The sequence below is a fragment of the Artibeus jamaicensis genome, unplaced genomic scaffold (assembly GCF_021234435.1).
Source record: "Artibeus jamaicensis isolate MK-2021 breed Jamaican fruit bat unplaced genomic scaffold, CSHL_Jam_final contig_471, whole genome shotgun sequence".
NCBI lineage: Eukaryota > Metazoa > Chordata > Mammalia > Chiroptera > Phyllostomidae > Artibeus > Artibeus jamaicensis.
In genome coordinates this window covers 2,233,060-2,358,765 of record NW_026521850.1, presented here as the reverse complement: position 1 = coordinate 2,358,765, position 125,706 = coordinate 2,233,060, and the positions used below count along the sequence as shown (strand labels likewise).

Genomic DNA, 125,706 nt, shown 5'->3' with positions numbered 1-125,706 from the left:
CGGCTTCTACAGGTGGCACCTGTGAGCAGGGACCCCCCTGCTTCCAGACTGGGGGTCAGGCCACTGCAGGGGACCCGTGCAGGGTCTGGAAATGTGAAGGGGCAGGGGCAGCATGGTGGCTGGGGGAGCCTGCATGCCTGGGGAGCTTGGCCCACATATTGGTACATGGTGGTTGTCCTCACTTTTATTTTCTGAAGAGTAATGAGATTCCTTCTTCCCTAATGAAGGACGTTGGGAGAAGAGTCAAGTATTTAGAAGACAACTGGTAACCAGAAACCTGTTTCCCAGAGAACAATGGGGAGAGTGCAGATTTTGTGGGGTCGTGTGTGCGTGCACCACCCCACCCCACCCCCGCTCACCCTGATGTGCAGCTCCCAACCTGTCCTGCGTGTCCCATGCGTGTTCTCTAACTCGGTTTTCACGGGGATCTTTTTATTCCTGTTACAGTCCACCCAGCCGGGTGGATGGACCGGCTGGGGCGGGACATGCAGTGAGCTGGGGCTCGCTCAGGGCTCCTGGGCCGGCAGCGGGGAAGACTTGAGCCCAGGAAGAGTGGGGACCTCCTTCCCTTCCTTTGACCTGAGGCTGTTCAGACGTTGTGACCGTCAGCCTGCTGCTGGCTGATATGCAGGTCGTTGGCCACAGTCCCCTCCAGAGGGGGCTGATAGCACTGCAGCCCCAGCTGCTGACAAGGGTCCTGAGCTTTCGTGGCCTGGGGCTTGATTTTCCCTCTTTATTCAGAGAGCATCTGGCTGGGGAAACAGGGAAGTCACAAGGGATAAATGACATATTGATGAGCCACCAAGGCAGGGTGTCAGGGTGGGGGCTCAGTGCACTGAGAGCTCTGCTGTGGCCTGGTGGCCTATCCGTCCTTCCCTGGGTGATGGAAGCGTTGGGTACCTTGCTGGGGGCCACTGCTGCGGTCCTGCGGGTGGCCACATGCTCGGTGGGGAGCCGTCTTGTCCGAGAAAGGTTTCCATGGAGGAGGGAGCTGGAGGAAGCCCGTCCTCCGGGGCTCCTGGGTCCCCACCAGTTCACTGAGACCCTCCCCCCCAGCCACTCACCCAAACTGCTTACTCCACTTTTGCTCTCCTGTGTGCCCCCGTGGCTGTGTCGCCAGGGCTCTGTGTGTGGACCTCAGGGGCACACGGCCCCTCGCCCTTTTGCAGTCGGTCAGATATGCATGCGGCCCGAGTCCATTCCGGGAAGAGGCTCGCTTCCCCGTCTGAGGCTCATCCGGAGCAGGGCCGGGGCCTGTCAAGGCTCACTTAGCCAGCTGCTGCCTCGGCCTGTCCACCTGGGTGGTTGGTGGCCATCGCAAACTCGACGTGGCCACACAGAGCCCCTCCCTGCACCCAGGCCCTGCCCTCCCACCTCCTGTGCCCCAGATGGCAGCTGGTCCTGGAAGCTCCAAGCCTCCAGCGCCGGCCAACCACCTTGGGCTTCTCCTCGTCGCCTTTCTCACACTCCAGATCCAATCTGTCCCCAGCCTGGCAGCTCCCCCTCAACGCTGTGTCAGAAATGACCACTTTGGGCTGTGCCCAGCCCACTTCTTGGGTCACTGCAGCAGAGGTCCTGACTGCTAGATGGAGAGGAAGGTCCCTGTTAGACCCGCTGGGGGTCCAGGGAGGGGATTCCGGGGCTTGGACTGCACATGGAGGTGGGGTGCTGAGGGCCCAGGGCCACCTGTGCCGATGGGGGAGCTTGCCTCCTCCACCCCCCACCCTGCCAGGCTGCTCCTGCCCAGCAAGTGCACCTGGCTCCCAAGGGCAGGGCCTGTTTACCACCTGCAGAGCTGCCCCGCTTTTAGCCCCTCGGGGTGGGCTCCCGGGGCCTTTGACTCACCACTCTGCCCCTCGCCTCCAGAGCCCTGGGAGAGCATGTTCCCTTCTCATCACTGCACCCCACGGGCCAGGGCAGGACCGTGTCCAGGTGTACTCCTCTGCCCCTCTGCGCAGGTCTGTAACTGAGGCACAGGTGGGCGCAGAGAGCAGAGACCCCTCAACTCCCCAGAGAGGTTGATGCCAGATCGCCTGCAGCTGCGCCCAGACAGGGACTGGGCTCTTCCAGTACTGGGCCCACCTCCACTGTAGGGGAGCCTGCAGCACGGGGCTGGCTCCAGGTCGGGGAGAGCCCCGCCACCCGGGCTCACAGACCAGCTCCGCCCAACAGCTGCATGGAGGGCAGAGCCCTCACCCACCAGGTGCCCCGCGTGGGGGGGGTACCTGTCTGTACAGGTGTTTCACCTTCCCACCCCTCCCAGCTTCAGACTGGCCTTTGGGACGGTGAACTGGTGAGTACAGCCTGAGGGATCTGTTGTGCACTGGGCAAGCTGAGGGGCGGCCACAGGGGCTGGGGGACAGCTGCGTGTTCTTGTCACATGAGTTAGGACCCCGTGCACAGAAGGAAACTGGGTGAGTATTTTGGTCTGTGTGCGAGAATCAGGGCAGCGCGTTCGCCTCTTCCGTGCGAGCTGGAGCTGCCAGTCCTCTCCCCTTTCTGTCCTAAATTCCCCTCCTGCGCTTTGTGCAGCTGTGTGAGCAGCTGCCACTGCCGCTGCCTCTCACAAAGGCGGAGGGTCGGGGGCGGCTGCAGTGGTCCCGTGCCCCCCGGGCCATGCCAGGGTGGGCACCCAGCTCAGGGGCAGTTGGTGCCTCTGCTGGGCATGGGTGACAGCTGGGCACATGCTTCCCGGAGATGAGATCGGACAGGGCTCAGGAGCAGCTCCAGCAACAGCAGCTGGAGACACCCGGGTGAGACAAGTGGAGGGACTTCCCGAATGGTGGGGCCGCCTTTCCTGGGTAACTCACTGCCTTGACCCCTTCTGGAGGGAGATGTCCTGCCCGTGAGATGCAGCTCCCAGGGCCATTTGGAAAGTGAGCACAGAGGGCCGACGACAGGTCCTGGGGGCACCAGGGACATGCTACTGTCTGTGTCCCCCAAATTCATATGCTAAATCTTGGCCCCCAAGGTGAAGGGCAAAGAGGTGGGACCTTTGGGAGGTGATTAGGTCCTGTGGGTGGAGCCCCCGTGAATGGCATTAGTGCCCCTCAAATGAGGCTCCAGAGAGCCCTGGCCCCTTCCACCGCCCACTGAGAACACGGTGAGAAGATGGCCTCACCAGACACCAGATCTGCGGGCACCAGGAGTCCGGACTTGCAGCCCCCAGACTGGAAGTCTGTGTCTGTTGTTCCTCAGTCCCCCAGGCTGTGGTTCTGTCACAGCAGCCAGGACGGATGGAAACAAGGGCTTTCACTGGCCCGCCCATTCGTTCATTCTACAGCTGCACGCCTGCCCGGTGCTCCGAGACAAAGTCTGGCCCCTCCTACAGGCTGACCCTGCAGGACGTGTCCCTGAGGTCAAAACCAGGGAATGGGTTTGGGCCACTGAGTGCCTTTCTGCCCCAGGTCAGGGTGCGCAGCCTCAGCCCGGGCCACCCACCCCACCTGGGGGGTCACCGGCCTTGGGCCGAGCTCCCCAGAGCCCTGTCCACTCCGGGTTGCAAGTCCGGCTGGCCCTTCCTCTCCCTTATCTCACAGGAAGGGCTGGGCGTGGAGAGAAGCAGACACCCACGCAGCAGGGCGGCTGGAACAAGGCCCTTCTTCATGTGAGTCCACTCAGAGACTGACCCCCTGACCCAGAGGCAGGCGAGGAAAAGGGGCCGGCGCCCTTGCCTCTCTGCTCTGACCGCAGGCTGTCTACCTGGGGCAATCTGGCCCCTTCACTCTGTCTGAGAGCACCCAGAGGGGGCAGTGGGCCCTGAGGGTGGGGAGCCAGCACCCACCACCCTGCTCTGCCTGACTCTAGGTGCTCAAGGCTGGGACTGGAACCTGAGGAAAACATATGTGCACCTGGGCATGTGCACACATGCACACATGTGTGCGTGCCCCAGCACACGGTAAGAGGGGCGGTGGGTCCTGTGGAACCGCCCCCACTGGAACTGCGCCTCTGGGGCACCTGTGCAGGACACAGGTGGGCAGCCAGCTTGGGCTGAATCAGCTCCAGATGTAACATCACGGAGGAAGAGCGTTCCTTTTACGCTTGGCGGGAGCTGGGAAAACAGGCTATTGCAGGACAAGGTGAAAACATACAAGTAATTCACATCACCGCTATGTCTGCCACGGGGCTGGTGTAAAGAATGAAGTTCACTACTCGACACCTAGCTCTGCCCTGTCGGAGGGCTGCCCTCGCCCTGGGCGGTGGCAGAGTGTGGCAGACCTCGCGTGACTTTCTTTGTTCTAATTGGTCTTGGGGGGGGGAACATTGATTTGTTGCTTCACTCATTCATGCATTCAGTGGCTGATTGTTGTATGTGCCCTGACCTGGGATTGGACCCACAACCTCTATGGATCTTGGAGGATGCTCTAACCAACTGAGCTACTTGGCCGGGGCCCCCCTCAGTTCTGAAAAGCACACTGCTCAGGTGGATGGTGGGCAGCACCCCAGGCCTGGGAGGAGCCCCCAGCCCCAGGTCTTGTGGGAAGCATGGAGCACGGCTCTGCAGGGCCCCAGGGCCGGAGCGGGGTGGTCGGTGCAAGAAGCCAAGGCCGCTGTGTGCCAAGGAACAAGGGCACCCGTGGGTGCCGCTGGAAGGAGCTGGAGGTCCACACACTGTCACCTGGACCCTCCTCTGAAGCATAGGGTGGTTGGAATGGCAGAGACGTTCCTACCCCTGGCTGGTGTGGCTCAGTGGATTGAGCACGGGCTTGGGAACCAAAGGGCAGCCAGTTGGATTCCCAGTCAGGGCGCATGCCGGGGTTGGGGCCAGGTCCCCAGTGGGGGGCCTGTGGGAGGCAACCACACATTGATGTTTCTCTCCCTCTCTCCTTCCCTCCTTTCCCCTTTCTCTCTAGAAAAAAAAAAAGCTCCTACCAGTGGGGGCGTGGGAGCAAGGGGTGGGCAGCGACTCAACCCCAGGCTGTATGTGGGGGCTCCCCAGGACAGGCCATGCCACCCCACATCCCTGGCTGTGTGTGGCCGTGGGGCCCGGGCTGTCCATCTCATCTCCTGACCCCAGTGAGGGCAGAGGTCACCGCTCCCTATGGGCGTGAGCAGATGGCCCCTCTGGAGAGCCCACTTCTTCCAGGTCCCCTGCTTCGGGCTCCCAGGTATCATCACCTGCTCCACCCAGTGTGGAGTCCAGCCCCCACAGCACAGGGGACACCCCTCCTCCCAAGGCCACCTGGCCTCTCCTGACCCCATGACATCACTGCCAGGCTGGACTGGTTTCTGTATAAACATTCATTGGGCCAGGACTAGTTAATGTTCCCAGAAAGCAGAGTGGGGTGCTGCTGCCTGTGGGAAGGGGTGAGGCCAGCACGCAGCTGGTGGGACCGCAACTGTGGACGTGGTGGACTTGCCCGTGGCTTCAGGGCCGCTGTCTGAGGCAGTCTCCAGGCGACCACGGACATACTGTCGGGTGGGGTGCACATCACCCACCCTCCTGGGCTCCAGGCCTGCACTTCTCCCCCCTTCTCCAGGTGTCTGTCCCGAGCCCACATCCCATCCATACGGATGCCACTGGGGAAGGGCCCCAGCTCCCACTCAGGAAGGGCTCCGGCCCCTTCCTGCCCTGTGTCCACTGAGCTGTTTCTCCTGGTGAGCTCCCCACTGCAGTGAGGAGCAAACCCAACCCATCCTGGGCCCTAGGACTCCAGGCTCATGCTCTGCCCCCCTCTGGCCGGGGCCACACTCACATCAGCTGGCTAGTCCCTGCCCCTTTCAGCCTGTCCTTGCTGAGTAGCAGAAAACCAGGGCCGGGTGGGCCTGGGTGGAGGCACTCTGCCCGGGACCTGGGCTTCTAGGAGACTGCCTGCGGCCCCAGTGGTGGGGGGAAGGGAGGTAGGACACACTTTCTTCCCGGGGACACACATGCCCTCCTGTGGGGCCACTGCAGCCCATCCCAGCATCAGCCCGCCACCCCCATGCTCAGTGTGGGCCACACACCGAGAGCCACAGCAACCTGCCAGAGGCCCCGAGTGACACAGCTGCCAGCCTTCCCGGGCACGCTGCCCGGCGGGGGGCTGGGGGAGGGGCAGGGCCGGGAGCTGCTGAATCAGCGGCACCGTATGTCCCGGCATGTCCCTGTCCCCTCCCAGGCAAGGATGCTGGTGAGGCGGGCTCACCCTTGGGGAGCTGTTAGGAGGCTTGCAGGGGGCCTGGACAGCGGCTCCTGCCCGGGCCCGGTGCACAGCCTGGTACTGGGGCAGCAGGGAAGCTCCTTCCTGGGGGGGCTGGTGGGGGGGGCGCTTCCAAAACACCCCCCAAACGGAGAAACCGAGAAGAGGCCCCTGCGGGTGGAAGGCAGCATGCGCCCTCCCCGGAAAGTGCTGGGTCAGCACCAGCGCCTGCCATCCGCTCCCCCTTGTCCAACCCCAGGCTGGAAGCGACAGGGACCTCTCAAGGTCAGGGAACATCAATACCCGTGGGCGGCCCTGCCTTCCACAGGGACACCGGGGTCACACTGGCCCGGACCACCCTGGGGGGGCGGACCCCTCCCTCAGGCTGTTCAGCCAGCTGCCACCACAGGGGGGGGCGGGGGCAGGGAGGTAGGGGGACGCGGGGACTGCCAGGAGCCTGGACAGCGCCCAGACTTTCTCAGATAAGCCTGTGGTTTCTAGACTCCAAACCCTTGTTCCCGCCGCTGGGCCAGGTGTTTCCTGCCAGGTGCACCCCTAACACTGGTCCCCAGGAAGCCCCGACTCAGCGCCTCTGACCTTTGTTTAGGGAAAACTGCTCCCCCTCTCTGCCCTTGGCCCTGACCACTGACCTCCCCTCTTTTTTTTCTTTTTTTAAAGATTTTCCTTATCTCTTAGAGGGGAAGGGAGAAAGAAGGAGAGAAACAAAGGGGTGCAAGAGAAATGTCTACTGGCAGCATCTCATGTGCCCCCCACTGGGGACCTGGGCTGCAACCCAGGTAGGTGCCCCAACTGGGAACCAAACCTGTGACCCCTAGGTTTGCAGGCTGGCACCCAACCCACTGAGCCACAGCAGCCAGGGCCTGACCGCCCATCTTGAAGACGGCTGCCCTCCAGGCTCTCTCCTCCTTCCCAGGCCTCTGGGCCTCAGGTGCCCCTCCGAGCCCCACGCTGGCAGCTGACTCCCACGGCCGCCCTGCCCCCCCCCCCCCGGGAGCTGCCGTGGCCGGCGCCCGCCTCTGAGGTCCCTGTGCAGAGTCGGGTTCCCACCTGCCCACCCTCTGCCCTCCGGGTCCTGATCCCAAATTGACAGCAGCCCAGTGCCACCACCATCCAGGTGATGTCACCGCCAGGTGGCACTCCCCTGGCTTCCAGTGCTGGCTTCACACACCTGCGTGTCCCGCTGTGCACTGTGGCCCTCCTCACCTGACCCTCGTCACTTCGGTCGGACCTGCCAGCTCTCCTGATCACCTCTCTACTTCAGTGGCAGACTGGGGCCCCTGGGGGGTGAGGAAGGGCAGCTGCTGAGGCTGGAAGCCTCTTGGACGAACCCAGCCTCCTAGACCAGCCCGAGCCCCTAGCACTCGCTGAGTCTCACACTCTTCATTCTTGGTTTTGCCCCGGCTCGGTCCCCGGCCCCGGGAGCCTCCAGAAGCCTCTTGTCACACCGGTCATTTCCACAGTGAGAAGTAAATCTGCTGGGTGGCATTTCAGCTGATGCCATGTCCCAGGGAGCCGGGCCAGGACTCCCACTCTGGGCAGAGGCCCAGCTGCTGCTGCGGCTGCTGGGGTAGCCCCCCAAGGGCCACGCAGGGTGGATCCCTAACTGGTAACTGGAGCATCACTGGATCTAGTGATGGAGCATCTGCATTGACATGCAGAATGGTCAGTCAGGGACTTGCAGGGAACCTGGGGTAGGGGACCAGGTTCTGTGCAAGTCCCTGATTGACCATCTGCATGTCATCTTTAAAAATGGTGGCTGTCACACAGGGGACCTCAGGTTCAATCAGCGAAGAGGACAGAGTGGCTTGTCACCACAAAAGTTATAATCCAGCTACCAGATCCCAGCCAGTAAGGTGACTTTGGGCCACATGTGGCCACGTCCTCAGACCTTAGCTGCTCGGCCACAGCAGCCTGGTCCCTGAACTCAGGGGCCCTGTGGGGCTGGTGACTCCCACGCTGGCCAGCACCGACTTAGCTGACCACCCAGGAAGCCGCCCCAAGCCCCTGAAAACAAGGCAAAGCCGGGTGGGGGTACACAGTGCAGCCAGAGGACCAGCCTGGGACGGTAGTGGCCAGGCCCCCGCCACCCCAGGGTGAGCACACATGGCGAGGGCCCTCCCGTGGGTGCGGCTTGCGCCCACCGAGGTCATGGGTGAGGCAGGCCTGGGAAGCAGCATCTCTCGCAGCTCTACTCGCCGCCTCTGCTGCTTCGGACACCAAGGACTCTGTGGGGACATCACCAACTCTGCCATCAGACGCTGGGCCCCCAAACTGGTCAGGGTTTTCTTCTGAAACGTTCAGCTCCCTGTAAGTGCAGAAAGAACAGCCAGGCTGCTGGGGACAGCTGTCTCCCTCCTGAGGACGCTCTCTGGCCATGGGGCTGCTCTGACGGCTATCGCCTGTCACTGTGCTGTCCCCTACCCAGGAGCCAAGGAAACCTTCACGTGTCCCTCCTGTTTCATCGGTTCTCTGCCTCTGTTCCCACACACGTGCACTGGCCCTAGAGGAGGCCGCCTGCTCCAGGCCCAGGTGCAGCCTTCCCACTCCCTGGTCGGGAGGGCGCCGTCTGTTGGTTGAATTCAGCCCTCACGGCACCCCCCACCCACGGGGCAGGCTCCCACCATGGATCCCGTCTGCAGTCCGCCACCTCTGTCCCAGAATTTTGATAACTGCTTCAAAATGTGCCCAATTTTACTCGGTTTTGGTTGTTAATATTTTTAGGGGGAAAAAAAGGAATAAACGATGAGCTCCAAGAAATCACTCCATCAATGCGTTAAAAAAATAAGTTTAATGCAGGTGGCTCATTTCCTAAAGAATTCACAGGCACTCGAGCCCCCGAGCAGCTGCACACCGAGCGTGTCAGCTCCCGGTACTGCCAGGCGGACATTCGGGCGGCGCACAGCCGACCCCTCCCACCATCCCGATGGCGTGGACACACGCCCGCCCAGGCCAGTGGGCTCCGTGGGATCTGAGCGAGGTGAGCTACTGAACACAAACAAAGCTTTTAGGAACCAGCGTGACCTAGTGCAAAAGACTCTGCAGCGCAGAGAAGTGGGGTCCCCTCGGGCTGGCCCCTCACTGCTGTCCGGGTCTCAGACATGCAGCTCGTGCCGCCCAGGGGAGCCCCTCCACGGACAGCCGTCCGACGGCTGACTCCGGACTGTGGCGTGGTCACAGCCAAGGGTCTCTACTCTCTCTCCCCCTGATTTGGGTTTTCTTCCAGTGGCACAAACAGTCCTGAAAGTGCCCCCGGGGACCACTGCCCATGCCTGGGGGGTATGGGGTGACCTGGGGTGTAGCAGCAGTGGCCCTATATCCTGGGCCAGTGTCTGTCTGCTGTCCCAGCACAATTATTCAGAGTGCCCTCTCCCTGGCTGAGGAGGCCCACTGTGCCACCCTGTCCCCCTGAGACAGAAGGCCAGAGTGAGGGATCTGGACGAGATGCCTCTGCAGAGTGTTCCCTGCAACCAAGGCCGCCCCCAGACCACTAGCCCTTTGCTCTTTCCTGGCCGTGTTTATTTTTGCTTTTCACACCAACAGTTGCAAAGGCGAGAGCAACGGGGCAGCTGAGCCCCAGCTTAGAAACCCAGCCCTGGGCCGCAGCCTCGACTCCGGGAGGTGCTTTGAAATGCAGGGTCTGCCCAGGTTTTGCGGCGCACACTCAAGGGTGCCTCCCACCACCTCTGACCTCTGTTCCAGACACCTAGGTCTCAACTCCGGGTGTCTCCTCACAGGAAAAGAGACCAAAAGTACCCCCCAAAGCCAGGAAGGAACTGCGTTGCCTTCCCAGAAACCCTCATTTAGACCTGCCCAGGAGGAAGACAGGCCTGCCCTGGGCCGGACCCCGCTGAGGCTGTGATGCCTGGCAGACTGCGTCTGCACAAACCAAGGCGACCCTGAAGACCACCCTGGGACTGACATCACAGGGTGCCAGGCGGATGAGGGCCTGCGGGCTATGCCTGGACTGGGGTGGCAGAGGGCAGGGTGAACAGCTTGGTGGCAGTGTGGTGAATGGAACCTGATGCTCCCCCAGGGCAGGGACCGGGTGCACCGCCAGGAGGACCCCCTCCAGATCTGCCCCTGGGCTGCACATCTCTCCAGTGTCCTGGAGAATGGCCAGGGACACAGCATGGCCTGGAAAGTGCAGGCTGGAAGCACAGGGAGGTGGCCAGGATGACATTGTGCCTGAGCACACACAGGAGACGCAGGAGAGAGATCGGGCGGATGGGAGGGCGCAGCGCCCCCCTCGCAGAAGTCTCCGCCTGTTCCTGGCCCAGGCAGAGACCCATCTGCCAGATGGAGAGTGACAGACAAGGGCCCTGACCTACCTGCCTCAAGAAGAGGCGGGTCGACCCCACAGTCCTGGGAACCAAGCCCGGAGCAGGCCGCAGCGCGCTCACATGTCCACGAAGACCATGAAGCACCAGCCCAGGCCCCCGACCAGCAGCATGGTCACATGGATGCCGTAGACTAGCAGCTCGTTGAGCAGGCGGAAGTCCACGCGCCGGCGGCCCAGCAGCAGCAGCAGCACTGATAGCTTGAGCTGGAAGCGCAGCAGGACGCGCACGCCCACGTACTGCAGGCAGAAGAGGGCAGCCAGCGCGCCCCACAGCGCGGCTGTGAAGAGGCTGCAGCTGAAGTAGAGCAGGAAGCGGATGAAGCCGTACAGCCAACGTGCCCGCACGTACACGTCGAAGTTGTTGTACTTGGTGCGCGCCAGGCGAGAAGTGCGTGCGGGCCCGCAGGCCGCGTGCAGGCAGGTGGTGTGCGGGCCGTGGAAGGAGCGCACCCGCCTCGGGATGGGCATGACCGGCATTGGGGCCTGGGCGGCGGCGCTAGCTCGCAGCAGAGGCGGCTTCCGGGTGGCAGTCAGCGCACGTGTCATGGGCACCTAGGCCCAGGAGCCCACAGCTGAGCCCCGGGGGAGGCTTGGGCCTGCAGAAGAGCAACAGAGAAGCCGAGTCAGCCCAAGAGGTGGCGAGAGTGCATCCCGGGCACATTCCTGCCCAGGGCACATAGGCCTTCAGGGACAGTGAAACCAAGCCTAGGATATTAGTTCTGCCACCAACTTGAAAGGGACTCACAATCCACCCGTGGGAAGAGAAACCAAAAGAGCTAATCCACCCGTGATGGGGAGGAAGGGCCAGGACTGAGGTTGGGGGTCCCCCTGGAGGCAGCCAGTGCTGAAACCAAAGCAGACCACCAGGAGCCCTGGCTAACTTGCTCTCCCACGAGCTTTGCGTTGGTCTGGGTGCCCCAGCCCTGCCTGGCTACCTCAGGCTGCTTTCTACAGGGTGAAGAAAGCCCCTCAGCAACATCTCACCGCGGGACCAGAATGGGGAGGGCACAGGGTGCATGCGGAGCAGTGCACATCAGCAACTAGACACCCAGGTGCCAGGAACTAGGAAGCTCGGCAAAACGGGGATGCCCACAGCGCTGCTCTCAGGGGTGTGGTGGGAGGCAGGTGCCACAGACTAGGAAGCCACCATGCCTGGCAGGCTGGGGTGTCCCGTGTCCCAGAAGAGATGCTTCTCCCCTACCAACTGGGCCGCAGGGGGAGAAGCAGCAAGGGCCCTTTAGTTTTACCAGGTAACTGCCATGGGAAGCTTGCCTAGGTCTGTGGAAGGAAATGCAGAGCTGTTAGACCAGAACGTGTCTAGTCGAAGCAGCAAAGTTGGCTGCGGGTTACCGGGAAACTGCTGGGGGTCTGCCTCCCTTCAGAAGGAGGGACTCCCTCTCCCGCCACCAGTGAGAACAAATGGCTGCCCAAGCTCTGGTCCCACCTGGGGCCGGGGAGTGGGAGGCCGAGCGTCCACCCCTCCTCTGCCCCGCAGGCCCAGCCCTTCCCACAGGGTTTGGCCAGAATCTGGCCTCACCGCAGCTCCCGAGGCTCAGAGCTACTCCATCCAGGCTTCACTACGGGCTCAGCCAATGGCATTCAGGCAGTCGGTGCTGTCGAGAGGGTCGGTTGCTTGACAGCCGCCCTTCACTCCCTGCACGCTGCGGAGACGTGGCCCACCTCTGATCGCCACCTGGCCCGGAGGCAAGCACCTCCTGGTACACCAAGTATCCGTGCCACCAGCGTAGAGGTCGGAGCAGGTGGACAAGGCCGAGACTCACAGTCCCGACCCAGGGAGGCTCCATCTCGCCACCGGCCCCAGGCCCCAAGTCACCAAGGCAATCGGCCGCATAAGTGGCACCGAGTCCCGGATCAATGCATCCTGGGCACAAGGCAGCTCTGCCCGCTTGCCTCTGGGGGAACTGGCGACCACAAGGGAAGAACCCACCCGCCGGAATCCCCGGGGAACCCCCCTGTCCGCGGCCCTGGAGACGCCCGGGGCAACCCATGCCCACCAGCTCACCGGGTGCCCTCTCCGCGCCGGCGTCCCGGCCTGCGAGCCCCCCTGTCCCTCGGGGCTCCAGGAGTAGGGCAGCCGCATGGTGCCGACGGCGCGGTGGCTGCGGAGCTCGGTGCCTCACACGTCCCCACCTGCCCCGAAGGGCCAGGGGCTCCGGCGGCCGGAGGCCGGCGGCGTTTGGCCCAGCGTGGGAGCCGTAGCGCCGTCCCTCTGCGGCCACCGTAGGACTTTCCTCACGCCCCTCCGCCCACTCCGACACCGAGAACACCACCCTTCCCCCCCGTTTGGGGTCGACTCTGAACACCCGGAACTCGACGTTTCCCCCTCGGCGTGCGTGCGTGCCTGGCGCTCGCCCTATGACGTTAACTGACACACACCCCTGGCGCCTTAGCTGGTTCTGCGCCGGCGCACAGTGAGTCTGCGCGTGCGGATTCGGGACAGCTCCTCCGCGCACGCGCCGCAGCGTTCGAAGCTGTTGGCAGTACGCAGTTGCGCGCCCGGGTGGACAGATGTGGGAATGCTGTTGCTTCGCGGACACATGGAGGGGGCGGGCCGGAGAGACTGCCACTCGGAGCGCTACTGCAGAGGGCCGGAGTCCGGGGTGGTCTGGAGGGGCGTTTGGCAGACACCCACAAGCTCCGGGGTTGCCCTTTCCAGAGAGAATGATGATTTTTTAAAAGAGTTGTGGGTTTTTTAAAAAGACTTTACTTACTTATTTTTAGAGAGAAAGGGAAGGAAAGGAGGAAATATCAATATATGGTTGCCTCTCGTGAGTCTCCTGCTGGCAACTGGCCTGCAACCCAGGTATGTGCAACCCAGGCATGTGCCCTGACTGGGAGTCGAACCGTGATCTTTTGGTTCGCAGGCCCGCGCTCAATCCACTGAGCTCCACCAGGCAGGGCAGGATGATGATTTTTATGCGGAGAGCTTTAAATATTTTAATCCCACAGAGGTGCCAGGATAGAGAGACACTTCCCCTTGTATGTTGCTAGTACGTTCCATTCCCCTAAATTCTATCACGTTCGAGATTGTGCAGATTTCACCCATGTGCGAGTGGCTGTCTGTCCCCAACCGCAAGGGCCAAGGGCCTGTATGTCACCTGGTTGAGCACTGACCCCAGCCTGCTCACATCCAGTCCCTGCCCTGGGGACTGTGGGAAGGACTGTGTGGAACTGGCCCTTCAGCTCCTACCCTGCTGGTGAGGAGGGTCTGGTAGGGTCAGATGGAGAGAGAAGGGGTGGAAGCCCAAAGCTGGAGGCCTTTTTGAAAGTGTCCAGAGCAGCGGTGAAGTAGTAACGGGAGAGGATGAGGGGGAAGGGGACCTTTTAGGAACTGTTTCTTAAAAGGCATCTTCTCTGCAGGCAGGGTCTCTGCACTAGCCCCCTGCTCTGCGGCCACCTGGCAGTGGTAGCTTTCCCAGCCCTGTCCCCGTGTGACATCACAAGCAGGCTCCCCCTCAGCTCCATGAAGCCCCGTTGCACTAGCCCAGGGATTTCAACCCCTGTGCTGCAAGGATTTTTAAAACATGCAACACCTCACAATTTAGTCAGGAGCACTGACCTCTTTTCCCTTAGATTGTAAAAAAAAAAAAAAAAAAAAGCCAACACAGCAATAGCAGTGTGGTGTGAATGCATCAAAATTGTACCTATTTTTGGTCAGATCTACAAAAAATACTTTTTTTTTTTGGTGGGCTGCAGAATTTTAGCGATTGGTTTATGTGTGTCATGAGATGGGAACAGTTGAAAATCGCTGTTCCAGTCCGTGACTTGCCCCTGCATACTTTTCTGTATTGTTCCTCAGTCGCTCCTCCACCTGCCGAGCTCCTACGTAACCTTCAAAACCCGGGTCACGTATCCCCTTCTCTGGGAGGTGGCCGCCAGTCAGGTGCCAGCCCTTATCCAGCTCCTCCTGCCCCTGCTGGGAGGGTTCTAACTCCATCCTACCCTTCCTGTACCCCCGAAGCTGCAAGCATTCCTTTACAACTGTCTCTCCCACCAGCTGCTTTCTTCCCTCGAAAAGATGCATTTCTGCCTTGTCACGCAGTCCACATGTGCACATTTTAAATAGCTCTGGGGACTTACACAACAACTTCTGACCACACACTCTGCCCAAGCGCTGGATGACAGCCACCTGCAGCACCCACCGTCCATCAGGCGACCTGAAGATAGGGTTGTGTCCTCGGGCCAGCTCCGTGGCGGCCCCTGGGCCATGCTGTGTTTGGTCACAGGCTTGCCCTGATGCAGGTTGCCCTGGAGCTGGGTGATCCCATCTGCTCTCCGTCCTCTTAGGGGTCCCCTCCCCCAGGTCAGTCCCAGGTCAGCCCAGTCCTCCCATTGAGCCTCGGAGTCTCTGGTAGCGGCCTGGCGCCACCTGCTGGGACCGTGCATGCAGAGCCCGCGGTGGGGTACCCCAGGAGGATGGAGTGGGTCTTGGAGTCCAGGGGTAAACTAGGGTGCCTGGGCCAAATCCCAGCACTCCCCAGTTGTCTGTGGCTGCTTTTCAGCTGCCATGGCCGAGATGAGACACCCCCAGTCACACAATGGCCTGCAGATCCAGAAACCCTGACTCTGGCCTCTCGGGAAAGTTTGTTGACTGGCTGTAAAGAGACATTTATCCTCGCTGAGCCCAGCACCCCCCACCTTCCATCCCTCTGCTCACTGGTGCAGAGATGCCGCCTCATAAATGGCCCTGCACTGACCTCGAAGGCCTTGGGTTGCTTTAGTCACCAGATTCTGAGGCCCCAGGGATGCCCGTAATCTCCCAGGTGGGGTCACGGGCAGCTGTATGGCATCCACGGCGGCCTCCTGGACGCTCCTTTGCTGCACCCATCGCCGTAGTGAGAGGGGCGTGTGGTGGGCATGAAGGAGAGGGCACGCGAGGGTGTCACACGAAGGGCATGTGAAGGGGAACTCTGTGGGGATCAGCAGGGGGCTGGTAATGACCATGTGGGTTGTCACGTGGCAGGAAGTTAGGGAGCACATGGGGGTTGTGGGGGCACAAGCAAGAGGCCAGGTAGGGGCACTGCTGGGCACACGGGGGCCACGTGGAAGGCGCCTGGGGGCATTGGGGGTCATGTTGGAGACATGTCGGGTGTGTAGGAGGGCAGGTGGGGGAGGCCCTGGTGGACAGCACCAGGAGCTGAAGCCTGCCTGTTGGTGTTGCAGCCAGAGTCAAACCCGTGAGAGGAGGAGCCCCCGGCATTTTTGGCCTCAGCCCTTTGGGTCACTCATGGATTAGAGGCTTCCCAGATGAGCCCCAGTGCCCCACAGGACAGAGCCTTGAGGCACTGTCTGTCCTGCTGGGTCCACGCCCCAGGGACCCTGATTCTGAATTTGGGGTGGCCATCCCATGTCCAGATGGTTTGAGCAGAGCAACATGTAATTTCAAATTCTCGTAACCACGCCCCCCACACTGGTTTGGCTCTGGCCACACCCCTCTCTATCTGGGGCCCGGTCCTCTGTTTCCTGGGTGAGCTGCACCTGTGAGGTGGTTGAAGCGAGGGAGTGCCTCCCCTCCCACCTGCTTCTCCTCTCTTTCTCTTTCCAGCCACTGGCTCTCCCCAATCTTACCAAGTCCAAGACTGGCTGGAGCTTGTCGCTCTCTCGCAGCAAGGTCACTCGGGGCAGGGAGGATGCCCCACTGCCCAGCTTGCCCCACCCTTCTGGAACAGAAGCTCCTGAGGACAAACAACTCCTGGCCCCTGGTCCTGGCCCACAGCAGGGCTCAGTGCTGTTGGTTGGGTGGACCGACCAAAGGGCCTGCCCGGTGCTGGGCTTTGAAAAAGGGGGGGAGGCCATTGGAGACCAGCAGGCCTCAGCCTGGCATTGCCAGTGACGCCCGTGGTATGACTGGAGCTAGGCCCAGCCTGCGCCCCACGCAAACGGCCTGGGCACAGGGCAGGATGCGGCCGTGGGGGAAAGTGGACCTACGCCTTCGGGCTTTGTGAGTGGTGCTGGGGACTGTCTGAAGCGTCTGGGTCAGAGCTCATAGTTTGCAGATTTGCCCTCATTTCGGAATGGTGTCTCCCCCCCATCAAAGCCGCAGCAGGCCGCTCTGGGCGCCGGTGAACTGCTTCACCTCCGAAGCCTGAAGCCTTCTCTGTGAGCCAGACGGCACCTGGACCCCAGCCCTGCTCGGTGATGAGGAGGAGGCCACACGGCCCGGCTTCTGGGTGGCTCTGGCCTCTCCCGGGCAGCAGGCCCTGCCGTTTAATGGACATGGCCTCTCCTAAAGCCCAGCCCTGGGCCATGACGGGGCCACGAAAAGCTTGTGTTCAGGGTTGGCGCTCACCTGGATCGGTGGCGCTCACCTTTCACGGCCCCCGTCTGCATCCCCAGTGCAACTTCCACAGAAGGCACAGCTTGTCCCCTGGTGACTGAGCAGAGCCGTGATGACAGGAGAAAAGATCTGTGGCCGAGCCGTCATCGCGTGGTGTGGGCGATCTGTCTGCCTCCCAGGAACCCGGCCAGCCGCATGCATTTCACCGAGCGCTGGAAGACAATCACGCACAGATATGCCGCTTGCAGCAATAAAGACTTTTAATGAATTGCACACATCGTGGAAGATTTAAGGGGTAAATGCAATGGCTCACAATGTGACTTTAACATGTGTATTTGTCACTTCGACAACAGCACCAAAAACAACCCAGAAGACACTGCACTCAGAAATACATTATAAAGAGATGCAACTTAAAAGAGGTTTATTTTGGTCGTTGTGGTTGATGGGCCCCCCAGCGCAGAATTTAGGGTTAAATTATGCGAAATCAAAAACCAACCGTATAATACTTAATCAAACATGCATAAAACTGTCAGGCCCAAATAAATTCTCTCAATTAACTTGCTTCAGATCGTGATTGCATCCGCTAATTTAATCATCCCAGAATGATCTGCGGGCGGGGAGTGATGGATGGCCACGAGGGCTCCCCAGCAGGGAGCCAGGGTGCCCCGCCCCCGCCCCGCCTCCGGCCAGCATGAGGCAGAACCTTGGAGGTCTGAGGTCAGGGGCCGGCCACTCTGTCCTGTGGGCACGGTTTCCCTCCCCTCTCACAGAGGTGGCGTCTGTCAGCCAGGACCACAACTCAGACCCCCGTGGGCACACTGGCTTGGGAACACAGTGGCCTTCGGGTGTGTCGCCTGGATGAGCCAGGCCCGCAAATCACCATCTAGAACACATCCCACTCCAGTTTGCTGGGCTCCAGAGGCCCTGGTGCCCACATCAGCTCCGCCCCCTGCCCCTCCCGCTTTTCCAGAACAATGAGAACCAGAACGTGTCTGGGGTATTCCACTGGCACCGGCATTTCCCCTCTGAGCCCACCAGTTCCTATCTCAGATTCTTTTTTTTTAAATTTAAGATTTTTAAATTCACTTTTAGAGAGAGGGGAAGGGAGGGATAAAGAGATAGAGAGAAACATCAATGTGTGGTTGCCTCTCTCATACCCCACCCCCAGGGACCTAGTCCACAACCCAGGCATGTACCCCGACTGGGGATTGAACCGGCGGCCCTTTGGTTTGCGGGCTGACACTCAATCCACTGAGCCACACCAGCCAGGGCACCTGCCTTGGATTCTTGATTAAAAGAGCGTTTTGACTTAAGCTGCATTTTGTCCTTTCTTGGGGGGGGGGGCGTGTGACAGGCTGACAGGTCAGGGATGAACCCATGCCCAGCATCTGGGCCTGTGGGAGAGGAGGTCCCCGCAGTGGGGACCTGTCCGATCCAGGCCACACCCGGCTGAAGACAGCCCCTCCAAAGGGACCGCCCGGAGCTGGGAGAATCACCATGCCCCGAGACCTGCACAAGGGTCTGTGCTTTAAGGGCCCGTCTTTCCCGCATCGCCACATTCTGGCAGCCACCAGCACTCAGTCAGCCCTTCTTGCGTGCCCTACGCCCTGCCGGCTGGCCCGGGAGGACAGGCCGGCTCAGCCCTGGGACCCCGAGTGGCTGGGCAGTGGCCAGAGGAGGTCCTTTGTTTCCGTCGTCCAACAGGCACTGCGCAGCGTGCCGAGTGGGCACTGACTCCCGCAACTGGTGACTCGCGTTTCCTGGCAGCAAACGCTCTCCGAGCGTCTGCCACTGGAGGGCCACACGTGCCCGGTGTCCAGCGCTCCGCCACCTCGTCCTCCCTCTCCAACTGGACACGTGCGCTGGTGCCAGTCTTTGCTTTTTTAAAAAGATTTTTACTTAATTTTAGAGAGAGGGGGAGGGAGGGAGGAAGAGAAGGAGAGAAACATTGATGTGAAAGAGAAAATTGATTGGTTTTTTTCTCATATGCACCCCGGCTGGGGACTGAACTTGCAACCCAAGCATGTGCTGTAATAGGAAATCGAACCGGGACCCCTTCACTTTGCAGAATGACACCCAACCAAGCTGCCCCGACCAGGAGTCACACTGGTCGGGGCAGCTTTTGTCCTTACAAATTACACCGTGTGCATACGCAGGTCATGTCCCCCAGGACAGACAGGTGCACTGGGCTCACGTTTTCGGCCTCCTGAGTCTCGATGTGGCGAGTTCCCAGCTGCTCTGCGCAGATGACCAAGGGGCACAGTGGCCGGCTGGGGGCTCCCCGCCTGAGCTTCTGCCACCACAAATCTCACCCACTTTCCCTGGGATAGACACTGTCTCCTGAGAACTGGCCAACAGAATCGTGCCTCCTGTCATTTTCGAAACAAGCCGCAAAGAGCACCCAGGCCCTGAGGGAGGGGAGCCCCCCTTACCCCCCACATCACCGGTGAGAGGTGGGCTCCGCAGACACCCACCGAGGTCTGCGGTGGAGTCACGCTCATTCTGGGGGCTCAGGGCGCCTCCGGAAGGAAAAGCCTGAGACTGCAGGGGCAGACGCCAAGCTCAGAGGGTGATGGTCTGTAACAGCCCGAGGGGGGTGTCTTCCTGGGACTTCCTGTCTGGGGCAGCACGGCCCCGGCCGGCAAATGCAGCACCACCCACCCAGGGGAAGAAGAACCTAGAGTGTTAGCCCAGAGGCTCCAGGTTAACGGACACAAAATAAAAGACGTGAACTTGAAAAGCGTCGTGCTCCGAAGATGAACCGGATGGAACAGGACCAGGCCTGTAGGGTCCCACACACAGGAGGTCCCTGGCGGAGTCAGATTCCCAGAGACAGAAGCAGGGATGGTGTTTGCCAGGACGGGGGAAGGGGCGGGGTGTGGGGATGGTCCCAGTGTGGGAAGGTGGAAGGTCCTGGAGAGGATGTTGTGGGCACAACAGCGTGAATGTCCCTAACGCCACTGAGCTGTACACATAGAAACGGCCTGAGGGGACCTCTAAAAATGCCAGTTTACCTGATCCAGACCCCTCTCCCCAAACCATGCAAATCAACAGGTTCAAATCTGCTCGTTCACTTTAAAATCACTCGTGAAATGGTCCAGGCCGTTGAGGGTATACGTATCAAAAAAGCCACCAAGTATCTGAAGGATGTCACTTTACCAGGGTGGAGCCGGTAGGTGTGCCCAGGGTTGGTGGCCCAGAAAGAATGCTGGGTTTCTGCTGCATGTGCTTAAAGGTGCAGAGTCATGCTGACCCTGTGGGTGCAGATGGGCACGCTCCGGCCACTGAGGCATCCAGAACGCAGCTCTCAGGACGTGCTGGGATGGCACCCCGGCGGATGACTGGACTTCCCCTGTCCGTGGATCCTGAGAGGCCCTGCTGGGCGCTCGGGGGTCTGCAGGTCCAGGCCTCAGGTGCTGGGTGGAGCCTGCCCTGGAGGCTGCCCAGAGCATCATTCTCAGGCAGGTTCTCTCACAACCACAGCCCTCGGGCTCCGTCCAGGCTGCCCACTCCACAGACCAAAGGACACGTGGACCACAGGCCCTCATCCATTTACATGCGGTGGAGGACAAAATAACATCGTCTCACTCCCCCTGCCCGGTGGTCGGTGGAAGGCGTCGGCACCAACAGGTGTGCATTGTACGGGTGCAGATGCCTATCTAAGCGCCTGCACAGTGTGGCGGAAGCGCTCTCTGGCGCGAACCGATCAACACTGCTGTGGATGACCGCTCCACGACACAGGAGGGTCCCGCTGAGGGCCGGGGTGGCCGCCGAGACCCACGCTCCACGCGGGGACAGGCGGGGGCCCCGCGCGGCGCCTGGGCTCCGCGCCCTCTCCCGGCCTGGCTGTGCGCGCGGCTGCCGACAGGTGGCGCCCCGGGCCAGGATGCGCGCTGCAGCTGGGGTCCCCCTGACTTGGGGCCCCGCAAGGTTTCCTGAGACCGCGTGGAGGGGGGCAGCTCAGCACCCCGGGCACCCCTCTCCCTCCCGGGCCCCCGGGCAGGTCGCTTCCTCTCTCTGTGCCTCAGTTTCCTCCTGGAGCCAGCTAAGCTGAAATGGGCCCAGGCCCAGAGACGTGGGCAAGACTCGGGGGTGCGCCGCTGCGGGTCGCGACGCAGCTGCTCCAGGAGCAAATCAACAGGTTCAAATGCTTCCTCGGAGCACCTGGCTGCTCCATTATTAGGGGTGAGCAGAGCGCTGAGTCCAAAAGAGACTTGCACTCCCTTGTACATGGGAACCCTGAAGCAGAGAAGTGGGGGGTCACAGAGGTATCGGGGGGCGTGGTCAGCACCATGGTGATGGCTGCGCTTCCTCACCGGCCCACTCCCGGACACCCGCAGCAGCTCACCGTGCAGGCTCTGTCCCTGGCGACCCGTGTCCTCCTGCCCCCCGTGGGCTTGGACACCCTGGCGTGAGTACGCAGGGCGTGGGGGAAGTGTCATGGGGCGGGGGCGGGGCCTGGAGCAGCTCTGTCAGCTGGCGCCAGGGGGCGGCCGCGCCCTTTCCCCCAGGCTCTTCGGACCCCTGGAGAGTGCTCCCGGTGGTAGGGGGTGGACGCGGTGGGGCTGCGGTGGAGGAGGCGGGACCTGCTCTGCAGCTAAGACCCCACCCCGCCCTGCGCCGGCGGCCTGCAGGGGGCGCTCGCTTCCTTCCTCCTGAAACGGTATCATCAGGTGGGTGCAGAGGGGCGGCGGGTTTTCTCGTAGAAACTGGTGGGGGGAGGTGTGACCCCCCCCCACCACAGGCAGCATAAGATTCATCCTTCAATCAACAGCGGAGAGACAGAGATGGAGAATCAGAGACAGACGCAGGGAGAGGCAGGGACGGGCAGAGGGAGGGAGGCTGCAGGTGAGAGGGCGAGGGCTGTGGAGTTGAGTGAGAACCCACTTGTGGATGGGGACCTATGGTGGGTAAGGCGGGTGACCGACAGCTACTGAGGACACAGGGTGGGGTCAGGGGGCGGCAGGACACTGGTGGAGGCCCCCCTTACCAGGGTGTGCACATTGGGGAGCCAGCTAATTGACACCCTGTAAAGGGAGGTGGGCACGGCCGGCCCACAGGCTGTGGGTGCTGACGGAGAGCCAGTGGCCCTAAGGACCCGCTGTCAGCCTTGCAGGGGTGTCCCCACTGCATTCTCGAAACTTCAGGCCACCCGCCACTGCTGGCCCCAGGGCCCACCCCCATCCCACCCCCGGTAATCGGGGCAGGTGCGGGCAGGGGTCTTCACCCTGTTGAGTGGCTCACAGTGTCCTCTCCCAGGGGTTTGGGGCTCTGTCCCCACCCCAGGCAGCCCCAGTTCTGCCCACCATGTTCCCAGCCACCCCACCCAGCTCCTTGGGTTTGAGACAAACATGGCAAAGGACTCTTCCAGGCATGAGGGGCCTCACTGCAGACCAGTGACACCTGGGCAGGACTGTCGTGTTAGGGCTGGGGCAGCCCTAACCCTAGGGGGTTCAGAGAGGCCTCTAAGGAGGAGACGGGCTGAGGAGAGCGTTTGCAGAGGGAGAAGGTTTTGCCTGAGACACAGACACAGACTTCTTTAGAGCAGCGTGAGCTCCCAGGAGACTGAGAGGAACAGAGCGTCCTGTTCAGCCCCTCCCCCCAGAGCATAACCGCCCCCATTATCAGTGTCCCCCACCAGCGGGGCCCGATTATTACAGTCGATGCACCAACGTTGACATGCCCAGCTGACAATAGGGTTGCTCTCAGTGCTGTACGTTCCGTGGGTTTGGACACTTCTCTGCTGTTCCTCGTCCACCAGCGTGGCACCCTGCAGAGCAGTATCGCCACCCTGAAGTCCCCCGCATGCCACCCGTCCATCTCCCTCCCCCAGCCCGGGTGGCACCCTTTCATTGGATTCGCTCTCAGGAATGTGGCCGGATGGGGCAGCCTCACACTCTTTAGAGGAGGAGATGCAGGCGTAAGGTGGGGGTGCGGCATGGACCCATACCCTCAGGACCACAGCCAGGCGGAGCTCTGACCACCGCTTCCACACACGGCCCCCATGGCTGACTCCATGCAAGGGATACACACCTGGGAGGTGCAGCTCAGCCACATCCTGCAGCTGCCCCTGGCTGGGCCGCTCAGGCCCCTGGGCATAGTAAGGCCCCCGTGGGTTAAGTGCTAAGCTGAAGAGCCAGGGCAGCAAATACCGCAGGTCCTGGGGGATGGGGGTGCCCAGCTGGCTCTCCCTCTGGTGCTCAGGAGGAGTCCACAGGGCACCATCAGTCACTACTGAGTGCGTGTGGCAGGGTCACCTGCTCATGGGTCCCCTGGGACTCCTGCCTGGCTGCCTCACTTGCTGCTGTACCCCCATGTTCTAGGTGGCCAGCAGACACCCCGGGGGATGAAGAAACGATTGCATGAATGAAGAAATTTCTCCTTCCACGAATAGCTTCTGCCCTGGAAGGCGGGACCAGAGCCCCTTCACCCCCTACCCCGCCTACCTCTGGCTGTCAGAGCTGGAGGGAGACAGTGCGGCTCGCCTGTGTCAACCCCTCCCGCCCCCAGGGTCATATATCTGCAGACATTGTCCCCATGGGGGACTGAACTCCACAAGGGCTCCTTTTGACCGGCAGAGCACTTGCCTGCCTCTCGCTAGGTCCAGGTAACAGCTGGGGCCTGCCACCCCTAGGGGCATGCCACGGTGGCCCTGGCCTGGACACGGTGTGGGTAGTCCGCATTAGCAGTGCAGCAGGGGCCCGTGGCTGTTGAGAGGAGCACTTCAGGTTTATTTATGAATTCATCTATTTGCCGGGACAAGCCTTTCTGCATTTGGTTGTCATGGTTCCCTTAAAGCCGGTGTCTTATTAATTCTGCAGTTATGAAATAAATATAGATCAGACAATCACAGCGAAGGTTTTTTTAATCACTCAGTTTGGTTCTGGGCGCCCAGGTGGGACGCTTCCAGCACACAGTGTCACGTGGACACACATTCATTATTCTGGGGGCCTGGGCGGGGTGCCAGGTCCACTCATAAGCCTGAGAGCGATAGCAAGACCCAGTGGCAAGAGCCGGCTGAGGCCTGCGGGATGCAACGGCCTCGGCCGCTCCTGGAGGGATCCCCGCAGCTGGACGGCGGATGCTGGCAGGGAGGGAGGCAGGTCCCTCTCGGGCGTTCCAGCTGGAGCCGTAAACACAGTGAGTAGGAATTGTCCGACCTGCTGGGTGGTCTTGCCCAGCCCGGGGTGCAGGGGTGAGGGGCAGCTTGCTGCTCTGGGGCCAAGTGAGGCCACCGTTCCTGCTGTCCCAAACTGCGAGACAGACAGTTCACAGGAAAGAGCATAAGCGTCCTGCTGCCTTTGGATTCCAGCCTGGCTCGGGCACCGGGGCAGAGGGTCTGGGAGGGTCCCACCAGCGGTGTTCGCTGATTCTAGCTGCTGTTCTTTCTGCCGTTGTGGGCCCTTGCAAAGGGCCTGCTGCAACCAGGCTGGCCCGGGGCCCCACTGTGTCTACCTGGGCTTTGCAGAAGCTCCCACGTGTGAAGTCCTGTGGGCTTGCCTGCAGGTCCCTCCACTGCCCACGCCAGGCCCCGCTGGTGCCTCTCCAGGCTCCAACTCAAAGCCTCCCTCACGTGCCCCCAAGCTCTTGGCCCCCCAAAAGCCGTTGCTGGGCTGTCTACTGACACACTGCAGGCCACGCAGCCACCCCATCTTGCCTGGCCACCGGGTAACCCCTTCACACACCCCTCGCCTTCCCTGAGCACCCAGGGCCGGGCAGCAGGCAAGTGAGGACCCGTCCATCACAGACGGCATCTGAGGAAACGCAACCACTCGGACCAGGCCAGGCCAGTGCACCCGCCAACCACTAAGACTGGGGGTTCAGAGCCGGGGAGCTCGGGGAACCCAGGCAGCATGGAGGGTGAGCAGGCGGAAGGGTCCCTCCATCTCCAGCCAGGGCTCTGCGGGGAGCTCTGGGCGGAGACCTGGCTGGATGTGAAGCCAAGCTGAGTGCCCGGGGGCTGCCACTGTGGCTCAGGTGCCGATGACTCCACTGGTGGCAGGGCCTCCAGCTGCCCCAGGGGAACGAGCCGAGAGGTCCTAGCCTCGGCCTGCTGTGTCACCGACCCTGGGCCTGGGGCCTGGCTGTCAGGTAGCTGGGGTGTCTGCAGGGCCCGTCCAGCTGGGCTGGAGGTTGTTGGCCCTCCCAGGGGCCCAGGCTTCGGGGCAGGACCACGGGTGCAGTGCCTGACTGCCCAGTGACACCCCCCCACCGCCAGAGCCAGCGTGGTCCCCTCAGACGCCCCACCCCCCCAGGACCTGATCAGGGCATCGACAGAGCCACACTCACCCTTTAATTAAGCCTAGTTTAATTAAAACCTGCGGTTCTTCATTAGACTCCGTAATTGATTTAATTTTCTGTGGAATTGGAGGGCCAGACACCTCTGTTGCCTGAACTCCCAAAATCTGGGGGATGGAGATGAACGCTCAAAAATCACGAGCTTCTGGGAGTCGGGGGTGTGCTCCCCCAGCTCTGCCTACCCTCCACCCTCCCTCTTCTCCCACCCTCCTCCCCCACGCCCCTGTACACTGAGGTCTTGTCCACTGAAGGCTCCAGCTGAGCAGGGGGGCTGCCCCCCACCCAGCTCTCTTCCCAGGGAAAATGGGCCAGGCCTGGCACTGCAGACGGGTTTCTAGAAGCCCTGCAGGCTGCTGCGGGCGCTCAGGCCTCTGTGGACGCCCCAGCCAAGCACTGACAGGTGTTCTGGACAGTGGACCCCTGGATGGGGGCCAGGGAGGGGCACCAGGAGCCCGCTCTCTCCCTGCCCAGCTGTCCTGAGCTGGCCGGGGGGCGGGGACCACCTGGACAGTCCTGTAACGCTTTGAATGTCCCGTGCTGGGGCCCCCCACCCCAGAGTGCCTGGTGGGGCCACCCTGGGGGGAGGCGTTTGCCCGAGGAAACCCTTCACTCGCCGGCTGGAGAACGGCACCCCTCAGCAGGAGCGACGGCCCGGGGTCACCGTGAGACTGACCGTCCAGGACAGCAGTGGGGCAGTGGTCCCCAGGACGGAGAGTTTCATGACCTCTAGGCCTGTGCAGCTTGCAGCCTGTCAGGGTCCCCAGGGCTCCTTTGGAGGTGGTGAAACTCGCTGAAATGGTCTTGGTGACGGCTGCACCCCCTGCAAATCCGCTCAAAGTCCCGACCCGAGCCCTCCAAGGGGGTGCCCAGCGCCTGCCCGACCGCCCCGTCCCACCCCCGAGGAGCTGAGCTTAGAAACCAGAGGTTCAGGGTTGCAGCCAGTTCACGTCAGCTGAGCCACACGAGTGGTTCCTGGTGACAGGAAGCTTCTAGAAAGTTACTGTGCAGATGAGTGAGCCAGCTCTCCTCCTCGCTGGGACCCGCCCCACCCACCACAGCCCCTTGCTGTCTCTCTGGCTTCCGCATGTCCTGGGGTTTGAGAACTCTCATCCCCCGCCCAGCTTTGGCCGCCACAGCGGCAGGGGAAGGTTTCCGGACCTTTCTGGGGGCAGCGACCCCGACCCCATAGTCACTGTGCTCTCTGAAGCTTAACCCTGCCCTCGCCCGTCCCAGTCAAGCGCCCACGCAGCCGTGCTCAGTGCCTGCCTCACTGGGCTCCTGGTCATCGGCAGGGGCCCCTCGTGGGTGGGAGGGTGGGTGACCGAGCGGGTCAAAGCCCTGGCACAGCCTGGCACCCAGACGAAGGCCAAGGAGACCGACACAGAGCAGGGTCCCCGCCACGTCCACTGAGGGCTCTCCGCCCTCACACAGAGGCAGAGCAGGCTGTTGTGTTTGGCACCACCTGCGAGGCTGGCCAGGCTCTAGGCACCGAGAGTCACCCGGCTCCGTTCCCCCGAGGTCGCTGCGCCTGGTGTTGGAGTTGAAGAGGCTCGGACCACCCAGAGAGGGCTGCAGGGCGCAGGACGGCCCCAGGGTTCAGGGAGGCTGGAGGGCACCGGGCTCGGAGGCCCTCCCCTCCCGCCAGTGCCAGGCTCCCCTTGAGGTCGGCGCATCCTCCCAGACGTGCACCAGCCACCGGGTGCCCCTCCCTCCCCCCGGCCGAATTCCGGCCGCAGTTTACTCTGTCTGCTTTGTGTCGTAACCTGGACTGGCTGTGCTGCGTCCTGCAGGTATTGATTTTGCTCTATTTTACAGGTTTTAACCTAATGACTAGAAACCCCAAACAAATAAAATTTCCTTTAAAAACTCAGGGAGATCAATGACTGAGGGCCAGAATCACTATTCCAGAAGCTGAAGGGATGGTCCCCTGGGCTGCCTGGCATCATCGGTCATGGCCGGAGGCTTCCCAGGGGGTGGGAGGGCATCCCTCATAAAGCGAGACCCCGCCTCTCGCCTCTGCTGTGGTCGTTTAAAAGCCCGTCTCCAGGCCGTAAAACCCGGAAACCTCAAACATGATTCATGTCCCCACGCGTCCCGGCTGCCCTCTGCCCTCTGTGACCTCGGAGGCTGACCAGGGCACCGAGGGTGGAGATGCCCTGGGAGGAGGGGGCTCCTGCTGGCTTCGGTCACTGGGCAGGGCTGGGGACGGGGCTGTCCCACCCAGGACGAAGGACCCAGGGGAGCTGCCCTCAGGGGGTGGGTGGAGCAGGCAGTCGGCCCCTCTGCTGGACCGCAGCACCCAGCCACCTGGGCCCCACGGCTGGGTGTGGACACGGGAGGCCTCCCAGAGACACTCATGCACCGGCGCCCTCCACCCAAGTCGCCAGGAGGGTCCTGCCTTCCTCTCCAATGGGCTGGGGGGCTCTGCCCTTGCTCCCCACCCTGGTCCGAAGGACGTGCGTGTCCCTAGGGTCTCCCAGGGTCCTGGAGGCGGCAGCGCTGGCAGTCCAGGCTAGGAAGGGGAGCTGAGGCAGGGCCCTGGACAGGGAGTTCAGCTCTGCTCTCCTGTGGGACTGGGAAGGGCTCCGCCCCTCGTGCCTCCGGGCTACGAGCACTCCAGGGACACCTAAGGCGCTCGCCTTTGCAGCTCTGTGTCCTCAAACTGATGGCAGGGGACCAGCCACCGGATGGACATGGGCAGGGGCAGGAGAGGATGAAGGGGGACAGAGAGTGGCCCCACCTTTCCTCTGCCTCACACACCTGCCCCCAACCTCACGGGAGGGGGAGGGGCAGGCACAACCCCCCTCTGCACTGATGTCACCAAGCCAGGCCTGTCCCTCCCAACTCTGAGGCCCAGGAAGGGGCCCCTTCTTGTCCCTCCCCAGGGCTCAGTCCAGGGGGTGGGTGCGGGCCGGGCAGGCCTTGTCTAGGGCGGGCTCCCACTGGTCCAGGCCCAGCCTGCACTGGTCACAGAGAATTCGGAACCTCGGAGCCAGGAGAGGTCAGCACGAGAATGTCCACCCGCCCACAGCAGAGCAGCGGCAGGACCCCTCCCGGAACAGCCCTGCATGTGGCCAGCGAGGGGCCTTTCTGCTGCCTGCCCACCAGCCCCAGACCATTCTCTGGGTTGCATCAGGGCTGGTGAGTTCAGACTGGACATCTGTGTCCACCTGGGGACGGGCCATTTCTGAGCAGAGGTTCGTTCCCAGGCCTTTCTGGGGGGCTGCCTACCCCATTCCACCAGGAATTCCTGCCCCAAGGTTGTCTGAACATTTACAAAGCTCCCCCACCTCCACCCCACAGCTGCCAGGCAGTCCCCTGATGCCCCTGGTCACCCAGGGTGTTTGGGACCACCTGTCCCTGCCCAGCCTCACCCTCCAGGGACCCCTGCGTTGAGGGGGTGGGGGAGGCTGGCAGGGCCATGTGGGTGCAGATGCTCACTGCCCAGCCTGGGAGATGCCCGGAAGCTTGTCCCGCCCACCCCAACCTCTGAAACGCCCATGTGGCCACCACAAGCACTCTGGTGGGGTCCAGTGAGCAGGAGGGTGTCTCTGGGCAGACCCACGCTTGCTGTGCCCCACGCACAGGGACTGTGTCCCCCTGAGACACCACCAGGGACAAAGGGGAGACCAGAGGCACTGGCCTCAGTCCCTCCGTGGTGCGGTGGGCCCGTGCCTCTGGGCCGACTGAGGCTGGCTGTTGGGACAGTTTGTCTCTGGGGAGGCCCATCCCCCGTGCACCCTGGTCAGGCCTAGGGCGGTCAGCTGGGGGCAGAAGGGGACTGGCGGGCTTGCTCCCCCTGCTCCCTGCTGCAGACTGCAGAGTGGCCCAGAGAGAGGCCGCAGGGGGTGACGCTGCACGGCACACGCGTCTACTGCCGCCCCTGCACTCGGAGCCGCAGGAGCGCCCGCTCAGGGCTCTGTGTGTCTGGCCCACATCCCAGCCACTTACCAGTGGAGTGGGACAGGCGGGTGGCCGCAGCTGTCACACCTCGATCCTGGGGTGACAGTGAGGACTCAGCTGGGCAATGCTCTGAAGCCCCTGCCAGGCAGCACTGGCCCTGGGGACGGGGCGGCAAGTCAGGGATGACAGTGAGGAAGCCAGGAGCAGTGTGCAGGGTGGCTTCCATGGGGGCGGGTCTGGGGGAGCAGAGCTGGACCCACGGGGACACTGAGGCCGAGGAGCCGGGAGGCGGGGCTCTGTCACTCACTGGGGAGGGGAGGCAGCTCCCGGGGCCCAGCTTCCTTAGGGCTGCTTGGGGTGCATCGGGGTGCAGGCTGGCTCCCCTGCTCCGGGGCCAAGGTCAGCACAGGCGTCGACCGGCAGACTTCTGCTGACTGAGGCACAATTAAGGGACGCATCTGGAGTGTGTCTGTAACGAGGAAATCACGGCCTGGGGGGAGGTGGGGAAGTGGGGTACACGCTGCGAAAGGCACCCTCGCAGGAGCTGGGGGGCCCTCAGTGGGGTCCAGAGTGTGAGAGGCCCCTGGGGGGCAGGGGCGCCGCTCTAGGTGGAACCCCAGCGCATCCTGAGGCTGGGACCCCGAGGATCCCAGCTGGCTGCTCGTCTACCCCCCTGCCCCCCAGTCCGGGCTCCCCTGGCTGGCGGGGCAGGCCCTCTCCCTCTTCCATCCAAGAGCAGGGTGCTGCCTGGTGCTGGGGGCTCTTCCATCTCCTCTCCACAGAAGTCACTCCTAGACCTGGTGCCGAGTCCCAGAAGGTTCCAGGGCCGGGGATTCCCCTCCGCATCAGCCCGCACCTGGTGGGAAGCCAGGCAGGGCCGGCCAGAGTCCCCCAGAGGGTCCAGGTGGCAGGATGAGTGTGGACACGGCAGTGCTGCCCCGGACCCAGCTGTCCACGTGGCCCGGGCAGCTGGGGATGGTGGGGGGTAAGAGTGGGGAGGTGGGGTGTGGCCGTGGGGGGCTGGGCAGGCTCCTCTCCTCCTGGCCTCTGTCTCCCCAGCTGTAAAGAGGCGGTGAGGCGGCTGTGAGGACCAGGCAGGGAAATGGGAGGAGGGGCCCGGGTTCCAGCCCCTTCTGTCCTGAGAGCACCCTCCTGGGGGCCACGGGACCTCCTGTGTGCCACTGAAGGACGGCTGGGCGGAGTCCTCTCGGAGCCCCCAGGGGTCTGGCTGCCTCCCCTGCCCCTCACCACCACCGGAGACGCCGCCCCACCCTGCAGGCAGCCTGCGGTCACCAGGCTGGTTCATGCGGTGTCTGCCCTCTTGGCGTGGTCACCAGATCTGCCAGCCGCTGCTCCGGTAGCGGCTCAGCCCCTGACACACCTTCGGTCCCCTTTCCCACCTCCAGGGTGGGACGCAAAGGGCTGGAAGAGGTCCCTGAGGTCTGAGAGTCAGGGCGGCAGTGGCAGGGCCCCCAGAGAGGGGAGTGTGTGTGGTGTGTGCACGCACGTGTGGTGTGCATGAGTGTGGGAGCTCACCCATGGACCGGCGAGTCTGCAGCGGGACCTGGGCGTCGGCGCAGCTCGGGCCCCTCCCACTTCCGCCCCTCGCCTTCTGCGCGTGGGTTTAACCTGCTGCTGCCGCCGCCCTACAGGGCAAGAGCCCGCCACCTGCCAGATGTTCTCCGGCTCGTTGTTCATGCCTGTCATCAATTATTGAAGGGACAGATCCCCCTTTTCTTAAAAAAGCTGGAGAGAAGCGGCTCAGGTTACAGGCTCTGCAGGCGCCCACTCGACAGGAGAGGTGCCTGGAGGGCTGGGCCCAGAGACAAGGTCAATGTCCCTGGGCCTGAGTGAGCCCCTCCCTGCCCCCAGGCCCTTGTGTTTCATGATCCCCAGGTGGCCTGGACTTCCAGGACTCCCAGGCTTCCAGACACAGGCCTGGGAGGCAGCAGGGGTCCCGCTGGAGGGGCTGCGTGGCCACACGGGGTGGTGGTGGGTTCTGGGTGCTGAGACGTCAGACATGGGAGGCAGAGCTGCCTCTTCAGCTTCCCCGAGCCAGAGGGCACAGCTCGGGGGAGGGGTAAACGGGGCTTCAGGGCCAGCCCAGGCCTCCAGGCCTCCAGCCTGCAGCTCATCACCTGGCTGCTGGCCCCTGGGGACAGCCCTCACTCAGGTCCTCCTCACGACCCTCCAACCTTCCCCAGCAGGTGCTGCCCTCGTCCTTTGCACAGAAGAGGAAACTGGCCTGAGGGCCGAGGGTGCAGTGATGGAACCAAGGCCTCGTGGCAGGTGGGGGGCTGGGATCCGAGCCCACCACCACCTGCCCTGCAAGCAGCCCAAGCACAGGGCTGAGGCTTGGGCCAAGAGGACCCCTGGCTGGGGAGGAGACCACCCACACAGCTGCCTGCCCCACCAGTCACCTCAGCCCAGAAGGGGCAAAAGGACACGCATCCTACTCAGCCTGTGTCCGATGTCACGACACCCGATCGGGCCACTAGAGCTCATCAATACCGCGTGCTGGAGCCTCTCCAAGGCGCCTGAATTATGCAGGAGGCCCAGCCCTGCAGGTGGCAGATGGCTGTGCCCACGGTAACCGGAGCCCCAGGGTGGGCAGGAGGTCAAGGGGGAGGCCACACAGGGGCCCTCCTGTCCCAGGGTCCCCCGTGAGGGCCCGGGTGGCAGTGCTGGGCTCTGGGGACCGCCGGCTTCCACCCCTGGCTGTGCTCTCTGTCACTGACACTGTGCAGGGTCTGGCGGTCGCTTTGTCCTCACGGAACTCAGAGGGGACATGGGCACCCAAAAGATGTGGAGGGCAGGGTATGCTGGTCAGACCCCCGGGGGGCCTGGGAAAGGCAACTGCCTTGCTGGGCCACCAGGCTGCTGCAGGGGGCTTGGGGCCCAGATGAGGCTGGGACAGGGGACCTCACACCCAGCTGTCCCAGGAGCTGGTGCTATCTGTCCCCCCAATGCCCCTTCGCCCCCAGCTGCCGGGAGAATCCGGCAATGCCTGCTCTTCCGAGACAACAAAGTTCAAGAATGTCTTTCTCTGGCTGTCACCGGGGTAGAGGGCCGGTCCCAGGGGAACAACAGCAAGGCCACCAGGAAGAACATGCTTGATCCCCGTGACACGGGAAGGGAAGGCGGGGCCGCTGAGGGACGACGCTGTGCCTTTCGGTCCCTCCAGGGCAGCAGCAAGCATCCTGCCCCCCGGGCTGGGGCCAGAGCCCACAGTGGGGGGAATGGGCACAATGTGAGGAGACTCCTCCCTCCAGCACCAGCCCGACCCCATCCCAGCCCAGCTCTCGGGCCGGCCCCCGCCCCAGGAAGGAGGTGCTCCCGGGAGGAGCCGACCACCGCGGCCAGCCGCCCCAATGCCAGGCCCACCCCAGCGTGCCTGCTCCCCCGGGTGAAGGGGGTGAGCGCGTGTCTTTCCAAACAATGATTTATTTCCGAATTAAGTGTATTACACAGAGAACTTGCCAGTTCCGTCCCGCCGACATGCACGGGAAATCTGGCTAATTAAATACATTATGCAGTGTAGGCTTGATTGTTGGGAATGAATCTGTTTAATTACAGCGAGAATCACGCATCATAATTAACATCATAGCTCTGAACCCCGTGCTGGTGTGGAGACACAGGGGCTCCCGTGAGGCCCAGGATGCAGGGCCAGCGGGAGCAGGTCTCCAGGACGCAGCCCACTCACGGTCGGCTGCTGGTTTCCTTCTGGGGGCGGACGCCTCAACCTGTCCCCAGGGCGGCGAGCAGGTCGGGGGTCCCGTTCTGTCCCTAACACAGGGCCGTGATGAAACCAAGCTCTCAGTGCTGTTGGGAGGGTCGGGGACACACCCACACCATGGCCGGTGGCCCAGGGCGGAGCCGGGGAGCCAGCCCTGCTCCCTTTGGAGACCTTGGCCCCACAGAGCTGGCACTGGGGCTGGGGGAGGCAGACGGCAGAGTCCACAGGCAGCCAGGAACCACACAGGCCACTGCAGACCCAGTCCTCCCCCGGGCAGGGGAGCTGATTCCTGAGTGGCGAAGAGGAGCTGGCCCTGGAGGTGCAGGGGAGGGAGCCGCAGGGGAGGGAGCGGCAGCCGCGGAGCCGGGGTGCGCACGGGTGGGGGGGAGGCCTGGCCCCCAGGGCTCTGTCTGTCACCTGCCTCCCTCCCAGCGGACACCTCCTCACCCTGCTCCCCGCCGTGCCCCTTGTCACGTGGGTGGCTCTGGGAGTGACCTGCGTAGTCCCCGGGCAGCCCGAGGGAGCACGCGGTGGCGCCAAGTGTCTCTGGAAAGGTTGACCTGGTCTTCAGAGGCCCTTGGGTTCACCTCACGCCACCCTCCTCCCAGGCGCACCCCGACATCCTCATGTCCCTGCCACCCGTCCACCGAGGCAGCTGCCTCCTGGATACGGGGCCACACAGGGAGAGGCAGCGCTACGACCCCGGGGGACACATGGCCATTGGTCCCGACTTGCCTCTACCACGAGGCCTGAGGCCCAAGTGGCTTTGCTGGCAAGTGCCCCTCCCGCACCCATCAGCCTGAAACCGCACCACCTCCGAGCCCTCTCTGTGGGTCCTGAAGACCCCGCCCTCTCCCAAGGGCCCTTCTTGGGGAGTGGTCATCTGGTCGGCTTCGGGGGCCGGGGCTGTCTTCTGTGTCCTCGGGGTCCAGCACCAGGCCTGGGTCAGGGCGGCACCCTGGCCGTCTCTGGAATGAGTGAGTGGGCAGGTGGGTGGGGAACCCGAGAAAGGTGAGGGAGGGCCCCCAGCAATTCCCACCCCATTCCCATCTCCCATGGGTCCCGAGACCCGAATTCTTCTCGTGCTCTCCGGTAGCCAGATCGGGGGGCTCACAGCCTGCACCTTGGCGACCCCCTTTCCCGCCGGGACCACGGTGGACCCGACCCCCCTGGGGCTTCTGCGGCAGGCGTCCCCCACCCATGCGCCCTCCGCAAGTTCTCAAGGTCAGGACCATCTGCTGACTGGCTCAACGATCCCCCCACCGCCCCGGCTGCCCCCCCACCGCCCACCCGTGGGTCAGCGGCAGGGTCAGGAGCCAGGCGGGGCCTCGGAGCGCTGTGCCCCGAGAATCCCCAAGCAGCTGAAGGGCAAATTGAGAGGGGCAGCCCAGCAGCCGCGGCTCCATTTCCATTTCATTTCCCTGATGAAACAGGCAGAATCAATCGGCTGCCCGGTTGGCTAGGTGTCCTCGTCTGCATGCTTAAAAGATGCGAGGGCGGGTGGGAGGGGCCGCTGGGGACCGAGGACGGAGGCCGCACTTCAGGCTGATTGGAGCCAGGCGCTCTCTGGCTGAGGGGAATTTAATTTCCACGTCGCACTCAGGATAGACTGCAGGCTGCCTCTGGTGCCGAGGAGCCTCGGAAAGTGTCCTTCAGGGGACGATGAGCCTCGGTCTGTGTCACTTCCTTTCAGTGTCGCTGTCCAGCCGCTGGCTTGACAGAGTTCGTGCTGATTTTTAAATGCTAGAGGCTCCCCAGCCTTCTGGAGAAAGGGGACTTTCGTCCCTGTGAAGGTGACAGGTGGGATATCCGGAGCCTTCCCCGTTTCCCCAAGACCCTAGTGCAAAGGTCCCCAGATCACGTTCGGCCCCAGCCCCGGGGCTCGTGGCCTCGCACCGGAGCCGGGGTGGGGGGACCTGCCCCCTGGACGTAGCTAAGCCACAGGAGAACCCACTGCTCGGGGTCAGATACTTTGGATGAGGGGAGGCGGGGCTCGCGGGCCCCCCACCCGACAGCTGCCCCGAGTGGAGCCCCCGATGGGGTTGGACAGGGGCCTGTTTCTGAGACGCCTCAGCCCGGGGGCCGCGGTCACACACAGACCCCAGGGAAGGCTGCGGGAGCCGACCCCAGGCGACCCCTGGGCACATGCCCTGATCATCCTGGGTCACACCCGGCTCTGCCGACACACCTGCCATCCTCCCACCTGAGGGTGGCCCTGCTGGGCCCTCTGGTCAGGCCGGGAGCCCGCTCTGTGCAGGGCTCCACCTGGGGCCGGGGTCTGTGACGGGGGCCAGGGCCCAGTCTGGGGGGGACCAAGGCTCAGAGTGTGATAGGACTCGGGCCACTGCCGCCGCCACCCCCTCTTTGAAGGGCCCCTTGGCAGCTGGCAAAGGGACGGCCGTCAGACACCACAGGGAAGGGGGCACCCGGGCCAGTACCAGCTCTGCCACCTGCCAACTCTGAGACCGAGCAGGTCACTTAGCGGCTCACCTGCAGTTTGCTCATCTGGGAAGGGGGCGGAAGGAGAGCAGGGAAGGGCTGTGGGTAACGGTGACTCAGGCTGTGACCTGTCCCCAAGCTCCACATGCCCTGGGGCGGGAGCCTGACCTTCCATCTTTGTGGGACACAGTGGAGGCCGCTCTGGGGCCTGTTCAAGAAGCTGGACCACAGAGTTCTCAGGGAACAGCCTGGGACAGAAAGGGAGGCTGTGGTGGCGCCCCCCTGCTGCCCCTCCCCCTGGGCCTGGGTGGGGGGTGGCTGGGGGCTGGATGGTGCCTTTGGACCCCTCCAGGGTCACTCAGAACCCCAGAAGGAGGAGGGCCCCTGCGGGTCAAGGTTGGGGGGTGGTACGTCCGAGTCACATTTCAGGCCCCGAGGGCCTGCCTTGGTCTCCACTACTGGGCCCCTGAGCCGCCCATTGCCAAGGTGGGACCCTGGCCCCGAGAAGGGACTGTCAGGCAGCTGTCAGGAGTGGGCAGCGCCTCCCGGGGCCTTGGCTCACTGCCCAGCAAGGCATTCCCCGTGTCTCAGGAGCTCGGAGTGGGGGGCCCCCAGGGCTGGAATGTTAAAGGCAGGCGCCCCTCTGAGCAGGCAGAGTGTCCCGGCGTGCCAGGAACACAGCCCAGGAAAAGGGGGGGACGCACCAGCCTGGGGGCCCCCCTGTCCCCGGGGGCGCCGGGCTGGAGTCCTTGTGCTGCTTCTGGACACAGTTCTGCACTTTACGGGTGTGGGACAACAAGTGGGTCGAGGACAGTGCCACCTCCAACAACCGGGCAGTTCCCACAGGATCCCGTTCAGACCCAGTCTCCATTCCTGAGCGTCCCCGGGGAGGAGTAACATAACCCCTGTGCGCAGAGGTGTGTGTGACGCAAGTGACAGCATCGTGCACGATGGCCGAAAGGTGGGCGTGCCCAGCAGTGGAGGGCGGGAGGACTAAACGGCCCCTCCACGGCTAGCACAGGAGCGGGGACACGCACCACAGCATGGTGGGCCCGAAGCATCCTGTCTGCCGAAGGAGCCACACATGAAAGGCCACACAGCGGCCAATTCCACTGACGTGGACTGTCCGGAACAGGCCGAGCCAGAGACAGAAAGTGAATCGGCAGTGGCCAGGGATGAAAACGGCCCGATTGTCACAGCCGATGGACCCACCGGACACGTGCTGGTCGCCCAGAGTGACATCACCCTCAACATCCACATTCCTCGTGGTGCTGTACATCCCATGGATTTGGACTCATGCCTGCTGTCCCGTGTCCACTGTGCAAGCATCCTACCGAGCGCTCTCACTGCCCTGAAGTCCCTGAGCCCCACCTATGTGTCCCTTGCCCCCTGCCCGTGACCACTCACTGTCCCAAAGTCGGCCTTTTCTGGAACACCCACAGGCGGAGCCCGACAGCTCGCGGTCTCCCCCGGTTTATGGAGGTGTGACCGGCCCTTGCACCCTCTCGTCCAAGGCGCGCACAAGGATAGGAGGTGTGTGCGTGTGGGGAGCGGTCCCCCAGGAAGTGCCACGACGCCCCTCCCGTCTCCTAGTCACCTCTTTTCTTCTCACCCGAAGGCCTTTTAACACCTACTCTCTCAGCAACTTCCCAATGCGCTGTGAGCTGTGGTCACCACGAGCATGAGCCCTGTCCCGTGCCTGTCCGTCCTGGAACGGAGATCTGTGCCCTTGGACTCCCTTGGCCCATATCGTGCCCCCTCCGCGACAACCACTGACCTGTTCTCTGGTTCCTCAGGCTCCATTTCTCGGATCCCGCATGTGAGCGACCCCACGAGGACTTTGCCTTTCGCTGCCCAAGTGAGTTCACTGAAAACACAGCCCCAAGGCCCAGTCCTGGCTGCAAATGGCAGATTCCCTTCTCTCCCTCGCGGCTGCAGGGTGTCCCACTGTGGGCACTCGGGCCCGGCCCGGCTCCTGGTCCCGACGACTATGAAAGACGCCGCGAGGAGCATGGGGTGCCGGCCTCTCTTCAGGGTCCTCCCTGCATTTCCTCCAAAGCAACACCAGGAAGTGGGGTTGCGGGGCCAGAGGTAACGCTCTCCTGGGTTTTCTGAGGACCCTCCACACTGGCTCCCGACTCGGCCATGCCAGTTTCCGCCCGCCATCAGGGCACTAGGGCCTCCCTTCGCTCCAGCCCCCGCCAGCCCTGGCTACTCCTCTTTTGACAGTGGTCATTCTCAGGGCGTGGCGGGGGGGGGGGCTCCTCGACGTGGGTGTCATTTGCACGCACATGGCCTTCCCCAACAGACTTTTTTCGGTCACTAACAACACACGTAAGCTTCCTCCAGGTCTGCTCAGCGCTGAATCCGATTCCACCGTCCGGTAGGCCACGACTCGTTCCTCTGCCACCCGCTGAAGGGCGTCCCGGTGCCTCCACGGGCCGGCGAGGGGAGCGGCTGCCGCAGGCCTGTGTGCAGGTGTTGGCGTGGGCGTGGCTTCTCAGCACCTTTGCGTCGGTATCCAGGCGCCAGGCGGCTGGACCGCAGGGAAGAGCCTGTTCAGGCTCCCAGGGAACCAGGAACCCCGGTTCTCGGGGTATCGTTGGGGTGAGGACATCCTAGGCCTGATTGTGTGGTCCCGTGGGACCTAGGAGCCCATGATGGCCACATGGTGCACTCACAATGGTGAATTGGATGGTGTGTGGATTATATCTCGATAAAGTTGTTTTTTTTTCCGGAAAGCAGCAGCCCCAGCTGATGGCAAGTCAGGCGGTGGAGGATGGAGCCCTCTTGTCACTCTCGGGGAAGGGACCCCCCCCCCGGGAATGGGGCCAGGTGCTGGGGCGGCCCCCATGCCTCCGTCCCCTGGGGCCCCGGCTCGAGGTCCGGCTGTAATCAGTGCGGGTGACAGGCTGAGAGGCCAGATTAAAAGCGCTGAAGGGACCTCCTCAGGCCGAGGTCAATAAATCTTGCTGGCCGCCTGAGCCCCCTCCCGGTCCGTTCAGCAATCTGTCCGGCTGCCTTTCACGGGCCCGGTTGCTCCCCATTACCTCGGGGGAAGAGCCACAAATCACTGTGACAGACCAATCAACAGGCCGGGAAATTTTTATACACGCTGCTTCTTGAAGGATGACCCTCCCTCAGCAGCATATCAGAATAAATCTCTTCAAAACTTTCCCCGAGCCGCCTCCCCCACACCCAGTGGCGGGCGGCCCACGGGCTGGTCCCACCAGCGCCCCGCCGGCTGGCCAGGCCTACGTCCACCTCGGGTCTCTGAACGATGCCGGCCACATGGACCAGGGGCTGACCGGGAAGTGCAAGGAGGAGGGGGGCCCCTGATCGGGACATGCGGCCGCACCCCGTCCTCGAGGCCCTGTGGGCGGACGCCGCCGGCCCTCGGCCCACGGCCTAACGACGTTGTCATCAGGCCTCCCGCAGGAAGAGAGAAAGCTTTGTAAAATAATTCATACGAAACTTAAAACACTCAGACACCAAGAAATTGCAAATGGGGAAATATGATGGATTGTGGGTTGAAAGAAGGCGACTTCTACAGGCGAAATTGATCCCTTGGAAAATGCTTTTGTCTGCTATGAAAAATGGGCACTATCTTGCCAGGGCTCTAAGCTATAATCCCGAAAATAATTTGCTTTTGGTTTCCTCTCCGTCTCTGCTGCGCCACCCCCGACACCCACCGCTCTGGAGCCCTGGGGCCGGAGGGGCTGGGGAAGGCCCCCCAAATCCTGGGCCGAGGGGCGCCACCCGTGGGCCCAGTCTGCAGGGGGCTCGAGAACTCTGTGTCTGGTGGCCCACGCCAAGAGAGCCAGCGCCCAGCCTGCCACCTGCTGCGGCCCCTCCAGCCCCCTCTTCATGTTTCCCTATTAGCTTGTCCTGCGATGGGGGCTTTCAAAAACAAAGCAAAATCCAAGTAAATACCCCAACTTTATCTCCAGGAAGAGTCGGCAGAAACCGCACAGGCTTCCCCTCCTGGGGTGCACTGCCCCTGTCCACTGGTCTCGGCGGACTACAGCCGAAGGGACCGCCCGACCCCTCTGCTGCAGATGGGGAAACTGAGACCCGAGGGAGAGTCGTGGGCAACTCAGGCATGGAGCTGCACCCGGGGCAGCTTAGCATTGTGGGAGGTGGGGACCCACGGCCGGGGCTCCGGCACCGGTGGATGGGCTCGGTCTGCAGTCGGTGACGCCGGCTTCCTGCCACCCGGGCCTCTTCCCGACAGTTGGAGAGTGCTTGGCTGCTTCTCAGCCCAATGTCACCTTGCTGCCGCCCCTGGGACTCTGCCCCTCCTCCCACCTTAATACTCCTCACCTGGTGGGTGGGGCCAGGAGCCGCTCTCCAGACCAATTCTCAGCCTTGCAGAAGCCATCCATCACCGTGCCCCCGGGGTGCAGAGGGGGGGCCGTCCCTGGGGAGCTGGGCAGGGCTGGGGCACTGGGGGCTCCAGTCTGTGCCAGGTTGGCTCCGTGTCCCCCAGATCTTTCCAAGAGACCCTGGGGGGTTGCTCCTTGGGTCTCCACATGGGGGAAGAAGCTGCCACTCCCCGAACCTGCAGTGGGTTTGGGTTACTGCGTCCTTTGCTAGATTCTGCTGAGGTCTCATGTGGCCTGGACATGAGGGAGGGGAGATGGGCAGTCGATGCCTGGGGCCACCAAGAATGTCCATCAGGTCTGCTTCATAGAGACAGAAGCCCCAGCCCATGCCCCCACCCCTAGAACAGGGCCCCCAACCCGCTCCCCCCGGGGGCCTCCCAGCGTGGTTGGTCTCCAGGGTGCCAACGTGGGAAGATCTCCTGGGGAGCCAACTGCGTGCAATGGGCTGAGACCCCTGCCAGCCCCTGGGTCCTTCATTACGCCGGGACCACCTTCAGGAGCCAGGCACAGAGCAGTGGGTCTGCCCAGGGGGCTCCTGTCAGAGACACCCAGACACAGGTCAGAGGTTCTGGGTGGCGGCTGGGGGTGGGGGCAGTTACTCAGAGCCAGCAGGGGCCAGGGACTGCCTGGATGGCCCTGCTGGCGGGGGCAGGTCAGGAAACACGGCAGCCCACACAGCACGCGGCCTCAGCCCTGGGCAGGTGGAGCAGGGGGCGGGGGAGCCGGGAGGGGGGCGGGAGCGGGGACAGAACATCCACATTGAGGTCCACGGATGGACGGGCTGCCTCCTGGGTGGGGCAGGTCCGGGGGCCTGGGGCCGGCCCACACCTGGATGCAGGGGCCGGCGGCTGGGGCGGTAGGCTGGTGGCCCGCGCTGATTGTATTAGACAGACCATTATCGATCCAGCGCGGGTTTGTCCCTGGTGCCTCATTTCAATAAACAGCAGTTGGAAAGAATTAGCAGGGGACCCGCTCCCTCCCCTCCCCCCGTCCCCTCGTCTTCCTTTGGTTTGTCAGGAGTGGAAGATTTATGCGGAATCCAGGAAGACGCTTGTTGGTCCTGGGGATGCGGGTTGGTGCACAGAGGGCAGGCAGAGCCTTGTTTACACGTCCTGACACAGGGCCGCGGCAGGGGGCAGCGGGCCAGGGCGAGAAGTCACCGAACTGGGGTTGGACTCAGCTTGGGAGAAGTCGCCTCAGGCAGCCGGGGTCAGCAAGGGAGTGACCGCAGTGGCTGACTGATTCGAGCTGGGCCAGCCCTGGGCCTGCTCTGGTCCCATCTCCGAGGCCTTAACTCCTCATCGAAAAGGCAGGGGGACGGCAGGTGCGCAGTGTGTGAATACGTGTGCATCGGTGTGAGAGGGAACCATGGATCGGTTGCCTCTCGTGCACGCCCTGACTGGGGACTAAACCCACAACCCAGGCATGTGCCCTGACCAGGAATCGAACTGGCACCCTTTCGCTTTGCAGGAGGACACCCATCCCACTGAGCCACTCTGGCCAGGGCTCTTACTGGGTATTTCTTGGTGAATAAATGAATAAGCCAGTGAGTCACGTTGCTGCGTGCCTTTGTGTAGACGCTTCTGCTCGGGCTGAGCTGTGGCCTCGGCTCCGCGGGGCCCGGGTGCTGACCCGCTCACCTCTGGGTCGCGGTTCCTGGAGCACGGGGGCGGCGGGCAGCAGGGCTGCCTGGCTATGAAGTGGTCTCCAGAAGGACAACTTGGAGTCAGTGGATATCAGCCTTGGTGAGTCCCTGGACCCACGCGGCCTGATGTGTCCCAGGTCCTCACGGAATGTTCCGCCTGTGCAGCTGGAAGCCCCGTGCTGGACAGAGAGGCAAGGAGAGGAGGAGACAGGGCTCTGGGCGGGGTCAGCCTCTGCCAGCTTCCACCCTGAAGCCCGGGATGAAGGCCTGGGGGTCTCTCCATTACGTGCTCAAATGTCCAGTGGGGACAGTTCAGTGCGCAGAGGGGTCCCTCCACCAGGAGCACCAGTGGCTTGTAGGGCAAGGTGCACAGCCCCAGGTGCGGACGGCAGGCAGGGGGTCCCAGCCCTGGTCGCTCCGCCCCTGGGGTCCTGCTGGGAGGCTCCCTTGGCAGCCTGGAGACAGGCTGTTCGCAGGCGGAATGGAGAAGGTGCACGTCCTCCTAACATAAAAATGACGACCTGGCCCTGACCCGTGTGGCTCAGCGGGTTGGGCGTGGTACTGCCAAGCAAAAGGTCACCGGTTTGATTCGGTCAGGGCACATGCCCGGGGTGCTGGCCAGGTCCCCAGAGGCAACTGATCAGTGTTTCTCTCCCTCTCTTCTTCAGCAAAAAAATTAATAAAATAAAAATCTTTAAAAAATAATTTTAAAATGACAGCCTAACACTGTGTTATAAAGGAATTCCGGAAAGCCAGGCATCCCTGGGGCCTGCGGTCTTCCCGGGTGCGCGCAGGGAGCCATGGAGGAGTGGGGGTCTTCGTGTCCCGAGGGAGCTGCCCCAGCCTCCTGAGGGGGCCTCACCGGACCGTGCCCCTCCCCTGCAGTCGGGGTGGGGGGGTGGCTGGAGCTCAGCTGGGTGCACTTGAGGCGCTGGGTCCCAGCCCCACGGGGAGGGTGGGGTGGGGTTAGGGTGCCCAGTGGGGGGAGGGCAGTCAAAGAGGGAGGCTGAAGTAAGAGAGACAGCGAAGGGGTGGGGGGGCCGGCAGTGGGGCTGCTGGGGGAAGGGCGCCCCTAGGGGTGGGCAGAGGGCCCTGTGCCAGCCCCACGCCCGCCGGGCTGCTCGGCCCCATGGGTGCCATGGCCTGGGGATAATGGATCGCTGAGGCCGGCCGAATGCGGAGGCCACAGGGCTGCACTTGGCTTCAATCGCTCCCCGGGGTGCGATCGATGGCGGCCCCGGCGGCCCAGCAGCCCATGATGAATGACTCGGCATTGATTTTCACTTAATTGACAATTTGGTGAACCTGTTTGCAAAATCCCCGGGTTGGGCCCCAGACGGAGCCTGAAGTGACATGCGGTAGGGTCGGTGCCGCTCGGCCAGGGTGGCGGCCAGGGGGCAGCAGAGGGGGTGTGTATGAGGCTGTGATGGGAACACCTGTCAGGTCAGGGACCCCCTTCCCCCGCCACCCTCCCCCTCCTGCCCTGGAGAGTGGGGTCGGGCCTGCGGTGCTCAGGAAAAACCGTTGGAACCCCCAAGCCAGGATGCGATCCTGTCCGCCCGTCAGCCCCTCACCAGGGCCTGGCTCTGAGCCCCCCTGGCCCTCAGTTTCCTCTTTGGTGAGGTAGAGTCCACTCAGGCCTGCAGTCCCCCCCGAGGAGCCCATCTTGCTGCCGCCATCTCTGACCTCCGTCCAGGCTCCCAGCTCCCTCGGGGGCCCCCATGTGGGCGACTCCCCTCCTGCTCCTGAGACATAGCCAGCTCCCCCGCCTCCGGCCCTTAGTGACCACTGTCCTCTCACTGGGACACCCGCCGTCCCCCGAGCCAGGTGCAGGAGGCCCTGCTGGGTCCTGGCACATGCCAAGCCCAGCCCCGGAGGCCTTTCTGCCCACACTGAAACTGGCGGGAACTCCTTCCCCTCCTCGGCTCTGTCTACCGCATCTTCCTGGTGTGTGGCTTCCCCGCCGGCCTGTCTCCCCTGCTCCCTGCCGGACTGTCCGCCCCACAGGCACAGGGACACAGCCCTCCTGTGGCCCACCCTGCTCAGGGCACCAGGAGGCCGGCAGAGCCTGGGAGCAGCCGTGCAGGTGCGGTTGTTGCCAGGGCGACCTGAGAACAGGCCCTGCGCTCACCTCGCCACCGGCCCCTGAACTCATTAGCGGCAGAGCCTTGGGAATGGTAACAGAACCCCGGGGGTAATCCCCTCTCGGGGCCACCCAGACAAAAGCCGAATTACGTTGACAGGCCGCAGTGCCCAGGCAGAGGCTGGAATGTACCCCCCAGAGCAAACAAAGAGCGTGCCCTTCTCAGATGGAGGCCTCCAGGAGTCGAATTTCCGTCCCGTGCAATTTAATGCCACTCAGGAGCCAGCAGACGGTCCTTCCGTCCCTGGCCAACGAGGCCTCCGGGCCTCTTGGGCCGGCAGCAAAGGCCCCTGGCAGAGCCACCCACAGCTAGGACTTGGCCCTTGTACCCCGACCCAGCACCTGCACCTGCCCCTCCGGTGCTAGCTGGGCAGACCCGGGGCAGGTGCTGGGGCAGCCGGGTCCCCGAGGGGTGAGCTCTGGCTGTGATGGTGTTCCCCATTTCTGCATAAGGTGCCAGGGGGACTCTGGAATCGGGTCCCCTGGCCAAGCCCTGGAGCCTGACCCCCGCCCCAGCTCCAGCCTATTCTGGGGAGGTTGGTAGGGGCTCTGCTCTGCCGGTGGGTGTGGGAGATGAGCCTTGATGCTGGCCGGACGTGGCCCCGGGCCTGCCCGCCCCCAGCCCCCAGCTCCTGAGCTGCCTGTGGACCTGGGCAGGGAGCTTTGCTGCCTGGAGGCTCCATTGCCCCCTCTGGAAATGGGACTGATGCACAGATCCTCTGCAGTGTCCAGGGTCACGGGCTTTACCTGGTGGAGCCGGGCCGCACAGCCGGAAGCTGTGACTGGTGGTGTTGGTGACAGCATCAGGGTGGGAAGCCCATGTGCACAGTGAGGGTTCCAGGGCTGGGGGTGGGACCCCCACAGGCATGGTCGGAAGCCCTGGAGGGAAGACCCTGATACCCACTTGGACACCTACCCGTGGGGTGGCATGTGGCCCTGCTCCGCGGTGACCAGGTGGCCGAGGGCCTCGACTTCTGATCTCACAGTGTGTGAGCCCAGCACAGCCTAGGTCAGAAGTGGCCCTGCCTGGGCATGCGGCGCCCTCCCAAGGTGGTAGGTGAGTGGCGGCTTCCTCCACCCAAAGTCAGCACATAATTACCCGGTGGTGGCCAGAGCCAGGCCCCTGGGCTGCTCCCGTAGACAGGGTTGCCTGTATCCCCCGAATCGGCCCAGACAGGGGGCGAGTGCTGGCTGGGTCCATCACTGATGGGGCAAAGCTGCCTGTTCCCCACTGCCCGAGGCCTTGAGAGCGTGAAAACAGCCGGGAGTTCGCCTCGACCAGTGCCTCCCGGGCCCTGGGCGCGGGCACCCCGTGGACTTTTGCTGACATCTCACTGAGATGGGAACGCCTGTCTCAGGGAACAAGGAGATGCCGCTGTCAGCTCAGCAAGTCAGTTGGGTGAGGGCCCCGAGTCCTGGGCTCTGGGCTGTCAGCGGGCATCGTTCTGAGTCCAGCCCTGAGCCGGCTTCCCCTGAGACCACCCTCTCTTCACAGTCCTCTGAGGCTGAGAGAGGGGCCCTGGGGGGCCGGGAGGCAGGGAGGCTGGCTGAGGTGCACTGCCGGCCAGCGACCTCAGGTCTTCACAGACAGAGGTGGTGCGTTAGGGATCTCCGGATGAGCCCACCCTGGACTAGGGCGGCCCTTCATCCGGGGACTGGTGTCCTTGTAAAAGAAGGCAGAGGGAGATCTGAGACTCAGGCACTGAGGAGAAGCCATGTGAAGACAGAGTGGAGGCTGGACGGGTGTGCCCCCTGCCAAGGACGCCAGGAGCTGTGCTCCCGAGATTCCAAGGGGCCGAGCCAGGTGCAGGGGTGGGGGAGCTGGGCGGATATACGTAGGGTGGGGGAGCTGGGCGGATATACGTAGGGTGGGTGGAGAAGCGTGCGCCAGGCAGAGGTCACAGCAGGTGCAAAGGCCCTGAGGCAAGAGATTCAGAAAGGAGCCGAGTCCAAGGGGGATGGGTGTGGATAGAAAGACCTGGGGTGGGCGTGGAGCCGTAGGCCTCTGGGCCCCAGGGAGAGAGGTAACCGATGTTCCATGTTCACAGAGGCTGAGGGAAGAGCTGTCAGTCACCCAGAGTCTGGGAACCTGCCCCCGGGCAGCCGCGGTTCCACCTGCCTGCCCTTGCTGGGCTCACCCAGTCTCCCCAGTGAGGCAGCTGTGCTCTGCGGCCTGGGGTCCAGGGGCCTGAGGATGAACTCTCCCGCACTGGGGGAGCCCTGGGAGGGGGTCCCTGGGTCTAATGGGTCTCCTGACCCTTGCCCAGGCCACTTCCCGCCTCTGTTTCCTCCGTGAGCTTAGCACAGACAGGGACAAAGGCAGGTTTGTTTATACAGCAGGAGAATTTCGGGCTTTCAAATCAGCCTCAGTTAGGCCAGGCCTTGGCCTCCCCCTCACCAGCCCCAGTGAGCGGCTACCGCTCCCCACCTCCCCCCTAGCGGAAAACTAAGTAAAATAAATAGAGGGGACTTCCCTGGGCGAGGGGTGAGGGGAGCGCTCTCCAAACGCAATCAGCCAAAAAGGCCCGAGTGCTTCCTCCCCAACCACCAGATTCATCAGCATAATGGCTGGGCCTCGAGTCCAGGGAGCCCTGGGTTAGTGCTTTTGTCTTGGGTGCCAGCGCCTAAGCCCCTGCGGGGCAGGAATGTGGCCCCACCCAGCCTGGGGACACCTGACACCGACAGATGAGCTGGCTGCTCCATTGACAAAGGCCCCAGCTCTGTGGGCTTGGCCAGGCTCCCTGGCTGAGCACTCTCTCTGGAGGCTTCTCTGGGATCCACTCTGAACCGAGGCCACAGAGCGCAGGCCTCACTCTTTCCGGTCCGGTCTGTGCTGAGGTCTGCAGCTTACTGCTCGAGGGGCCTGGCGCCGGGTGGGAAGGCCTGGGTGGTCTTGTGACTCGCTTGTATGGCAACATCAACCCACTCGATGGCACCATGGCTGCCAGGCGCCAACACGGACCCCCCTGGGGTCGGAGGCTGGTCTCTGCCCTCTTGGTGGGAGAGGACATCGCCCAGGGCCGGGCGTGCTTGGGCCCACTTCCCACACTGCCCATGGCTGGCAGGGACTGGCTTCCTCACTCCCCCCACAGCCGCTGGGCAGTCAGGTCTCTGCTCTTCTGAGAAGGCTCGGGGAGTCGGAGTCCCAGGTTCGCTGCCGAGTGCTCACCACGCTCCAGGCTCTGTGTCTGCCTGACAGGTGGCCGTGTCTTCACTCTGGGGGGCGGATCCGAGGCTCAGAGCCGCTGGGGGGCCGTGGGAGGGGAGCTGCCCGCTTGGCCACACTCCTAGGGGCTCCAGCCTTGCATCCGGCTTCACCCTTTATTACTGCGGACATTTCTAGACATTTTAGACCAAGAGCCAAAGTGTCTGTTGTTGGTGGTGGGTTGGATAAGTCAGCTGTCCGTTTGAGAGCAAGTCACTCCACAATGCAGACTTCTTGCCTCTGACTCAGAGATGCAGTTTATTAAATAAGCAGGCCTGACACTGCACTTAAAGTTCTACAAGCTGCCCTGGCTGGTGTGGCTCAATGGATTGAGCGCAGGCTGAGAACCAAAGGGTCACAGGTTCGATTCCCAGTCAGGGCACATGCCTCGGTTGTGGGCCAGGTCCCCAGTGCAGGGCACTCGAGAGACAACCACACATCGATATTTCTCTCCTTCTCTTTCTCCTTCCCTTCCCCTCTCTAAAAATAAATATTTACAATAAAAAAATAAATAAAGTTCTAGAAGCTGGAGCCAGTGTCCACACGGGCCAGGCTCTGCCACCAGGCCACGTGACCCCCGGCCCCCTGGCCCAGCCACCCCAGCCTGGGCCACCCACTTGGCCCCAGCCAGGCAGAGGCAACGCAGGGCCCGGCCCAGGCCTTCTTCTCGGCTGCTCACTCGGGATGGAGTGACCTGAAGTAGAGTCAGGAGCACCAACCTTTTCATCAAGAAAGATTTAATTTATTGGCAGTGCGGAGCCACAAATCACAGGCCTGCAGATTTACCACCTCCGGGAGCGGAGCTGACTGCATTCCCACGCCCGGCCCCCTCCTTTAATAAAGTTGAAAATGTAACCCAGGCCCCTCCCGCACCCGCCGTGGGCGGTGCAGTGGGTAACCCAGCCCTCCAGCCTGGAGACCTTCCGGGGCCGACCCGACCGTCAGGATCCAGGTGGTCGCAGCTTGGGAGCCTTAGCAGGGAGGGAGGCAGTCCCGGATGGGGGCTGGACGTGGGCCAGGGCTCCCCAGGCCTCACACGTGTGGGCTGCCCTCCGGTTCACCCCTGCCCACGAGCTCCCCAGCTCAGGGAGGAGCCCCGGACCTGGTGGGTCCTCCCGGGGCCTCCCGTCTGGGGAAAATGATATCCCCTCGCAGAAAAGCTAATCCTGCCCGTCCGGCCTTAATCCCCCCTCAGGAAATGCCAGTTCCCCAAGGCCAGGCCTCCGGGGGAAGGGCCTGCACCGCCCTGGGCCAGCCTTGGCCTCTCTCGTTTGGGGTGTGGCTCCCCGCAGGGACAGTGTGAGGTCAGACCTGGATCTGAGGCATCGACAGGCCTCCAGACACAGAGGCCAGGGCCTGGAATCGAGGAGCCTCCTGAGGTCAGGCATGGACCCTCTCCGGTTACAGCTGGGGAAACTGAGGCCCAGGGGGAAGGGGTCCACTCCACCTCAGGCAGCGCCACCCCCTCCAACAGACATGCAGACCTGTGGAGGTGACCTGCCGGTGTCCCCCAGAGACCCTCTGAGGCCCTGGGCCTGGCCTCCTGGTCTGTGCCCACCCCCACTGCCTCCCCGGGGCCCGCCTAGGCCTGGGAGCCTGGGAGCCTGGCTCCTGTCTGCCATTGGTCTGGGAGGCCTGCTCACCTTGCCGTGGACTCAGACCCTGTGTGGAGCCAGTTCCTACCCAACAGCCGGTGCCCCCCTCAACTCACCCAGCGGTGTTTCCCTGCGAGATCCTGACTTTTAACAACACTCCGGGGTCCCTTTGCCCTCCCTCAGCCACCTGAGGAAGGGGGCACAGGGTGAAGACCCTTCCTCCACAGGGAAACCACCGTGAAGCAGGAGGTCCAGGAGGGGCAGCTGTGGCTCAGGCGTGTGCTCCCGTGCAAACGCGGGCACAAGTGAGTGAGTGGGCACGCTCGCACAAGCCTGGCCTGGCCTGGGGGTGCCTGCACACCTGCACCACAAGGCTCACCCTCTGGCGGTGTCCCTTCCTTCCCCCAGGGTGCAGACGACTGGGGGGCACCTGCCCTGGCTCCCAGGCTGGCTGCTGGCCCCTACGAATGCTCCTGTGCCTCCCCGGGGGCCCCGCTGCTCAGGCCCTGCAGACGGGCCCCCTGGGCTCCAGGGCCTCCTCCCCATGCTCCCCCCACACACGCCAGGGGCCTCGCTCCCTCCCACTCAGGACCACCCGCTTGTCCGGCCCCTGCCTCGCAGCCCCAAACACTCTACTCAATATCTTTCTCATAAGGAGTTTTAAATTATAAGCCTAAATGAGGTCTATAAATTTGACTTCATAAAATCCCACGCACATCATTTCCAGCTGAAAAGGCTCTCTGAGAAATATTTCCTGGGACCCCCTGCGTCCCCTCGGCAATATACCATCTATTCTGATATTAAAATGGCAGGTGTTCTATAAATCGTGCGTCATTAGCGCGCTGCATCGATCCTCCCGCAGCCTCCGGCCCGGGAGGAGCCGTCTGTGAATATCAGTCCATTCGATTGAGATTCATGCCCTATTTGAAGGTCAAAGAGCGGGACCCTGTGAGCTTGAACTTCTATCAGCCTAAAGCTGATCAATACTTGGAAATATATCGGGGGCTGGCCGCACACAGATTAAGTGGCCATAAATACGAGGTGAGGGAGGCAGAGGACTGGGGGCCACGCTGCCTGATCAGCCAGGGTCTGGAGCTCTCCCAGGGACCCCGATAGCAGGGAGGTGCTGGACCTGGTGTGAGAATAAGTGGGGTGCAGCACCAAGACGCAGGACGGGGAAGGTGCTGCACTCTGCCCCTCCCTGACCCCTTGGGAAGTGGGGGATGACCGCCCACAGAGCCAGAGGGGCCCAGCAGGCAGCCCACAGGCAGAGGTGGGGCGCAGCTGTCTCTGTAATACTGTCAAAGGGCACAGCCTCTCGCCTTGACCTGGTTGGGGGCCTGCGAGGCTGTCCTGCCCTCGGTCTGGCTGCTCCCTGCTTGGGGCTGCTCCAGAGGGGTCCACCTTCGCCAGTTCGCCCACCTGGGACCCTCCCCATCCTGACCAGGATTCCAGCTCATTCCGTCTGGACGCCGGTACCCCTGAGGCAGCCCAGGACTACCCCCTGCATCCCTGCGAGGCCCCTAGCTGGGCAGTGTGGTGCACCCAACATCTCTAAGTGCCGACTGCATCCCAGGCCATGGAAAGGTCTGCAGAAGCCAGCCCTGGCGTCTGGGGACATGCCTGTGTTTTTGCGAAGGGAATACGGGGTCAGCTCACTGCACCCGAGCAGTCACACTAACCCCTCCCTGGACCGGTGTGGGCCCCCAGCTCTGCGGACATTTCTAAGGTGAGGAGCCCGTGCTCTGCCCTTGTGGTGGGGTCACCACTGTGCAGACCCCACGCTCCCCTGTCCACCCCCTCATATGTCACCGCCCGCCCCAGCACGACGCCTCGACCACTAATGCATTCGTGTCTGTTAGGTTATTAGGGAGATAAATAATTTGAACTCTGGCCTTTTACCTTTTCCCCCCCGGTGGGCGGGCCGCCCCCACCCACTGATGGCCCCCTGGAGGGGCAGCCTCCTCAGGGGCGTCCTGGCGGCTGGCAGGGCCATGCTCAGCGCCCTGCAAATAGAATTTCTCTGTGGAGGCGAGAAGTAGGGATACGAACATTTAAGCCGGAGCGGATGTCATTTAACTTTGCATTATTTATCAGGGACACAAATCGTTCTAATACTGGTGGCTTCGGGAGAGCCAGGGACAGGGTCACTGTGGCCTTTAGGGACTGAAGGGGGTGGCTGAAGGCTTACTCCTACCTCTTAGCCCACAGAACCCGATGGCAGAATTGGGGACCAGCTGGGTAGAGCGCTCAGGGCAGCAGGGGGTCGAAGCTGCAGAAGCTACTCAGGGCGGCCTGGAGACAAGGCCAGGCCGGCCGGTGTGGGCCGACATGGGCATCACAGCCAGGGAGGGCAAGGACGCGCCAGGCCCCCGGAAGACGCACGAGTCCGCCGGCAGGTGCCTCGGGCCTGCGGGCTGACTCATTCAGGACTGACGTGTCCTGCTCACCTTGTGCTGGGCGCGAAGCAGGGACCCAAGTACCCAAGCCCAGGGCCTGGGTGGGCCTGCTGGCGGGCTGGCCCAGTGAGGAAGCCAAGACATGGCCCCCACTGGCCCCACCCGAGTGGATTAGTGGCGGGGCCCCGCCCCCACTGTCTGCTGCTTCTGGAGGCCACAGCCCGGAGTCGGGATTCTGGTAGTGCTGGTCTTAGGGGAAGCTTGTTCCAGGGCGCCGTCCCTGGTGGCCTGGGCCGCAGAAGCACTGGCCCGGCTCAGCCTTGGTCACCCCGTGGGGTCGCCCTGGTCTCTGGTCCAAACTTCTTCCCATAAGGACAGCGTCACGGGGCCAGGCCCACCCCAGCCCAATCTGGCCTCATCTTAACTGACTACACCTGCAAAGACCCTGTTTCCAAACAGGGCCCCAGTCACGGGTCCGGGGGTTAGGGCTTGAGCATCTTGTGGGGGGCACAACTCTACCCGCAGCAGGAAAGGAGGGGCGCCAGGAAGGGGTCTGTCATCTCACACTCGGGACGCTTGGAGGACACGGAGCCCAAGTGCAAGACTGGACAACAAGCCCCAGCTGGTGTGGCTCAGTGAACTAAGTGCTGGCCTGTGAGCCAAAGGGTGGCTGGTTCAATTCCCAGTCAGGACACATGCCTGGGTTGCAGGCCAGGTCCCCAGTGGGGGGCGCATGAGAGGCAACCACACAGTGATGCTTCGCTCCCTCTTTCTGCCTCCCTCCCTTCTGTCTAAAAATATAAATAAAATCTCTAAAAAAGATTGGACAATGCAAATTTAATTTGATGAATATCAATATTCTGTATCCTGAATTTTTTTTTTGCAGAGAAAAGATTATTCAGCATAATTACTTTGGTTTCTCCACTGCTCGATTAATTCAAAACCCTACTTGGTTTTTTCTTTTTAATCTTCACCTGAGGATAATTTTTTCATGGTGTTTAGAGAGAGAGGAAGGGAGAAAGAGAAAGCGACAAAAATGTGAGAGAGAGAAACTCGGATGGGGCGGGTCTGGGACACACCCCGTCGGGGGTCGACCTGCGACATTTTGAGGACACTCCCACTGAACAAGCCACACCGCCGGGCCTGTTTGCTCAGTTGTAAGTTTAGTTTACAAATGTGATTCTGTTATGCAGCTCAGAAAATTCTAAAAAGAACATTCGGGAACTTTTACCGCTTCAATACGTTTTGTTACATATTGAACCCCCACTAACCACCTTAACGTTTTGTTGCCCTGCAGAGATCACTCGGTGGTCGGGCCTGAGAAACACCGAGCCCCACTTGGGGTGCGGGGTTCGTGTCCTTCTCCGCGTTAGCAAACACGGGAGACGCCCACGGCAGACGCAGCAGCCCCTGCGCCCCAGGGCGTTCCTTCGCCGAGTGGTCTGGAGTGCCCGAGTTTCCGCTGGTCCGATTGAATGTGGCGGCTGGTTGGAATCCCACGCTGGCTCAGCACCAACTCGTCTTTTCACCAAGATGCCCCACAATGGCGAGCTCCCCGAATCCTAGAGCCGCAGCGCAAAGCCGTTCCCTCCCTTCCTTCCACGAGTCCCCAGGCAGAGTGTGCCTGGGGGGCCAAGGGCAGGGGGCTTCCCACAGCTCTGTGCTCAGTCCTCGCCCTCTGTCACTGCTGTCCCCCTGCTCTTCCCCTCCGGCCCCCCTGGCCGCGGGGCAGACCTCAGAGTGGCCACGACACCAGGCCCAGGCATGTGGGGGACTCAGAATTTTACCGTGGCTGCCCGGGTGCTGGGGACATGCTGTCCCCTTGGAAACAGAGAAGAGGAGACAGCAGGGCCCCCTCTGGCTGGCTGAGCTCCCGCACCCCCACCCCCACAGCTGTCCCCCCTGAACTGGGGCCCATTAACCCCTCTCGTGGCTGGTGACTGGGACAGTTTTGCTGACAAATTCCTCGGAGGTTTTGTTAAAAGACGGTGACAGGAGGCGGGTCTGACCAGGCCTCTGGGGATGGGGAGCTCTGCCCTCCTAGACCCTCGTGGAGTGCCTCCCACCCGCCCCCTTGGCCCACGCACAAAGGGCCAGATGGACTACCCGAAAGGCCAGATGCAGGGGTGGGGATGCACCCACCCCACCAGGCCAGAGGAGCAACCAGGACCAACAGCCGAAAAGGCTGCCACGGGCCCCCCAGGACGAGGATGATGGGAAGGTGGGGGCCAGGCTCCAGGGTCCCAGGGCCTGGAGGAGCACCACACAGCAGAGGAAAGCGGGGTTCTCCCCCCGGCTCTGCCCATCTTCACAGCCAGGAGTCTGTGCCTGGCACAGAGCCCGCACCTAGGGCCCCTGTCTTCCTCGAATCTGCATGCGACTGTGCTTGCTTATTCTAGAGAGAGAGGAAAGGAGAGAGAGCGAGAAACATCAATGTGAGAGAGAAGCACTGACCAGCTCCCCTCTGCACCAGGTCTAGGGGTGGCACACGAAACCCAGGAGTGTGCCCTGGCTGGGGCTGGAACCCACAACCTTCTGATTTACTGGGCGATGCTCCAGTTAACTGGGACACCCGGCCAGGGCAGCCACCTCCTAAGTCCCCTCAGCAGCCTTGGGAACCCCAGCGCATGGGCCTCGGACCCTCAGGTCTCGGCGGCGGGGTGGGGGTGGGGGTACGCCACAACACCGATACCATTTCTTTCCAGCTCGCCAGGTGGTCCCCTGGAAAACACCCAATTTTAAAGATGAGCGCTGAGCACCAGGCACCTCGCCAGGCGGGAGCCCCGTGGCCGAAGCTCCAGAGACCCCAGAGCTGGAGGAGAGTGCTAGGGGTGGAGTGGGAGCCACGAAGGTGACCTCAGGCCCTGCCACAGTGGGCTCAGAGCCCACAGAACAGAGGGGATGGAGACAGGGGTGAAAGTGGCCGAGGTGCAGGACAGTCTAAAGGGAGAGGGGAGGCTGCCTTGGTGTTTCCTTTGGTTGGGGAGATGGCCCTGGAAAGGGGGCAAGCAGCCCTCCCCCGAGGGCCCTGGGCCCAGTGTCCAACTCCAGGGTGTGGGGGGCGGGGCAGGGAGGCAGGCAGGCGGTGCCCGGGTGGCCCGGACAGCTCGATGGGCAGCCTCTCCCGAAGCTGGGAGCAGGTGCAAACACCATGGGAGCCCACAGAATCGATAGCTAGACCCCAGCTAGGGCACCTTGGGAGGGACGCGTGACGACCCAGGAAACGGTCGCAGTGTGGCACTGAAGTGAAGGACAGGGTCCCGGAGCAGCTGGGTGTGAGATGCACCACACCCCAGTCAGAGACCCGAGACAACCGGCACCCAGAAGGCTTCCTGTGGGGGCCTTCCCGTGTGCCGGTTGGGGTGGGGGCGGGTTCCGCATCTTCCAAATGTCCCACAAGGAGCATACATTGCTTTTGTAACCAGAAATAAGCCACGCCCATTAACTGGGGAAATGCATGGGGGGTGCCCAGGGCAGGAGGACCCGGAGCCTTAGCACAGATGGAGGCAGCGCCCACCAGCCACAGGCCCCGTGGGTGACATCATCTCCCTGCCTGGTGTGTCCTTGCCTGCATATTTCAGCCCCTGACAGCCACCCGACCACCGGCCCGCTCCTCCTTCCTCTGATGCCTGGTGTCACCTGAAGGACTGGGAGACGGCTCCGCCCCCCTAAGTTATGGCCCAACCTGCAGAGCCAAGGCCGCCATAAAACTTCCTGCGAATCCGTCCGGGCCCACCAGCCGCCCTCGGCGCCCCACCCGCCCCCCACCTCATTGTAACTAATGGGACACTTAGTTTAATGAGCAGACTTTGCATAAAAGGCCTTGCTAATTAAATTTTAAACCTTGTCATTCTAAAGATTAGCCAGAGCTCTGAACAAAGCGTTTGTCAGGGACCTGGAGCTACTGCCCCACCCCGCTGGGTCTCCAGTGCCAGCTACGGAGAGGCCTCTGGCAGCCAAAAAGGAATCTTCTGGAAGGGCTCAGAGGCCCTCAGCCCTAGATCCCCAGGTAGCCCGGGAACTGCAGGGCCACTGCCCTGAGGAGACTGAGACGATAAGGATCGCCCCATACCCCACCCCTGGGTGCCAGGGTGGGGGGCCCGTGGCTGGGTCCCTCCTCCCAAGCTGACCGCACCGGCCCCCTGTCTGGGGGAGAAAAAGCACCGATGGCGGCTAAAGGGGGTCACCTCCGGCTGCAGTTCTGCCTCACGCTGCCTGCTGCTGCCTGCCGTCCCCCGAGGGGCCGAGCCCAGCAGCTCCAAGCCCTCCCCACCCACCCCCTCAACACCCCCGCCCCCACCCGGTCCTCCAGGAAGGCCCCGCCCCCAGCTCAGCAGTGCAGTCTCGGTGTAGCTGTCCCCGACGCGGGCCGGCAGCCCTATCTGCCTCCAGACCTCTTCCCCAGCAAAGAAAGGAAGTGGGAGGGGCACGTGAGAGCGCCTTTGTCACCTTGTCAGCCGGGAACCTCTGGGGCCTCGACCTCTGACCTTTCTTGAGGTCAAACAAGGCTGGTGGTCAGGGTGGGCTGGCCTGGGGACAATGGCCAGGATCTCTTGTAAAGCTTTTGCCTGGGGGACAGGAAAGAGTGTCACTTTGTAAATGAGCGTCCTGTCCTGCGGGGGACCAGCGGTCAGGGACTGCAAATGCACCGCCCTGCTCTACGGGTGGGCGGGGCCAGGGCGGGGCCGGGGCGGGGCCTCCTCAGCCCAAACTTCCTGTCCGGACACAGGTCCTTTCTGGCTACATCCATTCCTGTCACTGGCTCACAGGGACCACACCAGGCCAGCTGTTCTCAGCTGGGGAGGGTCCCTCTGCTGCCAGCCTCCACCCCTGGCAGGTCAGGGCCACAGCCTCTGGGCCCTGACCCTCTGGCCCAGGGCCAGCTGGGCAGACCCTGTGATCCCTGTGCAGAGCGGCCCCCGGGGGACCTCTGGGGAGAGGGCAGCATTCGGACTGAGTGGGAGTAGTCCCGCGTTCAAGTGGACAAGGCGCCCGGGTCCCCCGTCTCTGGTCCTAAAGCACTTCACCTCAGACAGACGCCCTGGGCCCACCGGCAGCCCCTCCACACCCGCTTCTGCGGATCAACCGCGTCTGGACGGTTCACATGAATGAGGGAGCGTTTTCTGTGGCTTCTGCCACCCTGGCTTCTGTGGTGGCTTCTTTCTCCTGGCGGCCTGCTCTTGAGGCCCCTGAGGCCACCAGTGCGTCCACGCTGTCGGTGTGTTGGTGCATGACTCTGTCCGTGGCTGTGGCAACTGCAGTGTGGACGGACCATGTTTAATTCGTGTATTAATTCGTGGGCCTGGGGGCCGTCGGCATCAGTGTGAGTCCATCGGAGTTCCTTTGAGCTCACGTCTGGGGGTGGGACTGCCGAGGCCCAAGGGTTCCAGCTTCTCCACCCCGGGGCATGGAGACCAGGGGGAGGAAAATCCTGCCGCTGCTGGTGCCGAGTGACTGCCAGGTCCCATGGCCAGAGACCTCGGGTGGGGACAGGACAATGGCTTCCTTCCCCACCCTCAGGACAGGCGCTGGACAGTGGATGATGCCCCGTTGGGCTGGCACCCGGCTGCTGGGCCCCGCTGGGCCTCTGCCACCCACCCACCCACTGTGGGGCACCGGGCACAGCAACCATTTCTGATGCCGCTGGGTTCCCCGTCCCTGGCACCTGGGTCAGAGGTCCCTCAGAGCCACAGATGACAGCAGGCCCCCGGGACCTCAGCAGGAAAGCAGGGTTCCCTACAAGTTAGGAAGGGTATCCCAGCTCAGCCTGCCCTCCCTGCCTCAGAACAAGGCATGGCTGACCATACCCAGGGCCAGAGGCCCAGGGGCATCTAGCCTCTGTTATGATGGACAGGGGGCCCCCCAGGAGGACCCTCCCCAATGGCCACCACTCATGCGCCCTGGCCCCGGGAGAGCATGGAAGGAGTGTGCTTGCGAGTGACAGCTGGGCGTGCACCCATGACAGGGACGGTGGTGAGCATGCACAGGTGTGAGTGAGTGTGCCGGCATGCACTCTCATGCAGCCCCGAGTCTCCAGGGTGCACAAGCCCGGTGAGTCCTGTTCACTCTGGGTCAGGGGGCTCAGCCTGCAGAACCCGATGAAGGTGGTTCAGATACCACTGCAGGTCGCCGAGCCCCTGGCCTTGCCTGTTCCGCTCTCCCCACAGGAACCTGGGAAGGAGGTGGTGCCCCCTGCCCTTTGCCAGCTGCAGAGGTCGGGCAACTGGCCTCAGGTCACACAGCTGCTGGTGACACAGCGGAGCCCACGCCCAAGCCTGCGCTCCTCGGTCCTCCTGGGTGCCTGTCTCAGCGGCTTCCTGACAGCCAGGCAGGGCTCGGCAGGGAGCACTGGGCTCCCTGAGCTCCCCCGGAGTTGAGTCTGTGCCTAGCATGGGGCCCTCCTCCCGACTCACCTGTCACATCCAACACCCTGGCTGAGCCCGCTTACCTGGACCTCTCTCAGGAACTCGAGACAAGGTGGGGGGGCGGGAAGCCGTGCGTGAGAGTGTCTGGGGGCCAACTGGCCCCCAAGGACGCCCCCACCCCCACTTGCACCCGCTCCCACGCCCCGCACAGGTGTGCTGGGGACTCCGGGATGACGCTTGAGGTTTTCCTCCCAGGTTTGGCCCTGGGCGCCTGCTGCCCGACACCCCCTGACGGCTGCTCCGGAATGCAGGGAGGGCTTGGTGGTCTGGAGGGGACATTTTTATGGTAAAAAATGAACCTCGTGGCCTCGGCTCCGTCAGGATGGGGGGGCGTCACCGTAGTCGGATGAACAGACTGATGGCGGTTCTGCTTATGAAGTCACTGCGTCCCCATTAATTAGGGGGGAGGGGGCGCTCCCACCCTGCACACCTCGCCCACGGCCGAAAGCTTGTCAACATCTCCCACGAAGAATGAAAATGTAAATAACTTCCAGATTATTCAATGTCACCAAGGTGTGGAAAAGGTCGCACTGCCGGGGGCTATTTATCTCGTTGTGGATTTAAAGAGCTTTTTTTCTATTAAATTTCTTAAAATTAATGTTTTATGTTGCTCAGAGTAATTTGAACAATTATGGGCTTAAAGAATTGATCGTTACAGCCCCTGGGATGTAGCTTCTGGGCTGACTCCTCGGAAACCCAGTGATTTATGGTCTTGCTACTCAACCAGGAGAGTCCCAGGGGTTTGGACCCCACCCCCTCCTGTCCCGGCCTGGGGGGACAGTCCCCAGACGAACGCGGGGTTCTGTGTCAGATGGTAAGAGGGAGGTGAGGAGGGGGCCACGGGGGAGTGTCCCCGGGTCTCAGGGAGAGAGAGAGGCGCTGTCTCTGATTTGGGAGGGTCCTTTGTGTTCAGACCTGACATAAAAGACGAGAGACCCTTTGCTATTTAAAGGGGAAGCTGTGGAAGCTTTATTAGTGCTGTTTAGTGTTGTCGGGGTTTGGTAATGCAATGCAATCTCAGGTTGAAAAGTTAACAAGCCCCGAGGCTCCTGAAACGCCAAAAGAGGCTGGCAAGCCCTGTGGGGCAGGGGGGTCCTGCGTCCCCGTCAGGGTGCCCCCACCCGGAGCCCAGCGGCCCTGCTGCTCCCCGCTCTCCGCCCACTGGCTTCACAGCGCCCTTCCCCGCTCAGTTCCCTCACCAGTGGCGCCTGCCCGTGGAGCCTGGTGGCTCAGGGCAACCCAGGGCACCGCCGCAAGACCTGCCCCCTCTTGAGTGGATCCCACTCCACAGGGATGGCCCCTCTCCCACCAGGCCCCAACCACAGGCCTCTGTTCGTTCCATGGGACAGAGGGCGCCTGGAGCCCTGCCGTCTCAGGGGGCGCCCACATGCACCTAGGCACTCGGTTGGGATAACGACGTTCATTGTGGAAAATGGGTGGTCTCCAGCGACCCCTCCAGAGAGGGACCCGGAATGATGGACACCGGCCTTCTCCCTCCCTCCCCTGCCCCACCCGGAGGGCCTGCAGGCGGCCCCGCGGTCTGAGGCCCTCTCCACCTGAGATCTGCCCCGCCTGCCCCTGCGCCGGGGACCCCGACTCTCCCTGAGTGCTTGGCTTCTTGGGGGCCCATGTCTGCTGGGCTGGGCAGGACCCCGGGGTGGAGTCTGTGTGACCCCGCACTGCTCAGCCAGGGAAACCAGGGCTGGGAAGTCAAGCGGCAGTTGGGTGACTAGGTGTGGCCCTCCAAGCCCCATCTGCCAGCCCGCGTGCGCTCCGGGTGGGCGGGGCCGGGCCGACTCGGGGTCATGGATGCGCCGCAGCTGCTGCGAGTGGGGTGGGAACTTCGAACAGCTCCGAGGCCCCTCGGGGACACTTAGCACTTTATTAACCTGTCAGCGCTGACGAGCAGGTCCTAGGAGGCCTGGGGAGAGGCCGAGGATTTATAACCCCCCCCTGGGGGCTGCCCAACAGGCACCAACTGCCCTTGGTGGCCTGAACCTCCCTGCACCCCAGTCCCGCCAGGAGTCCCACCAGGCTCCGGTCCCCCCAGAAAGAGAACAAGGCCACCACCGCCTCAGGACCCCCCCGGCCGCCTGCTGCTGCCCAGGTCCCTGGCCGTTGAGCCCCACGCCCCAGGGCCAGCCAGGACACCTCAGCCTCCAGCCTCCCACCGTCGTTCACAGTGCCCCCAGTGCGCCCTGGAGTGGCCATCAGGGCCCTTTCTCCCACCTCCACATCTCCTTGTGGTTCCCCTCCCAGCCACCCCACTTCAAGGCTGCACCCATGCCTCTGTCCCAGGTACCAAGGGGCCTTGTGGACTTGGGGGCTGCCCGAGACAGTCCCCACCCCTGCCCTGGGTACCATGTCTCCAGGTCCCGGGGAGTGGCTGGCCTGTGGGTGCGTGGGGCTGGGGGAAACTTGACCAAAGCCCTCCTGGCCGTCTGGCAGAGGGGACACCTGGGTAGCACTTGCTCCTCCATCCCAGTGTGGGGGCCCCACCCTGTCCTGCATCCTCTGACCCAGAGCCCAGCTCCTCTCCCTTTGACCAGGGCCTGTTCTCCCACCCACCCCAGTGCCCAGCTGCCCAGCTGCCTGGTGGGGGCCTCTGGAGAGGCTCCCATCATGGACCTCTCCATGTCCCGCTTCCACGGGGCTGTCACCACTGCCTCCACAGGGCAAAAGGGGGCTCAGAGGGGGCAGGCCACCTGCCCGGGGTCACACAGGAAGAGAGCAGCCGGCTGGAACTGGCATCCAAGCTGGAAAGACCCGGTGGGACACATGCCTCCTGACCGGCTGACTCCAGCGTTCCTGCCTCGAGCTGAGCCGTCACTCGCCCCTGCCCCTCCCTAGGGCTGTCCCAGTCTGCTCTCCTACAGCTCCTGACAGTGCTGGCAAGTTTGGCCAAGATCCAGGGAGGGAGCGAGGGGCCCCACTTCACACCAGGTGCCATCCCTGGCGAGGAGCCAGTAGCTTCCCCAACGCGGCCTCCCAGCTTCGAAAGAACCGTCTCTACCCTTCCCCCCATCCCCGCGCCACCCCCGCCGGCGCCCCAGCCTTACTAAAGGGCCCGACCTTCCAATGACAGCAACTGACAAATTTATTGAAAGTCTTGGAAAAAGCTGATAGAGAATAAATAAAGACACAGGACGTTCACAGACCCAACAGGTAGCTGGGGACACAGGTTCGCAGGAATGACTTGGACACACGCGCAGCCAGCCTTTGTGTCTGGGGACGGCGGCAGGAGGAGGCCAGCTCTGAGGGGCCTCCCCCGGCTGTGGTCCAGCCCGCGGCAGTTAGAGGCAGCGGGGGCGGGGCAGGGGGCTGTTTGGCAACGGAAATGGGTGGGCTGGGCGTGGTCTGGACGGGGAGGGGCTGAAAACTCCAACTGCGCGGGGAGGGAGCTCCGCTCGGGCTGCAAGGACTGAGCTGGGGACCAGGGCTCCGGAGGGCGTCCCGTCGACTCCGCAGGGTGGTAGAGTTGAGCCAGAAGGGAGGACCAGGGCCCCATGGCCCAGGGCGCAGGGGTGAGGGGCTCCTGGGGAAGGCAGGACTGGTGGCAGGGAGGCTCCCGGAGTGCGTGGAAAGAAGGCAGATGTGCCCCCCTCCCACTGTCCCACCTCCTGCCCGGACAAGAGGAGGCCCATCTCTGGCCAAGGGGGGCTGGGGTTAAGAGCACTGCACAGCTCAGGCAGATGGAGCCGGGGAAATAAAAGTGTGACCTGCAGTCTTTTTTCAATTTTAGAAATTAAAGCTTCTTCCCACCCGGCTGGACTTTGCCGAGAACGGGGCCCAGGGAAGGCCTGGCCTGGGGGCGGTGGTGGTGGGGAGTCCGCCTACAAAACAAGGCTTGCTGGGTGGCCTCCAGGCAGCCGGCCCTGGGTCCGAGGCGGAGTGGGCGAGCGGGTCCCTGCTTCCGGGTGAGCCCGTCAGCCCGGAGCTGCCCAGAACCCCTACCCCTTTGACAGCATCCTGTCTCCCGCTGGCGGCTCCTGCTTCTCTCAGAGGTCCGAGGCTCCGGGGAGGAAGAGAGCAGCTCCAGGCCATCCAGCCGGGGGTGGCTCTGAGGGCCAGACCCTTCAAGTCCGATGCTTAGTGGGGCTGGCGCCTAGGTCAGAACTGGGCATGGTCCACCTCGTCCAGCCAGGAGGCGGGGCTGGCGGGGAAGTCGGGGTAGCCGCCGCTGCTCCCCGTGGACAGGTCGGAGCTGGGGCCGTTCCCTGTCAGCACCCTCATGGGCGGAGGTCCCCCCGGGGCCCCCGTGGGTACGAGGCCCAGGCTGGCATCAGGGTACACCAAGCTGGAAAGGAGCGGCTGGGGCCCCGGGAGGCTCTGCAGGGCCGCCGGGGATGGGGGCACGCCGTAGGGGCTGCCGGGGCGCAGCTCTCGGTAGGGCTCTGGGCCGGCCAGGCCTCCGTGCTCCAGCGGGAAGCTGCCCGGGGCCCCTGAGGGCCGGCCCAAGGCTGGGGTGGGCTCCCCCAGGCTTCCGTAGAGGCCGTTGGCAGGGCCCATCTCGGCCACGGAGGGCTCTTCTGTGGTGGAAGCAGAGGGTGCCGGTCAGTGCCCACGCCTCTGGCCGCCCTCAGGGCCCTCCTGCGGGGTGGCCTCCCCCCACCTCCAGCCCAGTGTTTGTTCAGCTCAGTCCAACCCAGTGTCTCAGGCCGGGGGGGGGGGATGCCCCCCATGGGATGGTGCCAGGGACAGTCTAGCGGACCCAGGGCTCCAGGACAAGCCCCAGGGCAGCCTTGGGGGTGTGGCACGGACACCACCCACCCCCTGTGTTGCAGACGAGTGGCTCGAGGCCTGGAGAGGCTGGATGAGGACCCTGAGGTCACAAGGCAGCCGCAGAAAGAATCTCTGGACAGACAGTAGGGGGCACGGTGGGGCCCTGGTGCAGGGGAATGAGACCTCTGTGTCCCACAGACAAGGGTGGGCCCCCAACAGCAAGCAGCCGGAATTTTTAGTCCTTCACTCCAGAGCCTGCTGCCCACATTCCTAAAAATCATTGCGAGGGCCGGGAGCCAGAGGGAGGGGCTGGGCCCTCCCCCATAGGAAAGCCCTCCCCCTGCTGCAGGACAGGGTTGCTGGGCTTCTGGTCCCTCCAGGGAAGGGGCGACCCACAGGGCTTGGGGATGGGGGACAAGGGCCTACAAATAAATTTTTTAAAGTAAGGCCCTGGCTGGTGTGGCTGAGTAGATTGAGTGCCGAAAAAGTCACCAGTTGGATTCCTAGTCAGGGCACATGGCTGGGTTGCAGACCAGGTCCCCAGTAGGGGGCACTCCACACTGATGTTTCTCTCCCTCTCTTTCTCCTTCCCTTCTCCTCTCTCTAAAAATAAATAAATAAAAATTCTAAGGACTTTTATTTATTTATTTTTAGAGAGAAGGGAAGAGAAGGAGGAAGAAAATTAGAGAAACATCAATGTGTGGTTGCCTCTCACCTGACCCCCACTGGGGACCTGGCCTACAACCCAGGCATGTGCCCTGATGGGGACCCAACGACCCTTTGGTTCCCAGCCCGTGCTCAACCCACTGAGCTACACCAGCCGGGGATAAAAAAGAAAAAAAGCTGGAAGGACTACTGACCAGGAAATTCAGATCCCCAGGCTCCCTGCCACCGCCAAACCCAGCGTCCTTCGGGACCCCGGGCGGCCGCTCTCCGCGACGCGGGAGCCGGATCTGCGCCGCGGGCAGTGGCCGCCCCCGGCCGGCCCGTACCCGTGAAGGAGACCTCGGCGTCGCTGTCCTGCCCCTCCTCCTGGACGCTGTCCTTGTCCGACTTGGAGCCGCCGCGCGCGCGCTTCATGCCGCGGAAGTACTGGCCCCAGCGCTGCCGGCCCGCGTCCTTCTTGAGCCTCTTTTCCTTGGCCCGGCGGTTCTGGAACCACACCTGGGGGAGGGGGTGCCGGTGAGCCGCGGCGGGGCCCGCGAGCCGGCGGGGCGGCCGCCGCAGCGCAGGGCGCTGACCTGCACGACGCGCATGTCCAGGCCGGTCTCGGAGGAGAGCTGCTCGCGCACGTGGCGCGCCGGCTTGGGCGACGTGTTGTAGGCGCTCTTGAGCGTCTCCAGCTGCTTGGCCGTGATGGTCGTGCGCGGCCGCTTGGCCGTGGCCTCAGCCTCTGCACCGCGGGGAAGCCGTGAGGCTGGGCCTGCCGCTCCCGCCGCCCAGCGTTCCGGCCCCCTGCGTGTGCGGGACGTCGGGGCCCCTCATGCGTACCCCCCGAGACCGACCGTCCTGGCTGCGGGGACAGTGGGGCCTCGCGGTCGCGCGGGCGCTGGGAGCGAGGGAGAAAACGGGGGTGGAGGCGTCTGGTCGGGACGCAGGGCTGCTCCGCAGCCTTGATGGGGAACCCGGGGGCCCCGATCGCATGTGCCTCCAGCCTGGACCGCCCACTGGCAAGTGCCCGCTCCCCTCTCCCCTTTGTTCTAAGCGGGTGGGCAGGGCGGGCTTTTCACAGTCGAGGATTTAGGGACGTAATTAAGAGGAGGGGTGATAATTCGCAAATTCGGATCAGTCTCGCTATGCTCCGGCTCCCGAGTGAGGCGGCCGCTGAGACCCCAGACCCCGGGTCCCCAGAGCGCGTCTGAGAGCTGTTCCCACCCCGCGCCAGCTCCGAGCGCGGGGTGGGGGCGCCCTCACCGCCCCACCCGAGGGAAGGCGCTCAAATTCGCGCCCCACAGTGAGCGCCCCGCGGCTGGCCCAGGCGGCAAGGATCCCTCCGCGTTCCATCTAGACTGGCCTTAGCGCCCTTTTGCAGACGAGGAAGGGGCGCCAAGACCTGCCCCTGATTGTCGCCCCCTCCCGCTGACCTCGCTGCTTGGCTGTCTCGTAGTCCGCCTTGCACACCAGCCGGCTGTCCTCCATGAGGTAGAACTCGTCGCCCGTGGCCAGCTGCCGCTTGCACACGACGCAGGCGAAGCAGTGCAGGTGGTACACAAAGTCCTGGGCGCGGCGCACCACCTGGGTGGGCGGGATGCCCAGCTGGCACGCGGCGCACTTGGTCCCGAAGCGCCTGCGGGACGCACAAGGTGCGGCTGAGCTCGGCGCTGGCGGCTCCTTCGCCCCGAGCGGGAGCGAGAGCCTCCAGCGCGCGCCGCGCAGGCCTGTTCCGGGAGAGAGCAAGGGAGACTCGCGTTTTGTGCCTGCGGTCACCCTCCCTGCGGCCCAGGCAGAACACAGGAGAGGCGACCCGGGTCCTGAGGGGCACAGAGCCCTCAGCGACGCTAGGAAGGCGGAATCCCTGCCGGGAAAGCGCCCTCACCCCCGCGAAGCACGAATGGCAAAGACAAGGCCAAAACTAAAGGGAAGTGAGTCCAGCAGAGTTCTGTAGACGGTAGGGCTATGTTTTAAAACGACTGTCCCACTTTTTACAAAGTTAGGTGTGTAAGGAAATAATGCGTTGATGTGCGAGCCATGTCCAGCCACTCACGGAGAGGCCCCGGGTGCCCTGCCTGGGCAACGAGTCTTCCAGGGCTCCGGGCTTGGCTGTCGCGGGCAGTCGGGGCCCCGGGCCATGGCACCGCCCTCCCCGTCCCCAGCAGCCACCCGGCTCACTTGAAGAAGTCCTCCTTGCAGTACACGCTCTCCCCGCGGCTGAAGCAGCGCTCGGCCAGCGGCGTGTGGCAGTCGCTGCACTTGAGGCACTTGCTGTGCCAGTGCCGGTCCAGCGCTTTGAGGATGAAGCGGTCCAGGATGTGTTGGTCACAGCCGGCGCACAGCGGGATCTCTGCAGGGCAAGGGGCCACCGCTGTCGGGAGCACCGCCCAGGGTGGGGAGAATCTGTCCCCTTCCCATCCCAGCTCCAGGGACGCAGGAAGACTCCTGACCCTGCGTACCCCCTTCCCCAGCGGACCGGCGGGGCCCCCGGTCTCCCCCAGTGCAGGCAGTAACGGCGCCCGATCCCACAGCCAGCCTGCCAAAGGAACTCGGAAAAACAGAAGTGCGAACGGCTTTAGAAGTGTGCCCGTGAGCAAGAAGGCGCCCGGGCCAGCCCACTGGACGATACGTTTCATTTCCCCGGGGTCCCCGTGTGGAGGAAGGGCGCACACGGAGCTCCGATGCAAACCTCACCCAGGAGCTGTCTTCGGACGGGGCGGGGAGAAGGGTTGTCACCTGCACCTGCAGCCCAGGCTCGCGTGTGTCCTGGGCCCCGGCCCCCTCGTTGCCCTCACTACTTTGCACAATTAAGCATCCCGGTGGCAAGAAAGAGACTCCTTGTGCCGTCCACCTCCACCACCCCGTTGGAGGGCTGGCCAGGTAAAAACCAATGCCCTCCCCGTCTCCGGGCTGCCACAGGGCCCGCGTGAGAGGGCTGGACAAATGGGCCCGCTGTCCTCACACTCGAGCACGGGCGCCGAGCTCAGCCACCTTACTCCGACGGTGGGTGCTCTCAAGTGCCGCTCCCCTGGGACTGCAGGCCTCTGGGGAAGTCGGCTGGTGAGATTCAGGGGTGGCCTGCAGGACCCCTGGGCGTCCATGGGGGGCTTTTCAGGGTGCTCACGGGGTGAGGACTCCCTGTTAATTCTCCCAGAGAGGGAGAATCTCCCGGAGAGGAGAGAGCCACGCACAGCAGCTGGAACCTACACAAACGTCGCACCGGTCTCCACACGCTCACCTGGCTGCTGCCCCCCCGCCCACCCCTCTGGCTCCAGGCTGGGGGGCAGCAGGTGGGGGGACAGGTGAGGGACCTCTCTCCTGCAGCAGCGGGAAACCCGCAAAGGACGCGGTCCCGCGTCGGGCAAAACTTCGGCCCCAAGAGCAGAGCCTGGGGGTCTGCTGGGCGCCCCCGGCCCTCACTGTGGGGGCGATGGCAGCGCGGCGAGGACGCCGGGCATAGCGCCCATGGCCGGACAGGCCCTCGCAGTGCGATTCAGCACCGCGGCCCGGACAGCGCCCAGCCGCGCTGTCCTCTCAGCCCCGCGTCAGGCAAAAGCCGCTCCCGCAGTACCCCTTGCTGGAGTGCCCCGCAGAACCCTGGCGACCCGGGCCTTACGCTGCATGTTGACTTCAGCCCCGGCGGAGCTCCTACCCTCGGGGTTGGCGGGGTCCAGCAGAGTCGCGGACCTCCCGGCCCGCTTCAGGCCGGCGCTCCTGAGCCGACGCCTGCGATCCAGCCTTCCCTCCCTCCCTCCCCCTCCGCCCTCCCACCTCTTCCTCACAGCCCCTGCGGCCAACCCCTCCCAAGAACCGTTGGAAAATAAAATAAATAAGTAGGGAAGGACGAGAGCCCACAGCCCGGTTGTAACTCCTTTCCCACCTGCCCCGTCCCGCCGGTCCCCTCGGCACCAGGCTGCCTCCGGCTCCATCCCGCTGGTTCCGCCAGCCCAGAAGCCCTCTGAGATGGTCCCGATTATCTGGGAGCCAAAGCGCTGGGGGCGAGACTGGTGCCACGGGGAAGTTGGGGTCTTGGCTGTGGAAGGAAGGGTCCAGAGGACCAGCCCCGGGAGGGCCCACAGCAGGTGCCTGGAGTGCAGATGCCCAGACTCCAACTAGGGGCGACCTACACACGCGGGCCAGCTCCACCCTGGCCCCCCGCGCCTGACTGTCTCCCCAGCACTGCGTGGAGGGTCTAGATGGGGGCCGTCCTCCTGGGGACCCTTCTCCCCTGTGGTCACAGGGCCCCCATGAGCTCTGTCTGCACACCTCTCCCTGATAGAGGTTTTCCACAGCCCCTCCCGGAATCGGAGGGCTCCCGGCGGGAACTGCCACCGCCGTGACCGCGCACTCGACAACGAGCTCCAGGCTCCGACTCAGCCTTGCTGCTGGGGCGTCCAGGCGGGGACGAGCGGGGCCCTCGAAAACACTCCCGCCCTGGTGCCGAAGGCCCTGCGCTCGGGCCCGGAAAGGAGCGAAAACCTCTGGGTCTCCACCGTCCCTGGTGTGGCCGCTCGGCCGGGCACCCACCTCGGCGCAAGTCCTCCCTCCGCGCCAGCAGCGCCAGCAGCAGGTCGCCGCTTGCCGAGTCCCGGCCCGGGCCCAGCTCCCCGCGCGCCTCCATGGGTCCGGCCTACCGGCGCCACCGAAATCCGGCCCCGAACTTTTTCGGGGACCAGTGAGGCTACGGCCTCAGTGGACCCCGTCGGCGTCCGAGCGACTCCCAGCGCTGCTGGGCGCTGCGCCCGCGGGCCGCCCAGGGGCCCGGAGCCTCAGCCCGCGCTGAGGGCGGAGCGGCCGGGGGCGGGGCCGTGCGCGGGGCGGGGCTGGGGGGGGGTCGCTGAGCCTCGCCGCCCCCCGCGTCCACCAGCTCTGCGCGCCTTCGCGCGGGGACCCGTGGTGCCCAGACGCCACTCCGAGTGCCGGCCGGAGGGCTGGGAAGGTCAGAGGAGGAGCCGAGTTAGGGCTGCCCGTGGGCGCTAGCCCGGGCCGCACAGCTTCGTGCCCCTGCGCCGCGGCCTTCGGCCTGGACTCCGATGAGGGTGCGCGCGCAGGCTGGGGGTCCCGGGAGGAGGCTCAGGGAGGGAGCCGGGTCCTACAGCCGCTGAGGCTCAGACTCAAGAGTTGGACCTGGAAGGCTTGGTGACGACGCCTGGTTCGCACGAAAGCCACGGAGACCCAGAGAGGGTGAGTGTGGCGCCCGAGGGCTGGAGGAGCCAGAGTCGACCTCAGACAGACCACCTGGCTCTAAACAGCGTCTGGGCCTTCCTGCTGGACCTTCCGGCCGGGTGGACACAGGGAGGCAGGGTGGTGTCCTCGGCCTGGACCCGTAGCCAAGGCACCAGGTCCTGGGCAGAGCTGGGAAAGCCCAGGACTCGCCCTCACTTTCCTCCACCCTCAGCACCCCGGTTTGCACAGAAGCTAGCTCCTGCCCCTGGTTCTCCAACATCCCGTCCCAGTCCGGACAGGTGAGCCTGCAGAAGTTCACCAGTCTGGCATGGAGAGCCAGCAGCCACCCCGGGGCAGCTTTTCTTGCTCACAGGCCGTCGCCAGGACACAGCAGTGCGGCCTCCTTGCAGTGTGGGGCACGGAGAGGGCGGGGCCCCAGAAAGGGTGAGGGGATAGGCAGGTCGAAGTCTTCCTCCAGGTGCCTCCACCTGGGGGACTTCCCCCCATTGCTCCTGGTTTCCAGGCAGCAGGTCTGGGATTTCTCAGTTTTGATCGGAGGCCCCTGCGGCCAGCACGCAGCCCTTCACTTCCCCGTCACTTCGCAGGACACCGGTCACCCAGGGGACATGACTTGGGTGATGGAGCCCTGGAGCCCAGTGTGTGCCGGCTGCTGTGTGTCAGCTGCTGCAGAGGCCTGCCCAAGAGAGGCCGTGTGTGGACCGACTGGGGAGGGCTCCGGGTGGGTGCAGGGTGGGGCGGCAGCCCCAGGCACTGGAGCTCCGCATCTGCCTGGCCCGCCAACAGTGCCTCCGTGATTCCCCAACGTCCGTGGCCAGTGAATGGCTCTTGGGGAGGGAGGTCCAGGCTGGGCTCTGTGGGAGCCCAGGGGCGTGGGTCTCTGGAGGGACTTGGTGCCTCTGGTATGCACCGCTCCTTGGTCCAGCAGTGCCTGTGAGGCCTTGCTGTTCTGGGGCCCTCGGGTCTGGGCCCACAAAACACCCACGGACCGTGGCTGGAAGTTCCAGGCCCATCACCCTGGCCTGCCTCGCCCCTGTCCCGTCCCCCCTGGCCTTCGGAGGTCTGGTTTCTCAGACCTCCCTTCTCTCTCTGCTCTCCGTGCCTGTCGTGTCCCTTAATCCCAGGTGTCCCTCAGCCTGCCTCTTCTTCTCTTATGGTTTCTGCCCTCAGGGCCTTCGTGTTCCGGGCTAGAGGCCAGGGCTCTTACCCCGAGTCCCGCCGAAGGTGCAGACGGCGGCGGCAGAGGGGGCACCGGGCCTCTCTTGGTCCTGCTCCGTGTCCAGCAGCATCTCTGCCACCTGGCTAGGCAGGGCCACACTCCGCCCTCCTCCTGCACGATCCCCCCGCGGGTGCGGGGCAGCCCGAGGCCAGCGTCCACTTCAGAGCCGCCCAGGGCCCTTCTGGCGCAGGCCAGCCCGGGAACTGCGGGGTATGGGCGCTGTCCGCGGTGCTGAAGGAGGCTCTCCCGTGGCCGTCCGCTTCGTATCTCTCCAGCTCCCCGTCTCTCCGCCAGTCCCCCACCACCCCGCCACCAGCCGTGCCCTGGCCCGCCTCCCCGCCTTTCCCCCCGCCCACCTCCCCCCCGGTCCCCTGTTTCTCCGCCCGCCTTCCCCGCCACCAGGCAGGGGATTCGCTGTAAGCGGGTGCTCCACCCCGCTGATCCTGCGCAGCCTTCTGGAAGGCGGCCTACCAGGCCGCAGGTGGGGACAGCCCCTCCAGCTCCTTCCGCCTCCAGCCCAGGCCCCCGCCAGGCTCCGGCTCCAGGTCTGGCTCAGAGGTGGCCAACTGTTGCTACTAGCCTGAGGAACTTTCTGCATTTACAACCTCCTGAACTCTCAACTTTGCTTGTATCTCAGGCCACTGCCCCACCTCCACTCCCCCAGGGCAGTGTGTTGTGGGGGAGGGCACCTGGGGTGCCCCCAGACAGAATCTACTCAAGACTCAGGGGCAGAGATCTCTATGAACCCTGGGCCTGAACGAGGGCCACTGAGGGTGCGCCTATGCCCACACCAGCATCACTCGGACCCACGCTGGTGGCCAGCATCTCCACCCATTGCCTCCGGGGGAGGGGCTTACCTCCCAGTCCCCACACAGTCAGCTGGGGACAGGAACCCACAGAATCCACAGCCACACACAGGACTACCAAGACCTACCTCCTGGGGAGTTTGGGCTCTGTGGCGGCGGTGCCGGGAAGGCCATGTCCAGTACAAGCTGACGTCCGGCCTGAGTGGTCAGCGGCTAGGACTTCGGGGCCTGAGGGGTTCCCTGGAGCAGGGTGCCCCTGTGCATTTCCCCACCCGAGGTCACTGCTGGGTGTGAGATCACTCTCCCCCAGACCCTGGGGCCATCTCCCGTAAGTCTCTACCTCAGTAGGAGCTTCAGGTGTGTGGGGCTTGCCACCCTCACTGTCTCTGCTGGTTCACGTCGCAAAAGAACTACAGCTATTTCAAACGTCAGATTTATTTCAAAATGTGCACATTTGTTTACTTAAATACAAAATGTTCGCTTCCCTTGCAAGTAAGAAATTTCAGTGACATTCCACACCAATTGGCTTTTTAATCAAAATTCTTCCATTAAAAATAAATACATTTAAGTTTCCGAACTTATATTCATTGTCTCAATATTTACAACTTTAGAAAATAAACCTAAAGGAGACTCTCCTAAGCACAGCATCCGGCGCTGAGCGGGCCACACGAGGCGTGCAAGATCGCGCACACTTGCACGTGAGACGCGCGGCCACGGCCGCCTTGGCACAGGGCCTCCCTACGAACCGTCTGCTGAAAACCAGGACCCTCCGCGTGTTGTGCGCGTGTCCCTCAGAGCGAAGACCTCCACCTGCAGCACTATGATGACCTTTAATGTCTGCAAGCTGACACTGCCTGTCCGCCCGGCTGCGACCTAGGACAGGGCACACGGCCTGGAAAAACTTTGGGAAGGGAGACATTGGACATGAACCAAGGACAGCTGAATGAATGGTTCTAAGTATTTCCCTCCAACTCACGCAAACCTGCGGGGCTTCAAGTGGAAAAGGAACACCACGGAGTCAACAACCCAGGCACACGACAAACCACAAGGACAAGCCCAGGGGCTTTAAAACAGGAGTGATGGGCAGGCTCAGGTGGCAGGCCCCGCCCCCCCCAGGGGGGACACCAAGCTAATGCATGCTGGAGATGTCAGATCCCCAGGCTGCAGCAGTGACATCGGCATGATGGCCATCTCACAAACACAGCCTCGCTGTCCCGTGTGAAGAGCACAGGAGCCGAACAGGAGCGGAGAAAGTGACGCGCATGCGCACGCACTCGCAGATACCGCTGAGCTTCCGCACAGGGTCTCCCAGGCAACGCCCCCAGCAGAATTTGTCTTGTTACCTCCGAATGTTTTGGGTTTTACAAATAATGTCCTAAAGTTAGTAAATGGTAAGCAATTAGCCACCAAGCCCGGGACAGGCCCTGCGCCGACCCTTTGGTGAAAACTGCTTCAGGCAAACACAGTTTAGCCTGGGGGCACCAGTGTGCTCCAGGTTGCCCTGATCCTCCGGCTCAGGTCTTCCGGTGAACTGCAGGGCCGGACCATCAGGGGCGGTGGCGGGAACTGCCCAGGGACGACGGCCAGGCTGGGGTGGCCTTCACTCAGTGAGTTCTCTCTCCTCACCAGAGTAACACAGAGAAGGGCAAAGGCACTGTCCCTGAGGAGGTAGCCAGGGAACCACCCCTCCTTCCAAGCACAGCTCTGCCGCCAGGCAGGGGGCTCTTCCTGCAGCCCTGCGACTGCCTCTGGTCGCCTTTTGACTCCCTGTGGGGGGAGGGTGGGGTTTTCTCCAAGTCCCAGAACAAGGCCTTGCAGGGCAGACAGATGTGGAGTCTTGCAAACTTGAGGTGAGAGGAGGCGCCACACAAGGGACACCCCACCCACGTCTAGGCCTAGAAGGGGGAAAACACAGACATCGTTTTGCCATCTTCTGTCCCAGGCGTCGGCTGAGCAGGCCAGGAGTGCAGACACCCCCACCCGGCTCCAGTGCAGGGCTGTCTTGGGCCATGAGCAGGTCCACCATGTGTCTACATCCCTGATCAGAAACGTCACCGCTGCAGGCATGGGGGCTGTGTCCACGAGTGCCCCCAGCCCTGTGCAGCTATACCGCTGGGTGGTGGTGCCGGACCTTCCAGCGTCTGACCCGCACACGGAAGAAGAAGAACATGAGCATCAGGAACAGGGAGGAGGCCACGTACAGCAGGACGCAGAGGCTCATGTCCAGGCTGGAGAAGCCCATCCCCAGGAAGGGCGCAGCCGCCTCCACTTCCCGGCGGCCTGCAGCCCCGGCCACTCCCAGGCGTGCCCGCTCCGACAGGCCAGGCGAGGGGGGCAGCACGTGGGGGGCGTGCAGGCTCTGGGCCCTGGGGTCCCCATGGCCGAGCCCCTGCCCCTCAGCCGCGCCCTCGCCACCCAGGGCTGCGGCGTGTGTGTGGACAAGGTTGCTGCTGCCGTAGTGCCGCTTCAGGAAAAGGAGCACCTGGCCCTCGTCCCAGCGGTCCAGGCCCCGCGACTCCTCGTGGCAGGCTGGGCAGAGGTCCGGAGTGGGCCATGGGACCTTCGGGAACCTGGGGTCCTCGCTCAGGTGGCCTGGGAGTGGGGGGGACGGGACAGTGGAGAGGCTCCCCGAGAGCAAGTTCCCCCACGGGGTCGCCTGCTCCCCTCAGCCCCACCTCTCCCGCACAGGCCGCAGCCTGTGTCCCCAGAGCGCCCTCTGTCGGCACTGCTCCCTCCCTCACACCCTCCAGGGGCCTGGTGGCCACAGAGCAGTGCCACTCACCTGGCCAGAGTCTGTTCCCAGCCTCCCAGCTACATGCTTCCCAAAGGTCCCTGCCCAGTCCTCACTTCTGAGCCTTTGACCTTGAGGCTGCCAGCCCTGGGTGCCTCACCTCTGCCTGCCACACACAATAACCGGGACCCTCGGTACCCTGGAGTCTCCACAGCACTGCAAGCACAGGGGCTCCTGTGGGCCCCCTCCCGGGAACCCCTTTGATAAGGGTCTGTGAAGCCTGCTCTGCGGGTCCGGTGGGAGCTTGTCCGCTCGCTCCAGAGCTTCGTGCTGCAGGCCAACTGCGGGGAGTGTGGGTGGCGGGGTGGCCAGATGCAGGGAGAGGCCTGACACCCAGAGGTGGACAAGGGGCCCCGTGGGTGTCTGTACCGGGGCCCTGAGGGAAGCGCTTTAACCTGCACTGCTGGCGATGGGCAGACCCAGCAGACGCAGGACAGGCTGTGGCCACGTGAGTGGGGCTGCAGCAGGCAGCTTGGAGCGGAGAGAAAAACCAATTTTCTTTAGTGCTTCGGTTGTAATGTGTGTTTACAACACAGCGGATTAACTGAAAACCAGCAGTTTAGTGACATTTTCTGTTCATCTCTATTAAGACTTATTTCTCAGTGGAATTATTTTTAAGCCTAATTTTAATCCGCCACTGATTTAAAACAGTTTGAATTACTTAAGTCAGAGAAAATACATGGGCCCCCATTTAGTTTTTTAAACAAAGCCACGTTCAGGGGCTCGGTCGATCATCTGAGCTCAGATTTTAATGACGCTAAAACTCCTTCCTGAAAATTAATGATAACCCAGCCCTCCCACCACCAACCTTCCCGGGGTCCCCATGTGGCCCAGAGCCCCAGGGAGTGAGCTGCCTGGAAACAGGGACACCGGAGCCCTGGGACTGACTGCAGCTTTTGACAGCTCCCACAACAAGCCATCACGGAGCTGGCACGGGGCCAGGGGGCAGGCAGCAGGGCACGAAGGCCAGGGCCGTTGATGCCCTCGTGGCACTGCCATCCCTGCCGCCACGGGCCTCACCCGGACAGGCGCCAGCCCTGCATTGAGGCGCAGGCCGGACAGCACAGATTCTGCTCACCTGCCAGGCGGCTGTTGACAAGGTTGTGCTTCTCCCACAGCCAGAGAATTGCTTGGTCCAAGGTCTTCACAGAACCCATGGACTCTTTGGCCATCTGCTCAAAATGCTCCCCGCATTCCTTGCACCCAAAGAAGGTGCGGACGTACCTCCTGATGGTCTGCAGCACGGCCTGGGGGTCGCCTTCAAAACCTGCCGAGGGAGGGAGCACTGTGGGCACTGCGGGGACGAGACAGAGCTGTCTGTGTCCACTAGAGCCACAGGGCTGGGGCCTTTGGGAGCCAGGAAGGGGCTGAGAGCCTCACGTGGACTGGGATGTGCTGCATGTGTGAACAGATGTGGGAAGGACCCTGCGCCTTCCCAATGCCTACTACCCGGGGCTGCTGGCTCGCGTGCCTCGACTCTGAGGACCCTCAGGGACCACGCTGCACCTTCTGCTGGGGCTTAGGCCCCAGGGCCCAGGGAACCAGGGCTCCTCTGCAGGTCGGAGCCCTGTGCGGTTTCTCTTGGGCCCCCAAAGGCTGGTACCGGGGCGACAGAAGCTGTCCGGTTGTTTTGTTTTGAAATCCTCGTGAAACACAAGCCCAAGCGTGAACACAGCCTTAGTTTGTGCCTCTGGGCTCGTGGGAGGAGCAGCCGGACCTGCATTCTTCCTGGAAGAGGGGACACTTCTCCGATTGGGGACCCCCAGGCCCTCTCAGCCCCCAAGTGAGCAGTGTCGGGAGTGCCACCGTGTTGACTTGGGAGGCAGCGGCCAGCATGGAGCTGACATGGGGACCCTGGGAAGACCAAGGGCAGCTCGGGCCCCTCCAGACAACTAATACGGGGGATTGAGTATACAGATACGAGACCGTGAGATTAGAACAGATTAAATGTCGGCAATAAAAGACATGCTTCGGAGGCTCAATCCGTCTTAGTTGGGGTGAGGGGCCTCTGCACAGGTCGGTGTGGCCCTGGGGCCTGCGCTGAGCTGCTGGCCGCGGGCCACACTCCTGGGCCCCGGGGCCGGGTCTGCGTCTGCCCCTGGCCTGGGCCGCCCGCTCATTTCCCTCAGAGCAGGTGTGAGCTGAGCGGACTTCTCCCAGGCAGAGTGTTTCCAGGGCAGCCAGGTGGAGCCCACAGTGAAACCGGCCCCGTGCACACACTCGGGACTGGGCCCCTACCCTGCTGCCTGCACCAGCAGCCAGCAGCCCCTGGGCCGACATCTGCTGAACGTCGCCGTGTAATCCTCCTTGCTCCCCAGCAGAGCACTGCACACTCGACCCCCCTAATCTTTAAAGTGGCCAAGAACCACAGAGCTCTACCTGTGGGGGATTAGGGGGTGTGGGGGCTTTTAGTCGATGGGGTTTAAATGTGGAGGAAGGAGAGGAAAAACCTCCCAAGACATAATCCGGCGTCTCCGTCTGACCCAGTTCTGGGGCACGGGACGCGCTCCTGGTGTTGCTGTGATTGGTGCCGGTGCCGCCACCAGGCGAGACAGCATCTGTGAACCCCGCCATCTGCCGTCCTCGTGACCCCAGCCTCAGCTTGGTGCCGTTTCTGCGGGGCCTCCTGGGAAGGAGTGGCCCTGGCTCTCACCCTGCTGCCTTCAAAGTGTGCTTCCTGCTGGGGGGTGGGGATGGGGGGTCCGGGACATGTGCCTCCTTCTAGGGCTGCACTCTTGGTCCAGGAGTGGGTCCTAGGCCTGGTGGCCTCTGATTTCACCTTTGGTCCGGGAGCTCTGAGGATTCTCCTAAAAATCCCGCTGCTCTTTTTTCTGTGTGATTCTTAACAGTCTACGGTCTGAAAGCCCATCTCTGCTCCCACGAGACTTGAAGAGAACTCCAGCGTTAGCTGGAGGAGAGCTGGGGTGGCAGAAGTTTCTGAAGACTGCTACACGTCCGCTGTGTGTGACTCCACCTCCTCCGTGGCATCTGGCTGGACGAGACCTAGCTGACCACAGAGTGTGGTGGACGTGAGGCAGGGGCCCAGACATGGCCTGAGAGCCCCGCCCGAGTGCGGGGAGTGACAGACTGCCCTGCGGGACTTGCGTCTGCTGCGCCCAGGCCGGCCCCCGCGCGTCCCAGAGCGGAGTCCCCGGACTGCCAGGCCCCGGGAGTGTGAGCGCACCGAACGGAGGCCGTTTTAACCCCCGGCACTGTGGGCCGGTTTGTTAAGCGGCACAAGACGATGCGAAGGGATTTGCAGTCTCCCCGGCAAGAACACCAGGCTGTGGGGTCCAGACCCACTTCTGACCTAACGTGAACACCAGTGGACCTCACGGCTGTCCCGTGCTGCCCACAGCCATAGGACACTGCCCACAGCGGGTGTCTCGGGTGGGACAAAGACTACAATGCTGAGTCAGCCATCCCAGTGGCAGAGAGGGTGAAACCCGACTCTCAGATTCTGGTTGTTTCCCTGCCTGCGGCAGGCAGCCTCTGAGATGGCTCGTGGTCCCCCCTCGAGAGCAGGCTGGGCCCACGGTGCCTCCAAGGAACCAGAGCACACGCGACTGGCGGGCGTCACACCTCGGAGGGCATCCTCTCTGGCTGCCACCCTGATGCAGCCAGTGTGGTGAAGGCAGTGGCCTGGGGAGAGGACCTGCGGTGAGCACAGCTGACAAGGACGTGACTGCTGCCACCAGCTGAGAGCGAGTCCGGGAGGTGGTCCCCGACTGGCTGAGCCTTCAGTGGGACTCAGGCCCCGACTCACATTCCGCCCAATTGGAAGGCCCAGCTCGGCCACGAGACGCTGGGAGGTGGTGAGAGTGTGGTGTCCCGAGCTGCTCAGGGTCAGGGTGACTCGTCCCGCAACGAGAGGCAGACACCTCCCCGTGTGTGTCCACTTGTCCCCATGTTCTCTTAAAGCAAAAGCAGAGCACTCACATGGGCGATCTGGGCCCCGCCCTCCCACGCCTGAGCCCCCACAGGCCGGCCAGACACGTGCACAGGAACACGGGCTCCACCGTCGGGGCCATGTGGGGTCCGGGCAGATGCCTGAGAAGGCGTTCCCTCCATCCGGGCAGCAGGGGACCCCAGGGCACCAAGGACACACAGCAGAACCAGCCTCTGCCGAGCCTCTGGCAGCACCTGGCAGGTCCCAGCACGGAGTCGGGGGGGCCGACAGTGCCCGGCCGAGCGGGGACACTTACCTGTGCCGTCCAGTGCTTCTGGGTGGGCCCCGGCCTGGACGGTCAGGGTGTGGAACAACTTCCAGAGGGAGCACGTGTAGCCCCTCAACTCCGGGCGGCTTCCTTGGCATCCCACCCACCTTATCTGACTGCTAAGGAATATTCCAGAAATCTGGGAAAAGAAAGGAAAGACCAAGAGGTAACCGAAAGGACGTAATTCAAAACAGCTGGTGAATGTTCTCTGACCAGTGGCAGTCATGCTTGGAGACGTTTATCCAGATTCTGAGAACTCCGACAGGCTCACTCGGGGGTGTGCTGGCCACGGCCTGGCGAGGACGGCCCTGGGCGCCTGGTCCGACTGAGGGCAGCGGGGGGGGGGGGTCCCCACACTCTCGCTCAGCACAGCACTTCTGCTCATCCTCAGGCGGAGAACTCGGAGTTCCCTCCAAACTTACACTAACAACAAAAAGCCCCGGTGCCACACGCTGGAGAAACTGCCACTGCCTGTGCGGGGCTCGCTGTCGCTGACTGTCCTCGAACTGAGGGCTCAGCAGCAGGCAGACAGCACCAGAGGCAGAGGGGGGAGCGAGTGCAGTAACCATGGAAACGGGGCAGGAAGAGCCGCCCACGTGGTGGTGTGAAGGTACCTGTCTGCACCAGGCTAGGAGAGAGGACAGAGCAGCCACAGGGGCCCTGGGAGGGAGGGGCTCACCCGCATCTTGTTGTCGACCAGGTCGAGGACAGCGTTGTAGGGGACCCTGTCCAGGGGCAGGCTGGCCAGCCACTCCTGCAGCATCTCCAACAGCCTCCGGACGGGCGGCCGGCCGGGGAACAGCTGGGCGGGAAGGGCTGCACTTAGAGACTGTTTGGGGAGGTGTGCGGCACCACGTGGGTCCCCAGGCAGGGGCCTCGGGGCAGCGCCCTGCCAGCCCCGGAAGAGCTTTCTATTTCCGATGCAGGGCGCCCGGCACCGCGGCCTACTCCCCAGTGTTTCATTTCAGGTCTGAGGCACCTGCACAAAAACGATTCAGACGTGCGCCCCGCGTGCACAAGAACCACGCAGCGACAGAGAGGCCGCGTAGCCCGTGACGGGCAGATGAGCGGGGCGCCTCCTCAAAGGGACGAGGCCGTTCCCCAGGCGCCCCAAGCTCGGGCCCCGAGCCCACAGTGGGGTCATGGTGCTGGCCTGTGCACGGCTCTCTTCCACCCACCCAAACACGCAGATGACTCGCTACTCCTTCAGATATCGGTCCTCCCGCTTCACGCAGCCCACCCAGAGAGCTGGACGTGGATCACTGCTTGGGGACCATGCACGAGGCGAACGCCTTCCACAGTGAAGCCCCCTCATCTCTTGGGTAATAATGAGCATCAGGTCCCAGCGCTGTAACCCCTCTGGGGCAGCAGCCAGGGCAGGAGGACAGGGGCTCAGGTCCGTCCCCAAGGACCTGAGTGGTAGCCTTTCGCTCCCCACTGCTCTGACCCCCCAGTTGCCCTGGGCCAGGAAAACGACTGGACCTCGATTTCAGTCCCGGAGCTAGGAGCTCTCGGCAGGAACTACGTTTGGCAAACCCTCGAGCCCCTATAGTTCTACCTTCTGAAACGGAGGGCCCGCCACACAGGTCCTGGCCCCCAGCAGACCCCCTTCATCCTCCCTGAGGAAGCTGCCCGCCCGCCCCGTTTCCCCCATGCCCCTCGTCATCAAGCTGGCGGCTCAGGCCACTCGCTGACCCGTGCCCCTCCACGGCCACCACGCTTACCCCTGACCTGGGCAGGTGCCCCTCAGACAGGCCCCTGGAGAGAGCTGCCCTCTGACCCACACCCGGCCCGGCCCGGGCCCCCACGTGTGCTGTGTCCTGGGGCCTGAGCAGGGTCAGCTGTGTAGCTGACCAGGAGACATACACACACAGCCTGGGCCCGGGGAGTGGCGCCCCCAGCCCAGAACAGACCCTGCACACCTTGGCGACGATGGTGATGAAGTCGGTGAGCGTCCTCAGCTCGGCCCCGGCCAGGGCGCTGCGGGCAGCCAGCTCCACCCGCAGGAGGCAGTGCAGCCCCGACTCCAGGTCCGCCGTGTACAGTCTCGACCTGAGAGTGGGCACGGCAGGGCCAGGTGAGCACGACCCCCGCATTGTACACCAGCCCCCTGCCCAAGGGGACACAGCTGATTCCTCGGCAGCCACCCATGGCTGCTGGGCTTCCTGGGGGACGGGGGCCACCAGCCAAGGAGCTCCACCGCCCTCCCGCCACGCTGTGGCCTCCCTCGAGTGCTCACCGCCCCCCCCCCCCCCCCGGGGCAGCTCTCGTGCAAGAGTAACGCTTGCCTGTCAAACTCCCTCCACTCCACAGCCTCAGCTTCATTCTCTGCTTCACTCAGCTTTTCAGGGAACAAAGGCGATTTTTTCCTCACGTTCGGCAATGACTTCAAATAAGAGGAAAAAAATGACCGGAGAGGCTTCGCACTGCGAGAAAGCGGGGGGTGGGCAGGGACTGAGCCAAGGCAAGACCTGGCTCCGGCTGCCCAGTCCCCCCCCCAAGTCCCTCAGTCCCCAGGCTGAGATCAGGCCCCTCCCCCAGGACACAGACAAACCCACCCAAGCCTGAGTCCCAGCCATAGTAAGTGCCGAGACCGACTTTCTCCTGTCCAGTGGAGACATTAGGTCGGTTTGTGAAGCTGGCTGAGCATCTGCCAGTGTCCGCTTAGTAACACACAGACGTTCAGCGGAACGTCCCGCCCCCGGGGGAGGGTGTCCCGCCCCCACCCCAGGCCTGGGTTGGCACCCCTGGGCCTGCTGCACATGCGACCCCTTTGGTGGGCAGGGTGGGACATGCCCTGAGGGTGTGTGAAGCCCGTTGCTGGGCACTTCTAGTAGCTCAGGGGTCCACCAAAGCGGCCGGGTAAACACAGGCCCCGGCGGCCTCTGGTGCAGGGCCCAGCGCCCCAGGGAGCAGGCCCAGGCACTCGGAGCACCCCAAAAAGCTGAACTGCAGAGCATGAGGCAGGACAGTCCAACTCCATAGTGGCCTTGAGTCCCCTGAATTCCGGAGTCTCCATTAAGAACAGAAACACAGGTACTGTGGGATGTTTGAGGCTTCTGGGTGGCAAAGGGGGGCCCTGGTGCCCCAGGTAAACTAGAAGATGAAAGAGAAGCCCTTCAAGACAGGACATGTGTTCTGCCTTCTCACTGCTATGTCCCCGGCACATGGTGACCACCAAGAGCTGCTGAGTAAGTAGAGACGGGAGGGCCGGGTCTCCAGGTCACAGGCGGTGTGTGGACCACGCAGCAGGGCCGGCCTTCCCCACCGCTGAGGGGCGGGAGCCCAGCTGAGGGGCACCTCTCTCTCATCTGTGGCCTTTACCAGCCTTTCCCCAGCTGGGTCTCTCTCAGCTGCCCCTGCCCCGGCCCCTGCACAGAGGCAAACACCAGCCTTGTGGTCTCTGGGGGCTGCGGCAAGAGGCGGGGGTGGTGAGAGGGTGGAGCCCGGGGCTGCCTGCGCCCACCGCTCATCAGGAGGAAGACCCAGACCACGTCAGGCCCAGGGTGGGCTCCCACCCTGAGGGCTCCCAGATACCACCACGTGTCACAAACAGCCTTTAAGCCAAACCGCACTCACACGTTAGTTAACCCGTGCGACCCATTTGGGTGAATCACGTAACAGGAAGGAAGAGAAGAGATGCCGAGTTTCTCCAGAAAGGCCTGCTCAGCATCCAGCACCCTCTTCACGGCGATGTTCTCGTAGGGGATCAGGTCCAGCGTCACCTGGGCCGGAGAGTGTGAGTCACCTTCCCTGCAGCTGGCGCCGTCCCCAGGATGTACCACACCTGCCGGAGATGCCTGCTTGCAGGAGGGACTTAGAAACTCCACGCCAGGAATAAACCTGTGTCTGTCTTCTCGACACCCAGACTGTCGTCACATCTGGTCCTGGGTCTCGCCAAGGGTCAGAGGAACGCCTGCCAGTGACCTTGTGCCGTGCCATCGGAGCCGGCACGCCCTCCGGGAAGCCGACCTCCGTCAATGCCACGTGCGCGTACGGGCCACTGCCCGCCCTCAGGCTTTCCCTGACACCCGCAGCCGTGTGCCCTACAGCAGGCACCTGCCTCTGGGGCCACCCGCACCTGGGAAAGCCACATGGCCCTGGCCTCCGCCCGCGTCCCCAGAGCTCCCCGATGGCGGGGCGCAGGGCCTCCTGTCACCCACACGGGTGCCAGGCCCCAGGGCCTTCCTGAGACTGCCGAGGGCAGAGGCTTCAGGCCCACGCAGGGACAAGAGAACAAACTCTCAGGACAGAAACATGTTTTATAGAACCTCGGATTTAGCAAGAAAGTTGGGCTCAAAATACAAGAGAAAACCTGTGGCCACAGCGCACGGGAGCCAAGAACCACATCCAGGCCCAGGTCCGCTTCCCTGTGGGCCCCGGGCCCCACACAAGCAACAGGCCTCGCCTGTCACCGCGCCAGTCCTGCTCTCGGAGAGGCTCCCCCAGCCACCCGCAATCTCACCCCAGGCCCCAAGCGGAGCCCAGCACACCAGGGGCCCGAACGAGGAGCAGAGTACCTCTCGTCCGACGTATGAGCCCCTGCTCTCGAATATGACAGCCACGCAGACGCCGTCCCGCTTGTCGATGAGAGACAGCACGTCACTGGGCCTTTGCAGAGGAAAAAGCGGCTTTCAGGGACGGTGAGCCGGCCGTCAGGCACCAGGGCCCACTCTGCTTAATGCACGTCTACGTTTCGCAGAATTAAACTCACGGCACAACATGCCCTTCTTACAGAACTACCCACCGAATGGGGTCCAGCGCCGGGCAGGCAGGGGGCCAGTTTGTGTCCGTGTGGTTCTGCAGGAAGTCGACCATGGCCTGTCTCACTGTCTGCAGCTCTCGGTCGGGACCTGGGGGACAGCCACCATCGCAGGGTGCCCACCGCACTGCACCACCCCCACCAGAGCGCTGCACGGACAGCGGCGGGGGTCTCTTGGCAGGCCGCACGTGCAGAGAGAGCGCGCCAAGCTGGACTCACCACGCCACCACTGCCCACGCCAGGTTCGCCGTGGGCAGGACGGCCTCTGCTGAGTGCGCTGTCCCCTGTGGGCTGACCGGTCACGCTCTGGGGCCTGACCTGGACACTGGCTGCCAGGGGGGCTCGTTCATTAAAACTCACCGGTAGACTTCCCCACTGCCTTTCCAACCACTGCGTTTACTTTTAAACAAGGCCTAACTGCCTGCCTGGAAGGCAGAGCGCAAAATGAAAACTTCCTGCTGGGACCATGCAGGGCGGGCTGGTGGCAGCCCGGCAGGTGGGACGGCCCGGCAGCGGGGCGCCCAGCCTTCTGAGGCCGTGTTCACGCTGACGGGTCTCTGAGGCCCATCTGAGCGAGCAGCATGGCTCGCGCCCTCACCTTTAAAGTTCTCTCCGGTCGTGAAGTCCCTCGTGAAGGCCTTGAAGTACTGGGAGGAGAACACAGGGCAGGTGAGCGGCAGAACAGCTCCCCGCCTCCCCACCGCAGAGCTGTGGCCGCGGCCCCGCGTCAGACTCGTGAGGGTGGTGGGCACCGGAGTCCGGTTTGCACACGACCCGACACGCCGGGGCTAGAGCCACACAGACACACAGACTTCGGGGAGGACGACAGGCACAAACGAACATCTCCAAGCAGGAGAGAGAGCTTTCCATGAAAACCGAAACCTCCTCGGGAAAATAACGGCGAAGACAGGTGCAAACGGCGAGGCGCCACCCACACGCCCAAGGGAGAGCAGCGTGGCAAACGCACAGAGGGCTCTGGAGTCCAGAAACGGACGACCCGGGAGGGGACAGGCAAACCACAGGGCAGGCGTGTCACTGACGGTGTGACACAGGGCCACACACAGTCACTGTCCCCGGGCAGCGGAGACTGTGCCAGTGCAGCCCCCACCCAGCGAGGCTCTCCTGGGCCGGTGCCCACACGACAGGGGACATGCTCATAGCACCCGAAGGGCAGTGACAGAGGGGACAGCAGTGCAGGTGACTGTCAGCAGCACCCTGTGTACTGAGAGAGGCACCGTGCGCACAGCCGACCACGCGACCCAACAGGAGTACATTCAAGGGACGAGGCTCAGGCAGGAGCTGGGGGCGGCCACTTGGCACCGGGCAGGGGACTGACAGGGGAGGGTGGCAAAGCTCCCTCGGAGACATGCTGCTGTGCAGGTGTGTGGCCACACCCACGCCACAGACACGGTTCCCCACCTTTCACATCTGTGGACCCCTGCTTCCTAGTGGGACACGGGCCTGTCTAGGGCCCACATGGTGAGCTCAGGGCGTCCGGGCCGGGAGCCGCACCGGGGGTCATGCAGGCACCCGGGCCGGCTGGTACCCGGGGTGCACACAGCAGCCACAGCACATGGCCGTGTGTGGGGGTAGAGGGAGCACTGGACGGTGAGACCCAGACCTGGCAGCAGAGCTGACCGCCCCCACCCGCAGGGCGGGCGTGTGTGGACCCCACAGAGATGGGTCCGGTCCCACCGGGTGGGACGAGATGGGGACCCTCTGCAAACAGAAGTTCCCACCAAGGGCCCAGAAGCGGCCCAGGCGGCCGGGGTGCAGGCAGGAGGCGCGCTCACCCGGAAGCTGGGGTAGTAGTGGATGTCATAGGCCTGGCACACCTCGTGGTTCCTCTCCTCCGCACAGTCCAGGGCGGCGACTCGGATGGCGGCAGCCCAGTCTGGAAAGAAGCGGTGAGGCCTTCAGTGTGGCGGGCGGGCGCTGGGCTGGCCGGCCCCGACCCCAGCCAGCCTTTTCAGGCCCAGACGGTGCTGTGCCCAGCTGGGAAGATGGACAAAGCTCGAACAGCAGCAGGGCTGCGGTCCCCTCCTTGATGGACACAGCTGGTAACAGCTGCCCCTGCCCCCACCTGTTTGGACACCACCAGGGATGGTCCAGCACCACCGAGGAGGCGGTTTCCAGTGCTTCCCCACGATGCCTCCCACCAGCCCGGGAGTACTGCCACCGTTCTTGGGAATAGAAAGGAGCGGCTTAAACCCACATGTGTTTTCCCACCTTCGGAGTTTCTATGACAGAAAACCCCCAGCATCCGAATGAACCGGAGACAACGACGCAGCAGCCGTGTGCCCCTGCGTCGGCGTCCACCCCAACGCCCGCCCACCCCCACTGCCACCCCCGCCAGCAGCTGCCGGGCCGTGCCCACCCACTGCGCCTCCCAAACCAGGGCTCGCCACCCAGCAAGCCGCCTGACACGGGCCCAGAGCTCCCAGGTGTCTCATTTTCGCTTGGATTGTGTGTTTAAATCGAGTCCCAGTGGGGCTGCCGTTGCGACTGGTGGACACGGCTGGCCTGCTACTGCCTGTGCCTAAGCCCCGCCCTGCGCTCTCCCACCAGCTGGGCGCTGCTGGCTGCACCGGCCCTGGTGCCTGGAGACCTGGGTGCCTGCACCACACCTGTGTCCGACTCTTTGGGGTGAGTGTGCTCCCACCAGGACTGGGTGAGCCCTGGCTGCCCCCCTCCCCTCACTGAACACACCTGCAAGCCTCAATTTTCAACGGCTGTAGCCAGGCCCGTGGTGATCTCAGGGTGTGCTGCTCACAGGGGAGAAAGTGCTGGCTCGTGCCCTCGGTCCCTGGTTTCAGTGGAAGGGCCCCCGACATCCTCCAAAGGCCACTGGTGCTGCGTCCCTTTAAGAGGCCTTTTCCTTTTCTGCGGGACACTAAGGTGGACCATGCCGCCACCCGGGGCCCCTTCCTAAACTCTCCCTGGTGCCCCGCCCTGCCTAGGGGAGGGGGACCCAAGAGGCAATGGAGTGGCCTCCGCAGAGACACAAAGTAGCAGTGGGGACCTTCGAGGACAATGGGCCTGGGGGTTGGGCCACTCCTGGACCAGGTGCGTCCTGCTCACCTTCTGCCACAGCTGTGACTCCTTGCAGCTGCCTGTCCTGTACTGTGGGCCGGGCTAAGCCAGGAGTGTGGGTGAAATCCAGGTACAGGGCATCCGCTCTGCGCTCTGTCGTGGTCTGAAACCTCGCAGTCACGTGGAAACACGCCCAGAAGGAGAGCCACGCCCCCGCCCCAGGGCGCACAGGGACAGGAAGACTCCCGAGCATGCCCAGTCTGGTGACTGCCGTTTTTTTTCACCCATGCACCACTTCTGCTTAAGAACGCACACCCTTTCCTCCTGACTGTGTGAAGTCGGCCAACGTGGACGTGAAAGGGTCCAGCGAAAGGACACAGCTGTGCTCCCCCTGCCCGCGGCCCCAGACTTGGGCCTCAGCACTGCCGGCACACACCCCAGGGCCACTCCAGCGGGCGGGGAGAGTGTCTCGGCCCCTCCTGAAGCACAGGCCCGGGGAGGGATGGCTAATGCTCCACGCAGGCAGTGCAGCAGGCGGCAGGAGCTTGGACAGCCAGGGGCAGCCCCTGGCGTGTCCCCGTCCCGTCCCTCTGCTCTTCCCGCACCCGTGTCACAAAGGCCCGCATCTGCTGCCTTTCCCTGCCCACCACAGGGTGGCACCCAGTACTGGGGACTTCGGTGACACGTGGTGATCCCAGCAGGCAAGCCCTCAGGATGAGGCAAGCCCTCGGGACGCAGCCGGCCTGGCTGCCTGGACCCCTGAGAATCCAAGAGTCCTCCGGCGACTGCCATTGCACACACACTGGCCCCGGAATGGAGCGGCTGCCCCGGTGAAGGGCACACCGACACTCACCAGGCCTTAGTCTGCCTTGGCGAGAAGGCCACCTCTGCGAGGCCACCGCACACAGACGGGGAGCGTCTCAGTCACGGCCAGTGTCCCGGCAGATGGGTGCATTCAGGGAACACAAAAGAGAGACTCTTTTTCCCTGAACACAGTGCGAGTGGAGCCGTTTCAAAGGTCCGCCTCGGGTAGTGGCCTCATTCAGCCCAGGCCCTCCCCTCCGCCTGTCCGTCCCACCTGTCTGCACCCCACCACACAAAGGGGACCACCACTCGGAACTGACAGATCGTCTGCCCTCATGACTCAGGCCACGCCCAGCTGCACTCGAGTGTGCCCGCCCGCCGGGGACACCACAGGCAGTGGCCGCGGCTCGTGCTCACTTCTGCTCACCAGCCTGTTAGTACCACGGGCTTAAAGCGATGCTCCTGAAGTAGGCTTCCAAATGGAGTAGACTAGAATTTATTTCAAGTTACTTGCCAAATAACCACATCACTTAATTCAACAGGATAAAGCCTTTCACTATTATTTGCCAAATTCTAATGAAAACATGTATGAAAGCCTCAGCGAAGACGGCGGCATGGCTTCACCGCCCCTGGCTCAGAGAACACATAAGCCCAGGGTCTTCCCGGCGGCGCAGGGCCCAGGTGCGGCTCCCCCAACCTCAGGCAACCTCAGGGTGAGGTCAGGGCTCCCAAACCCATGGTCCAGGTGCCGGAGGTCGGAGCAGCCTCTCCTGGTGTGAGTCCCTTCCCAGCTGCGCAAAGGCCTTTCCGAAAGAGCTCCAAGTTCAAGCCACAACGTGCGCCGGGATGTGTGCAGCCCCTGCCTGACCAAGGGCCGCCCCAGCCACCAGGACTCGGGCCAGTGCCAGTGGAACCAGGGGAACGCCTCCTTCACCACCTGGTCCCGGTGTCAGCAGTGACTCTGCGGTGCTGCAACGAACCTATGGGGGACGCTCGCAGGAGGTGACACTGAGACCACCGAGGGCAGGGCTGAGGCACTGCGCGCTGCCAGGAATCCCTCGGTCCCCATTCCCGCGGATCCCTAGATAAACCAGCAGGCCACCTGGGACCCGAGGTGGGCTTTGAGACCAGTCCCCCAGCTTCCAGGGGGCCAGCACCCAAATAAAACCCCTGTCCTTTACATCAGCACCTGCCTCTTGAGTACGGGCTTTCGAAGGGGCGGGGGCCGCACCTGCGTCTGGTCGCGGCACCAGCGCGCGGGAGCAGCGCAGGGCAGTTATCCGGAAGCCACCCTTGTGGGGAGCCCAGACATGCTCTCGTAGCCTCACCCGGGGCTGGTGGCCGGGGCTGGTCCTCTGGTCCCCAGCGAGGTGAAACTCAGGCCACATAGGGCCCTGGTGGGACTACAGTTAAAAGCTGAAGCCCCGCAACATGGTCAGACAGGAAAAGCTTTCAAGAACAAGCCCCGCGTCTTGAGAGCAGAGGCAGGGCCAGCAGCCGGTACAACCCGCTGCCTCCCTCACTGCGGCTTTGTGCAGCGTGATGGAGCTGCTCCCCTCCGAGCCCAGGGGGGCCTACACTGGGCCAGGGGGACGCCGAGTGCCCCAGCTTGTCACCAAGGCTGTGGCCTCACAGGCACCCAGTGCAGACCAGGTGACGGAGAGCCCAGAGGGAGGTGGGGCAGAGGCAGACACCACGAGGCAGCAAGTCGGGTGCCCGCCCTGTCCTCTGCAGGCGTGTCACTCAGCTGTGGGACCACCTCTGGGTGCCCGTCTCTTTGCACTTCACAGTCCCACCGTCTGCTACGGAGTGAACGGGGAGGATGGGTATGGGCAGTGGCGAGTGCACAGCAGGTCCCAGCTCCCTCCCCCGCCCCAACCCCAAGGCCAGTCTCAGACATCCTGCCCTAGCTGCTGGGGCGAGAACAGACCCCAGGGACACAGTGACCATCAAAGGGACACTCCCCACATTGACCGGTCTACACAGAGGCACTTCAGAGCTACCTTGGAAGGGTGCTGGCCACCCCCGCGCCCAGCCACAGGAGGAGTGGACCAGAGTGGTGACAGGCCTGAGGCCGGCGTGGCACGGCTGTCTACACCCAACTGCAGACCTTTTGCTTGTCGAGCCACCTTCTTACCCGAACAAGCATTTATTACATCTGTGAAGGGTTCAAGTTCAATCCGCATCCAGGAAAACACAGTCCCTAGGCTGTGACCAGAGAGGTCTGCCCAGCAGGGGAGAAGCCCCACCCCATGCACGTTCTGGGCTTTCTGCTCCTTCTCAGCACACGGAGGCGGCCAGGGAGGAGGCGATGGCAGGGGGTGCAGCAGGGGAGCTGATGCTCACCAAGCTCAGCACCCCCCAGCCACCACCCCAAGGCCCCAGGGGCTGGAGCTGACCCCCTGTGTTCCTAATAAGTCCACAGTGGGACACTCCCCAATCAGAGCTGGTGCTCAGGCAGCCTCAGAAGTGGTTTGGTGCTGGGGACCCTCAGCCGGGCCCCCAAAGACCCTTCACTTCGTACCCAGCTCTCGCCTCCCTTGCCCTCTGGGCTGCAGCTGTCTTCTACTTCCTGCTGTGCCTGCCTCTGGTCTCGGCCTCGCGCTTCCGGCCTGGACTCAGACGGCGTCCGCGCTCCCAGAACGACCTCCCTCAGTTAACAGTGAGGTCACTCATGCCACTTGGCACAAACTGGACAGTCTGCTTTCACGAGCAGCCTTCCAGGTTCCAGGGACAACACTCCAAGCTCCTTAAGTGCTGGCTCGACCACGGAATACTTTGCAATATTTTAATCATACTTTACGATTTCTGTACTTCACACACTAAGCTGAAAAGTCAAAATATGCAATAAACAGGTGACAAAGGTCTTACCAGGGCTCCCTGCATTTTAATTGCCGTATCTGTTCTGCCACCGAATAACTAATGAGAACCCAAAACTTATCCATATTGTTAAGCACCTGTTTGTTCTCAGGGCAAAGGCTTTAAGGAAAAAACCAAATCAACCAACCTAAGGAATTCTCTGTCCACTTCTCAGTCTCTGGTCTCCGCTGTGACCAGTGAACAACTCTGGGTACTTAAACATTAGCTCAGAGAACAAGCCCTTTAGAATTAAAAAGCCCCAACACTCCAAGCTAAGATGAGAATGTCCCTTAAAGATAATCATTTACAATGATGAACAAAAACACTATTTTGGCCCTGGCTGGTGTGGCTCAGTTGGTTGTGTGTTGTCCAGCAAACTGAAAGGTCATCAGTTTGATTCCCAGGCAGGGTACCTGACCTGGGTTGCAGGTTCTGTTCCTGGTTAGAGGCATGTGAGACACACCCACACATCGATGTTTCTCTCTGGCTCTTTCTCCCTCCCTTTCCCTCTCTCTGAAACTAAACAAAGAACATCTTAATCAAAACAAAACACTATTTCGACTCCTTTAAAGGTTCTGAATCAGTTCAGGTATGAGAAAATTACAGCAGGGTTGGATATAAGACTTAAAAACAAGGGTAGGAAGGAAGCACCACAATTTGCTGCCCTCCCGCCCACTGAAACACATAATTACAGGTTAGGCAACACCAGCGGGAGTCCTGCCAAACCTCACTCTTGCTGGGACCAGCTCCTACTTCAGAGCAATCTACATCCGGTTTCAAAGCTGGCGGGCTGGTGGGCAGGAGGGCAGGAGGCTGCTCCAACTCCATGGTTCAGAGAGGACCTGCGCCACCCGGCTCGGGGCACTGACACTTCGCAGGACAATCACACTGGTGGCAGGAGGATCACACTGGCGGCCAACAATGAAGTGCAGGCGCGATACCACCAGTTTGGTGGATGGCAGTCACCAAAGGCTGCGTGTATGTGACCAAGGAACCTCCCAATGAAATGCTTGGAAGGCCTTTGAATGTACGCTGGGGGCTCACTTTCAGTATCCATGTGGTTAGAAACCCGGCCCAGAAGGATTTAAAGGGAAAGCCACTCGGGGTTGGAACTCGGATCCTCGGAGGAAGGGGATTCTAGGCACTGAGGTGCAATGACTGAGAACGGTCTATCAGTCAGGAAACTGAGGATACAGGCCGGGGAAGTTAGTGAAGCTTTTCAAGGCTCATACTAGATGTAGGGAGAGCTGGGACGACTGTGGAATGAGAGCTGGGGGGAGAAGGGTTCTTGTCTTTCCAGCTTGATACAGCAGCTTCCCTTGGAAGGATCCCACGGTGCGGGTGGGGGCGGGCGGGCATCTAGGGTTCCCAGGGCGCAGGCCACCTCTGCAGAGCAGGGAAAAGGGCCTGCGAGAATGCCGCGGGCCCGGGGATGAATCTCGGGGGCCGCGAGGGCCGGACCGGCGTCGACGTACCGCGTGGGGAGCGCCTCACCTTGCACGTCCCTGGCCAGGGCCCGCCAGGTGGGCGCGTAGCCGATACAGTGGCCGCACCACGAGGAGTAGAACTGCACCAGCCACGCGGCCGTGCTGTTGGTCGTAGCCCCGCGCACGCTGCCGCTGTCCAGCACCCACACAGCGTCCTCGCCCGCACGGTACAGCCGAGCCGCGCCGCCCGCACCCGGCCCGGCCGCCGCCGCCAGCAGCACGAGCAGCGGAGGCAGCCTCGCGGGCGGACCCGAGGGCGGCCGCCGAGCTCGGACTGCCGTCCCTGCAGGGGATTCCGGGCTGCTCGTGGCCACCCCCGCCACCACAACCCCGGCAGCCGCCATGTTGGGAGTGCCGGGGCTCTCCTGACCCTTCACCCTGGCAACCGCCGTCACGTGGTACACGCGCACCAGGCCCCGCCCCAGGCGCTGGACCACGCCTCCAGACCCGCCCTGGGCCCTCAGGTCCCGCCTCCCCGTGCGCTAGGCATTGCCTCTCCCCACCCTCGACTGCGCGAACACGCCGATGGCCCCGCCCACACCCATCAGGCCCCGCCCCCGGCTTGGCCTCCACACGCTTCCCTCCAGAGCCCACCCTCACCGCCTTAGCCTCTTGCTCAGGAGCTTCCCCATCCCCCAGCCTGGGGTAGAGAGTCGTCAGATTTAGCAAGTGAGAATTCAGGAATCCCAGTTATGTGAATTTCAGATAAACAGCGCTGCATTTTTAAGTCTAAGTATATCCCATTAACTGCATATCTCATAGGGGTCGCACGTAGACAAAAACAATGCGCTCTTTATCTGAAATTCTCAGGTAACGGGGTGTCCTGTGTTTTATCTGGCAGTGCTCCCAGGGGTTTCAGAGGGTCTGCCACCTTGACCTTGACATCTTAATATGAGGGTTTAACTCAGAAAATGTAGCAAAACATTCATGCAAACTCAGATGCGTTCAGGCGCTAAGTTTTGTAGTGGACCACAGCTGGTCTCTGCAAACCCAGGAAATGAAGCTTCATATGACTTTTTGCTTAATCCAACCTGAGGGACCTGGCTTTTCAATTGCTGTTCCTAATCTCTATTCATATCTAGATTTTCTTTTCACTGACTAAAACAAAATAAGGAAGCAGAATGCAGAGCTGTTATGAGTCAGCAGCTGCCACCCATTGTTCTGGAGTTCAAGTTCGTATGATCCGGATGACCTTGATCTTATGGTGATTAATTTTAAGTAAACTATAGGGTTTGGACTTGAAGTACGTTTATACCAATGCAGTCATCTCTCTGCTCTTTACACCGTGTCCTTCTATGTCAGGTGCTGCTTGCACTCTCCCCACGGCCCATCTCTCCCCCTTGCTCTCCTGCCTTTCTCCACCCACATTTCCTGGGTTTCTGCTGCCTGCTGAGGGCTGGAGACACAGTGGAGCCACTGGGTCTGCATTCCAGGACAGAGAGAGAGAAGTGCTGTAAAAGGCAGTGGAGGGAGGGGTGTGGAGGGGACCGCTGAACACAGAGAAAGAGGAGGCCTCTCAAAGAAGGTGTTTTGGGTGGAGGAGGTGAGAAAGGAGACGAGCAGCCCGGCGGAGGAACTGCATGTGCGAAGGCCCTGAGGGAGGCACGTTGGAAGACCGTCAAGGAGGCCAGTGTAGCCAGGGCACAGTGAGTGGGGGAAGAGGGAGGACTAGGGATGCAGCTGAGGGCAAGACCGCATGGGCCTCCCTAGCCAGGCTGCAGACCAGGGCCTTGACTCTGAACGTGATGGTGCCCACAGGAGGATTTGGAGGTGGGGTGTGGTTCTGGCTGCTGGGTAGAAGGGCAGAAGGGGCAGCAAGAGACCTGGAGGGGCCATCACAGCCCTCCAAGAGATGGTGGCCCTCAGGTAAGAGGTGGGTGGTGGTGCTGATGATGTTTTGAAGGTAGGACCTGCGGTGGATCAAATCTGGAGTGTGAAACAAAGGGGTCGTGTCTGCCTGCAGGGTCCTGGCCAGCCTCTCTTGGCGGAGATGAAGGACGCAGGGGAGGAGCAGGAGAGCAATTTTCAGGGCGAGTGTGGAAATCAGGAGTTTGTTTTGGACCACTAAGGGCGCTGTCAGGCCAGGGGTTGGCTGTGTGAGCCTGGAACTCAGAGGGTAAATTGGGCTGGTTGGAGCAGAGCCCTGGGACAGTCAAGTTTTACCAATGCCACCAGGCTTTGGGGCTCAAGGGGCATTAGAGAGGGCCCTTTGCTTGGGGCAAAAGACAGGCTGTTTGGGGGACAAATGCCAAGAAGCAGTCTGGTGTTGGATGGCATAGCGTGGACAGGTAGAACAAGGCCCTCAGTGAGGGGTGTGGGACTTGCAGGCATTCTTCCGGGACCTCGGTGCCGCCCGGGAGCCAGTGTGGACCAGGACTGACTCATGGGGCCTGGTTTTGTTCGAGCCCTGGCAGATGGCCTCGGCCCCAGCCTCAGGAGAGAGCCTGGCCCATCGGGGAGGCCAGCAGCTTCGGCTGTGGAACTCCCCACCCCCACCCTGGGGACGGGAAGGCACCAACTAAACAGACCCCAGCACGTGGCACCACCCTCCAGCAGCAGCCCGTGGCCTTCACTGGTGTTTTATGACAGTGGCCGTGAGGGCTGTGCTCGGAGTAAGAAATGAAAGGATCTCGTAAAGCTTGGTCCGATAATCTGGGATTTCGAGCACTGAAGACGGGTTCGTGGGCATTTTATGCAAGAGGGACTCTTAAGCGGGGAAGCTGAAAGAGACAGATCACCAGAAAATTAAATGTGGGGTTTAACTGAGAAATAATCATTTTCTACAAAAGATAATGACTTCTCTGGAGGCAGATATCAAGATTTATTGGCCCAAGAGGTTACTGGGGATCGGAGCCAAGGCGAGCACAGGGACCGGGAGACCTGGAAGGGAGTAACCCGGATACTGAAGGCTTGCCAGGTCAATGCAGCCGAACGCCCGAGCCCTTGGCCCCTCACACCTCACGTGGGCCGGGTTACAAAAGTCACCCCCCCAGTGAATGCTGTTCTATAGCCAGTCACCTGATAGCCCACCTCCCTCAGGTGCCACTGTCCAGGGAGGGAGGCAAGGACTCTTTTTAGTCGCCCTTGGGGGCAGGGGGCCACAGGCTGGGAGATGACTCTAGCAATACCATGGCCTGCCGGTCACCCTGTGAGGTCATGTCATGTGGCCCCGGTTCCAGCTTCTAGCTCAGCCACAGTGTCATTCCAGCGCCCACCCACACGGCCGGACAGGAGACCGTGCACCTGGAGGCAGATCTGCAGGGTTTCCACGCAGGAGATTTACTGCCATGCCGAACGTGCGTGTGTGTGTGTGTGTGTGTGTGTGACACACATGATTCCTCTCACGCGGCATCATAAATCCCAAAGGGTCAGCCATCAATGGGAAAAAATTAAAAATGACGGACTAATTTGTTCAGAAGACTGGAAGGGAATCAATTAAAAACCAAAAACTGAAGCTCAAAATTTGGTTGGAAATCGTGTGCACAGAGAATGAATACATTTCCCCGCCTGCTCCAAACCTGTCCTGCGCTTGAAGGTGGGCCTGGGGCAGCCACCGAGACATCTACATGAACTGTCAGCCAGCGCCGTGTGCGGTGGCATGGGACCCAGCCGGCCTGAGCCTGAGGGGCCGCCCCAGAGGCTGGGGCCTGGGGGAGGGCCCCGCAGTGTTCTCAGGGGCCGTGCACCCGGGTGGCAGGGTGGAGGGCACAGGTGGCTCTGTCATGCCAGCTTCACAGACGTCTCCCACACTACGGGTCACGGAGGTGGGGCTCCCCAGGAAGTAGTTCAGTGAGTGAGGTCCGCTCTTACACCTGGGGCAGCTGGGGTCTGGATGGGAGGAGTCAGGTCCTGGAGGGTTCGGCACCAGGACCGGCCATTCCTAAGGCCACTGCACCGCTCAGTGGGCTATGGACTCCCCATCACTCGGGGATTTTCCAGGTCAAGAAGAGAACTGGGAAAGGATGGATGGAGGATGGATGAGAGCAGGCAGATGGGCAGAAGCAGGAGAGGTGACAGATAACAGGGCATATGATACACCAGATGCAGATGAGTTATGGGAGTCCCCAGGAGGGGCAGTCTCCAGCTTCCCAGGTGTACGAGGGAGATGAAGCTCAGGCCCCCACTGTGGCCCAGAGACAAAGTCCTGGGAACCAGCAAACAGGACGTAAGTGTCTGCCATTGTCCTTGTCGGCCCAAGTATCCTGCGGCTTCTGTCAGCACAGTGGCGATGGCAACAGCCCTGCTCTGGGGCGTGGGGGGCGCTGCAGGGACCCATTCAGAGCCCATTGGTCAGCGTCTTGGGTGGTGGCTCCTATGATTAGGCACCAGTGCTGGCTCGTGAAGGCCCGTGAAGGCCCGTGAAGGCCAGCTGCCCCGGGGCTGTCCTACGGAGCGGGCCCCAGGACCACCTTGCCCCGGGCCTGCCGAGCCCCCGTCCCGGAGGGCCTCCACCTGGCAGCCCTCAGTCCTGCTCCTGGTTCATCTTCTCCGACTCCCCCCACAGGAAATCCCCTGGGTGCGGCCGCAGCATGGAGTTCCGGCGCAGCACGGCCAACACCTCCGAAAACGGTCCCGAGCCAGGTGGGGTCACGGACGGCATGTTCAGTAACAGACGCCACGAGGAAATGGGCTCTCGCTTCTTCCAGAGGAACTCGTTTGGGGGAGGCCTCGGCTCATCCACCCCCAGGGGACAGGTCCCAGGGTGGCTGGCTGTGGCGAGGGAGTGCCCTTCCACCCTGGACCTGCCACGTCCTCTATCTGCAGGGCCGCACAGGAGACGTGCGCCCTGGTCACCCAGCCAAAGTGACTTCCCTGGACACAGGGAAGGCACATGGCGGGAGCTGGCTCCCCCTGCCAGGTGCCAGACAGCCCTGTGTCGCCAGCCGTCATCAGTGTGGCAGGCCCGCCCCAGATACGCGGGCCGCAGGCAACCCTTGGCCTCCAGAGGTCAAACTCCCACAACCGTCCCCACAGATGATTTCCTGAGCAAGGCCGAGGGGCGTGTGTCCGCAGCTTGACCGCAGCCCACCTCAGAGCCTTGCTCCTGTGTCCCTGAAGCCACGCCCTCCCTCTCCTGGCCTTTGCTGATGGCCCCGTCCTGGCACATGGTCTCCTCAGCCGGTGACAAGTCTGTGCCCAGGACCTGCTCCCCTGCCCCCAGCTCCGCAGGACTGTTCTCCCTCAAATCCGAGCCCTTCACCCCTTTCCCTGGCCAGCGGCCTCAACATGCCTTGCACAACTTGTCCGCTCCTGCCTCTTCCTCTGTTTGGGTCAGGGTCCTCCTGAAGAGCCCAGGGGAAGCCTCGGGGCCCAATGCCCAGAAACATGGGGGCGGAGCCAATCTGCAGTTGAGGTCGGGGAGTCACCGCCCAGTCTCAGGCCCTGCATCCTATGACCACCTCCCTGGCCAGCCCTTCTGAGTGGCGGCTCTGCCCTGGGGAGGCCCGGGCTCCCTGAGGCCCCCAGCACACACACATGCGCACGCACACACACATCTGCACACGCACACACATCTGCACACGTACACACAATCACAGTGATGCCGATGACACCTCTGGGTCACCGTAGGTCGTCTACTCATTTCTCAGAAGTCCCGTCTCCCCCAAGACTGCCCAGCCCCCCCGTGGGAGGCCCGGTGACACAGCTGCCACCCGCCCGCTCCCCGGTGGGGCTGCCCGGTGGGGCCACGTCTGAGAGTGCAGCCAGGGTGTCGCACAGGACCCTCCTGGTGAGCCGCGTGGAGACCAGGTCCACCACCTGCGCCCTGCCCATGCCGGGCGGCCCGGCACAGGGACCCACGTCTAAAGCAGGAGCCGGGTCCCCCTGCCAGGTGCCAGACAGCCCTGTGTCGCCAGCCGTCGGAGGTGTCAGCAGGCCCGCCCCCGCTGCACAGTCCACTCGGGACAGGGTTGGATGCTGCGCTGACAGCCTTGGGGTCCTACTCAGGGCATTGCCTGCCCCCCCAAAGGAGGGGGACCCTAGCCAGTCAAAGGGTTCAGACCACTGGCCCCCCACAGCCTGGTTCCCCCCAAAAGAACTTGATTCACCCAGTGGGTCCCCGAGGCTTCTGCTCTGTCCACTTGCCCCTGGGCAGAGGCTGGCCCCCTGGGACCCCGGGGACGGTGCCTCGGGCGGCCCCTCCTCAGACAAGGAGGACAACTCACAGGAGTTGATGGAGGCGCCCTCCTCCGGGGGGCTCAGCGAGCCACCAGAACACAGGGCGTCTTCGGGCGGGGAAGGGAAGTCCTCTGAGTGGGGGCTGAGGGTGGCCCCGACCTCTGCCTGGAGGGTGGGAGGCAGAGGAGGGAAGTGGGCGTCCCTGTGCGTGCAGGACGGGAGGTCGGCACTGCCATAGGACAGCACTTCGTCCACCGGGGACAGGATCTCCTGCAGGACTCGGCTGCCCGGCAGAGGCTGGGCTTCCTCCGGGACAGGGGCTGAGCCGCACCCCCCCGGCCCAGGTGCCCAGCTCTCGGCTCTCGGGGCCGCTGGCAGACCAGGGGCTCCAGGAGGAGGCTCTGGGGGCTTTCTGTCGGGGGGCGCCCTCAGGCCGGCAGCCCGGGGCCCTTCTGCACAGCCAGGGAAGGCCTGTGGAGGCCCAGGCCCCACTCCTTTGCTGAAACCCGCCCCTTTGGATGCTGAGGCCCCTGAAGGAAAGGACAGGGACAGGGACGGGTCACTGCAAGAACTGGGATCGGATGGGAAAGCCGTGCGAGCAGCCTCGGGAGACGCCCAACTGGCCTTTCCTGTGTCTGATCCACTGGGCAGGCTCCCACTGGTTCCAGCAGCTTCTTGTCCTCCGCCAGGGCCCAGGGACAGAAGTGGCGCTTGGGGCGCCCCTCCATCCTCCAGGTCATCGGAGCCACCGGCAGGCGAGGTGCACCCCACGGCCAGCTGGGCACCTGTGCCAGGCTCCAACAGACCCTCCTGGTCCCAGACCTCACTGTGTGCCTCTGACAGCCCCGATCCCGCCCTGGGGGAGGGGACATTGGGGGACAGCGGTGTCCAGCCCCGCTGCCAGAGGCCTGGCTCCGACTCTGGGCCTCCCGACACAGTGGAGGGGCCGTGCAGGGGGCTGGTCCCACTGCCTGATGGCTTCTCCCAGGCCGCCTGCCCTCTGTCCTCGTGCAGCCCCCCAGGGTCTCGGGGAAAAGACCCCCCAGACCAGCCCAGGTCTGCGTCTGGGCTGTCCCCGGCCTCCCAGTCTGACAGGGAGGTGGAGCTCTCAGAAAGCTGGACCAGAAAGGCGGACACTTTCTGGAACTCCTGGAGAGAGGGACAGGACAGGTCGCTCACAGGAGAGAGGCTGCGGGACCCCAGTGAGGACCCGGAGCAAGTCCCGGAGGGGGCGGTGAGCTGCAGCAGGGGGCTGCCCTGGTGCTGGGTGGGGGGCGTCACCCCCTCAGCCTCTGCAGGAGCTATGGAGAGAGGAGAGTGTGGAGATGTCACCGACAGTTTCACACTCTGCCGTCCCCAGGACGTCCCTGCAACGCCGGGAGGGCAGCAGCCCACACCCTGGGGCTGAGTGGGCGGACCGGGGCCCAGACAGAGGCCAAGGAGATGTCTGAGGCCCCAGCACACAGCCCCTGGCATTCCCAGTGGTTCCGCCACTGAAAAGGACATACGTCCACTGCAGGGACATATCTGGCCGCCATGGGGACACAGCTCAGAACTGCAGCTGCCATTCAAAGACCGAGTGGCTGTCTATGTCTTGTTGTGTTTCATTTGTGACGTGGGTGTTCCAGACAGGGAGTCCGCCTGGTCCTTCGCCTGCCCACTGCGACCCCGTGAGGTGAGGGGGAGTGGGCGGCCCCCCAGCCCAGCTATGGCAGAGGCTGGCTGTGATTTAGAAGTGGCTCGGGATGACCCTTAAGCGAGGACTCAATGGTCCTGGGGAAGGTGGGGGTCCCGGAGGGGGTAGAACATCACCTGGACAGGTGGTCCGCTGGGCGGCTTCCTGCCAGGAGGACGGGCCGTGGGGATCCTTGTGCCAGCGGGACTCTGTCCTGCAAACACGTGGTGGGCGGGTCCAGGGTGCCCCCAGGGGGGACCCCGTCCTCCCAGTTTCCTGTTGGCTCAGGGTCTCTGCAGGTCAGGGTGAGGGCCCTGTCTCTAGGGGGTCCTGGCCCCAGCCCCGCTGCATTAGAGCAAGGTGGGGGTGGCCACACGAGAGGCTCAGAGGGACGTGCCCCTGGAGGGCCCCTCCTGCTGCCCCCACCACTGGTTCTTGGGCCGATTCACCAGGTGACATTCTTGTTTGAGAGGAGGGCATGGGGCGGGCTGAGGGTGCAGAATGGGCCAGGCCAATGCCAGGGGCACCCAGAGAGTGAGGGCTCCCGGGCAAGAGTACAGGGAGCGATGGGCCAGCCATCCCCCAGCCCCAGGTCCCAGCCCCCACTGAGGGAGGGTCCCACAGGCCCAGCTAGGCCCGCACCCAGGTCCCCTACCTCTGCTCCTCTGGCCGCTGGCTTTCCATTGCGGGGGCCTCCCCCTCAGGGCTGCCAACAAAATCCAGCCCCGATTCCGCCCCCACTCTGCCTTCAGCCGCCTGCTGGGAACAAGTGGGAGAAGTGCCACCGCCAGGGTGTGGCCACCTGTGCCGGCATCAGTCCGTGTCCCTCGGCCGTGGAGAGAGCCCTGTGCTCTGGTGACCCCGGTAAAGACCACAGACCACCCTCTACAGAGGGCCTCGGCGACCCCCCTTGTCCAGGTGGGCTCCAGTGACCCACCCACGGACCGACCGCCTGGGGAAAGCCAAGGAGGCCCCGGTCTGTCCTCGCCCTCACCACATGGGTGAGGCCCGCTCACCCAAGCCACCCGGCAGGGCTGACACAGAAGGGCCGGGCCCCCACTCACGCTGGCTTCCCCGGGGCTGCAGGGCCCCTCTCTGCCGGGCGAGTGTGGGCTCCAGCCCCGGAAGCTCTGCGAATGGCCTTCCGTCAGGGCTGTGCTCTCCCGCTCTGCCGCCTGGGGCCCGGGGTTGGTCTGCGCGTCTCCTGTGAGGCAGGGGGACCGTCAGTGCTGACGAGCGCAGAGCAGCGGACGCAGGAGACACCGTGTCTGTGGCCACGTGAAAAAAGTCTCCTAATTCCAAACGGCCACGGCACGCACCTGCTTTTGGCTCGGGTGAGCCCATGAAAACACTCGGTTACCTGCTCCTTAAAGGATCATTGTGGACGAGTCACTGAGTCCCAGAGAAACCGTGGCAAAGTCACTGGGACCAGCAGAGTGGGGGCACAGCGGGGACAGCAGGGCTGAGAAGCCCCAGGGACCTGTCTGTGCATCAGGGTCCTGCTACACCTTCCTTCCAGCCTGGACCTGGCAGGCGTGGGACACCGGGGCCCAGAGGTCTGTGAGGGTCCTAAGGCCACCGGCCTGAGGGTACTGGAGGGATTCGGCTCCAGCCCAGTTTGGGGAACCTCTGCCCACCGGGATGCTGCTGTCGTGGGTCACGACCATGACGGGTGCCACCAGGGACCCTCTTCAGGCACCACGCCCTAAGCCGAGAGCAGCCGCATCCGGTCAGAGTGACCACCTGTCCCTCTGGCTGCCACTGCCCCGCCCGGTTACCGTGGCCCACGTGGCTGCCGCTCTCCACCGGCCCGCCCTGGGCGTCGGGCCAGCCTTCGGCCGTGGGTGTCTCCTGTCCCCAAGCTGGCCTCAGAGGCTGCAGGTGACCATCCACAGCTGCAGTTGCCCCAGGGGGTGTCCCGTCCTGCTGCTCCGTGACGAGGCTGTGGGGCAGGGTGGAGGGGCGGTGACTGCCCACCCAGGCTGCGTCCTCCGGGGTGTCCTGCCCGGGCCCCAACTCTCAACAAGTGGAACACGAGTCCCACCCAGGGGACAGCTGTGGGAGGTGGCCAAGTGGCCCCAGCATGGGCAAAGAAAGATAGGTCCTGGGCCCTCCCCACCCAGCAGCTACATGCAGGACCCCCTGCCCACAAATGGGGCCACTGCCGTGGGCAGGTGACAAGGCGTGGCTGCAGTGCTAGGGCGTGGGGGAGGGAGATGGAGAGCGTCCGGGCCAGGGCCACCCTCGACCACTCACAGTGCGACTCTTGGGCTCCCAGGGCTTCCTCGGGGGCGGTGGCTGGTGGGGCTGCCAGGCCTGTGTGGCGTCGGGGGGCGAGATGTGCCCTGTACAGGCCCCTCCAGCTGCTGGCTGGTCTCAGAGTCCCCGTCCCTGGGGGCTGGGATTTGGGGGCCAGAACTCTGCGAGAAATGGCAGAGGGGGAACCAGCACGGACACCCCTGGTCCTTCTCCTCTGCGCAAAGTGGCTGGAGGGCTCCCACAGCAGGCATCTGGCTGAAACAGGTGGGCCTGACCCCACGGGAGCCTGGCACCTGGTGCTGGTGGCCTTCCCGCAGCGCACCCGCTGGCCCGCACCCTGAGCTTCACAAAATCAGCTCACTCCCTCCTCAGCCGCCCGGGAGACCAGCAGGTGGCGCTCCCCACTCATGGGGGAGGCTCAGGCTGGAAACCACCACCCTGCTGCCCCCGGGATGGGGCACTGAACCGAGGATGCCCCCTGCAAGGCGCCCACAAAGAGACTGGCCGCACCAAGGAGCCCCAGCCTGGAGCTCCTTCCTGCCTTGGAGCCCCTCCCACTCCCACTAGGGGTCTGGCTCATCCTGCAGGGCCTGGCCAGGGCCGCCTTGCCCAGGAGACCTCCATGCCCCACCCCTTCAGGTGGCCACCCCATCTGCCCTCCATCTGTACCCCTCAAAGTCCCTTGTCCCCTGGAGTGTTTTTACAAGGGACTTGCATATTCTCACGAAGCAGCCTGGTGACAAGCGTCCCCTGGGCACCACCTGGCCTCCAGCCCAGGCGAGAATGCCCACCTGAAGCAGCCGGGTCGTGGCCTGGAGCTCCTGCTGCAGGCGGGCCAAGGACCTCTGCACGGAGAGGATGTCCCGGTGATGCTGCAGGAGCAGTATCCTCTCGTGGTGTGAGAACAGGTGGCTGTCCCATGGGTACCAGATCTCCCTCTGAGGGGGACAGGGAGGGAGTGTCAGCCACAACCCCGCCCAGCACAGAGGCTCACATGGAAAGGAACCCATTGTTGGATGGGGTGTGGGGGCAGCCGCCTCCGGCCCTGGGTGGGGCCTCCCTTTGCCCTTCCCAAAGCTCCAGTCCTTCTCACCCGGCTTGGCCAGGAGACCCCAGGCACTGTGGCTGCCCTGGGGTTTGGCCAACAGGAGGCTCCAGCGGGAGGCAGGAGGGATGATGGTGTGCTTGTCCTTGGGGCCTTCCCAAAGTGGGGCTGGGACAGGCTGGCTGCACCCCTGCCCCCCCCCACGCAGCTCTGCCTCTCAGCTTCTGAACTCACCCCTTTGTCAAACTGTCCCCATTGACCTCTGTTCCCGGCTGTGTTTCTGATTTCACAGCCCTCTGCAAAGCCACCTTGCCCACGCTCAGGTCTCTGCACACCCACCCTGGGAGGTAACAGCCCAAGGCCCCAGTGATCAGGGGCCCTGGCCCCAGCCTCCACCCCCACATCTCTGCCTACAACACAGGACTCCAGGTTTGGGGGGCGGTCCATGACGCTGGCCAGCTCCAGGCTCCCAGCCAGGGCTTGCTCTCAGGTGGGAGACCGGGGGGCCCTTAGGCCCGTTCCCTGGGCCACCCTCACTGCCGTGTGATAACTGGACCCCCTTGCAGGCCCTCTTCATGGTTCACTGGTGGAGCCACCCCCTACAGAGACTGTCCCTTGAATTTTTCTGTCAGGTCCTCTTCCAGTTGCTCCCACCTCCCCTCTCCAGACAGGCCATGGAGGTCAGAAGTGAGACATCTGAGCAGCCCTGGGTGTGGGGAGGGCTCAGACTCTGGGGGTTCTGGAGCTGTGGCCACCCGACCACCCCAGGATTCACATCTGCCCACTGCCCTGCGCCTTACCTGCTCCCGCTCAAGGCTGCCGAGGGCCTGCCGCCGCTGCTCTGTCCAGGCTACCAGCCCAGCAACGTTCCCCTCGCTGCCCAGATGCCTGAGGGTGGTGGCAGGACGAACAACCTCACATCTGGCACCTGGGTGTGGAAACCAGACGCAGCCAGCCCTGGCCCGCCAGGGGGACCTGGGACACCCCCTCCTGCAGCAGGGCGCCAGGAGGCCGTGGCCACGTGTGGGCAGATTGGGGGAGCCCTGGGGGCCCCAGCCAAGCCTGTCACTTTCCCCACCCACTTTGGGCCTGAGAGACCAAGGGAGGGCAGCACCTCCCACCCTTGAGCTCCAGCCCAGCCACAGGGTCCCTTGGGGAAGGGGGCGGGGCATGGAAAACATCCGCAGCCTGGCACGCTGGTAAACTGCCTGCTGGCGAGGACCTCAGCTGGAATAACCCTTTTGGAGGCCAGTATGGCAACACCAGGAAGCTGAACAGAGGCCTTCGCACTGCCCTGGCAGTCCCACCTCCAGTTCACGTGAAGGAAACTGTCTTGGACAAGCACTCCGGTGGGAGGGTCCAGCTGGGGGCGGGCTGGGGAACTGGTTAGTCCCGCTGCGCTGGACACCCTGTGTGTTGTGGCAGTTACGTCGGGGCGCGGGCAGGTGTTCCTGACTTTTAGGGGAACGCTCAGGTTGTAAGCGGTCTATACAGTCGATTACGCATGCCGTGTGAATGGCTGTGCGCGTACTTCCCTCAGCAAGAGCTGACGAGGCAGACAGCAAGCAGGCAGAGGTAACCTCAGAGGTGGGACTCTGGGTGGCTTTAATGTTTACGTGCTTATTTTTGGCTACTTTACTGCCTTATCTTACTTTCTGGCAACACCCACCACTATTTGGGTCAGTACTGTTGGTTTCCCAGGGGTTTCAGGGCCCGGGGAGGGGCTAGAATCCCGGGGGCGGGGCTTGCGCCCACCTTCTCCGAGGCTCCAGCCGGGCCAGCTCCGAGCGCGTCTCCTCCTCCAGTGCCTTCTTGCGCAGGCTCAGCAGCGCGGCCTGGTGCTGTGTGCGCAGCTTTTGCTCCCGGAGGCGCTTCTGTAACATCTGTAGCGCGAAACAACCGCGAGCTCCGTGCTTGGCACTCCGGGGCCCTGCTGGCTCCACTGGGGCAGTGTACGCTGGCCAGGCCACATCGCCACTATCTAACTTCCAGTCCGCTCCCTGGCCCGGCTTCTCCAGATGGGAGTGGCGTGCCCGGGCCCAGGAAGGAGGCTGGCGGCTCCAGGAAGCCCTCCCGGACTGCGCGCCCCGCTCATCCCTAAGGCGTGCCCCCTCCCTGACTGTGAGCTTCTGAGGGCAGCGCTGGGTCCTCACCATCTCGGCCTGGATCCTACCTGAGGCCCTTGTTTGTGCTCTAAAGGTTTGGGGTAGGCCAGGCCACCTGTTTTGTAATGTGCCACCTGGGTTGTGGGGGCCGGCCCTGCCCAAAGCAGCTGTTGCACCACCCGCTCTCACCTAACCCCCTCCACTACCCCTGGGCAGGAGGAAGGGTGGGTGATGCCCACGGCCAGCAGAGCCTCCCCCAGCCGAGGACCCTTCGTGGAGAACCCCTGCTTGCAGGCTCTTAGAGAGGCAGCTGAGCGAAGACTTGGGCCTCCCCTTGGCTGCCCAGACCCTCCTGGACCCACTGCGGTGCTCCTCCCCCCAGGGGATGGCTCCCTGTACCTGGTGGATGGGGCTGTCCCCAGGATGAAGTCTGGCCAGGAGCCACTGGGAGAGGGCTTGGTCCGGCCTCCCTTCCTCCTCTGGCTCTGAGGACAGAGAGTGAGCTGCAGCCGGGTCTTGTAGGGGTCCCAGGGCCTTTTCTGCAGGAGAGCCTTAGAAGTCAGGTGTCTGGGGCAATTTAATGTCCCCACACACACTCGGGGGCTTCGCAGGCCGTGCCAAAGGAAGCGACTGTTCTCCTCCTGGCCACTGACCTTGGCTGGCCGCCCTTTGGTGATGGAAACCAGCCCTTACACTTCTAAGAAGGTCATGTGAGCACCTGCGCTTCTGCTGAGAGAGAGTGAAGGGGACTGGGTTGTAGACTGACTGTCCCACTGAGAAGAGACTTTTAAAAACCAGTAAACACCCTGGCTGGTGTAGCTCAGTGGATTGAGCGCAGGCCTGTGAACCAGACAATCGCAGTTCGATTCCCAGTCAGGGCACATACCGGGGTTGTAGGCCGGTTCCCTGCAGGCCAGTTCCCAGCAGGGGATTCACGAAAGGCAACCGAAAGGCAACCATACATTGATGTTTCTCTCCCTCTCTCCTTCCCTTCCCCTCTAAAGATAAATAAATTAAATTAAAAAAAAAACAGTAAACAAAAAAGCACGTGCGCGCGTGTGTGTAGGCGCACGGATAAGCGTTCGCACACGCGTATGAACGAAGGGCTTTCCAGACACACCAGGCAACACTGAATCCTGAGAGACAAAAAGCCAGTTAGGTGAGACCACCCCCACCCCCGACCCGGGTGGAGGGGTGGGGCTGAGGGTCTGGAGAGACCTGGGCAGCTGGAGCTGGGAGGCACAGACGCAGGGGAGCTGCGGGGAGCCCCGGCACCTTCGGCAGTGAGCCGGTGGGGGAGCCCTGCTGCAGGGGAAGCGGCTGGCAGGAGGGGCAGTGGGCGGGGGGTTGTGTCTGTCCCTGCCCACCAGGCGGTGGGGCCTCGTGATTTGCGGGTCTAAGGGCAGAGTACATGAAGCCCAAAGAAACTGTCACCGGCAGGACAGCACCACTGGAAATGTCCCTCGGGCTGAAGGACAATGGTGCCAGGGAGGAGACCAGGCCCCACACAGAGGAATGGAGAGCAGTGGGCACAGATATGTGTGTGTGCATAAATGTGTATATAAATGTGTGTATACACACACACATGTAAGAGGTTTTGCAATTAAAAAAGGGGTGTTATTTGTGCTGGACCCTGTATTTACACACACACACGCAGATGCATGTGCCCACGTGTGTATGCACGTATGTATGTTTGCCTAAATTTTAAACGATTGTTGAAGGTTTAAAATAGTATGTTGTGGCCTTTATAAAATATTTCCAGCAAAATGCGTGAAGACAGTTGCATAAAGTCCAGAAAGGGAGACACGGACAGATGGGAAGAGCCTGCTGCTCCGTGTGAGGAGACCAGGCGTCACCACAGGGGGCGGTGTGTGAGTGACTAGAAGCCCCGGTGTGTGTGTGACAGCGGCCACTGAAACACCAGGTGCCAACGACGCAGACGAAATGGAATCCTGGAAGAATACTCGCTTCCCCCAAAGCGGGCGGAACAGAGAGAAGGAGGAAGCGAAGGAGGACAACGCGAAAGGAAATAAGTAGCAACAGGACGCATTAAATGCGCATGTGTAAGCCACCAGCCAAAAGGCAGAGGTCGCCAGACCGGATGAGAAAAAACTGAGCCAGATCTGAGGATACGCTGCCCACAAGAACCGCGCTCCAAAAGCAAAGACACAAGTGAAAAAAATGGGAGGGGCCTGCCACCGGACGCACGTTGGGGGTGTGGCAAGATCAGCGTCAGATAAAGCGGAACGCAGTGTACAGCGTAGCCTAGGGTCATCCTGTGGTGACACAGTGGTAAGAGATCAGGCCGTCAGGAGCACGTGATAATCCTACACGTTCCTGTGAGCATAGCGAGCAGAAATGGGTTTGGCCTGGTGCCTCTCTCTTGGTGGTTGACGGGAAACCCGAGGGACAAAGTGGACTTGAACACACGCCACCCAACAGCAGCGGGGGGGGGGCTTTCAAGAGCACGTGGGGCCTCTGCCCAGACAGACCAGATTTTGGGGGAGACCCCGGTCGCATCCTACTCAGCGCCCACACAAAAGCTTCAGTGGGCTAGAACCTGCCCTTGGAGCAGAGCCTCAGGGCGGAGAGGGGCTAGGCTGGGCCTCACACATCTGCCCCTCCAGCTCTACTGGGGCTGGGGCTCCAGGCCACCTGCCCTGCGTCCCTGACGCCTGCAGCAAGGGACCCTCACCTGCCAGCCCCCAGCACAGTGTGGGGGGCGGACTGCGCGTTTATTGCCCGCACACCAGAGAGGGCTCAGGGAAAACCCTCGGAGAAGCAGAGGAGGACACGTCGGTGAGCCTGGAAAATGTGGGGCTCCCTGTTCCCAGAGGGGCTGCCACCAGGGCTCTGGGGAGACGGCGAGGGCCCCTTGGGAGTGGGTGCAGCAGAGGCTCTGTGGGCCCCAGAGCAGGGGGGACAGGGCTGGATGACACCGCACTCTTCCTACTGGGCCATGACCCCACGCTGGGGTCTTGCACCCAGCGTCCACTAGGCACATTCCCGCCGTGCCCAGGCTCACTGGCCCAGGCGTGGGGGTGGCGATGGTGTCCCGGCTCTGAGGATGCCTGGCTTGCCCCTATGAGCAGGTGCGGTGTTTTCCGGTCGTCACTCGCAGTTCTGGCATCAGACGGACTTAGTCCCAGATCCTGGTGGCCCCTCACCGTGAGGCCTCGGGATGTTGCTCTCTGGGCCTCTCTGCTGTGTGCCCAGCTCAGCGCCCCCTCAGGGCCCACGCTGGGAACGCGGTCTGCCTGCAGTGGGGCTGGTCGAGGACCGTCTCACCTGCAGAGGCTGAGTGGCCGGCCCGCCTCCCCTGTCCTTCCTTGGAGCTCTGGGAGGGCACGGCAGCATCTCCGCCCAGGGCAGGCTGTGACCTGCCAGGTGAGAAGGTGCTGGGGACTCAGCTGCTGCAGCAGCGGCACCCTTGCCTCTCCGAGACCCCCGCACCCCAGCTCCCATGTCAGGCAGGGGCCCCTGTCCCCAGGCTTGGACGCACCTCCATCTGGCGCTCTGTGAGGTCTTCAGATCCGGGTCCCCACACACCTGCAGCCCCTCCAGTTCTGGAGCTGCTCCCGGCCTGGCCTGGGTAGCGTGGCTCCCCATCAGCCTCTGTGAGGACAGGCATGCGGTGGAGGACGGGCAGGGTGCCAGGAAGCAGCCGAGCCCAGGCGTGTGTCCGACCACCGGAGCCCCCATGTGAGGCGGCCCCTTCCCTGCTCCCGGAAGAGGGCTCAGTGAGGGAAGGGGGCAGGTGTCCAGCTGACACAGAGTACGGCCAGGGCTGGGGCCTCCCCGCCGTGAAGTCACCTGAGGAATGGCAGTCACCCGGCAGGTGCCATGCTGGCGGCAGGAAGAGGAGGAGAGGGGGTGTGAAACACGGCCAGGTGTGTCTGTGCCGTGTGGGTCCGGGGGCACCTGTGCTGTGCTTGCACACACACGTGTGCACACACGTTCAGATACATGTGCACACGCAGGCACACGTGTACACGTGTTCTTGCAGACACGTGCCGGTGTGCCCCTTACTCCCTGGGAACGCCCCCTAGGTGTGCTCTGCGACAGTCCCACCAACGGTCCCCAGACCAGAGACCGAAAGAAGAGTCCGACCAGACCACAGAGGTCAGCGCCCCGCCCTCGCCCTGCCGGCCCCGGCTGGGTGCCCTGTGCACCACCCCCACCACCCCGTCTGCCGGGGCTAAAGGGTGCGGGCACAGAGGTCTGGGCCCCTGCTCCCCCCACCCCCGGGAGCTCCAACAGAGCCCTCGGCTCAGGCACCAAACAAGCCCAAGACGTGGGTGAGTGGGAGGCTCAGTCACCCCAGCCTGGAGCCCCCAGGACACCAGCGGGAAAACCCTCCTGCTTCCACTGTGAACGGAGCACCCACACGTCACCTGCGGAGAGGCCTCCAGCGGGCAGCCGGCCTGTCTCAGGGTGCAGGCGGGGCCCACATTTCAGGAAGCAGCATGTCTGCAGTGCCCCCATCCTGCCCTTCCTTAAGGGCAGGCGGCCCCCACTCAGGGAGGAAGCTGAATCCACCTCAGGAGAGCCACAGGCTCGGAGGGGCAGGTGGGCGTGCTGCCCTGGGCCCGGTGGGGGGTGTCGGGGAGGGGGAGGGGCACAGTGGGGTACCTCCAGCCGGTGTTTGAAGAGCAGCTCATCCAGGGCCCTCCGGGTCTCCCAGACCTCCGACTCCGCCCGCTGCCGCAGAAGGGCCAGCGCCTGCTCCTGAGCCTGCTGGTGCCGCTGCAGGGAGGGCGCAAGCCTCAGGCCTCTCCCGGCCCAGCCTTCTGCCCCCCATAGCCGAGAGGGCAGGTGGGGCCACCCGGAGAACAGGCCGTGTCCCCCCAAAGGAACTCACTCTTGGCGGGGCCCCTCCCTCCAGCCCCCACAAGTCCTGGGTCACGCTGTTGTGTCCCCTCCCCTCCCCTGCCACCCAGCCCCCCTGGAACTACTGCAGCTTGGAGGCTCCAGTCCCTGTGCTGGGGCCTCTTCTGCTCCAAGGGGACACAGGCTGCTCCCAGCTCGCCCCAAACAGAAGAGGCCGGAAAGGGCACGTGGCTGTCACCTGCCTGACACAAGCAGGGTGGAACGCACCTCCAAAGACCGGAGAAAGCTCAGGGACTTCTGCTGGATGTCGGCGAGGTGCTTGGCACACAGCTGGCCCGGCTGACCTGTGGAAACCGCAGGGGCAGGAGCGACTGAGCGCCTGGGTGTCCTTGGTGTCCCTGCTCAGCCTCAGAGCTCCTGTCCTGCAGGGAAGCAGTCCCTGGGGCTGGGCTGTCCCCCACCCCACCAGGCCTCTTCCCTATAGGTCCAGGGGGACCGGGGCCACAGTCCATGAGAAGGAGATAGACGCTGCTGCGTTGCCTCAATCTGCCCCTCAGCAATGACCCAGGTCTGCAGAGGTGACAGGCACTTTGTCACCAGAGAGACTCCCCTTGTCCTGTGTTCACCGGGTGACCTGGAACAAATCATGGGCCCATCAGAGCCCCCTGGGGACCCAGAGGCTCCCACCTGCCCAGGAGCGAGGCAACTGCACGCACGCTCAGCTGCAGTGGCTGTCACGGTCCCCTGCTGGGCACCACGGCCGGGGGCACAAACTAACGCAGAGGCACAGGCCCCAAGATCTGGGGACTGTGGCTTCTTCCAGAGTATGAGCGTGAACGCCTCAGCCTCCCTGGGATAAGCAAGTCCCCAAGGGTAGGGGGTGGGGCTGCCCGTCCCCTTAGGGCGCTCTGAGGGCCCGCTCGGGCCCCGCATGTGACGGGTGCTCCCCAGCCCCGTGAAGCTGCCTCCGAGGGGGAATCCATGGTCGAAGGGGCGGCCAGCGTGCCCCCCCATTACCCCTGCCGCCATCTTCTCGGCCCGGGCCCTGGTGGGAGCTGACAGAGGCAGGCATGGTGTGGTCCGCTCCCTCCTGGGGCTCAGGGCCCTGGCCAGAGATGGGAGGCCGTCCTGGTGACTCCGATGGCTCCCCAGTCACCACGCGAGTGCGCAAGGAGAAGGATGTCTCTCCACACTGGACTGTCCTCCCCAGGACAGAATGGCCGGCTCCCCCTGGGGAGCGCAGTCACAGAGCAGGAGACCAGAGACGGCTTTTCCTGGGGCTGTGCCCCGGCAGCTGAGAAACTCAGCGGCACCCAGCCTGGCTGAGCGGGGTGGGGCTCGGGCCACCTGCCACGCTCTGAGCCACTGAGGTGACGCTCAGGGCGCCCCTCCTGCTCCCAGCGAGCTGGTCTCTGTGGGAAGGAAGACACTTCCAGGGACTGGTCTGAAGTCCTGTCCGAGCTGAAGGTCCCTCCAGGTGGGAAGAACCCTCCCCTGCTTGTTTCGTGTCCTTGAGAGAGACTGAGGCGGAGAAGGCTCCGGGTCCCTCCCTGAGCCCGCTGGCCGAAGCTCCTGCTGACCCTCCTCCAGGACCCAGAGCCGGTCACCCCTGGCCACACCAGCACCCCTGACAGGTCACCAGGGAGACACGGGCCGAGCAAGCAGTCCCTGACAGGGGCACGGCCCTACACGGCCAAGCAGCTGGCAGCCCCCAGAGACACTGAGTCACCCCACTGAGCAGAGGGTGTCCCCAAGTCCTCTGGAGACAGCTGGGGAGGAGCCCCAAGAACCTAGCACCACACACCACCCGAAGCGCCCAGTAGCTGAGGAGCCGATGAGAGGTCTTGATAAATGTTGTCGTTATCGCTAGTAACAGTGACGATGGTGACGACGAGGTGTGCTCTCTGTCACCCCCACCCTGGCTCCGAGCAACGGCGAGTCTGGGAGCCGGAGCCTCACTGTCCCGCCTGCCACTGCCATTTCCACTTAAGTGCCATAAAACGCAAAGTCCCACTCCTTTGTCACTCGGCCACGTTTCCATGGCTAGAGAGCCACCTGTGCCCGGGGACTGCCGGGTAGGAGAGCCCACAGTTTGGAGCATTTCTCTCATTCCAGAAGGTTCTGTGGGACAGCACTGCACCCACTCGTGGAAGCTGGAGGGATCGACTCAGAGCTGAGCTGAATCCCACTCTGCGGTGGGAGACGGCGCCTCTGGGCATCGAGCCTGGGGACCGGACCGACCCCTGAGGCAGGAGAGGCCGACAGGACCACCAGGCCACATGCGGTGTCTGGTGTCTGGGGACGCTCGGTGTTCAGGAGTTCGTTCATCCTTCAGCAAGTACCTCTGCTGGCCCCCCACCATGGCAGGCACTGTCCAGGGACCCGGGGCTGCGATGACAGCCAGGCCCTCAAGTTCCCGTGGCCCACGGAGACCGACGCACACCCAGGAGACCGACGTCCACAGAGCAGGCAGCAACCCGGCCGGTGGCAGCGCCCAGCTCAGCCCAGTGCTATCCGGGAGGCTTCCTGGAGGAGGTGTCCGACATGACCCCAGCGCAGGCCCTCTGGGTTCGGTTCTCCGTTTGGTTTCTGGCTGCCTGAGGCCCTGCTGTCAGCCACTCCAGGCAGGGGCGACTCGGATCACACGCAGCTCTTCGGGGCTGCCCGTGGCCCAAGGACAGGTCCTGTCCGAGAACTCCCGTTCGCACATGGAGACAGGTGTGAGGACAGCCCTGCCCGTGAGAGCAGGAGGGCAGCCAGGGGCCTAGCCCCCCGACAGGAGGGACAGAGAACTCGGGGCGAGCCCATTGCCCAACCCACCCCTGCCGCCGGGAGAGGCAGCTGGAGGCAGAGCCAAGGTCAGGAGCTGGCTCTTCTCGAAGGCCTGGCGCCTGGCCTGCTCAGGGTCAGCCTGATGCAGCGGCCGAGCCCTGGCCAGCAGCTCACAGCTGCGCCCAGACCAGACTCCAGAGGCTTCAGGAGGGGACTTCTCAGGGGGGTGGGGCCCCTCTGCCCTGGCTCCTTTCTCTGGAAGGCACAGCAGGCGTGGGTGGGCCCCCTGGGCACCCCGAGGCCCCATGGTGGGCTGGGGGTGGAGCAGCCTCCAGCCAGGTCCCTCCTTCCTCAGCAGGTCTGACCTGGCCCTTCACTGGCACCTGTGGACGGGGACGGCCCTGCAGGGAGGGGCTGCCTGTGCCGGCTCTTGCCGGTCCTTGCCCTGCCGCCCAGGCCTCCCACTGAGTACTCCTGGAGGGCAGGTGTTTGTGGGAGGGTCACCCAGGCCTGGTGTGCGGCGGCAGCTCAGGCGCCTGGTCATTTCAGAGGGTAACTGACGGGTTTCCCTTTGGTGGTGGGGAGGGTGCCCTTCTCTGCCCCCGGCTCTGCTCTCACACCCCTCACCAGGCAGCACTGCCCGCCCCGGGCCTGACACCATCCCACCTCCCGCCCCTACCACACGTGGGCAGGGAGGGCGGGCGGCTGGGCCGCACACAGGCTGCATGTCCCTTGCAGCAAATGTGTCACAACGGAGGCGTGGCAAGAGCACAGAGAGGCAGTTAGGCCCTGAAAGCCTCCAAAACACTTTAATACTGAAACGTGGGTGCTCTCCGCGGAGAACAGGGTCTCTCTACACCCACAGCACCTCGCCGGAGTGCCAGGCGGTGGAGGGAGTCCCCGTCGGATGCCCCCGGCGACCCGACCAGCCAGCCCAGGGCCTGTCTGAAGGCTCGCCCTTACCGCAGCTCTGCAGGGTCCAGGGCGTGATGGAGCCTGCCCCTCTGGCCCATGGCGTCTCCTCCAGCCACAGGGAGCCGCAGGTGGGGTCTGGTGGCTCTGGCACCCCAGGTGAGCTGGGGACACAAACACACACATGAGCCGGGAGAGTGGGGTGGTGGGGGTCTGGGCCCCTCGGCCCACAGGGCTCTCTGGCTCTGACAGTGTCCAAGCCGGGACCTGAGGGCCAAGGCCCGTGAGGGAGGGGCCTGCGCCCAGGGGTCGAGAGGGCAGCGAGCGGGAGGGGCCTGCAGAGGTTGACACCCGCGGGTTCCCCAGCTTGGTGGGGCCTCGTCTGAGCAGCAGTGACTCGGGGTTCTACATGCAGACTCGGGGAGGCGGCAGCCCCGTGGGAGCACAGGCAACCGGGGGGCTGCTTCCACAGTCACCGTGGGCACTGGGGCCAGGATCCAGGTGCCCTTTGCCACAAGGCCAACCTGCCCTGGGCACCGGGCCTGTGTCCCAGGGGGCACGGCCTGGCCTTCCTGGCACACGGTGACCCAAGGCCCGTTTGAGTGACCGGTGGCCATGGAGACGGGGCCGGGACTTGGCTCCCCTCCAGCAGTCTCTGGGGCCCAGAGGCCGCAGGTGTGTGTCGGGCACCTGCCGTGTGCCAGCTGCCATTCAGGAAGGCAGCGGCCGGGCCAAGCTTCCTCCCCTACAGCTCATGGACTCACAGGGGGGATGACCTGGAAAAGAGTGTTCTGGAACGAGTGGGCGGTCCTGGGGCTGAGAAGGCAGATGCTGGGGAGGCAATGGACGGATGACCTGGGGGTGCTGGGGAGGGACCGGCCCCCGCTCTTGGGGGGCAGGGCCTCACACGAAGGGGGCGGAGGACAGGACCCTGCAGGGTCCTCTCCGGGCTCCCTCTCGCTCCCTCCTCCCGACCCTGGACACAGATGCCAGCCTCACTGAGCAAAGCAGCAGCTGGCAGGAAGGAGCCATCTCCGCCAAGACGTGGTTAAAGGGATGCCACCGATGGCCACCAACCCATGAGCCAGTGTCACCCCCGCCTGTCTAGAGTGGGGCCACACAGCGCCCAGCTCTGTGGAAAGGACTGAAGCCTGCTCTTGTAGCTCGAGTGCGGCCCCCTCACTCTGTAAAAGTGAGCATGGCCCTGGGCCAAGAAAACCTCGTTCGCAGAGACAGATGCTGGGCCAGGGGCGCTGTGGCTGGCTGACCCTGCTGGACCTCAGGGTCACCCAGATTACCCGGAGGACTCGCACGGGCGCCCATCACTGCCCCCGCCCCCCCCGAGTCTCGGGCTCAGGATAGCCCCTGGGGACCAGGGAGAGCCGGTGGACCAGAGGGTGGGTGGGCTTTTGAGTCCAGGCCCTGCTCGGAATCCTGGTTTGCCCTCCCACGAGCCGTGCGGCCCAGGCAAAGCCTTCCTCTCCGAGCCTCAGTTTCCGGTCTGTGCAGCAGGGTGAGAATACGTCTCTCGGAGGCACAGGGCCTGTGGAGCCTGGGCACCCCTCCTTCCAGAGATGCCAGGTGCACGAGCACCCAGGGGCCCACCCTGGCATCCTTGGCATGTGACTCTGGTGACAAGCTGGCTCTGCCCTCCACTGAGCCACGGTCCCCACGAGGAAAGGGCAGGGTAAGAGAGGTCATCACCCTTCTCTGACTCAGAAATTGGGCTCAGAGCAGAGCCCTGGATTTGGGCCACGGGAGAGGTGACCAGGGGTGTGGCCACAAAGTGGCAGCACTGTGAAGCTGTGAGTGGTGACTGCTGACTGACAAGGGACAGCCTGGGCACCTCTCCTGCATGCTCAAGGGGCCAGCAAGCCCCTGGGCTCCAACCCCCACGCTCCAGGGCGCTGGGTCATTGGGCCACCTCGTGAACGACTTTCGCCTCTGCCTGGGGGACCCGGTCAGGGTTTTGGGAGGGGGCCAAAGGGAGGGCTACAGATGGGAATGCCTGGGGTTGGGGGGACACTGGAGGCCACAAGCCTCTCACCTGGGCTCTGCAACCTTCCGCAACTGGGCCCACAGGGGCTTGCTGGCTGTGCAGCCGCAGGATGAGCAGATGTAAGGTGTCCACTAACCTCTCCAGTCCTCCCCCCAACACCCAAGGACTGGAGGGAGGTCGTGTTCCAGCTGCCAATGTGGAGACATGCAGCCCTATGCTGCCCCCTACTGGTGGCAACAATTCGATCCCCCCCACTGAATCCAATTGTTCATAGGTAGGTGATAGGTGGGGAAGGGAGCAGATCTCACCCCAAAGGACCAAACGCCAGACTTCCCACTGGTGAGGTCAAGGGGGCTGGGGATGCCTGGGCGTGCTGGGCGGAGGAGGTGCACGGGCGCCCCTCCCGTTTCCTAGGGAAGACTCTGGGGCTGGCAGGGGGCGTGTGACTTTGCTCACAGACCTGGGATCTGCACTGACACCTCACCCGCCCCGGGTCCACTGGGGCAGCCCAAGCAGAGGGGATGTCTGGGACCACCCCTTCTCCACAGACACGTGACAGTCCTGTCTGTATTCCTCGCTTCACGCTGCCCCAGCCGCGGCCCCCACCCTCCCTTGTAACTGTTAATAAACTCTATACCGTCCGAGGCCCCCGACACCGGGTGCGAAGCTGGGACAGGCCCACCGAGTGGGTAGTGAGGAGTCCGCGGCATCTGTCCCAGGTGGTCCGGGCAGGGTCTGGATGATACTGACAACAGGCAAGGCCAGCCCCCCTGGAGATGCCCGCCAGCCTGTGCCCTCTGGGCTGGGCTCTGACCTGTCAAGCCTGGGGTCCCAGAGGACACCTGGCCACGTAAGGGGAAGGGGCCGATCCAGGCCAGGCTGGGGACCACTGGACACTTCAGTCTCACAGCAGAGAGGTGAGAGAGGCAGGAGCTGGTCCGAGAACCTGCAGGGCCATGCAATGTGCCAGGGAGCAGGACTGGTGGGATAGGGGACTGGGAGGGTGCCCCCGGCCACTGAGGAAGGTGAGGGGGGACCCACCAGGAGATGCTGGGTGGGCAGTGGGCTGGAGAAATAGTTCTCGGGGCTGCAAGGGAAGCCCTTGAGGAGCAGACCACGAGTGTGCAGGGACCCCAGAGGGCCAGAGGCCACGGCTGCTGGGGAAGGTCCTGCATCAGCCAGGTGGCAACTGTCCTGCAAAGGCCCCCCGGACAAAAGCTGTGCAGTGCTGGGCCGGCAGGAAGGACGCCCTCCTGAGGGGAAGTCAGCTGAGACACGGGGCCCTCAGGGGGACACTGGCTACGGCGGGGAAGGAGCCAGAGGACTGGGGACAGGAAAGGACAGCAAAGGGCCACTGCAGGAGGATGGCCCAAGCTGTCGGGGTCTGGGGCAAGTGCGGGACAGCAGAAGGTCCCTAAAGCCAGGCCCAGGCTGGGCTGATGAGGTGGACAGTGGGGCAGCTGAGGGCTCCCTGTGCTCCACCTCCAGGCTGGTCATCTGTCTGCAACTGGGCCCAGTGACCCCTGGGAAGGGGCCTGTGTAAAGTGGCCCCTAGAGAAGGTCACAGACAGCACTGGGGATAAAAGCCTCCAGAAAGTGCCAGGGTCTGCGACCAGGTGGTCCTGAGAACTTAGACACAGACATGGGACCTGAATGAAGGTGCACCTGCGTCTCGGTCCCCTGGACACACTTAGCCTGCCAGTCACGCCAATGACACAGGAAAGTGCAGCTGACCGTGTCCCCCGGGGCCTGGAACCGAGGCGGGGAGCATGTGGAGAGGTACACATCCTGGGACCTGCTCCCGCATCAGCAGGGTGTCGGGCAGGGGCCCTCGGCACACAGCCCTGCGGCAGAGGTGCCAGAGCCACCGCCTGGCCAGCATCCCAGCTGCCAAGTGGGCCAGGAGCTGTTGCCCCCCTGCCTGCAGGCCTGGCTGCCCGCCCTGCCAGGCTCCTGGCTCACGGCTCAGCGGGACGTGCAAGGGGCTCTCGGGCTTACCTCCCTGCCAAGGGGCAGAGGGCCTGGAAGGAAGCTGTGTTTCTCGCCAGCCTCTTGTCCAGCTCCGAACATCTGTCCTCCACGAAACCTTTGGAGAGACAGGCACACTTGCCAGGTGTGGTCGGCACAAGGGCAGCGGCTGCCAGTGGGGGGGGGGGTGCCCACCCTGAAGCAGCAGGGTCCCCGCAGCCTCACTGTCCCCGGCGCCTCATCCCCTTTCCAACGGTCTCTGGGAGGCAGGGCACCACGGGCCCATTAAGCCTCAGGACCAGGCCTCACCCCTCCTCCAGACACAGCCCAGCTGGTGACAACAGCTGCCACTGATGGGAAATTGAGTGCATGCCATGCCCGGGGCCAGGACTGTCACCTATGTCACCTCCTCAGTGACAACTGTGATACTGTCATTGTGTCCCCCCTTGGGGGGAAGATACTGAGAGATGGAAAAAGTGGGGCTCCTGTGGCCGCCAACTGGGCTGGTGGTCACCGTGGCCTGGTGCCGGCCCTACCTCGGGGCTGGCCAGCCGGGTGGGCCCTGGGGCTCACGGCCCGCCGCTGCTGCCAGCCAGGGCCCCACAGCAGCGCCTCGCCGTCCAGGAAGCTGGCAGGAGAGAGCAGTGGCCTGGCTGGCAGGTCCCAGGGAGCCCCTCTGCCCCCGTGGGGCACCAAGGCTCTGGGGCAGGCTGGTGTGGCGGGTGTGGAGGCCGCAGGCACAGTGCTGGGGCACGAGGGTGGCAGGTCTGAGGCCAGGCCCTTGGGAGCGTCCGCTGCCTCGGCCCCGAGCAGCTTGGCGGTCAGGACGTCAATCCGCTGCTTCAGGATGTTGGCCATGGTCTCCAGGGCCTGCAGCCGGGCCTGCTTGTACCGGAAGTGCAGGGGCCCCGGCGTGCCGAGGCGCTCGGACTCCTCAGGGTCCAGGTAGATGCACAGGCCTGGGCAGGGGTGCTGGGTGGCCAGGTCCCGGAGCCCCGGGCGGCCCAGGGAGGGGCTGGCAGACTGCAGCGGGGGCGCGCCCTCCCGGCTCTCCTGGGGGCCTGCTGGCTCCGGGGGCTCAGCGCCGTCCAGGGCTCCGTTCAGACACAGGCAGAAGCTGCGGGCACAGAGGGTGCAGAGGTCAGGCTTAGAACTTCTAGGTGAGTGTGAAACACACATGTCCAGGTTGAGCATGGCGGTGTTCCTGTGACAGACCCAGGGCGTGTTCACAGTGTGTGCGCATCGCAGTGCGTCCACACGGCCATGCACAGCTGTCAGAGCTGGGACCGCTGGCGGTAGCTTCTCGGATGTGACACCGAAAACACAGGCCACCCAAGACACAGGGACATCGGACTGTGTGCCCATGGCCACCCTCTGGGAGGGCAGAAAACTTAGAGCATCTCTGTCCTTGGGGCTGAAACCCAAGCTGTATAAAGAAGGACAACTCAACGAGAAAACCGAACAACTCGATCCAAAACCAGGCAAAGGACTTTGGCCCCTTCCCCCTCCAGAGACACGGAATTGGCGGACGAGCACGTGGGAAGCTGCTCCCATCACCGTCACCAGGGAAACCCAAGTGACAGCCAGTGGAGATCCCAGCTGACAGCCACAGGCCAGGCCGCCGCTCTGAACTCAGGGAAGTATGTGTGAGGACACAGAGACGTCGGAAGTGCCAGGAAACCGGGACTCCACGGTGGAGAGCGGCGGGGTGGTTCCCCCAAAAGTGAGCGTGGGACAGGGGACCCGGCCGTCACACTTCCAGGCACCCTCACAGCGAATGGAAAGCGGGGTCTTGAGAGCTACTGCTCAGCTGTGCTCACAGCGGAGTTCCTCACGGCAGCCAAAGGCGGGCGCGGCCCCAGCGTCCGCAGGCAGAGGGAGGGACGAGCCAAACGAGGTCCCTCCGCACAGCGAAAAGCCGCTCAGCCCTCGGAAGGGATGGAGTCCCGAGGCCTGGCGCAACGCGGGTGAACCAAAAAACGTGCTCAGCAAGAATAGCCAGGACCCGGGGGTCCCAGGCTGTGGGGTCCCACCTATAAACTATCCAGAGCTGACAAAGCCAGAGGGGCGGAAAGCGCCTGGGGGTGGTCGGGGGGAATGGGGAAGGGCTGCCCATGGGCCCAGGTGAAACGTTTTGGGACAGGGGTCCGGCTGCAGACTAAAGGTGCTGCTGACTCGGTCCCTTGTCTTGGCGACTGTTCCGTGGTGTGACTCTCAGCTCCAGGAAATCCCCAGCTCTGTGTGACACAGGGCCCAGGAAGCCGCCCAGGAAGGGCAGCCCCACACCCGCACACCCACCTGCCCGGGGCCTCCTGGTCCCCCAGCACCATGCCGGAAGTCACCTTGCTCCACTGCAGCACGGGCGACCCCACGCCCCCGGGCGCCTCCAAGTCCTGGAACAGAGGGGGACACAGTCAGAGCCCTACCTGGCCCGGAAGCCCGGACCCTGTCTCTCGGCCTCGGAGCTGGCCCGGGCCTCCACAGGGTCTCCTCTTTAGGGGCTGGTACGGAGGTAACGGGGTCCCTCTGGAGCCCCGTCCCGCCCAGGGAGGCAGGCAGGCGTTTGGGGACTCCGGAGAGTGGAGGCTGTGCCTGAGCGGGCCAACACCCCGGCCAGCTGTCCCTGGTGCATACCCAGGACTGCGCGGAGTGCGGCACAAAGGTCACAATGCTGGGGTTGGTCTGGGAGACCACGGGGCCGGCCTTGACGGGGCCGGCCTTGACCGGGCCGGCCTTGATCGGGCCGGCCTTGCCCAGCACGGCCTCCCTCTGTTTTCTGTACACATCCTGCAGCCTCTGGTTCCTCAGCTCCAGCGCCCGCACGGCCGAGACCTTCTCCTCCAGGGCCTGCTGCCGCCGTACCAGCGCCTTCTGGCGCATGAACTCCCGCAGGGACTCTGGGCTATAGGGCCGGCCCAGGAGCCCCCGGGTCTTCGGGCAGGGTAGCGGCACCTGCGCCTCACTGTCCTTCCTGGGTGCCGTCTGGAGGGTGCTCCGGGCGGGCCCGAGCCAGGCGTTCCTCGCTCCCGAGGGAGGCGGCAGGGAGCACCTGCCCTCGCACGGGCTGCCAGTCCACTTGGTGAGGGAGGCACTCCAGGGCCGCTGGACACGAGGGCTTGGCCTTTCCAGAGGGCTCCCCGGTCCTCGGGCGGGGGCCTCCCAGCCTTCGCAAGTGGCCCGGGCTCTCTGCCCAGCCGACGCGCTCCAGGGCCGCTGAGGGAAGTAGCTCAGCCTTTCTCGGGGACTCCCAGGCCTCTGGAAAGCAGGGTCCCGTCCTTGGGCCAACCAGGGCCTCCGTGGCTGGGACTCCCATCGGGCCAAGGTTCTCCAGCGCTGCCCGGGGACGCTCCCAGCCCTCTCTGAGGAGGAGTGCATCCCCTTCGTGGGGACCCAGGGACTCTTGGAGAAGGAGCCCCGCAGGTCTGGGGCCCTGCAGGCGCCCTGGGGCCTCCTCTCTGCTGGCTCCTGTCGCCGCCACCGTGGTGACGGCCACTGCTCACGCCCTCGCCTGAGCTGATGGTCTCGGGCCAACTCCAGCCCTGCCTGGATTTGCTGGCGCAGGTCTTGAAGGATGGCCAGAGCCGACTGGATGGTCACGGCTTGGTCGCAGGGTGCCCGGAAGGGTGTGCTGGGAGGCACCTGTGGGTAACTGCGCAGAGCAGCTGGACTGGGCGTCCGGGGGCGGACAGGGTGGCTCCCAGCAGCTCCTACCTTGTCGGTGTCCCCTGCAAAGACAGGCAGTCACAGGGGGAGAAGAGCCGGCCCCCCCGCCCAGAGGCCCCCTGGCTTCGTGCCCCACGGAGCCCCTCTTGGCCTCCGCACTCATTAGAAGCCCCCAGGGGCAGGTGCTCCATCAAGGTGACTCGAGACTATGCCAGGCGCCTGTTGAAAACTGAGTGCAGGTTGGGTGCTGGGGTCCTTTGGAAGAGCCCCTTCTTTCCTGAGTTTGGAAAGCCTGCCTGGCCGTGCCCTGCCTCCTAGGGCCCAAAGGGGCCTCTTGGGGACAGAAATCCTGCCCTTAGACTTTTAAATATACTGGTTCCCCACGGCCCCCATCGGTGGCAGGTTCCGAGGGTGTCTGACAGGTCACTGGGAGAGAGCAGCTGCTCCGACACCCAGCGCCACCTCCTTCCCCAGCGGTGTGGAGTCTGCCCCCACCCCCAGATGCCCCAGCAGAGCAGGGTGGAGCCCGAGGCAGAGGCACAGGTACCTATTTCCAGGTTGTGGGCCGTCTCCCTGGAGGCCGCCTTGTTCTGGAGCCTGGGGAGGGGGGGCGGGGGCCCGAGCAGCCCCCTTGCCAGCGCTTGTCCTTTCCTCCAGGCGTGAGCGCCCACCAGCTCGGAGTCTTAAACAGAGAGAACAGGGGCACAGTGGGTGCTGGGGCCTGAGCTCGGCCCCTGGTGTGGGGGGGCTGGGGGCGAGTCCCTTGTGTCTGGGCCCCTCTGAGGCAGGGCCTCACCCTCGGGCCCCAGCAGGTCGGGGTTTGGCCACGTCCCAGGATAACCCGACTTCCTGGACCCTCCGAGTCCTGTTCAGGAAACGGGGTAATAAGCGCGGTTCCCCACGGCTCTGTCTGTAAAACCTCGACACAGGCCCAGACCCAGACCCACGGCGCACACTCGGCCGGCACCGAGTGAGCATAACGAGGGTGGCGCTGACGACAAGCCTCTGGCGCGCAGGGCGAGGGGGAGGGTAACCTCACAGCCGATTGGCTGCTCGGGCACAAGGCAATGAATCTGTTTTGAGGTGGGCGAGACTCGGTGACAATGGGGGCTGTGCAGGACCAGGGGACCGAGAGGGCATCCCGGACGCAGAGACACTTTTTTAGTAAGTGCGGCCGCACAATAAGCACTGCGTGTGGACGAAGCGCTACTTCCTAACTGTAGTCAGGTGCACCGAGTGCCGACAGCAGCCCCGCCAACGCTGCGCAGCCGCCTGCGCAGGCCCCGCAGAGGCCGGTGCAGATCCCGACACTACCTGGCACACGCACACACTCACAGAGACACGTGCATGCACGCCGGACACTTATAGACACACGCATCAGACACATTCCACAGGCACTTGCTCATGCACACACGGACACATGCAAGCACACAGAGATGGACACGAACACACATAGGCACCTCCCAGAGACGCTAGGACACATGCACATGTGCACATGGAGACGCACATGCACAGAGGTGCGCAGATGCACTAGGACACGGGTGCGGACACACGGAGATGCACGGACACACATGTACATAGACATGCAAGCACAGACATGCTCTGCCCCTCCCCCAGGCCCAGTCCAGGGCAGACCAAGGGGAAAGACCATTATCCAGGCCAAAAGCTGCCCCCTCCTCCATGAAGGGGGCACTCCTGACAACCAAGGGGAACTCATGGCAGAGACCACCAGGAACTGACCCAGGGGCAGGTGACCCGACAGGGCCAGGGACCTCACTCCATACACGGCCCCAGGCCCGGCTCCCCTGAGGGCCCAGACCCAGAGACGTCAGCCACAGGTCCGAAGCTGGGGCCTCAGGAAGTGGAAGGGCCATCTCTGTAGGGGCCATGCCTCCAGGAGGGACCCCTAAGGCCACACACAGGTCACGCTCTCTCTGGAACAGGACCCCAAGACCCTGCCGTCTCTAAGTCATGCCCTTTGTAAACCCACATCCCTCGAGGAACAGGTCCCCCAGGAGCTAACTCCTCTCTAAGCCCTGCCTCGCCGGGGTAGGCTGGGGCAGCCAGGTCCACTCTGGGACACGGCTGCCACCCCACTCCCCCACCGCACCCCTGGCCATGGCCGTCTGCCCTGGGCCGCTGGGGACGCGGGGAGTTAAGGGCTTGGTCTCAGGAATCCCAGGCCTGGGTTTAAATTCCGGCTCCACCCAGGACTAGCTTCGGGCCTTCCTTGGGCAAATGACTTAACTTCTGTGGGCCTCGGTTTCCCCACCGGTGAACATCTTCCCACGGAGCCACAGGATGAAAAGGCAGCCGCTACAGGAGCTGAGCCTGGAAGGGTCAGGACCCTGCTGGCTCAGGGCAGAGTCAAAGGCTGGGACCGGCCCCCTGGCCAAATCCGGGTTTTGGGGGGCCCAGGGGGTGGGGCTTCCAGAGACACTGCTCTGTGCTGCTGCTGGGCCGCAGGAGAAAGGCCCGGCTCCCTGCCCTGGGGCACTGGGCCACCCACCCGCCGGGTGGCCAGGCCAGCTCAGCACCCCCAACCACAGGCCCCCCCTGCGCTGGGCACTCAGCCTCCCCGTTAACCTGCCAGAGGGCCCGGGTCAATAAATGGGTCCTGACGGGCACATTTTTTCCTTCTGCTGAGCAGTTTAATGGCAATTAATTTTTTTACGAGAGGATTTTTAATCTGCGGAAATGGATGAAGCCCCCAGGTGCCCCGTCAGCGTCCTGGGCCGGCCTAATCTATGATAAAACATGCAGAGTGCGGCGCCGCCGTCTGAAATTAAATATCGGGCTTCATTTCCCTCCAGCCGGATGGATGAATATTTTATAACTATTGTGATTTAATTTTTTGTTAACTACAGCAAATTTCTAATTCGTCCAATTCCCTAGCCCTGCGCCTCCGACCTCTGAACCCACACTCATCCCTCCTTAGTCCAGCTGTGACTGCGCCGCTGACAGGGACTAATGGTCAGCGCCGTCGGGGTGACACGGCCGTGACGATGATGAATGCGGCCCGTGGCACGCCCTTTGACCCCGCGTCAGGCCGAGAGCAGGTCATTTTTCAAGCGAGCCATTAAAATAAAACAAACCAAAAAGACACGGAGGGCAGGGGGAGATGGTGATGCTGAAAATGTTATCTTTTGTGCTTTTTCGAGCAGGGCTCCCGGCATCTTCTCCGCATCTCCCAGTATCCCTCACCCTGCAGTGGGAGTGGGGTCCCCTCCTGCCCCCCATCAACCTCTCGCCTGCTGGATAAATGCACCCACCCACCCGAAGCCCAAAGCCCAGCCCGCCACCCTTGCTCAGGTGGGTTTGCTACCTGGAATTCCAAATTCCAAGCCAGGTGGGTCGGAGAGCCCACCCCTGTGGCTGCTCTGCCCGACGCCGGAGGCAGCAGGACCTGGAGAGCGCCTTACGCTATGCCGTGAGACAAGAAAGCAGGCACGCCTGCCAGCACACGCGTGACAGGTCCTGCGCGCCGGTCAGACGCCGTCAGTGCGCCACGAGGAGCGTTAAAGCGTGGCCGAGGGCCTTTTGGACCGAATACGAGGGTTTGTGGACTTGTCCTTCGTCACAAGGGGCGGCTCCCTGTGTGGGCGGCCCTACACACGGCCCGGCTCCACAGTCCACAGTCGCCCCCCAACTCAAGCCCAACCCCTGATGACCCCAGATGCCCCCAGCACCCCATGCACCCGGCGGTCGAACAGCTGCTGGCAGCCAACCATGCACGGGAAACCAGGTGCCCCTACCCCGAGTGGGCCAGACTGTGAGCTCACGTTCCCGAGCCCTGCTGTCCCCAGAGGCACCAGACTCACCCTTGTCTTTGGCGGCCTTTCGGGCGGACAATGCGGAGGACTTCTCTCTTTTACAAGAACTACTTTTCATGTTTTGGGGGTTTTCCTGTGGAACTTCAGGGAGAGAAGAGAGGGGGGAGGGGGGAAGGTGAGCGGTGACGCACAAGCAGGAGCCCCCGACTGGGTCCCACAGTGGCCCGCCTGCTCCCTGGGCCTGCATGCCAGCTTGGATGGCGGAGTGCGGGGCTTGACAGGGCAGGCTGCCCAGGGCCACCCCCTGGCAGGGCTGGCCTCACCACACCTTCCCGGACTCTCCACAAACTCTACGTATCTGGTGGCCGAGAGCCCCTGAGGACAGGAACAGCCTCCCGTCTCATCTGCACCTGCTGGGGGCTGGGTCACGGAGCTCACGTTTGCTGAGTGAATAAGTGACTGACTTGACCCATGGGTGAACCAGGGCAGGGCAGCTGGCCCCCTGGTAGATGAGGAGTGACAGCCAGAGTCTGAGGGGACTTTGCATGGCTGGGTCCACCCCTGGCTGGACAGCCAGGGGGACGTGGAGACCCAGAGAGGGCAGAGGCTGCCCAAGGCCCACAGTGGCAGACCGGAGGGGACAGCTGACAAGCCAGTGAGTGTGAGAGCAGGCAGAGCCCACCACGTCTCCGCAGGGGAAGAGACTGGCCGGAAGGACCCCCGGGCCTCTGGCACAGCCAGGTCCGGCCTTGGTCCTCAGATCCCTCACCTCCAGGCAGGAGGGACCTCAAGACCCGAACCCACAAGAAAGGACAAATCTCATGGATTCTACTCCTGTAAGGACGCAGGGGAGTCAGATCCACTGTAGGCCGTGTGAGCCTCGGCTGGGGCAGGGGTGGGGGTCTCACAAGGACCCAGTGTCCGTGTGAGAAGATGGACTGTCCTGGAGAGGACGGTGGTGGCAGTTGCACAGCAGGGTGACTGTCCCTAAGGCCTCAGAGCCGTGCCCTGAGCCGGGGTGGGGACAGCCTGTGTTATATGTATTTTACAGTTGTTTTAAACAAAAACATTACCTTAAAAGTGATTTTAACAGAAAAATCCTCCCTGCCTCCCAGAAAAGTGATGCCTCTGCCCAGTGGGAAGGGCCCAGGGCCACATCTCCGTCATCCGTCCAATACGGAGGCTGGGTTTGGAGGTTTCTCTGAATGCCCACCCTGTCCCTTGCCTCTGAACCCCAGGCCGTGGTGGGGGGGACACATGCTGTGTCTTCGAGGACCTTCGGAATCCCCTGCAAGCTGGTCCAGGTGTCCCTGGCCCACGTCCCCACGTACCTGACCATGATACTGAACGGCTAACCCCATCCCGGTGCCCCCGCTGCAAGGCTGCAGACTCCAGGCCCAGGGGACGCGTTGCACCCAGGTGGGTCCCCCCCCTCTGGCTCCCAGCGCAGCTCCCCCCCCCCAGGAAAATCTGCCACTGACCTGGGTAGGCCGGGGCCGCAGGGGGCTTCTTCAGCTTCTGGACCTTCTGCCCGGGGGCTGGCATGGAGGCTTTGTGGAGGTGCGAGGCGCTGGAGGGCATCGAGGTCCCCAGGGAGGCGCAGCTGCCCTGCCACCGCGCCTGGGCCCGGATCCTGTCCCTCAGCTGCTCCAGCCGGGGGCTGCTCTCCCTGTGAGGCCTCGGGGACCCCAGCACCTGGGGGGGCCTCTCAGTCCAGGGCCGGTGGGGAAGTACACACGGCTCATGGCCCCCAGAGGAGCCGGACAGACGGCCTGATGACACCGAGCTGTCCCCATCCTTGGCCTCCTCGCCTGCTGTCCACCATGGGGAGCTGCTGGCCTTCCCCAGGGTGCCTGGCCTCTCGAGGTGGTCAGACCAGGCCACGAAGGGAGCACCCCTCGGGGCACCTGGCTGCTCACAGGGCCCGGGCCCCCTCAGGGCCGCCGTGAAACCCCTCCTGGCTGCAGAGGACCGCGGACCGTCTGCCCTGGGGAGAAACGCAGACACAGCGGAGCGCTGCACGGCGCGCCTCTGTCCAAGGGCCCTGCTGCTCCCCGGCTCCTCCCTGGGCGCCCTCGGACTGAGGAGGGTGTGGGGTCAGGAAAATGCCCCTGTGCACGGCAGTCCCATGGCTCCTGTCTCAGGAAAAAGCCCGCGACCCTTTCACCGGGCACCAGGAGCAGCCCGACCTACAGTCGGGGAAACTGAGGCTCGGGGCAGAGGCCCAGGGCAGGGGCAGTCTGGCCCCAGGTCCTTGCTCCTCGTGGTGACGCGACTACCCTCCATGGGGGGACGTGCTGGGGGCGTGGACACGCACCTAAGTGGGCGCAGACACTACCTGGGCTTGGGGCCAGCCTTTGTGTCCGTGGGTGTCCCAGGGGCCCCAGGGGCGAGGCGGCAGTGCCCCCGGCTGTCTCTGCGGGGGGGCTGGGTCATCGCCCCCAGGCAGATTGACACGGCCGCTTTCACGGGACAGTCTCAGGGCCAGCTGCCAGCGTCCATTCCTGCTCCTGGTGGCCTGGCCGCTGCCCTGCTGGGGTGCCGGCTGGTCCCAGTGTCCCGCCCACGGTGGAAAACGTCAGGATGGTCATGGAATGGGGCGGGCGCGGTGGGCTACCAAGCCCTGGGCTGGCAACTGCCTGGGGGGCTTCCTACCAAGCTGCCTCTCTGAGGGGTGGGAGAGAATTCCAGGTGGCCGGTGACAGCACAATAACCCCGTGTCACTCAGCAACTGGCCCTGAGGCATTCAACCCCTGCTGGGGTGCCAGGCAGCACCCCCTACCCCCCAGTCCTCCCGGGGTGCTGGGGCCCGGGGCTGCTGTGTGTGGTCAGGGAGCTGCCGGGCTGGAGGCTCAGTGCGGGCCCGGGAGAGAGGAGCCCACCTGAGGCACCGCCGTCCGAAGGGGGCCGAGCGCTCAGGCCCTGACTGCCACCCCCACCCCCCCCCCCGCCATCCAGCTGCTCAGGGCTGCTGGGGGCAGGGGGTGGGGAAGGGCGTGGCGCGGGGCACCCTTTTGCTCATAGGAAAAGTAGCTAGAGCTGCCCTAGCACCAGGAGCCCAGGCCTGCTCGGGCTACCCCCAGCAGCCTTCCTGTCACCTTTC

At 63.4% G+C, this 125,706-nt stretch overlaps 4 protein-coding genes across 6 annotated transcripts; all 4 read right to left on the bottom strand.

The window, feature by feature from the left end:
• Positions 1–8,909: 8,909 nt before the first annotated feature.
• TMEM250 (transmembrane protein 250) lies at positions 8,910–12,866 on the bottom strand. Its single transcript, XM_037127775.2, has 2 exons — positions 12,503–12,866; positions 8,910–11,075 (listed from the first exon to the last, which is right to left on the bottom strand). Exon 2 carries the CDS (start codon positions 11,023–11,025, stop codon positions 10,537–10,539), a length of 489 nt encoding a protein of 162 aa, XP_036983670.1. The 5' UTR covers positions 11,026–11,075; positions 12,503–12,866; the 3' UTR covers positions 8,910–10,536.
• A 48,194-nt stretch (positions 12,867–61,060) lies between these two features.
• LHX3 (LIM homeobox 3) lies at positions 61,061–68,796 on the bottom strand. Of its 2 annotated transcripts, none has more exons than XM_037127839.2 (6): positions 68,715–68,796; positions 64,502–64,673; positions 63,757–63,959; positions 62,914–63,065; positions 62,665–62,836; positions 61,061–61,479 (listed from the first exon to the last, which is right to left on the bottom strand). In XM_037127839.2, the coding sequence occupies exons 1-6, from the start codon at positions 68,794–68,796 to the stop codon at positions 61,061–61,063; spliced, it is 1,200 nt and encodes a 399-aa protein (XP_036983734.2). The 2 variants fall into 2 exon arrangements, with proteins under 2 accessions (XP_036983734.2, XP_036983733.1); XM_037127838.2 differs by lacking the exon at positions 68,715–68,796 and adding an exon at positions 66,851–66,944.
• Positions 68,797–69,951: 1,155 nt separating this feature from the next.
• Positions 69,952–89,867, bottom strand: QSOX2 (quiescin sulfhydryl oxidase 2). Of its 2 annotated transcripts, XM_053667778.1 has the most exons (13): positions 89,493–89,861; positions 83,096–83,196; positions 81,901–81,949; positions 81,288–81,393; positions 81,061–81,151; positions 80,120–80,265; positions 78,829–78,966; positions 78,463–78,592; positions 77,220–77,342; positions 76,529–76,679; positions 73,402–73,590; positions 72,315–72,429; positions 72,038–72,124 (listed from the first exon to the last, which is right to left on the bottom strand). In XM_053667778.1, exons 1-12 carry the CDS (start codon positions 89,827–89,829, stop codon positions 72,344–72,346), a joined length of 1,647 nt encoding a protein of 548 aa, XP_053523753.1. In that variant the 5' UTR covers positions 89,830–89,861; the 3' UTR covers positions 72,038–72,124; positions 72,315–72,343. The 2 variants fall into 2 exon arrangements, with proteins under 2 accessions (XP_036983588.2, XP_053523753.1); XM_037127693.2 differs by lacking the exon at positions 72,315–72,429 and having other exon boundaries at positions 69,952–72,124; positions 89,493–89,867.
• Positions 89,868–92,813: 2,946 nt separating this feature from the next.
• On the bottom strand, positions 92,814–125,039 carry CCDC187 (coiled-coil domain containing 187). The gene is made up of 24 exons (XM_053667641.1): positions 124,942–125,039; positions 124,085–124,683; positions 122,643–122,744; positions 119,378–119,512; positions 117,802–118,892; positions 117,466–117,560; positions 115,704–116,284; positions 115,198–115,285; positions 111,965–112,031; positions 111,252–111,660; positions 107,784–107,860; positions 107,319–107,432; positions 106,189–106,301; positions 105,975–106,066; positions 103,086–103,171; positions 102,307–102,464; positions 101,382–101,457; positions 100,328–100,474; positions 99,534–99,697; positions 99,056–99,219; positions 98,342–98,481; positions 97,933–98,036; positions 97,415–97,491; positions 92,814–96,903 (listed from the first exon to the last, which is right to left on the bottom strand). The coding sequence occupies exons 1-24, from the start codon at positions 125,037–125,039 to the stop codon at positions 95,063–95,065; spliced, it is 6,618 nt and encodes a 2,205-aa protein (XP_053523616.1). The 3' UTR covers positions 92,814–95,062.
• Between the last annotated feature and the right edge of the window lie 667 nt (positions 125,040–125,706).

Excerpts from the sequence above, each read along its gene's own strand:
- QSOX2 (XM_037127693.2), bottom strand. The coding sequence starts at position 89,829 with ATGGCGGCTGCCGGGGTTGTGGTGGCGGGGGTGGCCACGAGCAGCCCG. Across the intron at positions 78,967-80,119 it reads TCGCACGGGTTAACTAACGT|TGCGAAGCCTCTCCGGTCAT; the intron begins GTGAGTGCGGTT and ends GCTTTCTCGCAG. Across the intron at positions 77,343-78,462 it reads TCATCACCATCGTCGCCAAG|CTGTTCCCCGGCCGGCCGCC; the intron begins GTGTGCAGGGTC and ends CTTCCCGCCCAG.
- LHX3 (XM_037127838.2), bottom strand. The coding sequence starts at position 66,944 with ATGGAGGCGCGCGGGGAGCTGGGCCCGGGCCGGGACTCGGCAAGCGGC. Across the intron at positions 64,674-66,850 it reads GAGGGAGGACTTGCGCCGAG|AGATCCCGCTGTGCGCCGGC; the intron begins GTGGGTGCCCGG and ends CTTGCCCTGCAG. Across the intron at positions 61,480-62,664 it reads CGCCGAGGTCTCCTTCACGG|AAGAGCCCTCCGTGGCCGAG; the intron begins GTACGGGCCGGC and ends CTTCCACCACAG.
- TMEM250 (XM_037127775.2), bottom strand. The coding sequence starts at position 11,025 with ATGACACGTGCGCTGACTGCCACCCGGAAGCCGCCTCTGCTGCGAGCT.
- CCDC187 (XM_053667641.1), bottom strand. The coding sequence starts at position 125,039 with ATGACCCAGCCCCCCCGCAGAGACAGCCGGGGGCACTGCCGCCTCGCC. Across the intron at positions 100,475-101,381 it reads GCAGCCTTGAGCGGGAGCAG|AGGGAGATCTGGTACCCATG; the intron begins GTAAGGCGCAGG and ends TGTCCCCCTCAG. Across the intron at positions 98,482-99,055 it reads CGGCAGCCACGTGGGCCACG|GAGACGCGCAGACCAACCCC; the intron begins GTAACCGGGCGG and ends CCTGCCTCACAG.